Below are 144,179 nucleotides of genomic sequence, written 5' to 3'. Positions count from 1 at the left end.
ACTGTTATGTTTTATTGCTTTATGCATAAAAATCAAGGTCAGTGGCCTCTTCCATGGCACTGGAGGACAGTTAAGTACCTCCTTAATTTAACACACATCTTTACTGGAGGCTTCAAGACCTGACCTGGGTGTGTCAGCTAAACAAGACATCCAACTGTGGGACCAGGACCGAAAACCACTATCCTGGATAGTGACAAAATGACTGGTATACTAATGTACACGTTTTAACACCCCAAAAAATGCCGCCAGATGAATTTTGAGAATGAGCCGGTCGATTTCAAGCTTTTAATGCCCGGATATAACGTCTAATTATATATTCATGTTTTATTTTATAACGTCTTTAAATAGACATTTTAAAAATCCTTAATGCAAAACGATCATTTTCTGAAAACAACGACATGAGAGAACACTGTTGAAAATGTAAGAAGAAGAAAAACACATTTCTTTTGTAAATGAATCGCTTGCACGGTTAGCGGCTAATGACGGAAGATGCCAATAAAACGCGATTTTTTTTATACATATGAATCAAACTCGGTTTCTCTTAGACTGATGTCTACCTGAACATCTTCATTCCTCAATTCATCGATTAAAACCGCGATGGGATAAAGCGAATCGTCTCCCTCTGCTCCTGCCATTTTAGACCTGGATGATCACTGCAGAGGCGTTGTGCTGCTCTCTATTTCCGCTCGCCGCTGGGGCTGATGGGAAAACACCCAACAAATTCAAAGTCCCGTAACAAATCATAACCACATGTGCAAATATTGATATAAATGCCTGTAAAAATAAAATACCACTGAAATAAAACTAGCTTAAAAGGACAAACTGGTTTGATATAACTCTTGTCAGACTCTTGTTACACTATATGTTTTATAAAGTCGTACCTCAAACGTACATTTTGAAATCAGTGTGTACTTTAAAAACGCTGTTGCTAACAAGATGTTGGACTATAATATAACTTCATGTGTTATTTGTAGTCACGTGTTAGCAAAATCACGTTTGAGGTTGTGATTCACGTCTGGTCAATGAAAATTAACAGCTTATGGCGGGAAAGTTTCGGAACACTTGGAATGCAGCGCATGAGTCATAATGTACTACTGTAGTATTTTTAGAATAATTTTATTGTGCTTCTGCATACTTTTGAGGTTTGAACACAACAGTTCCAGTTCCCATTCATTCAAGCAACCACTAAAAATGTTGGTGTTGAACTGAGGAATGGCAATCATGGTGAGGTTTGTACTGAAATGATGGTAAGTAAATGTTGACAGATTTTTCATATTTGTGTGAACCATCCTTTAAAATATCTTGAAAGGGTTAGTTCACCCAAAAATGAAAAATCTGTCATTAATTACTCACCCTCGTGTTGTTCCAAACCCATAAGACCTTCATTCAACTTTGGAACACAAATTAAGGTATTTTTGGTCAAAGCTTTCTGTTAGGTATGTTTTGACGCTGGTTTAAGCTGGTTCTTAGCTGGTTTATGCTGGTCCTTTGCTGGTTTTTGCTGGTCCTTTGCTGGTTTATGCTGGTCATGTTGCTGGTCAAGGACCAGCATAAACCAGCAAAGGACCAGTTTAAACCAGCACCAAAACATACCTAACCAGCATCCCAGCATCAAAACATGCCTACCAGCATATGCTGGTTTTTTTCACCAGGGCAGAGTGTTTTTAAGATGCATCATCAGTCGTCCATATTGGCGGCACTGAATGTAAACAATGCCACTGAACCGAACGAAACGTACATATTTTGCTGATTATTGCTGCTGAAAATGTTCAGTTGTTGTCATGTTTTGGGCTGTACTAATCGGTCGGACCGGGAAAAACATTTGGAGTACTATAGACTGCCAAAAGTTAACAAATCAAATCAAGAAGAAGAGTGTAAAAAACTGTCTGAGGAACAAAAGGCATTTGTGGTTGGTCAAACTGAGCCAGGATTTCCAGGGCAAGAATCTTGACAACATTCATGTTTGTTCTTATCATTTCCAGTCAGGTAGGGGAAATATTAGGCTAATGTCTTAATTAATACTGCTCGTACGTATCTTTACCACCTATTAACTTAAGTTTGTCAAAATACTGAACCCTGTCCTGCTTAGTAAGTCCTTTCCTATATGATTTAGCAGCTTCCAAATGTGTTTTCTGTCGTTTAGACAGCATAAATTAGCAGAAAAACATTCAGTAGTACATTAACCATGCAATCCATACTGTTGTTTACATCCAAGTGTCGTCAGTATGGCTGTGCATCCGGGTAACTGACCAAATCGAGATGTAATTGCAAACTCAACTCACACCTGACACATGCAAGGCCTAAAAAGGAACTGGGACATTGTTAAAATAGTCCATGTGACATCAGTGGTTTAACTGTAATGTTATGAAGCTACGAGAATACTTTTGTGCGCAAAGAAAACAAAAATGACTTTATTCAACAATTTCTTCTCTTGATATGAAGATATACAGGTTTGAAACGACATGAGGATGAGTAATGAGAATTTTCGTTTTTGGGTGAACTATCCCTACTGATTGAAAGGACTAGTTTTATTGGTGCCAGGAAATCAATATGCTGTTTTATTATTTTTGAAAACACAACCATATTAGAGTTATTTATTTATATAAACATAAAAATAAAATCTGGAATTCTTTATTTTGACAAAGCTTTCATTATTTCTCTTCATTCCAATGATATTAAATGAGAAATAATATTTAATATCCACATTCTGGGCACTCTAGATTCTGTTTAGTTCGGTAGATGACCCTAAAGAGCATGTAGAGGGTGGCTGTCAGCTGTTAATAATCAAGTAGCTGGAGGCCACTCTGAATGACGTCAAGCATTCCTCCCTCACATCAGGCTCTCTCTGATCCAGCCCTGCTCCAGATCGCCTGTATACTCTCTCCTCAGATGCCTCCCTCATATTTTCCACTCTGAGCTTATTAATGTTAGAACATGATTCCTGTACTCTCTCCTCAAAGGTCCAGGCCCCTCCAGGTGTGCGCAGACCACCCTTGGCCCTTGTTGTTTATATAACGTCAAGCTAAGCTCTTTCATGTGCACCACACTTTTAGGAACCACTGGGAAGGAAAAGATTCAGCCTGCACCCCCTATGCCTTCATCTCAAGGATAAACATGATCCTGAAGTGCATGCATACTTAAGCCTGTGTGCATAGTGATGGTGTCTGTTTCACATATGGGAAAACCATAATACTTTATGCTACAGGAGTCAGGGGTGATTGCAACACTTTTTGGGTTTTGCAAATCTACTCAGAACATATTTAGCCTAAAAAGTTCACATTTTGCATTAAACTTCTTGGACGTGTAAGTTAAAGGGATAGTTCACATAAAAATGAACATTCTGTCATTAATTACTCAACCTGATGTCATTCCAAACTCGTAAGTCCTTTGTTCATCTTTAAAACACAAATCCGAGAATCTCTCTGATGCTCCATAGACAGCAATGCAACTGACACTTTCAAGGCCCAGAAAGGCAGTAAGGACATTGTTAAAATAGAAGAAATCGAACAAAGTCGTTATTTTTGTTTTCTTTGCGCACAAAAAGTATTCTTATAGCTTCATAAAATTACGGTTGAACCACTGACGTCACATGGACTATTTTAACGACGTCCCACTACCTTTCTGGGCCTTGAACATGTCAGTTGAGTTGCTTTCTATACAGGGTCAAAAAGCGTATTTCCCTCCTGATTCAGATGGGATGACTTTCGGAGAATGATGGATAATAATAGGTCTAATGATAGAGGACTCTCATTGTAGCCGGAAACAAAACATCTTAATTAAATGCTTTTATCAGCTGTTTGGACTCTCAATCTGATGGCACCCATTCACTGCAGAGGATCTGTTGGTGAGCGAGTGATGTAATGCTAAATTTCTCCAAATCTCTTCTGATGAAGAAACAAACTCATATACATCTTGGATGGCCTGAGGGTGAGTAAACTGTAAGCTAATTTTTCATTTTTGGGTGAACTATTCCTTTAAGTAAGAGCCTGTGTGAATTTTAGCAAAGGCCCTGTATTATGCATTAAATAATTTCCGATGTTACATTTACACTTACGTGTGTTATCATATTTGTATTTCTACTTCTTTCTGGGTATATGAGGACACACCAGTGTCTAGAATAATCCATTTGCATAATTTACTTCATCATGTCTGATTAGATGTTGTGCTTGAACTGTGGCTGAAAAAGTATAGTCATTACCTGGAAAAGAACATTTGTTCTTTGAATTAATCCCCTTGTCCTTTTTCGTTTCCTGATGTATTGCTTGAAAAATACATGGGAGAATCCTGACATGCAATTTTCTGCAATTTTACAGCTCAATTTGCACAGCTAAGATTTCGTTTAGTGTATGTACAATTACCACATACATACAGATGACCCTGGAAATTAAAAAGACATACAATTGTTAAAATCACAGTACATTTTCCAAACTGACATAAACATATTAACTGCAAGCAGATGAACCTATCCTGGTGGATATGATGTCAGCAGTTAATTGGACGAATGTTCATCCAGTGGAAATACATTTACCCTCACACCTCAACCACAGAATGTTCGCCGTTCGCTTGACTTCTAGACCACAGACCACCAACTTAGAGTGAATGACTCATGCCTATAGATGTGGGCTGGTGACAGGTTACAATTTAGACTGAACAGTGCTGGTGATCGCCATTCAAACAGCACACGACTGTCAGGGTCAGTATTACAGATAAGTATTGTATATTGTCCCTGCACAATAAGCATGATGTCGGTGAGTCATTTTTCAAAAATAGCTAGAGCGCTAATAAGCAAGTAGGCACAGTGAAAGACAAAGCAAAGGAAGAATGGGCTCAGGGTCACAGGAAAAGGAGGACAGATGTAGGTAAAGGATTGCTTGACTTGTCATAATATGGTCAGTTTTTGAACTGAATGACACTTTTATTGTTACAGTGTCATTTTAAGTTTTTATAGTGGAAAACACCCGAAAACTATTTCTGTACTGTCCCTATTAAGGAAACCCTATTGTAATTGTTGGAATTGGCAGGATCAGCAATCTCCATGTAAAGTTGATCGTGCACACCAAACTGTAAGTCGTAGAGACTTGAAACTTGGAGGGATGGTAGTACTCACTACATCTACAACTTCACCAAAGCTCACCCCAGTCAGTCATACTACACTACACTACAGCGATCAAAAGTACGGAATCACTCACAACTCCAAACCCGTTCATTGTTTGGGTATTTTGCATTTTTTAAAAAACTTCAAAACGTTTGCGAACTAGTCCTAGGTTTTTCGCCCGATCGGAACCAAACTAGAGCAGGACGATGGAGAGTGAATACTATTGAACAGTATGAGATATCTTCACCAAACTAGCAATGCATATGTAAGAGCTGAATCTGAGGTCACATGGAAAAAGTCGCAGAGCTTAGCCACTTGGTGTCGCTATAAGAGGGAAAAACATAAAAAGCGTTTGTCCTATCAACGTGTAAAACGGTGCACACGGTCTTGGTCTTGGTCTAAGGACATTTGCGTATCACAAAAAACATGGCCGCTATAGGTCGATGAATTTTGAGCACCTATTAGACAAGGTCAAACGGAACGAAACTCAGTGGGCCTGTTTGACGCACGACCCTAAAGGCCTCTGAGAAATTTGAGAGAAATCAGGCACTGGGGGACAATACAGCATTTTTTTAAGAGAGCAAACGATTGTATATTGCACTTTTTTTTTACATGTGCGCGTGATATCCATAGCATACGATAGACCACCTCATTCCAAACAACTTTGCCTCTAGAGCTACTGATGTCAATCAAATCGTTTGTTAAATGATTGAGAAAAAAATACTTCTGCGAACTAGTCCTAGGTTTTTCGCTCACTCTGGAAAAAAACCCTGCAGTACAATTCTCTGGACTCCCTAGGTCAATAGGGAAGCTATAATAAAGTTGTTTAGAAAAGGGGGCTGTCCAAATATACCTAAAAGCCTATAAAGCCTAAACGAAGACTCAAAACTTCACAAAACCTGCTGAGCACATGTGACTGGTGATTCTAAACATGCATGCAAAGTTTTAGGATGATCAGACCATAGCTGGTTCTACAGAAGTCATAAACATTAAGAAACTATTTCTATGATATATTACCTGGATGCAAACATGTATTTTAATCATTGATTTAGAGCTTACAGACTTGCTAAATAATATGTTATGTCTTTTTGTCATATCTGTTTAAATGTCTTAAATTGCTTAAACCCCTGGTGATCGCTGCTTGCAGCTATATTTCTGAATAACTTTTGCTGTTAACACTTTTTTGTTGTAGACCACATCCTGAACGTTTAGCTGCACATGGGCTGTTATTTATAAACAACACACAGTTTTACTGTAAAAAGTATTTTCGTAGCTTTGTAACATTATGGTTGATCCACTGATGTCAAAATGTCCTTACCACCTTTCTGGGCCTTGAACGTGTCAGTTGCATTGCTGTCTATGCAGGGTCAGAAAGCTCTCAGATTTCATCAGAAATATCTTCATTTGTGTTCCCAAGATGAACGAAGGTCTTACGTGTTTTGAACAACATGAGGGTGAGCTATTAATGACAGAATTTTGATTTTTGTGTGAACTATCCTTTTAACATTACAAATATTCATGTACTTCTCCAAAGTGAAATCCTGATAACACACTGCAGAAGCTTCCAGAGCTGAGCGCTTCAGTACTTTTCAATCATCTGTCAGATGATGCACAGCCAACCTCCCCCTCATATTTGCGCAGCTTATAAAAGTGCGTTGCTCTGTTTGTTTGACGTGAACTGGGAGAAGATGTGAGGAGAGACCTGAAACAGAGCAGCTGCTGCCACAGACCAATTAGCTGGAGACTCGCTCTGCTCTTCCGAATCAATTACTGCAGCCATTTAGCAGCAGAGGCAGACTATGGGCTAAGCTGACACTTGCTGACGTCAAACCTGCGTCCCATAAGGCTCTGCAGGCGGAGGTGTGATAGCAAGGATGTGAAAGTGAGGGAGGGCAGGGGGTTGACTGCTCAAATCAAAGCTTCTCTGAAAGCTGTTTTCCCCCCTGGATCATACATCCGTCTCCTCCTCCTTTTTCTGAGTATGGCAAAGACATGCATTGACGTCACGCTGTAAGGCCTATGAGTGTTTAACAAAAGTGATGGAGAAGCATGGTGCTGCTGAACGGTGTTTTTTTGGGCCCTGGATTACTTTGAACTAAACACAAGAGACTGGTTGCTCAAACACCTTTTATATTATGAAACAACACAGCAGTGTGTTATGTTTTTAGGCAAAGGTCAGACGAGTGCTGTTATGAAACCCAGGCTGTAATAAGGTTATCTGTCTGGTCCAATTTTTACAGTAGACTTTCATTACATAATTTAAAGTATTTATATTAGTCATAGCCTTAAAAGGATAGTTACCTAAAAATGAAAACTCCGTTCCAAACCCGTAAGGCCTTTGTTCATCTTCAACACAAATTAAGATATTTTTGATGAAATCCGAGAGCTTTTTGACCCTGCATAGACAGCAGCAAGGCACAGAAAAGCACATTGTTCAAATAGTCCTTTTAAGCAACAAGAACACCCTGGAAAATGGCTAACAGCATGCTAAATCCCACTCAGAACTGTTTAGCAGCCACCTAGAAATGCTGTAACCACCCAGAAGGTGTTAACAGCTGCATATTATTATGTTAAAAACTGCTCAGAACCTACACTGCGTCCAAAATCAAATACTTCCATACTATATAGTATGCAAAAAACAGTGTGAATTCATAGTAATCGAGAAACATTAGGCGTAAACTACCTGGATGATCTACTACTTCTGCCGGGATTCTGAAGCTATGTTTACACTAGTGCGTTTTCATTTTAAAACGCATAACTTTTGCAACGGTTACAACTTGCGTCACATGCATTGTACACTGACCCTCGTGTATGAGTAAAAAAAAAAGTAAAGTATACTTTAGGCTGTACAGTGCTGTCAGTATTTAAGACATACTGACATACAGATATCATATGTAATAACATGTAGCAGATCTATACAGGTGGAGCTGGGGAGGTGGAGCTCTAAAAGCACGCTGTGAATGCTCTAATGAACGATAACCAGCTATTTAAATGTAAACCAGCAAGCTCATTGGCTGTGTATGCAACATGAACCAGTCAACTTGTGCCAAGTAAAGCTTTAAAGCCCAAAGTATACATTGATTTTAAATGGGTACGCTAGCGTATGCATACAGTCGATTGCGTAACCTTTCAAAGTATACTCTATTTGACGTTGTGTGCTAATGTGATTGTTCGAAAAACCCTCTAGCTCACCGGCGCTTGTCAATGTGAGCATCCGTTTTTGTTACAATCTCCGCTATTTTGTTGTTGTTGTTGTTCTGTGTCTTTAGTTTAGTTTTCTACTGTAGGATAGTGTTGCCACCTTGTGGAACAACTGATTACTGCAAAACAAATTCCTTTACCAAAATGTGTGACCTGCGCATACAAAGTAATAGGGTGGTGCACATACGCTGACCCTGATACCCGCATACGCTGATACTTTGGGCTATACAGTGCTGTGAGTATTTTATACTGCTGCTGAACAAATAGCATATCATGAGCCGTAGCAGATCTATACAGGTGGAGCTGGGGAGGTGGAGGGTTTCAGAGGAATTCTGAAAACTTGCTGCGTAATGCTCTAATGCTAATTAGAATGCTGAATGCTAACCAGCTATTTAAATGTAGAGGAGCAAGCTTATTGGCTGGGTATGTAACGTAAACTAATCGGCTTGTAGTTTAAAGCTGTGAATATAATCAGTTTGTGTTAACGACCCATCAGCCTGCACCATCCAGAGTTTTATGATAGAACTTATTCATATTCATATTCATTTTACCTTTTCTTCAGAATCAGGTTAGAAACTACAATCAAATTTGAAGAAATTATATCAAGCAGCTGATAAATATGATAATGTCAGGGTCAAGTTATCCTGTGTTTGCCATTCAAAGTGTATTTATCCACATGAAGACACTTGAGTAAGTTCTACTTCTAGTTTTGCTAGCTAAATACCCAACTTTTGAGGATGCTTCATTTGAACGCTTCCCTAGATAATCACATGCAAATTTTCAGCAGTGATGTTGGTGAAGCCTCCAGTGGTGTCGAGAAAATCCAAATCCTTTACGTCAGGTTGCCATGGCAACGGCAGCAGATTGACCCATGATTCACTTGGTGGCTAATTGAAGCAAAGTGTGTGAGAGGGTCAGCCTGGATGCACAACTGATTTGGAGAGCAATCCGGGAAGCGGCGCATATTCCGCGCACGGGCTGCAGGAGCTGTCCATTAACCTTGAAAGATTCTCAGCAGAGGGCATGTTAATGAGCGCCATGGGGTCCAACATGATGCTTAAACTACATGTCATTCGACTTCACCTTTTTTTTTTACTATAATTGTGATTTTTTTTTAAATAGTAAAAGAATCTGATAAGGTTTTATATACTAATTATAGCTGCAAGAATGTCATAATTAAGGTTATTAATCTTAAAATTAATAGTATTAATAGATACTAAACGGATAGTTCACCCAAAAAAAAAAAAAAAAAAAAAAAAATTACCTCATGATTTACTCACCTTCAAGCCATCCTTTATGTATGTGACTTTCTTCTTTCAAACGATTACAATTAGAGTTATATTAAAAAATGTCCTGGCTCTTTCAGGCTTTATAATGCCAGTGAATGGGTGTTGAGATTTTGAAGCAAAAAAATACATTCATCCATCATAAAAAGTGCTGCACAAAGCTCCGGGAGGTTAAAGGGATAGTTCAAAATTTTTTAACTCAAACCGTTATAGTCTGTTAGTCATATAATGGCAGACAATGGGATCCATAGCTTTGAGAGTCAAAAAAACATACACAGACAAAACCAAATTAGGTGGTGTTAAAGGGGTCATCGGAAGTTGATATGATTCTTTAGGGTCTTAATGAAAAGTCTATAATATACTTTGGTTAAAAATTCTCAGTGGTTGTGTAAAACAACAACCTTTTTACCTTGCCAAAATCAGCTCTGCAAGAATCATCCTGTTCTGGTCAAGGCTGCTTTAAATGTTAATGAGCTCTGCTCGCCCCACCCCTCTCTTCTCTCTGTGGAGTGACGAGCCTGTTTACTTTAGCTGCATTTAGCTGCTAAACTTGCTAACTAGCACATTATTAGGAAATGTGATTGCAGAAATTCATTTAAAAAAACCTTATACTCAATTCTGCTGTAAGTGAAGCTGGATCACGAATGATTTGCTACTCCACCCAGTTGCTACATAAAATAAAATACACGTTTTTTTGTCAAGGTTCCCCTGGTAAATTAGCATTTCAGGGGATAAATATGACATAATTGGGGTCGCTTCAACCTGCGGACAGTGTTAAAGTAGCCCAATTCCATGGGAAAACTGGCAACACTGCGTAGGTGTAGTGTAACATGGTTTGTATCAAAATCCTCCAACATTTTTCTTTACAAATCCTCATTTTGTACTTGTGATTCGTGACCAGTGTTTTTTTTTTTTTTTGCTCTCTCCTCTCCATTCTCTTCTCCATCATCCGCTGGAAGGAACTCCACATGCATATGGCAGTTTTAAATATAGATATTTTTCTTACACAAATGCACTGATTTCACTCAGAAGGCCTTTATTAACCCCCCGGAGCCATGTGGAGCACTTTTTATGATGGATGGATGCACCTTTTTGGGCTTTAAAATCTCAACAGCCATTCACTGCTATTATAAAGGTTGGAAGAGCCAGAACATTTTTTAATATAACTCCAACTGTATTCGTCTAAAAGAAGAAAGTCATATACACCTAGAATGGCTTGAGGGTGAATAAATCATGGTGTAATTTTTTATAGAAGTTACTTTAAAACCAAACTCAACTTGTTGCGAAATCTGCATGAGAAATGTTTTGCCTTCTTGTAAACCTTGTGGATTCCTATTGAAATGACTTGATTTTGCCCATTACAATTTTGCAGAACAATGGTTATGGTGCAAATGGTACCACAACAGGAATTCACACAAGCAGCAATTTCATGTGTAGTCACATGATTTTACAGTGGGTTCACGTTGGTCAAGTGAATTTGTGATTGCAGACAGGAAGCTGGTGGTTCGAAAGTGACTTCTGTGTGAGCAGAGCTTCGTACATTGCAACACTATTGAAAATTTAGCAAATGTGACCACACTTTTAATAGTGTTTTTCCTCCTTTCTAAGTTGCTTTGGATATAAAAGAATGAATAACTCTAAACATAATAAATGCCTGCCGTCATTTAATGCTGGCGTGCGAAGCTATTATTAAAGCAGAATGAATGACTGACCACATAACTGAAGTTAGTGATTCATGATGAAACTGGAGGGAATCACCACACTTCAGTACCAACTTTGAGGATGTATCACACTTCCTCTGTTCGGCCCATTTATAATCATCTTCAGGATATGATCTTTTTCTAGCTCCGAAAAATGATACTTATCAGTCGCCTCCAAGAACAAACACATGACTGGTGACTCACAGATATGATGTCAATATGGAGCTAAAAGCACAATCTCTAGCTATATGCAATTTGCACAGTGATGCACACATCAGATCCTCTGTAAACCATACCTGCGTCATATACATTATCCCTGCCAGACCTACAGATCATATGGATTACATTTAACTCAAAACTGTAGCTCATTCCTGAATAATGGGTTTTAGTATTGTGAGGAAGAGGCTGAAATAATTCAACCCAATTTCTGGTAATGCCTTCTTATCTTATGATAGAGACAAGCATCTCTACACCATCACAATATGACGTCAATATGAAGTGCTCTGCAGGCAGAACTCAATAAAGAAGGATTATTGGATTGACCTGCATGGCTAAGGTAGTTTTGACATGGTTAACTTGAAGAAGGAACATACCCCACACAACTGTGTAATTGTAGAGTAATGTGAACTTATTAAAGATGAAATCAAACATGAGATCAGTGTTCTTCCTTCTAGGTGAAATCGGAGGTACTTCATCAATTGTACTGAACAAGCAGATAAAGTATGCAGCTGATTCCTCAGGGGAAGATTTTGCTGTTAAACTTATAAAACATAAATTATGACTGTAATATCAAACAATTATAGGCCTGACAAAAGATTTATTATATGGCTTAACATGTTCAGTTACACTACCACACTACCAAGGCTGCATTTATTTGATCAAAATCACAGTAAAAAGAGTAATATTGCAAAATATTTTTGCAATTTAAAATAACTGCTTTCTATTAGAATGTATTTTAAAATGTAATTTATTCCTATGAAGCAATGCTAAATTTGCAGTTGAAAACAGTTGTGCTGCTTAATTTTTTTTTTTGAATGTTGTTATTTCAGGATTCTTTCGTGTAGAAAGTTTAAAAGAATGGTATTCATTAGAATTTTTTTGTAACATAAATGTCCTCACTGTCACTTTTGATCAAGTAGCCTAAAGATTTCTTACTGACCCCAGTCCTTTGAACAGCAATGTACATATTTAGGAAATGTTTTGTTATAAATGATTTCTCTGTGCATTAGTCCTATGCATTAGTTTGTGTAAAAGCAACCTTAGGTATATTTAAAACTTATTTTGTATAGATGACCCTTTTTTTCAGCAGCTTTACTCAGCTTTACTCATTTTCTACCACATTATGGCACTCCATCACATGTCTGAACCAATCAAACTAACATAAAACTAAACGGAAAACAAAAACAATATATATACTACTTAAGACTGATGGAAGCCCGTTTCCGGCACTGAATAAAAAATGTAAAAAAAAAAAGGTAATTGTGACTTTTTCTTGCAATTGCAAGATCACAAAAGTCAGAATTGCGAGATATAAACTCGCAATTGCAAGTTACAAAGTCAGAACTGCTAGATATAAACATGCAACTAAAAAAGTTTCTCGCAATTTCAAGTTTATATCTTGCAATTCCTACTTTTTTTTCTCAGAATTGCATGATATAAACTCGTGATAGTGAGTTATAAAGTTAGAATTGCAACAAATAAACTTGATGCTGAATTAAAAAAAAAGCCACAATTGCAAGATATAAACTCGCAATTTTGAGTTTATATCTCGCTATTCTTATAACTTGCAATTGCGAGTTATAAAGTCAGAATTGCAAGATATAAAGTCAGAATTACGAGGTATAAACTCAAAATTGCAGGATACAAACACAATTTCGAGTTATAAAGTCAGAATTGCAAGATATAAACAATTCTGAGAAAAAAAAAGTTTCTCGCAATTTCAAGTTTATGTCTCACAATTCAGACTTTATAAGTTGCAATTGTGAGTTTATATCACGTAGTTTTGAGAAACAAATAGAACTGTGAGTATAAGTCAGAATTGTGAGATATCCACCTTTTTCTGAACGCAGAAGTCTCGCCCGACTGGAACGGTCCTTTATGTTTCCGCTTTCTGGTGTCAAATTAACATATTTTCCAAGTCGATAATATAACTTCAAACCTGCGCACATTTTTATATTTAGTTATACTGAAAACGTTTCAATTCAGTCAAATGTTTTTTTACCGTTTTAACATGAATTTCTATGGAGACCGGAACACGAAAGCACCCAAACGGAAGTTAGAATCCTTCATGGCATCACTCGTCCTTACTCAGGAAAAGATAAACTCGCAATTCTGAGAAAATATCGGTCTTTCTTCCCCTCAGAACTGCAAATTATAACTCGCAATTGGGAGTTTATGCCTCACAATGGACCTTTCTCACATTTCCGGGTTTCTCATAGCGGAAGTCGTCATAGTTGGGTAAAATCCGAGAGCAGTGAATGGGAGGGTACCACAAATATATTTTTTGCATTTACATTTGCTCAAATAACAAAAGAAAAACTACACAATAGTGTTTTCACGACTTTTAATCAAAGGAAAAAATTGAGAGACTGATGTCGGCGGTCAGAAGAGAGAACAATGTCAAATTTACTGTTCCTCCCACAGACGCAGCATTAGAAACACCTTGACATAGCGTTAACTAGTTTTTTTGTAACTTGATAAAAAGGTGATATAATACAATGTATAGTGTTATAAGTGCACATACATATTTTTAAAAATCAAAATCTAAAAAAATTTAAAAGATTTATGATGATGACTGTTAAAACGCGTCATCACATGCGTGAAAAGGGTCCATCGTGACAAAAAATGGCCTAAACTCAAGTCAGAACCGCGAAATATAAAACACGGAATTCAGAAGAATTGCGAGACAAAAAATGTCAGAATTGTGAGATTAAAAAAGGGTTTCCATAGTTTGAAACTAATCTGTTTTTTCACCTGCAGTATTTATTATTTATTTATTTGTAATGATGATCATTGTGATATTACTGATAATTCTGAAGGAAAGTTATGAATTAAAGGGGTCATTGGATGCTAAGTTCACTTTTACATGCTGTTTGAACATTAATATGTGTTGGCAGTGTATGTACAAATCTAGCCTATAATGATAAAAATGCAGTGGTTTTTAATTAATCTGTAAAAATAATATCCCATTTTTCAAATCGAGCCATTCTCAGACGCCTGTCGAGGTCACTCCCACGATAGTTGATTGACATGAGCGTCTTACCTCAGATCAGCTGTAACAGTCCGCCCTGTTTATTTCAATGCTGGAGCAGTGATGTAAATTAGACAAGAATATCTCCGATTGAGGTGTTGTGTTGCTGGATGTAATAATGAACATAGTGGTCGTCATTTACTCCCGACATCTGAGCCACTGAAGATGCAGTAGATTACGTTTGTTTGTGAAGGGAATGCGCCTCACGATCTACATATATCCGCCTGTGTTTGCGCAAATCATTCGTGATTCAGCTTCACTTACAGCAGCAGTGAGCATAAGGTAGTGATGGGTCGTTCTTGAACGATTCGTTCATTTTGAACGAATCTTTAATGTGACTCGGGACGAACGAGTCATCTCGGGGGAGTGATTTGTTCAGTCGCGCATGCGCAACATCCTATTAGGTTCTGTACTGGAATTAGTTCACCTGTTTGGAGCCTTCGGGTTTTTAGAGTCGTTCGTTCACATTATGGGGCTGTCACGTGATGAACGAACGACTCGAACCTGAAGACTTGAGAGATGAACTAATCAATTCTTTTTCCGGCTCAGACTGCGTTGGTTAGCTAATTGGGCTGTCAGGTGATGAACGAACGACTCAAACCCGAAAACCTGTCAGATAAGAGGCGAGGTGAGCGAATCATAGACTAAAGACCCAGGTAAACAATGAATTAATATTTTCTGTTTCTTATAGCATTATAGTTTTGTTTTGTTTGAAGTGTGATCAACGTTTGTGTAAGCAGTAGATGTGTTAGGGAGGTAACAGGTAACATTTTAATTATATTTTGCTAAAACAAACGAAATGACTCGAAAAAAGATTCGTTCATTTTGCTGAACGAGACTCAAAGGTCCGAGTTGGTAAAATGATCCCAACTTTATGAATCTGTGCGATCATCTTTACTAATAATGTGCTAGTTAGCAACTTTAGCGGCTAAATGCGGCTAAAGTAAACAGGCTCGTCACTCCACAGAGGGAAGAGAGGGGCGGGGGCGAGCAGAGCTCATCTGCATTTAAAGCAGCCTCGACCAGAATGAGATGATTTTTTCAGAGCTGTTTTTGGCAAGGTAAAAAGGGTGTTGTTTTACACTACCACTGAGAATTTTTAACTAAAGTATATTAGACTTTTCATTAAGACCCTAAAGAATCATATCAACTTGTGGAAAATGGGCATCCGATGACCCCTTTGAAAGAAGCACTAAGGTTTGGTGTCACTGAAGGAGCACCAAATTGCACAAAAACATCACAGTATGAAATTGGAAGAGTCACAAAGAGAGCAAAAGGGCACGGCCTTTAACGGATCAGCCTGAAATTCCCCTCAGCGAATCGAAGTCTGAACAGCGTGTTCCTCTGAGCTTCGTGTTAATGGCCGTGTTTTACCGAAGACCCAGAACAGCTCAATCTCTCAGCTGATGAAAGCTGGCCACATTTAATTTGATTTCATTATGAAGCTTGGCAGCTTGAAAGTGTTTGATAATTTTCAGAGTTGTTTTGAGTCGCCGTGCCAGGCTGTTAGCAAAGGGCAGTGTTCATTACCATAGAGACACAATGTTCTTTACGCCGACTGCTCCGTGTTTACAGCGGAAGATGGCAGCCGGTGATCAGGATAATGACTGGTCATCCCACACCGATACATACCGCTCATACAACTCACGTGGAACCAAGTGAGCGATAACGGTAAACACGGACAAACTCAAGTCTACTACTCTCAGGGGACTTCAGCTACTAATAAAAAACAGGTCTGTCTAAAGTCAGCTTTAATGATATAATTACATTTATAGGACATGAAGGTTTGACCTTTGGCAGTTTAGTGCAAATGAATCAGTGAAAGCGGACACATTAGCAAGGGGAAGTAGCCATTATCCGTAAATGTCGGAAGTAAACAGTAGCGAAATACCATTTACTGTAGGTGTTTACAAGCTACCGTACAAAACAAGTCATTAAAAGACAATCAGCCGGCCTCGCTTTGAGATTGTCGTCTGATAGTGCAACAGTGCCACCTTTCGGACAACTGCCATATGACAACTATTCATTCAATTTGCAATGAACACACAATGCTGATTGGCAAATATATATATAAAATAGTCAGAACTGGCAGGTTCAAGTATGAGTGTATGACATAATGCAAGTATATAAACTCATTTTTGAGTTTTCACTCATTTCAGTTTCACACATGGCAGAAAAATACCTGAGTTTTTTTTTTCTTTGACATTAAAAATTGTTCAGTCTGCAAAGTAATAAAAAAAAGATATTTAAAAGTGTTTAGAAAACACATAACCTCATAAAAATTAGACAAATTCTCCTGGAAGCCATCAAGTGTCTGTTTGGTGAGGTATAAAGCTCAACTAAAGATCAGAGTTTCCCAAATATGAATGATATGCACAGTTAAAAAAAATGTGTTTACAGTCAGCATAGTCAAGCAGGGCAATTATATCAAACAGTCAAGCATCAGAGCTGTCCTCTGATCTCTCCTCATTCGCCACTTTCCAGTTTTTCCTCTTTTTCCTTTGAGGTTCGGTCAGCGTGTCTGGTTCGGGGCAGTCTCTCTTCCTGTGCGTTCTCGTCCTCGTGTCTGAACGGCTGTCCTCCGAGTCGCTGTCTTCAGTTCTGTCTTTGTTTTTGTGCTCCTTTTTCCTACGTTTGCTTTTACCTCCCTTCCTCCTCTGCTTCCTCCTGGCGGCATCCTCCGCATCGCTGCAGGTCTCAGAGCCTGAAGCAGCGGTTTTCCTTTTCTTCTTCTCCTTTTTCTTTTTCTTCTTCTTAGATGACTTCTTGGAAGACTTCTCTGTGTCAGCGTCTAGTTTGTTCTTGTGTTTTTTCCTTCTGTGTTTACTATCGCTGCAGTCTTTTTCTCTGAAATAAAAGAATATAGTATTAAACAAGCAAAAAATATACTAACAGTCAAAAGTTTTTGAACAGTAAATTTTGTAATGTTTTTAAAGAAGACTCTTCTGCTCACCAAGCCTGCATTTTTCTGATCCAAAATATCAATATTAAAAACAGCTGAGTACATTTTCTTCAGGATTCTTTGATGAATAGAAAAATCCAAAGATCAGCATTTATCTGAAATAAAAAGCTTTTTTAACATTATACACTATACCATTCAACCAGTCAATTAAATTTTTTTTGAAAGAAACTATAGAAATTAATACTTTTATTTAGAAAGGATGTTTTAAATTGATCAATAGTTATGATAAAGACATTTATAATGTTACAAAAGATTTCTGTTTCGAATAAATGCTGTTCTTCTGAAATTTCTATTAATCAAATACTACTACTCAGCTGTTTTCAACATAATAATAATAATAAATAAACATCGAAGAACATTTACAAATTTTGTTTTTTGAGCAGCAAATCAGAATATTAAAATGATTTCTGAAGGCTTTTTTTTAAAAAAAACATTTACTTAAAAATCTTAGAGTTCAAATACTTTTAAATGGTAGTATATGCTGCTAGAATATTTTGAACAATTTTATAAATTGAAAATATAAATTAAATGATTAAAAAAAATAAAACTTCAAGATCTGTATGACTTATTTTATTTTTAAATAAATTAATAATTAAATTGTATTAAATGATTTAGAATTATTTAATTAGGAAACATCAAAGAACATTTAGAACATTCAGTTTAAATTAACTTTAACTTAATGTTTTTTAAATAAACAATAAATAAATAATAATATGCTTAAAAAACTTTAGATAGTGGCAGGACAGGAATATATAATTATAGTTAAACAAGCAAAATTAAGACATTAGAATATTTAGAATTTTAAAAAAATATTTTTTTTAAGATTCAATTGAAAAATAGACTGGGATCTTTAACTTAAGCAGTTTACAAACAGTACACAATATTGTTATGATGGCTAAACTAATTGCATAGGTATTAGGGATGTCACAATACTCAATATAATATTGAACCGTTCGGTACGACCTCCACGGTTCAATACGCGCATGTGAATTGCGGTTTTTCGGTTTTGCATTTAAATAACTTCCTTGTTTTATGTCTCTCGGAATTTGCTGTATGCGTGCCCGCGATTTCACGTGCTGAAATGAGGAAACGCTTCCCCGCTTTTATGTGAAAAAGCAACACACACAGAGCATCTTCTAATGAAACACAATGATAAGCCTTTCTAAACCCGTTGTCCAACAAAAGTTATAAAAACAAAAGTTATAAAAAACATTAAAACTTGTTTTTAATTCACAACATCAGTCGAGTGTTTAAAATAACTAACTTGCGTGATCTGATGTGGATTCTTATCACAGAATGAGGCAGACGACAAATTCTATACTTATATTCAATGTATGTCGATTACCAATGGCTTATGAAAATACCCGAGATGGCTTGAAGAACACAGATAAACCATATATTATTGCAGTGTTTATTGTCCTTACATTTTGTCATCCAAAACGTTTAATGTTATATTTTGGTTTTAATCACTTACAGCAATAGCAATGGCTTTATCCATATTAAAGAAGCTGGAACGGAACATAATCAGTGCTACTTCTTTGACGCATACGTGTTGTCCAGTATGAATGAAACCCATTCTATTTTGTGTAAAAATTGAAAAGATATTACCTCTCTCAAAAGAAAAATTAAGCAGACATGTACTAAACCACGCTTTTTCTAGTGCACAGAGGTTTATGGCAGTATTTTTTTAATTTGTTGAAAAAAAAAAACCCACACTGAAGTGGCAAAATATCAGAACCGAACCGAAAACCGAGGTACGTATTGAACCGTGGACTAACTGTATTGTTGCATCCCTAATAGGTATTAAAATAACCATGTCTTACATTTGTAAATATGTTCTTTTTACCTTTAATTAAATGTAACGTATTTTTATTTTATTTTACAATGCATTATTTATTAAGACTGTTTCTCCTTACCCATCAGAATTAAATTCCTCTGGATAAAGCTCTTTAAAGCCACTGTGGCCCCACCTGAAGAAACAGAACACAGCTTTGTGATCACAGGAAATGCTTTAAGCGTACAATATAATAAACAACAATACAATAACAAACAGCAATACCTGTCGGGATCATTGGCTTCAAACTCATACAGCTTTCGCGTCCAGTATCGCGCCTCCCTCTCATCTTTCTCCGACATCTCCTCTCTCCTGTCTCCTAGCCGGTCTCTCATGGAACCCTCCGAGTCGTCCAAATAACGGTCACAGTGCATGCGGCCCCTAAGTGAGAATTACACATGGTCACTAAAGAGAAAAAGACATCAGGAGCCAAAAAAAAAAAAAAGGTTGTGCTGTCTGTACTTGTGCTTTGGGAAATGAGTAGACGTGGTTTTTCGCTCCAGACCCCTCAATTTCCACATCTCAGACTCCTCTTGAATCTGCAGTGAAAGGACTGATTTTAGCTGATATAAAATGATGAAATATTGCAAATGAGAAAGGTTCATAAAAATTCATATACCTTGTTATGGGCATCTGTGTGTCTGATGACATTTCGGAGCAGTACTTTACCCATAGACACCTTCGACATGATATCAAACCTTAAAACAACACACCACAGCAGAGATATAGATATATATATATATATATATATATATATATATATATATAAATGATATGATCTACACAAGTCTGTTGTCTGAGAAGGACTTAATATCTATTTTGAACAGAATCGCTTTTTTGGATACCTCGCTGAAAATGAAAAAATAAGCGAATAAATGCCGAAATAAACTAGACTTGACACGTTTCTGTCATTTAAACATGAGTTTGGCAACAGCTCTATTGACATTAGTTTACTAATTGTATTTCCTGACTTTTTCCTTCTAGCTAACACAACTGTTTAGCTAAACTACAGGTTTGCTTAGTTAAAGTACAGTCATAAAAACAGAAAAAATTCAAGATTGAGCAGCATAGTGTTTTAAAACAGAATAAAGGATGACCTAACCTTTGTATTTTTAAATAAATTTAAAATGTGGAAAGCAACGGAAACGTGGCATCAAAACAAGCAGACTGTAGTAACTTCCTGTGCAACCTACGCGCATGAGTTATTTCAAAATAAAAGTACGGAATAAGCAAAAACGCTAATTCACAATAAAAGGCCAAATTATTATCTACGTCTTTCTGAATATTAGAAATGCTATTTGAAAATCATCTGAAAATAACGTTAAAATCGATTACAATATGCATGTTTTTTACAAACTTTTTTGAATATTCATGTTCATCTATGATAAACAACAACACACATAAGCAGAACGAATTTTTTACGTAAGCCATTTGAAGAGTTTAGATGCAAAACCAGCCAAAAGCCATCTCGGTCAAAAATGAGATACTAAGTGAATTCTCCTGACACATATACGTCCATCAAATACTTTTACTTCAGACTCGCTAAATTCCAGCCTCAGCCTAATCAGAATTACTGGTACTTACATAGAAACCTATACAAAGTAGCCAGAAACAAATGCTCATTTTAAAGAAAAACGTCAAATGGATTTAGAGGCTTTTGCATCTGAACTCTTCATTTGTTAATTTAATGTGTCCAGCTGTCATTCGCTTCTAGCTGCAAAACGCTCATTTTGCTGCTTGATGTGTCTTACCATGTTATTTTAAAATATTATCTTAATCATGAACACACTGGTCCCTACAGTGGCTAATGAACCGGAAGTCTCGCCCATTCACGGAAAACGGCTTACATTGATAAATGTTGTGCCACAATGGCATCAATAATACCCATGATGTTGCAATATATCACTCCACATCCTCATACATCTGAAATTCCACTTTCGGAAGGCCATGAAAGACAGAAAGAGAACAAGAGAGAGAGAGAAAGAAATTGAAATTGAAAGGGATTAGGGTTTAAGTTACATTGGAAATCCCAAAACAATGTAAGAAATGTTGGTTTTTGATACCTTTTCTTTACATGCTACATGAGAACTAGAAGAGACATATAACTTTTCATACTTTGCGCTAATACAAGCAAGATTTAATAAAAGGAATCTTACTAAACAGATTAATTCATAGCACAGTGTACTATTTCTAATATCTATGAAGTTGATCATAAGTATCATAAAAATATGAAATGTGTAATATCTATGAAGTTCAAAACACAAATACTACAATGTAAAAATAAGTAATTAAATAATAATAGTAATAAGATATTTGATTAAATTAGTACATACTCCTAAATGAAATCTGGAAACACAAACATGATGAATCTGCAGTATAGTCTAGAGTCTAGCCAGTCTAAACAAGGAAGTAAAAATCTTAAGACATACAAAGAAATCATAAACTATAGGAGTAACATGTTTGCAGTAAAAAAAAAAAAAACTGCAACACGTTAAAATTCCTGTTATAAGGAAGAAAAGTTCCAGTTCTGTGGGATTTTGGTTTTTAGTTTTCGATCTGATGACACTCATGTGGCATACTGTCTTGTCTCTATATGAGTGTGGAGCTTTGAGTGCATTTCTGGTCGTTCTTACGCTTGTTGTAATGACATACTGTTTTAATATGTAAGCATCAGTCTGAATGAAACATCTAAAAAGTCAACCAAATTTGAATGGTTATTCTTCACATCACTAGTTTTTGTCTGAAAATGACAAGGTCAGCTGCAAAAAGCATCTATTATTTTAATGAACTTCTTTTCACATGGATGTAAGAAACAGCAGACAATATGAACGATAATGGAATTAATTAAAAGAACTGAAAGACTATTTTATGAATACTTGCAAAATCTGTCATTGCAAACATTTCTACAGCCAATGAGAACTATATATCATCCAATAAAAACATATTTATGGACAATCAAATAAATGCCAGTGTTATCAGCATTTGACATCAGGATGTCATGCTGTAGCTTATAAAAATACTTAAAAAAATGGTTGTCACACTTATGCTTTTAGCCTGGGTAAATGTCTGCTGGGCAACAGTCCTTTTGTGAGAAAAAAGTATATGACCACAAAAGCACATTGTACTCAGTGCCAGGGTGTTTACTAAGTGCTCAATGAAATAATATATGATGACTGACAGCCAGCAGATGTGAATCATTCTGTATAGGAGCTTATTGTATTGTATCTCGAAACAGAACACATACAGAGACATAACAAGTCTCAGTCTTGCTAATAAAAATAATGTATACCAGCTGTAACTGTATACACATACACACATTTGAAGTAAGCATTCCATTTCAAAGTAAGAAAGAAATTTTTGGGATTTTATTATGGTTCTTTATTCTGAAATGACGAAAGATGAATGCGGCCAACAAATGTATAAAAATGGTGTTAATGAGAAGACTAATTTAAAGGGGTCATCGGATGCTAAGTTTCATGTTGTTTGAACATGAATGTGTGTTGGCAGTGTATGTACAAATCTACCCTATATATACAGAGGCCACTCCCACAATAGTTGATCGACATGAGCGTCTTACCTCAGATCAGCTGTAACAGTCCGATCTCCATTGTTTCGATGCTGGAGCAGGGATGTAAGTTAGACAAGAATATCTCCGATTGAGCAATTGAGGTGTTGTGTTGCTGGATGTAATAATGAACATAGTGGTCGTCATTTACTCCCGACATCTGAGCCGCTGAAGATGCAGTAGATTACATTTGTTTGTGAGGGGAATGCGGCTCCTGATCTACATATCCGTCTATGTTCGCACAAATCATTCATGATCCAGCTTCACTTACAGCAGAAGTGAGTATAAGGGTTTTTTTAATGAATCTTTGCGATTGCCTTTCCTAATAACGTGCTAGTTAGCAAGTTTAGCAGCTAAACGCGGCTAAAGTAAACAGGCTCGTCACTCCACAGAGAGAAGAAGGGGCGGGCGAGCAGAGCTCATTTGCATTTAAAGGAACAATCCCACAGAATGGGATGATTTTTGCAGAGCTGATTTTTGACAAGGTAAAAAGGGTGTTGTTTTACACAACCATTGAGAATTTTTAAGCAAAGTATATTACAGACTTTTCATTAAGACCCTAAAGAATCATATCAACTTGGAAAATGGGCATCGGATGACCCCTTTAAAAAAAGGAAGTTAACAACTCACACATGGGAATTTTTAGTGAGCAATCAGCTTGGTGAAATTTAAGGTAAATCTTGTGTCTGCAGCCAATATTTATTAGCTTTGATGACTGATGATCCGAAAATTTTTTAAAAAGTTAAAGTTAACTATTAAAGAGAATAGCTCAAGCCAAGTCGAGTCAAGTCCGCACCTTCTTGGAGAGTGATGTAGTGTTGGTTGTCCAGGTGAGGTCTTCTGTTATGCGCAGGCCAGGAATTTAGTACTGCTGACCCTCTCCACAGTCGAGCTGTCGATGATCAGTGGGGGTCATCACAGGCTTGTAGTGAGTGATGGTCTGAATGGCGTGCTACAGGCTGATTATTGATTTTTTGAGCATATGACTGTTTCGCATTCTTGATGCATTATCTCCTGATCTGAATGCATCATCTTGGGTCTTTAGCAGCCGACGAACCTCTGCTGTCCAGTCTGTGTCCTTGAAGCATTGATGTGTGTTGGCAGTGTATGTACTAATCTACCCTATAATGATAAAAGTCAATGCAGTGGTTTTTAATTAATCTGTAAAAATAATATCCCCTTTTTCAAATCGAGCCATTCTCAGATGCCCGTCACACCGACAGAGGCCGCTCCCACGATAGTTGATTGACATTAGCTCTTACCTCAGACCAGCTGACACAGTCCAGTAACTTTCCTTGTTTCGATGCCGAAGCAGGAATGTAAGTTAGACAAGAATATCTCCGACTGAGCGATTGAGGGGTTGTGTTGCTGGATGTAATAATGAACATAGTGGTCGTCATTTACTCCCGACATCTGAGCCGCTGAAGATGCAGTAGATTACATTTGTTTGTGAATGGAATGCGCCTCCTGATCTTTTCCATGTGAAATCAGTGTTGCCAACTATTTTCAATGGAAAGTAGCTAAACCCCACTTGAAAAGTCGTCAAATGTCCCTAAATTACGTCATACGCTCATTAGCATATTAGCTCATTAGTGTACGTCGTATTGTCTTGCGTCTCTGTGCTCACATACTGTTATTTAATGCAGCCAAATTCAATGAAACTGTTTTCATTTATATATTTCATAGATATATTGATATATTTTACGGTTTCTTTTGTCAGACAACGGGGTAAATATGAAATAGTGACTGAAACGCGGCCCATTAGGACTACATAACCAGATATTTATCTACACTAAAATCTTGATTCATAATCACGACATTGTCTAATGAAATAAAATACACATACGATTAAGACAATGGCTGTGCTGTGATTTCGGCTATACTTGCATGTAAAATAGAGTTAGAAGCATCAGAATATCTTTTTTTATCTGAAAGTGCTGCTTCTCTGCCGCTCACTGAACAGAGCAGACGCAGAAAGAGAGAGAGGGAGAGCGCTGGAAAGCACGACTTTGCGCTCGTGCGGCAGTACCAGAGAGTCTCATAAACTAAATAAGGTTGCTCCAAGAAGTCGCTAGATGTGTCGCTAGGCGCTTTTTCGAAAAAAAAGTCGCCAGGGGGGTCTGAAAAGTCGGTAAATCTAGCGACAAAGTCGCCAAGTTCGCAACACTGTGTGAAATCATTTGCATTTAAAGGAACAACCCCTTAGAATGAGATACAAATCCATTGAGAATTTTTAATCAAAGTATATTAGAGACTTTTCATTAAGACCCTAAAGAATCATATCAGCTTGTCATTTTTTAAGAAATTCAAACAATAAATACTGTTTTGTGGCTCTTTAATGTGTCGTGAACGATTGCTGTAGGGGAGGGCACAACCTAACACTTTTTGAATTTCTCAGTTTCCATGTGGGGTTCAGAGTATAATTTTTTATTATATTTTTATAATTTCACACTTGTCTAGTACAAATATGTAGCTTTGTTTCATAATTACAGTGTGTACGTTTTTCGTTATTTACCTCAAAAGAAAGGAAGTGAAAAGTGACAACATGCCCCGTATGTGAAGTACATTGTAACATGTGAGGGGCATGTTGTAACATGACCATATGACGGCTTAAAATGTTATCTGATCGAATGAAAAAAATATACATGACAAACTAAAATATTTTGTCAATAAAATAAAATGAGTAACTTTTAAAAATAAAATAATGGCGTTTTTATTTTTATTTTTAAGGTTCACAATGAACACAAAACACAGCTATAGAGTATAGTTTAAAACAATGTGCACAAATAGATGAAACACATTTAGACATTCTTTACATTTCTTGAAATAATAATTTCTCAACATTAAACATTGATTGTCAGTCTTTATTCACCTATTTCTTGTGGTTTCTTTTTTAAATCCATAAAAGTAAATAGTGAAAATTACATCGCTAATGTCATAAAATAGTTTAATAATAGCGGGGCAGATTATAACGCAGTTTAACAACGTTCCCCATCAGCGCGACTGGAATATAAAACTGGTTAGTGTCTTCTGATGGTTTGCCAAGCCTTAAACTATCTGAATGGATAAATAACAGATTGGAGATTAAAATAATAGCAGATTTGTCTCATTTTAAATGAATACTAAAAAATGAGATAAAAATTGACTTCAGCCAGAAATGTACTCTCACTATGGTAAAATAAATATTCAGCGATATCTTCAAAATGCTTTTGAATTTTGGTGCACTTTTTTTCTCTGTACAGTGTTGCTATGGCAACTAGTGAACACCATAAATTTGGTTAGGCTAGCACGTGTGGAAATATTTAAACCAGGCGTGTCAACTAACCCTGCGTTAGTTTGTGCCCCGCGCACCCTATTTACTAGATCAATAACTTGTGAACCGAACGTCTTTTCTTCTTTAACGTTACTTAAAGCACGAAAAAAACATGAATGCACATCAGAAAGTATTTTATTTCACTCGCAGAAAGACGTTAATACATACAATTTTTTACGTTTAAGTCCGCCAAAGTTAATCTACTCTCCTGTCTGACAGAATGGCTCTGCATTATGATTAGTCAGATGGCCTGTCAATCAAGCTGTTTGTGAAGGGTCATTGGACAGAAAGTCTGATGAGAAGCTGAAGTGCAGGGTGATGTCATAAAAATCGTTGACCAATATTGCCAGAAGACTGTACGTTTTGAATGCTTTTTATCTTGTAAATGCAAATTTTGTCATTGTTTTGAAACACACTAAAAATAAAGTTGCTTCATGATGCCATAGAAGAACCTTTTTTTGTCTAATAAGAAGGTTCTTTGAATTATAAAAAGGTAAGAAAGAGATTGTTCTCTAAATAACCTTTGACTAAATAGTTATTTGTGGAACCAAAAATGGTTCTATAGCATCGCTGTGAAGAACCTTTTAAAGCACCTTTATTTTTAAGAGTGTAGATTACATTAAGGCTAACATATGCATACTAAAAGCCAAAAAGCTTCCATTTTGGTTTCATGGGGACTTTAAAAATATTACTGATCCAAAGTAAGATTTTTAATGTTCTTTGTTTTTAAAAAGTGACTTATGCTCATCGAGACTGCATTGATTTGATCAAAAACAGATACGCCTATAAGGTTTTCTATTTTAAATTAGTTTATGAATATTATTTCTCAATATGCTCTTTGGCGCCGTTCACACAGAACACATCTTTGTGTTTAAAAATGCAAGAGGCAGCACTCAGCGCATTTTTTTTAAATGCCTCATCCATTTTTGCCAATTTAACATGTCCTTGGTAAAAGCAGGTGTTAATAAAAAACAAACAAACAAACAAAAAAACTAAACATTAAAGTAATAATAATAATAATAAAAAACCCAACTGACCCCAAAGCTTTAAATGGTAATGTAGCCTATACATATTTGTATGTATATGTGACATGCATGCCTCTCGCTCTTGAAAAAGACATGACTTGACGTGTTCATTCAGGCTCCAGCTTTGCTGCTAAAGTCCTGTGATAAGATGGAAGAGAACTGTGACCAATCTTTTGATCTTATTCATGAAACAGAACTTTGAGGTTAAAATGAATAAATCTGCAGTGGTCAGGAGTAAAAAAAATTCCATATCTTCCTGTGTCTTCCCATGAAGTAGGCCTTTAATGTTAAAGACAAAGTTTTTTTCTTAACCTGCAACATCATGAGTGACATCCTCGGAAACTTTGTGACTAAATGCATCACCATCTTAAATACTTTCGGTTTCCGCATGATGTGGGCTATAAAAGATCCTGGCTAGCTCAGTCAGAGTGAGTTACAGAATAATCTGGTAAGTGATGTTTGATTTTTTTACCTATACATTAGATAAGATTTTAACATTTCTAAAAGTGACAGAAACAAGTACATATGATAGAAATGTACCTATATGTGCTTGCCTACTGATAGTCAGAAGAATAAGCTCATAAATGAGTGGTTAGAAGTGATTGATTCTGGCGGAAATTAGGTATGTTAATGAATACTAAAGCTCACTAATCTAATTTGTTCAGTGTGGTTGAACCTTGAGTCTGTGTGGGAAAATATTTCTTGCAGAATAAAGGAGCCCACACATGATTCATTACCCTGAAAGGGACATCAGACACATTTATAGCTTGAATAGCCTGTCCAGACACTTTATCCGTCTTCTCCTTCTCTTCAGTCAATTGAACTTTAGCAAATATACTCTTAGATATTATCTATAGAGGTTAAGTACAGCTCTGGACCGCTTATAACCATTTTTCATTATGAAGGTCAGTATTAGTCAATAATTCCAGTGCACTATGTGAGTATCATTTTGAATGTTTAAAGCTTGAAATAGTCTGTGATTTATACTGTTATATAACGGTTTTAACCAAAGTCTATTATGATGCCCAAATTTCTGTTTTGTTTTTGCCTATAGGTTTCGCTTTCCACTTTACGCAAGAGAAGGTGCGTGAGGCGCTCCGGCTTCTGGCACGCTCAGCTCAAAATGTTTAAAAACTTTAGCCTGTGTAAATACTGTGAGTATCAGAGGGACATGTGCTTTTGATTTGTCAAAATGCTTTGTTTGAATCAGTTGGGGAGGCATACATGGGGACTCCAAAAGAGGTGAAATAGACTAGATGCTATGTGTTTTTAATTCATAAAAAGAAAGTAAAGCGAAACCACTTTCATTTGTGGAGAAATGTTCCTGTATTGAGTAAATGGAAAAACAGGATCGTTCAGCTGGAAAATGGAACTAGTCTACTGGATATTACATTATAACATTTGAATTAGCTTTGCCAGAATTTTTTTTTTTTAAATCCCGCTGTTCAGTTATCTAAAAAAAAATAAATAAATAAATAACATGATAAAGTAGGTTCATGTTGACATCTTATTAAAAGACAGCAGATAATGCTGAATAAGTGAAATTTGCGCAAAACTTTTGAGAAACTTCCCATATTAAGTAATAGCGTGTTTTTATCAAAACCACACCTAGGCTCAACTTTTGTAGAAAAACCTCCCTTAATTCTTAAAAAAACGGATAATGCCATGCCAGAAAATTACGCGTATACGCTGGCTAAATTTACGGACTGATTAAATGTTTTTTAGGTTTCTTCAATTTTTCCGTCAGCCCTAAAACGCAGTGCGTATTAAAATACAGGTACCTGTCGAAATCAAATTAAAAATAAATTTTTACGGTGTGTAACCTACACTGTAAGGAAAAAACTTGGACAATGTAGGCTAGTTAATTTTCGGTCAGGATATTAAAAGTTTACGGACATTTCTTTAACCCTACAACACGACGCAATAAGTAATTCAACACACGGGTAAAACACCTGTGAAAAGTAAATACGGAAAATTCGTTTTGTATTATCAAAGTATTAACAAAGTAGGCCTACATTGGGCCATATTTTGGCAGACTGAAGTGTAACGAAATACATAACTAAACCACAGGCGTATGGCTACACTGTAAAAAAAAAAAAAAAAAAAAAAAAAAAAAAAAAAAAAACACAATTTGTTGAGTCAGTTTAAAATAATTTGTTACCCTTGAGTTGAGTCAACTCAGTTAAGTTTAGTCAATATGAAATGTTAAGTTGTACTAAGTAACAACTTAGATATTTGTGTTTGCTAAACTTAACAGATGGGTAAGTAACCCAGCTGCCTTAAAATTTTAAGTTGAATCAACTCAAATATCTAAGTTGTCACTTAGTATAATTTAACATTTCAAGCTGAATAAACGTTTTTTGAGTTGACTGAACTTAAGATTTTAAGGCAGCCAGGTAACAAATTATTTTAAGTTGACTCAACGAATTGTTTTTTACAGTGTAGGGTATCCATTTTGTAATCATAATATTGAGAGAACTATGCAAGTTTGGTTACAGAAATTCACATTTCAAATGCTGTCTAGCCTGAAATCTTCGTTATTTTCATTAAAAGCATAATGTTTTGCAGTGTGTATAACATAACTTAAACGTAACTGCCAATACCTGATTTATTTTAGCGTTTTACACTGTAATGTCTGTTTTCAACAGTGTCTGCAGCGCTGGTACTGGTCTTGGTTTTCACCTACCATGTTGGTGGAATTACAGAAGATCCTCTTTTCAAATGCTTACAAGACTCTGATTATGATTACCTTCTGAAGCTAACAGAACAAGGTCTCCCTCCAACGAAGAACCCTCAGCATGTGGTTATTGTTGGAGCAGGTGCTGCTGGACTCACTGCTGCCAAGTTTCTGGAGGACGCAGGACATAAGGTATCATAACAGTATCTATAGCACAAAACAACATTTGACACCATGACAGACCATAAAGATAAGAATAAGAAGATAGGAGGCTCTCTAAACACAACTAAACTGAAGGAAAATCGTGTCTTTATTAGTTAGAAGTTAGTTCCATTTAGTTCAGTTATCTATTTTGCTAAGTTTAACCTTTTCAGACATCAGACTGTACAGACACATAATAGCCTTGGTTATTCTTCTAATCACTTCCATTTGAGATTCATGATGGGGCGTAACATAGTAACTTTTTGCTAGTGTGACATCTCCAATCTCATGACCTGGCTTTTCTCAACTTACACAGCGCGTGAGGAAATTAGTCATTTTTATAGGAAAAGAAAATGACAGTAATCAAGATTATATTAAGTGGGTGAAGCAGAGAAAACCCCTAGAAAATGTTTCCCTGAAGCACTGCATGAATGAAAATGAGGTGTTTTCTGTAGAATCACATTTTTATTTAATATATATATATATATATAGCGCTTAATTCTGTTGTCTCTGCTCTTATAGGTGACGATTATTGAGGCAAGTGATCGTATAGGTGGAAGAATTCTAACACATAGGGACAAAAAAGAGGGCTGGTATGCAGAACTTGGTGCCATGAGGATCCCAAGTTTCCACAAGTAAGTTCTTTTTAATCTCGGTCCATGAGAGTCAAATTCTATTTCATATTTAGCTCATGTAACTTTCTGAGTGTTGACAGTACAATAATTAGTGTGAAACTGTACCCACAGCCAGCTGACAGTAGAGATAAAAGTGCAGAGATTTATTTGATAGTGTAATTCATAATCAACAACATGAGGCAGATGTTGTGCAGGGTCAGAAAGCTTTCAGATTTCATCAGAATTATCTTGTGTTCTGAAGATGAACAAAAGCTTTATGGCTTTGGAACGACCTAAGGGTGAATAATTGATGACAGAATTTTATTTTTGGGTGAACTAACTCTTTAATCAATTTGTTTTCAATTATATCACTTTTTTAAGGATTCTAATGCATTTTGCACGAAAGCTGGGCCTGGAGTTTGGAGAATTCGTACAGGATGACGAAAACACTTACTATTTTATAAACGGATTTCGTTATAAAACCTACACCGTAAAGCGGAATCCAGACATTCTGAACTACCCTGTACACGACTGGGAGAAGGGGAAAAGTGCCAGGGAACTGTTTGACATAGCTTTGGGCAAGGTGAGTGAAAAACATTCTGTTTATTAAAAAAAAAAACACATGTATCTGGACCCATGTATCAATTGTTTATTTAAAGGAGAATGAGTGAGGTTAATTAATAATGTTTCTCATTGACATGAAGTCAGAATAATTAATTATTGTGCTTTTATAAATATAGTTTTATTGTTCCTTACTTTCTCTGATCTTTATTAGGTAAAAGTTGATGCGCAGAAAATGGGCTGTGAGAAAATGTTGAACAAATATGATTCATACTCAGTAAAGGTAAAATATTTGCAATATGTCATCTGATTTAAGTAAGATTTACAATAAGTTTTAAAATATATTTAAGCCTAAATCTGGGTACTCTCTAAATCCAATCTGTAACAGGAGTATTTAGTGAATGTGGGAAATTTGAGCAGAGGAGCTTTGCGAATGATTGGTGATCTCCTGAATGAGAACAGCTTCTTTTACACGGCCCTCACTGAGATGCTCTACATCCAGTCTGATATAAACGACAACTACACGTAAGATATTACAGTTAACCAAAACTGATGTCCTCTATACACTACCATTCAAAAGTTTGAGATGTTTTAAGGAGGCCTCTTATGCTCACCAAAGCTGCATTTATTTGATCAAAATACAGTAATATTGTGAAATATTTTTGCTATTTAAAAAAATGCTTTCTATTTGGATATATTTTAAAATGTAATTTGTTCCTGTGATGGCAAAGCTGAATTTTCGTCATTACTCCAGTCGTCAGTGTCACATGATCCTTCAGAAATCATTCTAATATGCTGATTTGCTTTTTTTTCCCCTCAGGATTTTTTTTTTCAGTATGTCTTTACTGTACTGCATCCTTGCTAAATGAAAGTATTAGTTTCTTTTAAAAAATTGTACTTGCTCAAGACTTTTGAATGGTAGTATCAGCTAAAATATCAAATTATGTCAAACATGTTCAAAATACACTGCTGTTCAAAAGTTTGGAATCAGAAAGATTTTAATGTTTTTTAAAGAAGACTTTCCTGCTCATCAAGGCTATGTTCATTTGATTAAAAATACAGAAAAAACAGTAAAATTGTGAAATATTACTGCAATTTAAATTTAATATAATTTAAAATGTAATTTATTCCTGTGATACAAAGCTGAATTTTCAGCATCATTACCCCAGTCTTCAGTGTCACATGATCCTTCAGAAATAATTCTAATATAATGATTTATTATCAGTGTTGGAAACAGTTGTGCTGCATAATATGTTTTTGGAATCTGTGATACTTTGATGAATAAAACGTTAAAAATAACAGGATTTATTTAAAATAAAACTGTTTTGCAACAATATACACTACTGTTCAAATTCGGGTCAGCAAATTTTTTCTTTCTTTCTTTCTTTGAAAGAAATTAATACTTTTATGCAGCAAGGATGTTAAATTGATAAAAAAGTGATAGTAAAGACTTATATTTTTCTATTTTGAATAAATGCTGTTCTTTTCAACTTTTTATTCTTTAAAGAATCCTAAAAAAAAGTATCACAGGTTCCAAATCATTTTTAACAGCACAACTGTTTCCAATATTGATAATAAATCAGGATATTAGAATGATTTCTGAATGATCATGTGACGCTGAAGACTGGAGTAATGGCTGATGAAAATTCAAATTTGCATCAAAGAAATAAATGATATGTTAAAGTATATTCAAAAATAACTGTTATTTTAAAATTGCAATATTATTTCATAATATTACTTGTTTCCTTATTTTTGATCATATAAATGGAACTTTGATGCGCATAAGAGACTTCTTTTAACAACTTACTGATCCCAAACTTTTGAATGGCAGTGAATCTACATCAATGCTCTTTTTCAGGTATTCTGAATTTAAAGGCGGCTTTGAAACATTCTCTAATGCATTCTACAATGTGCTGAATGCCACAATTCTTAAGCACTCAAAAGTCCAAGCGATCAGTCAAACGCAGGACAACGTGACAGTTACGTACGAAGACTGGCGTGACCACGACGCCCTGACCAGCATTACTGCCGATTATGTATTGGTGACGGCCACAGCCAAAGCAACGCTCCTCATTGACTTCAAGCCTCCTCTGTCAGCTGAAAAAATGGAAGCGTTGCGCTCGCTGCACTATTCCAGCTCCACAAAAGTAGTGTTAAGCTTCAGCAAAAGGTTCTGGGAGAATGACGGCATTCAGGGTGGCAAAAGCATCACAGATCTGCCATCACGTTTCATTCACTACCCCAGTCATAACTCCTCTGGGATATCCGGCGGGGCTGTGTTGGCTTCTTACACTTCTTCTGATGACGCTGCGTTCCTACAGACCATAAAGGATGATGAGCTGAAGGAACTGGTGTTGAATGACTTGGTGAAGATCCACGGAGAGCACATCCGACAGCTCTACACCGGAGGTGTTGTCAAAAAGTGGGGACTGGATCCTTACAGCCACGGCGCCTTTGCCATCTTCACTCCATTCCAGATGAGTGACTATAGTAAGTTTATAGTCCAGAATGAGGGGAGGATTTACTTTGCAGGAGAGCACACAGCCAGACCTCATGCCTGGATTGAAACTGCCATGAAATCAGCTCTGAGAGCTTCAGATAAAATAAATAACGATGCAAAGTAGGAAACTTAGTGATGGTAGGTTTATAAAACATAAAGACATTTCGAAAACCCTATAGTTGCCCAGTATTGAAATTTAACGCTCTTGTGCTTTTTCTTTACCAGGTTTTAGCTGACTACACTCTCAGAGACTTCAAAATATGACTTGAAACGGTGGATATCATGCCATTCTGGCAACCATCATCTTTGCAAGACTTTGTTAGTTTCACTACCATGATATTATTTGTAAAATATCATTTCCCTCTTAAAGGTGTAGATTAAGTTGAGGCATGTGGTTGGCATTTTGGAGTGTTTGATATTTTATGAAACTGTATGTAAATATGTGACCCTGGACCACAAAACCAGTCTTAAGTCGCTGGGGTATATTTGTAGCAATAGCCAAAAATACATTGTATGGGTCATTGATTTTTCTTTTATGGCAAAAATCATTAGAACATTAAGTAAAGATCATGTTCCATGAAGATATTTTGTAAAATTCCTATTGTAAATATATGAAAACTTAATTTTTGATTGTTAATCATTGTTAAGAACTTTATTTGGACAACTTTAAAGGCAGTTTTCTCAATATTTTGATTTTTTTGCACCCTCAGATTCCAGATATTCAAATAGTTGTATCTCGACCAAATATCGCCCTATCCTAACAAACATACATCAGTGGAAAGCTTATTTATTCAGCTTTCAGATGATGTATAAATCTCAATTTTGAGAAATTGACCCTTATGACTGGTTTTGTGATCCAGGGTCACATATAAGACAGACAAGAGTGATCTTCTAAGCACTTATGCAAGAATCCTGACACTCAAAACAATGCATCATTAATCATTATCCTGTATTTTATTGCTAACTGTCAATATATCATATAACAATGTACCTCAAAACCAAGACTTGACATTTATTTAGAGTGTTTTTTATTTTATTTTACTTTTAATAGTTTAGTTTAGTTTAATGAATTAAATTGTATAACCTTATTTAATATTCTGGTACTGTGGTACTGTATATATGCAGACTATTTTATTATTAACAGCATTAATACTATATATATTTTTTTTTTTTTTCAGTTGAAATGATTGAATTGTATTTACACACCCTTTGTTGAATGTTTACATGTTGAGTGAATGTAACAAGCAATGTTAAAATGTTACATAGATTAATAAAATTAATCATTTGTTTAAAAGCATTGTCTTTTTATTACATGTGATGCAATTTGTAACACATCAACTATAAAATTCCATAGTTTTGTTTCACAGATTTTGTTTCATAATTGTAATTAATAACACATCTAAAACAATACATTCTGTTTATATATATATATATATATATATAGCATTATTTTTTTTTCATTTAATTTAATTTACTTAGCAATAAGCTTGGTGAAATAAAAGGGACATCTTCGTGTCTGTGACCAGTGTTTACCGAGTTTTGACGAATGAAGATCCGAAAATAAATGAACTATTACAAAGAACAGTTATACATCAGTTCACAAATTAAATATAACCTACTATTCAAATTAGTAACGCCTTGAGTTATTATTTCTGAATAAATGTAAAAATGCTAAATCACCGATTTCATGAGATATATTAAAATTCTATAGATATTCTAGTATATTTTGATATTTAAATCGATTTATATTAGCATATTTAACACGAAAAGGTTAATTTCATCACACCGGTCACTGGCGGCATTAGTACATCCGGGTGATTCCAGTGACCTTGGATGATTGGTTGTGAGAATCATGGCGGCTCTTGTCCGTATAAGTTCTGTTTGCCACAGAGGTGTCAGCCGTAAGTTTGAGTGTTTTTCATGCTTTTGTTCTCTGCACCTCATCCTGTATCACAGTTGTTTAGCCTTAAGGTAGTATGTAAACGAAGTCGTTTTCTAGTGACGTTTGATTATAATATCAGTACGCGTACTCGTACTGCTAGCATGCTAACTTAACCCTGTCACTCATTTCTGAGTTCCCTCTATTCACCCTCTCTAAATCAAGCAGTTGTTTTTATTCAAGCGAGATTGCTGGTAAACGCAATAACGTACACAGAAAGACCGAGGCTGGGAATTTCATTAGTGTATAAAAGTATAGGTTGCAAGGAGAAATTATATTTTTTCATAATTTATCAATTTATTTGTGATTTTAAATGATTTGTCGTATCTAAGCATTCGTTACAGATGAACATCAAATTCTGAATCCCTTTTCCTTTTAATTACGTGTGTTTTCTTGTATTGTTTATTCTTGTGACTTTCCACAGCTCTGTTATTTCGCTCTTCCTCCCTCATCAGACCCTTGGCCGTACAGAACAAGGATCGTGATTGTCCATACTTAATATCAGCAAAGATACATGCTACTCCATCCAACTATGGTTAGTTAATTTACATTTTGTATGTTTTTTGCAACATCATAAATCAAGATAATTTATTATCAGTACTTTCGGACTGGACAAGAGCCTTTTCATTGGGTCTGAAATGTAAGTGTTTCAACATTCAGTCTAGATCTAGTCATCTTTTCATTAGTCAAGTAAATGATTATTGACAGGTGACTACAGCTATAGGCAATAGAAAGTAAATGTTGAATCTGGATATTGCTAACCATCTGTCAGGTTCATGGCCGGCAAAGACAGAAAAATACACTGGTTATTTAGAGCTACAGACTAAACATAGTAAAGTTCAAACATTTCCAGTGCTGCCTTCAGCATTTTCTTTCCGTCTGTTTGCATACAGGATTGTTAAATACGTAGAATAAGTGTTATTAAAGTCTGATTGCTGGAGATATGTGCCATAGAAAGACTAAATATATGTTGACAGAGAAGTAACAGTTTGTGAAGTAACAGTTGTTGATTACGTTTTTTTTATTTTTATTTTTTAAACAGCGGGCTCTGGGTCCAAAGCTGCTTCTCTGCACTGGACAGGAGAGCGGATCCTGAGCATAGTTCTTCTGGGCTTGGCACCCGTTGCATACTATTACCCCGGCCCTGCTGTTGACTACTCTTTAGCAGCTGCACTTACTCTACACGGTCACTGGTAAGAGAAAATGTGTTTTCTAATTAATGCTTGACATATTCAAAATGATATATTTTGTCTTTCTTTTTTTTTTTTCTGAACTATGGCGAGATGTTGGGAACAATTCCGATCACTTATCAGTAAATGATGCCATATATAGTATAGTCAGTGCCTGTTGTAATTCCATATGAAGTTTTAACTTTGCAATTTTGAGTCTGACAGGTCCGATCCAATTGAGCGTTGCACTATTTCAGTAAAATAGTTTCTGGCACAAAATGAAGGTGTCTGCTTTGGTTTGCAAAGTCATGGGTGGCTGTAACACCCTTTGTGCAAGGATTTACCCTCCCTGTGGACACCAGCACTTAAGGCCACTTCTAATTTTAGCAAAGCTGTTAGTTACTTTTGGGTCACATAGGTACTTGCATTTTAAATTTATTTAGGTGTAAATGTGATAACAAACTGGCTTTTAAAAATGATTGACCCTGAGTCAACAAAGTTTTATGAAATTGGAGCAGTTATGCATCAGGGCATTAAGTTGTAATCCATTTGTATTGCATTATTGTCATAATATGCTCATCAAAGGATGTTGCGTTCCAATAATTTATTGTAGTTATCATTAAAAAAATAAATAGATACAGCAGAATCATATATCTACAAATTACTGTATGCATGCAACATATTCTGAACTACAATTTAAACAAAAACTCAAGGATATATTTTGTATTTTACTGCATTTAGGCTTTTCTTTTAATGGTTTTATTTAATTTGAATAATACTCTTTCTGCAACATATGGAAGCCTGTTTCCGCCACTGAATACAAAAATAAAAAAAAAAGGTAATTGCGACTTTTTATCTCACAATTCTGACTTTTTTTGTCTGGATTGTGGGATATAAACCCGCTATTGTGAGTTATGAAGTCAGACTTGTGAGATTCTGAGGGGGAAAAAGACTAATATGTGCTGACTTTATAACACACAATTGTGAGGTAAGTCGAAATTGTGAGATATAAACTCAAAATTCTGAGAACACATCAGTCTTTTTTTCCCTCAAAATTGGACTATAACTCGCAATTGCAAGTTTATATCTCACAATTCTGAGAAAAAAAAGTCAGAATTACAAGATCAGAATTGTGATTTATTTTTTCAGAATTGCAAGTTTATATTACGCAATTCTGAGAAAATAAATTAGAATTATGACTGTGTGTGTGTGTGTAATGCAATTATGAGAAAAATGTCAGATTTGTGAGATAAGATGTTGCACGGGATTTGTTTAACTAATTAACTTTTAATTAGTTCTAAAAAAAATTATGGGATTACAATATTTTAACGCAGTTAACGTACTGGCCCTGCCCCCAGACCTGTATGTCATAGTTGACTGTTGACACAGATGATGCAGGGCAACAACTCCCCTGTATGTGTTTTGTTTTATATTTATATATATCAGCAAGAACAATATGACACAAGTGCTGATTTTTGTCCCGATCTGTTATGAGCTTAAATTTGATTTTATACAACAGTGCAGTAAAAAGGTTAATACTGAAGTTAATACTGTTATATTTTAAACACAATATTATGTGTTTTTGCTCAATTTTACAGAGAATATATTACATTTGAAGCCGCAGCAGAATTGTTGCGGGTCTCAGAGCAACACAGCTGTTAAGAAGAACAATATTAAGAAGAACAATAAAAATAAAAACATTAAAGGGATAGTTCACCAAAAAATGTAAATTCTGTCATCATTTACTGACCCTCAAAAGAAGGCATTTTGAAGACTGTTGTTAAAAATACTGAGATGTTTCTCAAATTATCTTCTTTTATGTTCCTTAGTTTATATTAGGCATTTGCGGTCTAAATGTTTAAGTGTAATAACTTCTATGTTGAACCAAAAAAAAAAAAAAAAAAAAAAAAAAAACTCTATGGCTACAATTTCTAATGTGTTCTTGATACTTTCTCATTTAACACAAAAATAGCTTTAAATAATCTTTTTGCTGATATTTTCACAGTCAATTTTATTTTGCAATTAATTAGATTGATTGAAACATCATGTAATTAATTAATTCAAAACGTTTAATCGACTGACAGCCCATTGTTAGTTAATTAACAATAGTTAATTAGTTAGTTAACAATACCATTGTTTAAATACAGTGGTGGAAATGGGCTTCCATAGCAATAAGATGTTATTTTTTTTTATTTAATGGATTGTTTTAGTGCTTGTTGTCCTTTAACACCTTCTTGCAGTGTTTGCAGTGATGTAATCTTTATTTATGATTACATTATTATTTACCTGCTCTGACAACTGATTATGTTTGGCTTTTTGAAAGCCAATGGTACATGTCTCGGATGTTTACTGAAAGCGTACTTAAATGTATGAATCGAATATCCAACAGCTGAAATATCAAAATTATAAAGGAGAAAAAAAGTGTTGATTTGCAGGAATAGTTCATCCAAAAATGAAAATTTGCTGACAATGTACTCACCCTCAGGCTATCAGATGTAGATGAGTTTGTTTCACATTAGAACAGATTTGGAGAAATTTAGCATGCATCACTTGCTCACCAATGGATCCCCTGCAGTAAATGGGTGCCGTCAGAATGAGAGTCCAAACAGCTGATGAGAACATCACAATAATCCATAAGTAATCAACACGACTCCAGTCCATCAGTCAACATCTTGTGAAGTGAAAAAGCTGCTTGTTTGTATTAAACAAATCTTTCATTAAAGGAAAAAATGCTGATAACTTACTCAACCCCATGTCATCCAAGATGTTTATGTCTTTCTCACTTCAGTCAAAAAGAAAATCAAGATTTTTCTCCATATAGTGGACTTCAGTGGGAGCCAACTGTTTGAAGGTCCAAACTGCAGTTTCAATGAGGCTTCGAAAGTCTCTACGCAATCCCAGCGGAGGAATAAGGGTCTTATCTAACAAAAAAAAACAAACAATTAACTTTTTAACCACAAATTCTAATTATGCACTAGCTCTGCATCTTTGACTTGACGCATTACGTAGTCAACATTGGAAAGGTCACAAGTGACGGGTTTTAAAAAAAAAAAAAAAAAAAGTTTTTTTTTTTTTTTTTTTTTTTTTTTTTAACAAAGCGAACGTGCAATGTCCTTTACAAAAAACCTAAAACAACGATGTTAGACGATTTTGAAGTTGGAGGAGAAAATGAGATGGAGTGTTTTTTTTTGGCCTACCCTACCTTTTTGAACCGGAGTACACAGACGAAAAACTAACCACACGTGACCTTTCCAGTGTGATTACGTAATGCGTGAAGATGTAGTGCAAGATGAGCATTTGTGGTTAAAAAGTATATGCATATAAATTTATTTTTAGAAAATGACTAGTCTTTTTGCTACATAAAATTCTTATTCTTAGGCTTGGCTTAACTTAACTTTAAACTGTCACATCTGACCACAATACAAGTCCATAATACATGACGCTTCTTCCAGTGGAAAAAGTCCATCCCCAGTTTTCTCACATCAGAATCCGCCAACATGTTTAGAACTGTTTTGCACTTTACTATTTTTGTGTGAACTATTCCTTTAGCATGAATATCCATAACAAACAGTGTCTTTTTTTTTTTTTTTTTTTTTTTTTTTTTTTGAAAAAGACATTATTGCATTTTACTATGTGTTTTCCAGGGGTCTTGGCCAGGTTGTGACAGATTACGTTCATGGAGACTTTAAAGTCAAGATGGCTAATGCTGGCCTCTTCCTTCTGTCGACCGTCACCTTCGCCGGCCTGTGCTACTTCAACTACCATGACGTGGGGATTTGTAAAGCTGTGGCCCTTTTGTGGAGTAAATGACTGGACTGAGATGAGGGATGGGGGTGCTGTGGGATCCGCTTTCAACATCAGAGTTCCAGTTTATTGTATACAATTGTGACATTATATGTAAATTCTATAAATATATCATTTTTGACAACATTGTGTCGATTTGCAGGTGTTTTTAATTATTAATGTTGTCAGTTTGTTCACAACATGCACAGCTTTTGCTTAAGATGTAAATCTCTGCATGTCGTCAACTCTCATGTCTGGGGAAAATCAGTGTTTCTGAAGCAGCATAATGAACTAATTGTGGCTAGTAGATGCTGGTCAATGTATTTGAACTTGAAGAATCATTATGCTAATAATATTAAATTTTTACAAGTAAATGATCAGGTAATAAATGTCTTGGCCGTATTTATTGCATAATGTCTTCTTGTCAACCAATATCTATCTTGACTTAAGATGTCATCACAGCATGTGCAGAATTAAATTTACACCGGTATTTGAACATGTACCTTCATTAATGACTACAACATCTGGAGAATTGTCACACTGACAGTATTTTGGTTTCACACTTTGCATGGCTGTATTTCTGCTCAAATAAGTAATCGCTAATGAAAGGCAATTTGTAATTGGATGTGCTTTGCACTAAAAGCAATTTATTTTTGTTTTTAAGTTGCTTAGATGTACTCAAAGCAGATATAACTGAGCTTGTGTGGGTAATGATAGTTTTGGATCAAAGGTTTATAAAGATATTTTTCATGACTGACCTCGATGGGAATAGAATTTGAACAGATTTTGCAAATCCTGTTATCATGTTCTTATACATGTCTGAAAATGCTCCAACTTGATCAAGTCTGGCTGCACTTGTGTCTGTTTAAAGTGCTATGGAGAATTGTGTAATAAATCTGTATGACTAGATTCCTATGCAGATTGAAGCTTTGGGTAAAAATGTAAATTTTTTATTTTGTTTATTTATTTATTTTTTTTTTTTGGATTATATGTTTCTTTGGAGCAAACAGGATTTTCCACTGTACTGTGTTACAGCCAGAGCTGGGTAGATTACTTCAAATTTTAATCCGTTACAGATTCCAAATTACATGACAAAAATTCTAGTAATAATTGCAATAATTCCAGATTTAATAATCTTTTACCATATTGATATAAAAATGCTAAGAAAAAGAAATTATATTCTATTTGTTGGTATTAATGACATTCAGGTTTCCCAAACTGGGGTTTGTAAGTTTAAAGAAAAGCTATCAATTAATTAAATAATTAAAAATGATTCATTTTAAAATAACATCAATCAAAATAAAATACTTATTACAATTTTTTTTTAATATTTTATTTGTTTATCTGTATGTCATGTGACCATTAACTAATTGGACACATAATTATTAACTTATTATCTAAAAATCTGAGGGGTTACTGCAAGTTAATTTATTAGGTGAAAGAAAGACACAAGCCTTCCAAAGATAGAGTAATGCTGCCTTTCCGAGATGACAACACGTGACATTTTACTCATAGCTTTCCATGTTGTCGGACTCGGAGGTAGCGCCTATGTAGCGCCAAAACGAACCTGACGGTGGTCACGTGGTACATCTGTAACTGGTTTAAGTCGAACTTTTAAAAACATTCCGAGTTTACAAGTTGTAATTACGAGTTCAGGAACACGTGAGGGCTTTGGCGTTGATAGTGTTGCCATAGAAACACATAATTCAGATAGAGTACAATGTCACGTGTTTTCATCTCGGAATTACGGCATGGCGTGAATGCAGCATAATAAATGGTTAAATAACCCACTGAGTGATCATTAAAAAAAATGGTTCTGAAAGCTGAATAAGTAAGCTTTCAATTGATGTATGGTTTTGGCTGAGATAATCTGGGGGTGCAAAAAAAAAAAAAAAAAAAAAAAAAATCAAAATATTGAGAAAATCGCCTTTAAAGTTGTACAAATGAAGTCTTTAGCAATGGATATTACTAATTAAAAATTAAGTTTTTATATATTTATGGTAGAAAATTTACTATATCTTCATAGAACATGATCTCTACTTAATATCCTAATGACCGGCAAAAAAAAAAAAAAAAAAAAAAAAAAAAAAAATCATTTTGACCCATACAATGTATTGTTGGCTATTGCTACAAATATACCCATGCAACGTAAGACTGGTTTTGTGGTCCCGGGCCACATATGTAATCATGTAATCAATAAAAAAGTAACTGTAGTCTGATTAAAAGTATTTAAAAATCTAATTGGATCTAATTACAAGTACAAGTAATTTTTGGAATATTATTACGTAATCCAGATTACATTTAATCAGTTACTACCCAGCTCTGATTACAACAAAGTTCAAAGATAAATACATAAACGTGCATGTTAAAATTCTCCAGTTTTAAGTGTTGAGTTTTAATGTCATTTCAAGTGTCTCTATAAGACCTGCTGTTGATGGTGCTTAGTGGTCACAGTGGTCTGTAGTAATTTGCCACAGTCACTGCTACTTCAAAGAAAAACTCAAGTATGTTTAATAAACTAAAAACGTTCTCTAAAACTAGCTGATAAGGCCTGTAGGGTTTTTTTTTTATAGTTTTATTTTCAAATGTAATGTGAAGCAAAACATATGTTGTATAAACAAACATTACAAACATTTTTCTTCAATAACAAGAGAAAGACAGAAACAAAGAAAGACAAAAAAAAAAAAAAAAAATAATTCCTTTCAGTTATTTTGCAATAAGAGAAGGTAAATGCTCCAAAAAAGAGCCCCATTTTTTTTCAAAAGATTTTGGTGATTTTCTAACATTGAAAAGGATTTTCTCAGAGGTGCAATATGAAAGGAGTTTGTTGATCCAATGTTTTCTAGAGTCGACTTCCAATTCACTAATATACATTTTTTCCCAGCTGTACCGGCCAAAAGTATGAATTATTTTTTATGATGAGACAAATCTAATAACTCAGTATCCCCTAATACCCAAACTCTAGGATCATAACTGATTGGGATACCAATAACCTTTGAAGATATATCAATTATATATTCCCAAAAATCCTTCAATACAGGACAATTCCAAAGCATATGAAGTAAGGCCTGTAGGGTTTTAAAGCTTAAAATTAGGATCACTGTATTTGTGCAGTTCGTGATAATCACTGACGTATTTTGTGAAAGGTGTCAACGTTACAATGCTCACAATGATTTAAAATACGACTGTAACTGGATCTTTTCAATGCTGGTTGATTACTGGTAGATATTGGATGCTATATAATGACAATTATCCATGACTATCCACCTTTTTCTTCAATGCGGAAGTAAGCCTATGGGCAAGACCTTAGTTCATTAGCCGCTAAAGGGAAATAACCAGAAGAATAACAACCTGCAGTAAACGGTAAACCTGTTTGCACAATAAACCAGTGTGTTCATAATGAGAACAATACATTAAAATAATTTGGTAAGACACACCAATTTGCAGTATAAAGTAAAAAAAATAGCTGGACGCAGATGAGACCGAAGCCAGACCCACAAAATCAACAAATGCATGCTCACTCTTATGGGAAAGAACTGTGTATATTTCGGGTCATATTTACAGTTTAAACATCCTGTGTGTATCTTGCCTTTTTTTTTATTATGACAGGATAGTGGAAAGCTGACAGGAAACGGAGAGGGGGAGGAATCGGAAATCTTTGAGCCAAGATTCAAACACGGGACGTCCATAGCGCAACGCCGCGATATGTCGGTGCACTTGCCGACAGTATCTTGCATTTTTAAATTATAGTAGTCAACATTTAATGTGGATCAAAACTGTTCATCAAAGTTGTCCTAAAACCAAAACAATACCTGTTCTTGTCTTAGCACAACTTTGATTTTTTTTTTAACCACTTAAAATGTTGACTACTGTACATTCAAATGATGGATCTATTTTGTGGTGAGGTGATTTGAGGTTGTCCTTTTCGAGGTTAAGCTATCCGGTTTTAAGCCTGATCTTAATGTGCTGCGTACATGTGCTATGTGCATGTAAAAGAGACAGTCAACACTTAACAAGCTTTACTGTCTTTAATAACCATGGACGTGTCCTCAGGGGAGATATGTTTAGACATATTTTTGTCCAGCTGCTGCACTGTTATGGAAATTCCCAGGCGCAGAATTAAATACATGCTGCTTTTGTTCAGAAGGTCAATACATTTTTCATACTTTCATACTAGTCCATTTACATCCGATTCGAGAATGTAATGTTTTTCTGCAATAGCCAGAAGGAGTTGCTTGTAAAGAGGTCACTTTTGGAGACGTGTTCTGCACTCAACGTTAGAAGGTTGGAAGGTTGGAAGTGAATGTTAGCAGCTTAAATTGGAATGGATAAGCTTTCGCTAATCTCAATGTTACAAAATTCCGTTTGGACAATATCACAAAATCAGTAACTGTCACTGATTTTTCATGTAACTCCATATATGGTAATGACCATATAGCTTACAAGGCTGACGCTGCACTGATTTGGAACAAACTCATGATGGCTCACCTCAGTAGAAACAATCAATAATCAATAAATCAATAAAAACTAAAGGTGAGAACATTAGGCAAGCTGCTCACCTTATTATAACCTCAAACAATCAAATCCTTCTAAACCGGATAGTCTTTGACTTGTGAACCACTGATTTCTATAAGACAAAGATCAGTCACATCAGTTCACAATTAATGTGTTTTTTAAGGGAAATTCCCAGAAAGCATAGAATTTTTTTGTACTTAACTTTTAACAAAGGACTTTCCCAAAATCAAAAGGGAATATATTCTGAAATAACTGAAAGCCTATTTTAGGACCATTAAGATTTCATGCATCCATTTTTGTATTCATAGAAATAAGCATATTGTTCACATTACATAAACTTGCAGAAATGCGCATAACTGTCAAAAAAGAAAAAAATATGTAATGGTTCAAAATGCTGCATTTTCTTTATGAATTTTTTGTCCTTCGGATGTTGGGGTGAAATTTGACCCAGGCATTGTGTAATTTCCCCTAAACTTTCTAACCTTTTTTAATTTGAGTTATGTATTTTCGTCCCATGCATAATGCATTTTAATGACTGTAGCTGTGATTGATCTAAAAATGGGACAAGAACTTTTTTCTATTGAACAAGATGAAAACTCAACACTACAACACTGTCTGTTCAATCTAAAAATCAAAAATAATTGACCTGACCTAAATCAGACACAACCCTTTGCAAAAACCTGTGTTGCTGTGTACGACAAACAATGCTGCTCTCACACTACACATCATATTCTCATGCAGTGAAAAATACATTGTGGGGGAAAGAGGAAACTGATATAAACCTCTCGTATAAAACAAGCTTTTAGCTTTCAAATGTTGTAATTTTGTAAGAAATTCAAGCAATAAATAATTTTGTGCTCCTTAATGTGTCGTGACAGATCACTGCCTCTGACTCTGTCACGTGAACTGATCGTCTGTGCATATTTACATAAAGCAAGATATAAACATGAATGAACATCTGAACATATTTAATTTAAACCACGGAAAGACGTCAATATACACAGTTTTTTAAGCTTAAAGGAGTACACTGTAAAAAACAATTTGTTGAGTCAACTTAAAATAATTTGTAACCTGGCTGCCTTAAAATTTTCAGTAAAAGTTTAGTCAACTCCAAAAAAGTTTATTTAACTTGAAATGTTAAATTATACTAAGTGACAACTTAGATATTTGAGTTGATTCAACTTAAAATTTTAAGGCAGCTGGGTTACTTACCCAGCTTTTAAGTTTAACAAACACAAATATCTACGTTGTTACTTAGTACAACTTAACATTTCAAGTTGACTAAACTTATTTTAGTTGACTAAACTTAAAATTTTAAGGCAGCAGGGTAACAAATTATTTTAAGCTCACTCAACAAATTGTGTTTTTTGTTTTTTACAGTGTAGTTCACGTCCAGAACAAGAATTTACAGATAATGTACTCACCCCATTGTCATCCAAGATGTTCATGCCTTTTTAACTTCAGTCGATAAGAATGTATGTTTCTTGAGGAAAACATTTCAGGAATGTCCTCAATATAGTGGACTTCTAGGGTGCCCCCAAGTTTGAACTTCCAAACTGCAGTTTAAATGCAGCTTCAAAGGGCTCTAAATGATCAGGGTCAAATCTAGAGAAACGATAGGTCATTTTCTAACAACAACAACAAAAAAAATGCATATACTTTTTAACCTCAAATGCTCGTCTTTTCTAGCTCTTTGATGCACATGCATACTCTGTGTAATCCAGGTCAATACACTTATGGGAGAAAACTCCCATCTCAATTTCTCCTCCAACTTCAAAATCGTCAAAATATTTTTTTTAGAAAATGACAGATCGTTTCACTAGATAAGACCCTTCTTCCTTGGCTGGGATCATTTAGAACCTTTTAAAGCTGCATTTAAACTGCATTTTGGAAGTTCAAATTGAAGTCCACTATATGGAGATAATTCCTGAAATGTTTTCATCAAAAAACATTTCTTTATGACTGAAGAAAGAAAGACATGAACACTTTGGATGACAACGGGGTGAGTACATTATCTATAAATGTTCTGGAAGTGAACTACTCTTTTAAGTCCACCAAAGTTCATCTATACTCTCCTGTCTGATTTGTTTATCTGACAAAATGGCAGATTCGGCATTATGATTGGTCAGATCGCCTGTCAATCAAGCATTTTGTAAAAAGTCAGGGTTTTTGCTTTTAATTTGCACATTTATGCTGAACAGCACCTAATATCACATAATAAGTGGAGTACTGCTGAACATTTATAAATATTTATTATAAACTATAATTACGATAAACTTAAGTCATTTCTATTACTCAGAAATTTGCTGATAAATTGGTGGTAAATGTTATAATTAGTACAAAGTAACACATTTAATTAAACTGCGAAATTTTGAATAGTATTATCTTTCAAAATGTACCCCAATAAGTCATTTATTACACTCTTAAACACAAAGGTGCTTCACGATGCCATAGAAGAACCATTTTTGTCTAAATGGTTCCATAAAGAACCTTTAACATCTGAAGAACCTTTCTGTTTCACAAAAGGTTCTTTGTGGTGAAAGAAGGTTCTTTAGATTATAAAAAGGTAAAAAAGAGATGGCCATTTTAAAGAACATTTGACTGCAGTAGTTCCTCTATGGCATCGCTGTGAGGAACCTTTTAGGCACCTTCATTTTTAAGAGTGTATTTAGAATTTTTTAAACATTTTTTTTTAACCATAGATCTATGATTTTTAGTGTAATTTACTTTTTTATGAAGTTAAGAACCAATTGTAGCTAACATAATACTATACCAACATTAGCTAAAATGTTTATAATATCCCTGAAATATTCGTTAGATGTTTGTGAATAACTTTCAAACAATGTATAGTACGTAGAATTATCATTTCAGTTTTAATTGGTTTATACAAACCTGTTAAGATGTATATGAGTTTGAGTTTGAATTGAGAGCGAAAGCATATGGATATTGCAAACTGTTGCAGATGTTTGTTTGTTTTTTAAACAAAATATATAAATAAAACTATAACAATGTTAAAAATTAATTAGCTGAACGCTACAGAGTGTATATTTATATTGATATATTTAATATTAAAATAAATATTGAAATACTGAAATAATTAAAACTTGAATTCAATGAAAGTCTGTGGTTCAGGGTCGCTGCTTTGATTATTAGATTTTATGGTAAGGCCAATGAAATTTTCCCCATAACATTAAGATTTCAGAGTTATTACTGCTTTCTTTCTAAAGTTTGAGTTGAAGTGAGGATATAGTTACATCACTTACTGCTGACTGGAATTTCCCAGACCCATTACATTGATTTCAAATGATTAATTTTTCTAATAAAAATAACACCAGCTGTGTTATTATTAAAATACATATGCATTACATACTGAATGGTATATTGACATATGTTCAGTTTCTGTATTTATTTATATATAAATGTGTTGCGCACTCCAAGAAATGAATTAGTTAATTAGTTCAGTTGATGAACTTAGCGTAACCCTGTACTGTATTCAAACATACCATTCTTATCAAAGTAATTTAGGCAAATAACTTCAGTTGTTGGTGTCTGTGATGTGGTATTGCATAAGCACCATGTGACCCAACAGATATCTTTATAAGAGAGTCCAGTTAGCAGAGGGAGACAAGGGAGTCTCCAGAAACGTTTCACTTCAGCAAGCCATCACAAGCAGACCAGAATGTCTTCTATGAACAGTAGCACTTCTGGTAGGTTACTTTTCTAATCACAGATTCGATGTACGTAGTGCACAACTTCAGATCTGAAATTCTTCTTTCCCCCACAGGCTGGAAAAAGACCAGCTCACAGAATAAAGAGCAACACTTCACTGATGTGCACGGTCTGCCGTGCATTGAGAATCTGGTGTGTTCTGCAGATGAAACCCCAGAGCCTATCACAACTACAATCACAGGTAACATCCCCTCCTGGATCAAAGGTAATTTCCTCAGGAATGGACCTGGAAAGTTTGAGATCGGAAGAAGCAGGTGAGTATCATCTGAGTTCCTTAAGAACATAACAGATTATCGAAGCAAAGTAAATGAGACGTTGTGTTTGCTTCTCAGTTTCAACCACTGGTTTGATGGCATGGCGCTTTTGCACCAATTCCACATTGAGGATGGAAAGGTGACGTACATGAGCCGCTTTCTCAACAGTGATTGCTACAAGGAAAACCTTGAGCATAACCGCATTATGGTGTCTGAATTCGGCACGATTGCCATGCCAGACCCATGCAAGAACTTCTTCCAGCGCTTCCTCTCGCGCTTTGAGCTGCCGAGTGAGTGTGAAGATTTTGGTTCTGACTGAAGTGGTCTGAATATGTTCTGCATATGTGAGCTTGTCATCCCTCTCTTCCCACAGAGCCTACTGACAATGCCAATGTGAGCTTTGTCCAGTATAAAGGAGACTACTATGTCAGCACAGAGACCAACTTCATGCACAAAATAGACCCACAGACACTGGAAACGAAAGAAAAGGTACATACTAATTATTAGGGTTGGGTTTTGACACAAATTTCACAAGTTTACGTTTCAATTCAATATAGATTATTTTGGACATATATCAGGTACAGTACATTCTAAATTTACTCAAGGAAAAAAAATCTCTCAAATAATGCTGTCAGTTGGTAATACATTAGTCATAACACTAAAGGCTAATGTTGAAGTTTTTATAATAAAGTTACAATTACATAATTATATTTATACTCCATTTGTTTTTTAAATATAAACATTTAAATGGTGTCTGTCATAAAATCTTAAGTAAAAATGAGTAGTTCTGATCCTTGATTCTGATTGGTTGAGCCGCATTCAAAGCTGTTGTAAATGACTCTACAAACATACACCTTTGTTTACTTCTGTGTGTTGTTTGGCAACCACTTTGTTGCAACCACAACTGTTTCTGAGGAACTATATTGTTTGGTGGAAGAATACTGTTTTTATTTATATTAGTACACTTTATTTGCTCTGTTTTCTTTTGTGAAACCTTACTACGTATATGGAAAAACCATTTCATAAAAGCAAAGAGGGTTTAAGAGGGCTCCGCTTCATGTCGTGCCTAACAACACCCCTTAGCTGTTATAAATTCACTGTAAACTATGGCTTCTTGGGGCATTATTGCTTTATTAAACATTGAAGAACAGTAAAAATTGTAATGAAAATGTTATAAATACAGAAGCAGTCAAAAGTTTTCGAACAGTACGATTTGCAATGTTTTTTAAAGAAGTCTCTTCTGCTCACCAAGCTTGCATTTATTTGATCCAAAGTACACCGAAAACAGTAAAATTTTTAAAATATTTTTACTATTTTAAATAACTGCTTTATATTTGAATATATTTTAAAATGTAATTTATTCTTGTGATTTCAAAGCTGAATTTCTACCATTATTACTGCAGTCACATCATGCATCTAAAGTTATTCTAATATTCTGATTTGCTGCTCAAAAAACATTTATTATTATTATGTTGAAAACAGCTGAGTAGAGTTTTTTAAGATTTCTTTGATGAATAAAAGAGTTCAGAAGAACAGCATTTATCTGAAATAGAAATCTTTTGTAACATTATAAATGTCTTTATCATCACATCTGACCAATTTAAAGCATTCCTTGCTGAATAAATAATAATAATAAATCTTTCTTCAATAGCAAATGTGCATATTAGATGTGACACTGAAGACTGGAGTAATGATGCTTAAAAAATTAGCTTTGATCACAGGAATAAGTTCTGGAATAATTTTAAATAGTAACAATATTTCACTGTTTTTGTTGTATTTTGGATAAAAATACACAAAACTTTTCTAGATGACTAACGACTTTATGTTAATCCAGTGTGTTTTTTTCTGAGGTAAATGTGATGTTACGTAACATATTGTTTACAAGCTGTTATTGCCGTCTTTCCGTGGTTGAAACACTGATTGAGCAATTACATGAGATAAGATATGGATTTCAGTAAGTTCATTTAATAGTTTGTTTAATTAATTTTATTTTATTATAATACTCATTTATTTCGTGCTGAAACTGGTATCAAAGTGGAGTTCTTGTTCTAAGGCGCTACAGTGATCTGTCACTCCACATTAAAAAGTGCCAAAATGGCATTTATTGTTTGAATATTGTAATAAAATGAACAGAATTTGAAATGTGACTTTGTTTCATATCAAAAGTACCAAAGCACAAAGCTTATTGTGATTTTTTGGATGGTAGGCACGTTACAATATTCCTTTCATTAACTGAAAACAGGCTAGACTAATTGATTCTTGGGATAAAATTGAAAAATCAGTGTTTTTACCCAGCCCTACTAATTATGGTTTTTAAAAATGTATAAAGTATGTCTCTATGGAGAACAAACTGAAGCTGAAATGTGTAAATTGCTTCATTTAGGTGGACTGGAGTAAATTTGTTGCTGTTAATGGAGCCACAGCTCACCCTCATATGGATCCTGATGGAACCACATACAACATGGGCAACTCTTACACTCGAAAAGGTTCGTCAGCAGTTTAAATCTAAAAAAAAAATCACACTGACTGAATTGAACAAATGTTTAAAAGTGTTTAATGAGTTGAACACAGAAGATAAGAATTGTTATTCTAATTTCATCTTAAGGCGCTTTCTACAACATAATAATGGTGCCGTCAAAGAAGGTGAATCCCAGTGATACTTTGGAAGGAGCCTCAGTTGTGTGTTCAATCCCCTCAGAGGACAAATCCAGACCATCCTACTATCACAGCTTTGGTAAGTGAGCAATGCCTACACACTTAAAAATAGTAAGCTTACTGTATACATTTAGCCTTTATTTCAAATATTGTATAGAAATGCATGGGGTTTGTAAGATTTTTAAATATATTAATTATATGTATTTTTTTAAAAAAATGTAATTAAGCAAGTTTCAACAGTCATTACTCCAGTCTTTAATATGCTGATTCGGTGCTTAAGAAATGTTTTTGTGAAAATATACTTTTTTCAGTATTATTTCATGACTAGAAAGTTCAAAAGAACAGCATCAACAGATATCCTTTTTTTAATATATGTCTAAAAATATGACATTGTTTTTGCAGCCATGTCGGAGAACTATGTGGTATTCATCGAGCAGCCAATCAAAATGGATCTCTTGAAGATTGTGACTGGCAAACTGCGTGGAAAGGGGATTAATGAGGGTGTATACTGGGACCCCAAACGAAACACAGTTTTCCATGTAATCAATAAACACACTGGAAAGGTAACTACTGCTGATAACTCCACACTGCATCCACATTTTTTCTTACATGATGTTTTCATGTTATTTTGTATAACTCATTTTGCAATGATTCTGCTTTGGTCACAGCTGAGCCTCATCAAATATTGCGCAAAGGCACTGTCAACCTTCCATCAGATAAACTGTTACGAAGACAATGGTTTCTTAATCATGGACATGTGCTGCTCTGATGATGGTCAAGCAATTAACAACTACCTGATTCAGAATCTAAAAAAGTCTGGAGATGCTCTAGATGAGGTAAAACCTTACTTCTACAGGTAAATTCTACACTACCAGTAAAAACTTTTTGAATAGTAAGATTTTTCATGTTGGTTCTGCTCACCAAGCCTGCATTTATTTGATCCAAAATAAAGAGAAAGCAGTAATATTGTGAAATATTTTTACTAACTGCTTTCTATTTGAATGTATTTTTAAATGTACTTTATTCCTGTGATCAAAGCTAAATTTTTAAACTGATCAAAAGTGATGATAAAGACATTTATAATGTTACAAAAAAAATGTATTTCAGATAAATGCTGTTCTTCTGAATTTTCTATTCATCAAAGAAACCTGAAAAAAATCTTCTCAGCTGTTTTCAACATAATAATAATGTTTTTTGGGCAGCAATTCAGAATATTAGAATGATTTCTGCAGGTTCATGTGACTGGAGTAATGATGCTAAAAATTCAGGTTTGAAATCACAGGAATAAATTACATTTTAAAATATATTCAAATAGAAAACATTTATTTTAAATAGTACACATATTTCACAATTTTAATGTTTTTGCTGTAGTTTGGGTCAAATAAATCTAGGCTTGGTGAGCAGAAGACACTTTTTTAAAAACTTAAAAACTCTTACTGTTTAAAAACTTTTGATTGGCAGTATATGTGTAAATACATCTTTTTTCCAGATAACTAGACTATGAAAAATTATTTTTCGAAGTTGTAAATGCAACAAAGATTATTGGAGTATGTTTTACAAGAAAATACAATTTCAGTCTTGAAACTTGTTACTTGCCTATTCTTTGTAAATACTTGCAAAATTTATTTCCAATTTCTGAGTGAAAATATTCGATGTACTTAAAGTGTTAAATTTTTTTTTTTTTTTTTTTGCTAGGTATACAACACAATGTGCAGAGTGTTCCCTCGCCGCTTTGTCCTGCCATTGAATGTGGACAGTCATACACCCTGTGGGCAAAACCTCAACACCCGCTTAAAGAGCACTGCGACAGCCATCAAGACAGACCAGAATAAGGTTGTTTTTTGTGGATAACGTTTTTTTTTTTTTGGTCTAATTTATCTACATACTATTAAAAAATATTAATGGTTTGCTATAATATCATGTATTGTAAATGATTGTCCATGTGTATTTATGCAGGTGTTTTGCACACATGAAGATCTTCATGGTGATGATCTCCATAAATATGGAGGTCTGGAATTCCCACACATCAACTATTCAATGTGCAATTCCCGTCCCTACCGTTACTTCTACGGATGTGGCTTCAGACACCTGGTTGGAGACTCCCTCATTAAAATGGACCTTCAAGGCAAACAAATAAAGGTTATTTATAAGTATTAAATTAATGCATGCTAAAATTGTGTCAGTGACTTTTAATGTTTAGTCATCTGAACTAATATTTCAACTTATGACAGGTGTGGAAACATGCAGGCATGTATCCCTCAGAACCAATCTTTGTCTCATCACCTGGTGCTGTAGAAGAGGATGATGGAGTCATTCTGTCCGTGGTCATCACCCCGAATCAGGTATAACACGATGTGTTTCTCAGTGGTATCAAATATTGCTTGTTAGCTTTCCAAAAATGAGGCTTGACTAATGAGCAATTGTCCCTCTAGGACAAGAGCACCTTCCTTCTGGTGCTGGATGCAAAAACATTCGAAGAATTGGGCCGCGCTGAGGTACCTATCAACATCCCATATGGATTCCATGGAACTTTCCAAAATAGACACTGAGAGACTTTTTTTTAAAAAGTCCAAATGTTTACTAAGATGATCAAGCTGCCTCTGAATAACCTACTTTTTCTTTTCTACTTGTGTTGTTTTCTCCCTTGAATTAATAACTTGTATTATATAATTTCATTAAGTGCAAATTTAAATAATGTCTACTAAAAGAATTTATTAAAATAAATACAAATGCTTGTATACATATGCAGTTGTTTTTGTCACTACAGATTGTGATTGTCACCTCATACCAGCTTTATTTCAGCATAACACCTATTTTTCTATTATTGTAAACTGTAAGTATAATATGAACAAGTATAATCAACATTTTAACAGCGTCTTATGAACTGATGCTTGTAGAGCAAATGAGACGTATTATGTGAATCAAATAACACCACTGAAAAGAACTGAACCTATCCTTGTAGTTTGTCAGAGATCAAAGCCAAAGATCGTCTCAGGTGTTCTTTCTTCTCTTTAAGATGACATTCCAAGCTCCTGGCTTCAGTAAGTATATCCTCCAGTTCTCCAAGCTGTGAAGCGTCCACAGCAGCTCTTTCCCTTAAAAGATAACATGTAAAATTAATGTTTGAGTGTAAATCTTATAGATCTATTACTGATGAGACACAGGGGTGGCATACAAATTCATCCAGTTACCTCAAGACCTCGGAGTACTTGGAAAAGAGGATACTGACCTCTCGGTTAGCCTCTAAAATGAAAATACATACAGAAAAATGAATAATGTGCCTTGCAAGCTAAAGTCTATAAAGTCTAAATAATTGCTTAAAACATGAGGTAACTAAAATAGCTGTCATACACAACCTCACAACTGAAGTCAAAAGTTTACATGCTTGCAGAATCTGCAAAATGTTAATTATTGTGCCAGAATGTATGTTATTTTTTATTTAGTACTGACCTGAATAAGATTTTTTAAAATAAAAGACATTTACATATAGCCACAAGTAAGAAAATAATAGTTGAATTTATAAAAATGACCCTGTTCAAAAGTTTACATACGCTTGATTCTTAATACTGTGTTGTTACCTGAGTGATCCACAGCTGTGTGTTTTTTATTAATTAATTTTGTTTGGTAACAGTTGTTCATGGGTCCCTTGTTTGTTCTGAACAGTTAAACTGCCCACTGTTCCTCAGAAAAATCCTTCAGATCTCATAGATTTTTCTGAAGAACAGCAGGCAGTTTCACTGTTCAGGACAAACAAGGTACTCATGAACAACTATCACTAAACAAAAAATCTTTTATGTGAAATATCTTCAGGTAAGTACTAAATGAAAAAATAACATGCATTTTGTATGATCCCTAATTAACATTTGTAGATTCTGCAAGGTGTGTGCAAACTTTTGACTTAAACTGTATTTATTATAATTAATAAAAAGTGTTATTTAATTGATTTGACAGCATAAAAGAGAAAAACCAGGACTTGCCTGCTAATGCAATTTCAAACCCATAAGACATGTCTCCAGCTGCTGATCTGAACTGCTGTGCCTTCATCTTTTTTGCTGGAGATGTCTCAGAAATTGGTGCATTTTCAACCTACATGTATATTTGTGAGCATTAGTAAACAAATCAAGCTAGCAGGAAAACTAAACAGAACGTAACAACTGGCTGTTATTTGTGACTCTGAATTTCTTTCATGATATCAATTCTCTTCATGACAGACTCAAAATAATCACCTCACGTATTTTCGCCTGAGACCTTTTCATTTCTGTTCCTCTGACCGCCTCTTTAGTGCTTTCGAGACTGCGTTGTGTCATTTTGCTTTACTTTCATGTGACTGAAAAAAAAACAGTTGTGATTAAAAAAAAATAAAAAAACACTATTCCTACGTTAAAGTCAACAAACCCTTCTTAAACATAGCCGAATGGATGTTGGAACAAATATCTGGGTATGTTTAACTTGTTTCAATAACGGACCTCACCTGTCGCCACAAGTTTGTTACACAACAGCTGCGGTGTTTGACTTTTTAATTAAATTAAGTGATAAAACTTACTTACATAAAACCAATATCTCTGACAAAAAGGATATTAGTTGATAATAGAATACCAGGTGTTTGAGAAACTAAAATAAATACTAGAAAGTCAGTAGCCGTCGATAAACTTAAATGCAATTCAGTTCACCTCACTCACCAACCGTCGCTTTTGAACGGTCAATAATCGCGCGCTCACAGAAAACGCGCGCAAATGTTCTATACTGTACTGAGGGTACAACTCTATCGCCCCCATAGTATGTAAACACCACGTAAGACTCCGATGCTGTATTAGTGCCAAGATTAGGCATACATAAAAATATATAATGCCTTTACAAATTCTGACCAGCAGATGGGGGTTTTGGACAACTATAAACTCAAAACCAGGCAATGAGCTCACCAGATGATGAAAAGATCCTGCAAAATATGTAATTACAAGGATATTGTGGTCGTATCTCATTTGATTTAAACCTTATGTAAAGGCCATTTTTTTCCTGAACCCAAGTCTTCAGGCAGGTTTTATTATTATTATTATTATTATTTAATCAATTTTCTGTAAAGAATCCTTTATAAATGGCACATATTTTTTGGTATTGGAACCAGATTTCTTGTGACATTTTCATGAATATCTAAACAAACACAATAATGATGTTTTGACTTTATAGCAATTCATTTGTTTTTAATAATAATACAAACTACTGTTTAATGAAAGTCTAAATGTTAATCCATATTTAAAGATCCAATTACGGCCTGTCACCTTTGACCTTTTAGCATGGTAGCTTTAAGGTGTTTTTCAATTTTGATCAAAAAATATTTTACTACAACAAAAACATTATATGCCATTTACAGTACTGGGTAGATGACTTGAAAATTGTAATCTGTTACTGTTTACAAATTACATGACAAAAATTGCAGTTAGTGACGTAATCCATTACACATTTTAGGTAATATAATCAGACTACTTTTAGATTACTTTTGACCTAACTCTAGTTGGACCTAACTTTATCACACTGATTTAAATAGGACAATCTTGTACCATTTTGATACAAAATGCAACGAGTAAGAAAATATATTCTGTTCATTGTTATTAACAACACAAAGTGCATTACATTATGTCAAGGAACTGCAGGGAGTTTATGATTTAACAATTAATTAAATTATAAAAATGTAATAAATAAAATAAAATAAAATAAAATAACATTAATCAAAATAAAACACCTGCATGTCATGTGACCATTTATCAACATCACAGAACCATGAACATGTAAATGTGTAGGGGTAGTTTAAGTAAATACATTGGGTGAAAGAGGTTTGCTGACCAAAAAAAGTTTGGCTATGCATTAAATGTAAATAAGAAATAATCTGTGCATTTAAATGTGACAAAATCCTTCGAAAGACATAGTCATACATGGTTAAATAACCAACTGAATGATAATTCAAATTAAAAAGAATGTGTTCATCAGTAGTTGATGCAATGTTGAAATGTTGAGAAAACACTTCTTAAAATGTAAATGATTTCTGTAAATCCAGTGGTCAAATGCTGTATGGCATCTCAGTTTTCTGTTTAATTATAGTCACCTGACTATTGCCTGGTCTTTCGGTAACATCCACAAAACTGTAAGACTTTCTAAGTGTATATTCAGAATGTACACTGTAAAAAACAAAAAACACAATTTGTTGAGTCAGCTTAAAATAATGCCTTAAAATTTTATGTTCAGTCAACTCAAATAAGTTTAGTCAACTTGAAATGTTAAGTTGTACTAAGTAACAACTTAGATATTTGTCTTTGTTAAACAGAACAGACGGGTAAGTAACCCAGCTGCCTTAAAATTTTAAGTTGAATCAACTCAAATATCTAACTTGTCACTTAGTATAATTTAACATTTCAAGATGATTAAACTTTTTTTTTGAGTTGACTGAACTTAAAATTTTAAGGCAGCCAGGTAACAAATTATTTTGACTCAACAAATTGTTTTTTACAGTGTAGTGGGCTATTTTAGAAAGGAACATATAAAAGATTAAAATAAAGAGGAATTTGGGAGAATCAATAAACTGTGAATAATATATTGCTAATACTACATAATAAAAAAATAACTGTATTCTCTAGTACGAATACAGTTTAATCTAATTACAAGTACAAGTAATTTTTAGAATCTGATTATGTAATCCAGATTACATGTAGGCTAATCAATTACTAGGCAGATCTGGTAATTTATACATTTACTATTTCTACTTTGTTGAACTGGAATCAAGTACGCAATAAGGTTTTCCTAAAAACAACTAATTAAGTATTGTTATTATTAATGTATACATTTACCCAGTCAGCCACATTTAACATATTTAGGGACGCTGCTAATGTAAAACGCTCCTTCTGTGAAACCTTCCCTGAAACAATCCCTTATTTTGGTCTCGCCAATCTACAGTTTATGTAAAACAAAACAAAACATCATGTGCCATCATGTGCCATCCGTATCCATGGTAGCCTAATGAGTGTGAATGCGGTTGACCGCTAGAGGCGCCCTGTCACACATCGCATTCAACATACACAAACATGGCGTCAGGGCAGACACGCAAGATGCTGGCGCTCAGTCCCTGTGCCATATATCTGTTATTATTACTCGTTCCTGGCGCGATTTCCTCCACGCTTCGACTCCACCATGACCAGAGATTCCTGCTACCACAGGACAGGGGTTTCTCCCTAGTGCGTGCACACCTGGACCATGCAGAAAGTCGCGTCGTGCGTCTGGAGAGAGAAGTCAGGGAGGCTTCATCCGCGCACCAGCATCGCGTTCGGCGGAATGCTGCTGGATCACCCGTGCCAAAGGTTTATGGAAAGGTAAGCGAGGTTTACATTCATTAGGTGGGATTGCATGGATAATAAGGGCAAAAACATCCCCATGAGTTTGCATAACCTCATAAATATTAAATTCAGTAACGTTATTCTCAATAGTTGTGTATCATTCACCTTTGCTTTGCACGCAGTCACCTAGAAGTGTAATTGACCTGTTTGTCACATGAAAGGTTCTCACACTCACCTTCGTCTTGGAAAATATTGCTTATTAGTTGAGTGTAAATCATTATAAATAATACATGCATACTCATTTTTATAGCGCTGACATTGAATGTGGAATGGTAAGGTTTCATCATTTTACACATCGAGTAAACAGTCTCACCTTTCTCTCCTATCTCATATGTCAATCAAAATATTTAATAAAGCAAATCTATTTGTTCTTAGGATGTACTATGTAAAATCATATTTGAACGATTTCCTTGCAAGTATTTTTTATTTTCTTTTTCTCTCTCTGTATATGAAAAAATATGTTGCTGAACAACATTATGTTTTATTATGCAATATATTGAATCAGATGTTGATTTTCAGTTTCATTTATTAAGTATACATTACCATTTTCTCTATTATTTCCGTCTCTCTAGTTGCTAACACTGAGTGTTTGTTCTAGAATAAGAAAAAGCAATAATTCAGTGGGCATATATTAATTACTAAAGCGTTTTATATAATGAAATATTCCGTAATATGGAGAGACCCAGGGTAGTTGCTCATTTAACACATGTTGTCATGTCATGTGGGGAATGTTGTCACCATGTAACTGGCCACTAAATGATTTATTATAGGTTCCTTTCAAAACACCAAATGACTTGGTAAAACAGATATTGTTGACGTAAAACCCCTTGTGAAAACTAACTCCAGTCTCCCTATATATAAATAACGTTGTTTTTATTCTGAAGGGCTTATGCTTAATGTCAGCTTCTTGGGAATTAGAAACCGACTCATTTATCTGTGTTCCTATTAAATGTATGACACAGTGTGTCTTTGTTTGTTTACCGTCAGGATGCAGCTTTGTTACGCAAGCATTAGCAAACCAGAGAGGCATAACTGGTTGCACAGTCTTGCTGGGAAACTTCCCAGCTAAACCTTTTACCCCCTCAAGTGTCTTGCTTTGAGATATTTGTTAAGTCAGCCATGCAGCAGTTCCTGGTTCTGCTTTTACCACACATACTTTGTGCCTTTGAGATCTTGAAGGGGTCAAAGTACTGAATTTTGTCTGAAAAACAGTCATTGCACTGTGTCTACAGATATAAGATTGTGGTTGGCAGTGTAAATACAGGTATTGTGGTTTTTGGCAGAGCTGGGTGACCTCACAAGGGCTCAAACACACTCATCTACTACAGTAGGTGATGTTATGATTCACGGTATGATTTGTTGTGAGTCAGTTGTGGCGTTACAATCTAAAGCAGAGGTAGATAGTATGATTGCTTTGTTGAAAATGATGACTGTGAAACTAAAGACATTAAACTCAAACAAAAACCTCTCAAACTTGCTCAAAAAAGTCAAATTATAAGGTATTATACCATCATATAATTCTTTTGTAATGCACATGTAGTTGGAGCAGTGGGCAGCCACTAAGATTTGACTTTTCCCCTTTTCACCCTGTAGAGCGTACAGGAAATCCTCTATGAAGTGTTATTAGTCTCCTGGATGGAGTCCATTGCAGTTGCTATGTGGTGAATTACCCCCTCTGATGATCCAATTAAGATATCCCATCTGGGCCCCCCCCTTCCTTCCCTCATTCAGACCTTTTGGTTTATGTGTTGTTTTTGGCACATGCAGGGAAAGCAGTGTTAGGTAAGATGTAACAGACATCAATCCACTCTTTTCTGTCTATTGTGATCAAGTAACCTAGATGAGCTTTGCCAAGATAAGGATATACACTGTTTAAAGGGTCTTTTTTTGTTGTCTTTGCAGACTTGTTGTGACACACAATTACTCATGAAGTTTGGAGAATTGTGACAGAGGCATTATCATAAATATTCAGTTCAGCGCCAGACCCAAGAGCAGCACTTGAAGGCAAATGCCTTGGCGGCAGCTATGAGTGTTTTTATTGAGAGAAAAAAAACATTGAAACCAAACAATCCTACCTATTTTTCCCATTTTTTTTTTTTATTTGACACATTTGTTTATACATTTATTGCTTTTGGAGAGACGATTTATTGGTAGATATTTCACAGTTTGACCTGGCAGCACTGATGATGCAATAATTCATTCTTGGAAGAATGTTAAACATTCAAAACAAGTTTTCTAGTAAATGTAATTCATTTCATGAACCTTAGATCTTGATCCCTTCTGTTCCCTCATACACTACCAGTCAAAAGTTTTTGAACAATAAGATTTTTAATGTTTTTAAAAAAAAAACAAAAAACTTTTCTGTTTGTCAAGCCTGCATTTATTTGATCCAAAATACAGCAAAAGCAGTAATATTGTGAAATATTTTTACTGTTTACAATAACTGCTTTCTATTTAAATATCTTTTAAAATGTAATTTATTCCTTGATCAAAGCTACATTTTCAGCACCATTACTCCAGTCTTCAGTGTCACCTGATCCTTCAGAAATCATTCTAATACACTGTAAAAAATTGTTTATCATAATTTAAGTTCAGTCAACTCAAAAAAGTTTAGTCAACTTAAAATGGTAAGTTTTACTAAGTGACAACTTAGATATTTGAGTTCATTCAACTTAAAATTTTAAGGCAGCTGGGTAACAAGTAAGTCAAACAAACTAAATTTTTGTTTAGTCAACTCAAATATCAACTCAAATATTAAGTTTAAAGGAGTACACTGTAAAAAACAATTTGAGTCAACTTAAAATAATTTGTAACCTGGCTGCCTTAAAATTTTAAGTTCAGTCAACTCCAAAAAAGTTTATTTAACTTGAAATGTTAAGTTATGCTAAGTGACAACTTTGAGTTGATTCAACTTAAAATTTGAAGGCAGCTGGGTTACTTACCCAGCTTTTAAGTTTAACAAACAGATTTTTCAGGATTCTTTGATGAATAGAAAGATCCAAAGATCAGCATTTATCTGAAATAAAAAGCTTTTGTAACATTATATACTATATCATTCAAAAGCTTTGAGTCAGTAAAATTTCTTTCTTTCTTTTTTTTTTTTTTTTTTGTGAAAGAATTGATAGAAATGTAATACTTTCATTTAGCAAGGATGCTTGAAATCAATCAAAAGTAATGACAAAGACATTCATAACGTTACAAAAGATTTCTGTCTCAGATAAATGCTGTTCTTCTGAACTTTCTATTCATAAAAGAATCCTGAAAAAATTCTATTCAGCTGTTTTTAACATAATAATAATAATAAATGTTTTTTGAGCAGCAAATCAGAATATTAAAATGATTTCTGAAGGATTTCTGACTGGTGAAATGATACTAAAAATTCAGCTTTGAAATCACAGGAATAAATTACATTTTAAAATATATTCAAATAGAAAACAGTTATTTTAAATAGTACAAATATTTCAAAATTGTACTGTTTCTGCTGTACTTTGGATCAAAAAATGCAGGCTTGGTGAGCAGAAGAGACTTCTCTAAAAAGCACTGAAAATCTTACTGCTAACTAAAAGTTTTTTGGCTTTTAGTATGAATATGTTAGCCTTGAGGTTATCTATAAGCTAGTGTGTTAAAACAATGACAAAATTCATATTTACAAAATGAAAGCATTCAAAACGCACAGTCTATAACTTTCACCAATATGGATCAGCGATTTTGATGACATCACCCTGCACTGCAGCTTCTCATCAAACTCTCTCTATAATCCGAAGCGTCCCGCCCCCACACTATAAATGCTTGTTCGTGGAATTAGTAGTTTTTCGTATGGTGAGTTGAGGATATATAGGGGATAGGGCAGTGTAAATATGCTTTCCATTGGGGTGAAAAAAGTCTAGTTTCACGGTCTGCTTTGGTCTAGAAAAATTATAGGATGGACCAGATCAAATGCGCAAGACCATAAAACTTATCGGACCTATTTGAAATCTACACAGAATGCTATATTTTATAGTGATATGGATGAGATTGTGGCTGCCATATGCTGTCAAATATGGCTTTACTAAGCTGGCCCAAGCTGTGATATAAATAAAACGCTATTGGCTATTTAAAAAAGGGGGCCTGTTTTCCTGTTTCAGTTGACATTACGTCAACATACAGAATAACGCCATGCGTTTCAAAGCACTTCAGTGAAGCTTCAGGCTATGACTGTTAGAAAACAAATGCAGTTTTGTTCTAGGATGTGAAGTATGTAGTGCACAATCATTACCATAAAGTAATAGCCGGAATCTAAATGAGTTAGCCTGACATTGCCTCACCTTTCACAGACTAAGCATGGACTTACGAGTCATGTGAAGTCAGGTTTTAATCTCATTTGGAAATGACATTCATTCTTTCTCATTTAGTTTCTCCTTGTCGTTGTTGCACTTGAAAGATTTGGTGTTTAGTTAAGACCGAATCATAATTTTGGACAGACTTTGTAACAAGTTAGTTATTTTTGCATGCCAGTTACTGCAAAATAAATTTGCATTTAATTCCCTTTTAGGTTTTTAGGATGCCAAAATGAAAATGATAGAAAAATGACCTTTAGGTCACATTAGTATTCCTGTTCAAACATGGTGTTTAGGCAGCGGAGTATTTTAGTTTCGTTTTCTGTGATAAGAAACCCTGGGGACGGTAAATGGAGGGCGGTATAGATGTTTATAATGGCTCCATGGAGTATTACTGGAACTTGTCTGAACAGCCTGCCGGTTTAGTTTCTTTTTTACTGAAGTTCTCCTCTTGCATTAGGCTCAAGGTGAAACCAAATCAACACAGATGACTCACATAAACTTTATCGTTCCCATAAGACACAATTTTAAACAAACATCAAAAAGAAAATTATATATGCACCCAGTGTTAATCTTGTCAGCAAGATGATTTATTAGTGCTTCATGTGATTATTTCTGTTTTTAGTATATGTAGGCCTATTATGTGGAAATGGTTATTTCAAGTATGTTCGTTATGTGATGGCATAACACATCCCTGTAATGGTCCCATATCCATACTGCAATAATAAAACCGGCTTTTAACTGTACTTTAAGCCTTTAACAGGATAATGACTCTTCGGTTTTCCTTTGGTTACGGCCACAGTGATATTAAATGTGTGGTTCACCCGTATTTTTTCTCGTATGGTTGGTTGCCAGAAAGGAATGGGTAGGCAAATTGTTGAACTGTTGGCCCAAATGTTAGTGCTGCAGAGATGATGTCATGGTTTCAAACCGTGCATTTCTTGCAGCGATGGGCGAAGGTGCTCTAGTGCTCGCGCTCTGTCGTTCTTCCTTCGGTTTCCCTGCTGAATAATACATAAGAAACTGAAAAAAATGTAATTATTTTATTTTCACAGTCTCTCATTCTTTATTGCTTTTTCAACAAGACAGGCAATAATGAACGTGAAGTTATTTGCACTTGTCTTACCGTCGATGCTTTCAGGATATTACGTTGTCAGTATAAATGAGGGCCTTGTTAGATTAGCAGAAAGTCCATTTCCAGTATAGCCAGAAGTTGCAGACAGGCCTTTAACTCTCTTTGAATAAGCAGACCCATGAGTTTGCCAGGGCTGAGATGGATCAGGTTGCAACCATTTGCTCTTTCACAGTGTTTGTTGGCAAGGTGGTGGGAAAAGCTCTTCTACACATCCTGATGAGATGGTGGGGAACTGTTTTTAGAGATTAATCAGCTGTTAAAAAACCTACAGTCAACCATAAATCAGTTGAAGTGCCATTTGAAGTACAAATTGACATTTTTCCTCCATGCTAATTCAGTTGAAAGTTCATTGGTTTGTTTAAATGACTTTTCAGTGAACTGTCCAGTGGCATTTTTAACTCGAAAATTAATAAAAGCCACTTATTTAAAAAAAAACACACTTTTTAATTGTTATATTTAACATTTAAATGTTAAAAACTGTTACAAATATTTCCTCATAAACTCCCACTCAACCTGAAACAACAACATTACTGTAATGCACGTTTGTGACGGGACTAACTGGTTGTTTGACTAATGGCAGATGCATGTGATTAAATTTGCTTCTGCTTTGAATAGTTAGAAACAAACATGTTAGACAGGTCTCTGAAACATTATCACATTGTTGATAAAAAGTCAATTATTAAAAAATGCACATGTTTTTATTGTTATATTTAACATTTAAATGTTAAAAACTGTTAGAAATATTCTTCCATAAACTCCCACACAGCCTGAAACAGCAACATTACAGTAATAGTACAGGTTTGTGGCAGGACTAACTGGTTGTTTGACTGATGGCAGATGGAATGTGATTAAATTTGCTTCTGCTTTGAATATTTATAAACAAACACGTTAAAGAGGTCACCGAAATATTTGCACCGAAACATCTCTCTTTTAAAGCAAGGACCACAATGGAAATAATGAAACTTTGTGTTATCCTTGACAAGAAAGATGTAACAGTGTAATGTTACTTTTTTGTGTGTCAGATAAACTCAACTCATCACTGAAAAATGTTGTTAAGATGTCGTTACACCACATTTTGTGTGCAGCATATTTTTTAAAACAAATTAAATAGCCTTAATATGGAATGTACAGCTTTAAGGCTTGGCAATTAAAAAAAAAAAAAATTGAATGACAGTTGATATTGATGATTTTCACAGTAAATTCCAAATCTTTATTTCCTTTTAAATGTTTAAAGGTGGATTTTTGCTTGCTTTATGGTCAGAACATGCCAACACTTCCTTAAGGGGGTCATCAGATGCCAAACTCACTTTTACATGTTGTTTGAACATAAAAGTGTGTTGGTAGTGTGTGTACACAACCACCCTGTGATGATAAAAATCCACCCAGTGGTATTTTTTGAATCTTTATAAGTATTTTCCCCCTTTTCAAATCAGGCCATGCTCAGGTTCTTGTCCGTGTGATGTTACACTGACCAAGGCTGCTCCCACGATAATTTATTGACATGACCGTCTTACCTTAGACCCGCCCTGAATGAGCTGCGTGAGCTGAGAACAGTCTGACCGCCATTGTTTCGACTCCGGTGCAGGGAAAGACTGCCTGGAAGAATGTCTGTGAGTGGTTAAGGAGTTCTGTTGTTGGATGTAGTAATGAACATAGCAGTCATCATTTACGCCCGACATCTGAGCCGCTGAAGACGCAGAGGATTAACGTTACTTTCATTTATGAAGGAAACTTGCCCGGTGATCTACATAAATGTGTCTATGTTCACGCAGATCATTTGTGATCTAGCTTCACCTACAGTAGAAGTGAGTATAAGGGTTTTTTTATGCATCTTTGCAAATCGTCTTTCTTAATAATGTGCTAGTTAATAAGTTTCGCAGCTAAATGCGACTAAAGTAAACATTACGGCTCGCCACCCCACGGAAGAGAGGGGCGGGGCGAACAGAGCTCATTAGCAATTAAAGGAACATTCAACAGAACGGCTTGCTTTAAAAAGGGTGTGATTTTGACAAGATAAAAAGGGTGTTTTTTAGACCACCACTGAGAAATGTTATAGACTTCTCATTAAGAATCATATCAACATGTGGAAAATGGGCATCCGATGACTTTTTTCAAAATAAATATCTTAATGTAGAAATGAATTTCTAAGTTTCTGCATGTTCTAATGAGTGATATTGTTTCAAAATGAAGGTGTGTGTTCCCTGGTTTTGGTGCGTATCTTCAGCACAGTTTGCAGTGCAGGCTGCAAAATTAAAAATACATTTTTTTTTGTCTCTTAGAAATGCACATTTGACAGTAGCTTGAGTTAAACCCAGTTTAGACTACATGATTTTAGCCCGATTTTCACACGATCTGCTTGACGTAGGGTGTCGTGGGGATTCATAAACAATAATGGGCGTCGGGATGTACGATTTAATCGTTTCATCTCATCTAGTGTGTCATAGTGGACGACAACCGATTCCATGTCATGTTCAAGACTAGCATGTTTAATTTCTTTCCCACTGCTTAATGGTGTTGCCACAGCAAGACTAGCATGTTTAATTTTTTTTTTCCATTGTCCACAGTGAGTTCTGTCACATCTGTGACATTGGCCGATAGAGGAACAGATCACCTTTGTACATGCTTTCAAATGAGCAGAAACGAAAGAGCGACAATGGTATCGGTCCTGCTAGGTGCAGTTTTACAACGGAAAAAATGTTCATGGAGCTATGACAATAATACTCCTGCATTAATGATGTTTCCTTGAGGGACTACCATGACAGAGTGAAGCACTATTTAATCCTCTTCATCCAATCCAGATTTGTCAGGTTTTCTTTCTTTTTTGGGCTTTTCTGATGATAAGACAGGCCAAAACATGTTGTTTGCTAGCCATTGTTTGTTCACGCTCATGTCACCTTCTGTCTAGCCGCGCTGTACATAGATGACAGCACGCATGTCGTTAAAGGGTTAGTTCACCCAAAAATAAAAATTCTGTCATTAATTACTCACTCTCTTGTCGTTCCAAACCCGTAAGACCATTGTTCATCTTCAGAACACAAATTAAGATATTTTTGATGAAATTCAAGAGCTTTCTGACCCTGCATAAACCAGAAACAAACCAGCACCAGAAACATTGTAAGGACACTGGTAAAACAGTGTTGTGGTACTTTCGATAATGGTGGAGGATGTGACTTGGAGGAAAAGAATTGTTGAACAAAGTTGTTATTTTTGTTTTCTTTGCTGTCACATGGACTGTTGTATCGACGTCCTTATGATGTTTCTGGGCCTGGAAACATTTCAGTTGCAGAAAGCTCTCAAATTTCCTCAAAAATATCTACATTTGTGTTCTGAAGATGAACAAAAGTCTTACAGGTTTGTAACGACATGAGGGTGAGTTATTAATGACAGAACTGTCCCTTTAAAGACGTCGAATGAATGGTCCACTGATGACACACGTGCATCATGGAGACGTCTGTTTGGCGTCTGCGTTTACATCTGCAAGATCTATTTTTTAGAGTGTTTGCTCATCTGCAATACGTCTATAGGACGTTTCATATCAGATGTCAAATAGACGTTTATTAGATGTATTTAAGATATTAAAGATCCTTGTCAGATGTTTGTGCACAGCAGATGCTTTCCAGATCAAGCGATCTTTAACAGACATCTTTAACAGACGCACATGTGCTATCTGGGTTGGGTAGTCTGACATGTTTCTTATTCACGACACGACAAGATTTTAGGAGTCAAAATCGCATAATCTGACACAGTGACTGTCATAACCAACAAAAAATTATGTAGTCTGAACCGGCTTTAGAATGCAGATTCATGTTCATTATCAAAAACGGTAAAGTCTGTAAAAAAAAATGAAACAACCTAATTTTTATACGGTGAAATTTAATTATTCTGACTGTTTGAGTTTCATTAAAATGAACTAATGGTCTTCCATTTAACCACAGTTAAAACCACACATATAGCATCTCAATACCATGGTAAAAATATAACTATATGGTTTCAAGGTTTATATGAGAAACAGTAATCTAAAGCCATTTAGTATAAATACACAAATGCTGTAGCTTAATCACAAAAAATACTGTGATCATGTTCCATTACTCCTTTAATATATTTAATACATCTACATTAATAATACTATAAAATTTGATATGAATAATATCCCATTTGACTTGACAAAAAAGTTTTGAGGCTATATGTAAAACCTCTGCTGTAAGTTTTCTTAAAGGAGAAGTTCACTTCCAGAACAGAAATTTACAGATAATTTACTCCCCCTTGTCATCCAAGATGTTTGTGTCTTTCTTTCTTCAGTTGATAAGAAATTATGTTTCTCGAGGAATTTTTTTTTTTAGGAATTATCTCCATATAATTGACTTCAATGGAAGTTTGAACTTCCGAAATGCAGTTTAAATGCAGCTTCAAATGGCTCCTAGTCGAGGAAGAAGAGTCTTATCTAGCAAAGTGATCAAGTTATTTTTGAAACAAATTAACAATTTATATACAGTACAGTTAGGGTAGGTCAAAAAAAAACTCCCATCTCATTTTCTCCTCCAAATTTAAAATCATTGTACATTGCTGTAGAAGTACTGACCCAGTGTTTACAAAGTGAACATGCGAAGAATATCAAACACCCTTTACAAAAAAAGGTAAAACAGTGATGTAGGATGATTTTGAAGTTGGAGGAGAAAATAGGATGAGAGTTTATCGACATACCCTAACTGTCATGAACCAGAAAAAACTGTTCAGGCAGACGAGTCAAGACGAGCATTTGAGGTTAAAAAATATATAAATTGTCAGTTTGTTTTGAAAATGACAGATCGTTTTGCTAGATAAGACCCTTCTTCCTCGGCTGGATTTGTTTAGAGGCATTTGAAGCTGCACAAGGGGGTGAGTAAATGATCTGTAAATTTTTGTTCTGCAAGTGAACTTCTCCTTTAACAACTCTGTCAGTCTCCTAAAGTGTCTACGTTGTACTAACCCGCTGCTTGCCAAGCAGGCCTACAAGACATGGAGATTTACTACCGTGTCATGGCGAATAAAAATATGACTGTGCATTCAAGGTGAGGTAGTTTGAGGCAAAGAGTCACTGTTTGTACATTACAAAGAACAAACATTCCCAAATAAACATCAATATACCTTTTTACTAATCCTGAAATGTGTATTGTTTAGAATGGTATAACAAATTGAAGTAGTTTTCTTTTATTGAAGGTCTGTAAGGTGACCTTTCAACATGCTAAGGTAAAGTAAGTGAATCTGTTTGCTAGTGAACCACAACAATGTACGTCAGACAGGAGAAGAAATGGTGTTAGATTTTTGTTTAGTTACGAAAACAACCTTTTGCATGTTCTCTTTTATGTCTGTCAGGAGATATCGAAAGAGAACCCATTTGAGGATCCCATGGTCCTCATGCAGAAGTTTGAATTAAAGATGAGACAGGCTGTTCCTAGTGGAAAGAGAAGTAATGAAAAGATGACACACATTTCTTTGTTCGACAGATCAGATTGGGACACCGCAGCCCATAGTTTCAGTTTTCCTGTCGCTGTGGTGTAGCTCTGCTCGCTTCTGTTTTGCTAGTGTGTATTTGCGGTTGTTTGTTTTCTCAAAGGCTGTCAGCCTTATGTGCAAGAGACGTACCTGCAGTCTATACCACAAACTCGAGGCTGTCAAATACAGATTCGTTTCAGCTGATATTGCAACTGCAATACGACTGAAATGGAAAATGACCCAGTGAGTGAAGTAGAAACAGAGAAATGTCTTTGAAAATTAACTTTGAGCCAGTTGTAAACAGTGGTATGCCATGACAGCTTGATTTGTGCTGTGGAAACCGAAATACTTGTGTGGCCACAGTAAAATAAATGTCCGCTACAATGTAGCCAGTCAGCTTGTTCGTATTATTTTGTATTCACAGGCCAACCTGAATGACTCTCATAATCAAATGGTGGTCCACTGGGCCGGGGAGAAGAGCAACGTCATAGTAGCGTTGGCGAGAGACAGTGTTGGTGCCACAGATCCCAAAACCAGCTCGGTGAGTATCTAGTTTTTTATCCTAGATACAACATAGTATATGAATCTATATATATCAGACTTATTTGCTGTAAGGTACAGAGAATGTCTTGACCAGCTAGCTTTGCTTTTTAGTGCTCTCTGAGTCATACAGATGAAAGGCCTCCCTCTGTTCTTGAGTTCTCTGCACTTTCATTATATCATCTTAAATGCTGCCGTATCCATCTCGCTGCACTTCCAGGAAAGATTCTGTTGTGCCCTTGAATGTTACTTTTCCATCTGCATGGCAATAATTGCGACATTTTCAATAATTGTGGAGCTTTTATGTTACATATTATCTAATGCAAATGCAAGCACAAAAGTGGTGCGGTCATACTTTATGGGGCACAGGAGCTGTTATCTGCTCACCTGTGTAGTGCATTACAGTTCTTTGTGAAATGCAAGACAAAGCAAATTACAGGAGAAAAGCTCTGAGTGCAAACCAGTTTCTTGTAGGAAATTGCAAGTGATTACAGATGACTATATTACAGAAACGATCTGTTCCAAAACCAGTGCTTTTTCAAAAGATTAACTGCTCTAATTGTGATCACTTACATTATTTGTGCCAAATTCTGGCAGATTTACATGTATCCTCTTTGGAGAAGACATTCCCAGAATGCTGTCTGTAAAATTTTGCATCCAAGATGGTGGACACATGAATGAAATGAAATACACTTAATTATCCTTGAAGGGAATTTTGTCGTTGACTCATGGTGTGTAAAATAAACATTCTCCTGCCAGTTGTTTATACAGTAAGTAAAAGAACAGTAATACCACCTAAACCATCTCACAATATAATTTATAACAATGTGACTAACATTCCAAAAATTTCAACCGATACTGAAAAGTATTGATAAACATAGTTGAATCCAAAATTGGAACTACTGTACCCAGGGAATTTTTATGGAAAACATGTTAACGTGCTGACTAGGGCTGGGCTTGACACAAAATTCACGATTCAGTTCAATAACAATTTTGATTTGATTCAGTATCAATTATTTTTGATTTGATATTATATATCAGGTACAGTGCATGGCAAGTTTTCTTGAGGGAAAAAAAAAAAAATTCTCAACTAAAGCTGTAAAATATACATGAGAGTCAGCTGGTACTACATTACTATAATAGTGAAGGTTAAACGAGTTTACGGTCAGCGAATATGTTTTTTTTTTTTTTTTTTTTTTTTTTTTCTGAGGTAAATGTGTGGTGAGGTGATGTTATGTCACATTGTTTACAACCTGTTATGTAGACGTCTTTCCGCATTGTCTTTCCACGCTTATTGAGCGATTGCTTAAGTCAGGATATGAATTTTGGTAAGTTGTACTCTTTCTTTTAACATATCTTAGGACATTCATTCATGTTTGTTCTGTGCTGTAACTGGTATTAAAGCAGTGGAGATGATAATTTCACGTGAGCATCGTGTTGCCACTTCTTTTGAACTGAGTTGTTACAGTGATCTATCACTCAACAGTGCCAAAATGGCATTTATTGTTTGAATACTGTGATAAAATGGACAGAATTTGAAATCTGAGACTTTTTGTATCAAAATTAACAAGGCACAAAGCTTATTGCGATTCATTAAATGGGAGGTGCATTACAATGTTCCGTTCATTAACTGAAAACAGGCTAGACTTATTGATTCTTGGGATTTAGGAATTAATATTGTTTTGTAAAATGAGAATCGATAAAAAATCGAGAAGTCAATATTTTACCCAGCCCTAATTCTAACCTCAAACTCTATTAGCTTTAGATAAGAAGCGTTATTTTTGAGAATTTTTTTTGAGTTGCTTATTACAGTGTCAAGCTGTTAGCTTAGCAGCATGCTTACATCAAAATCATTGGAGTCTCATGCTCTTCATGTAGAGTGTTTATTTTTTTTTTTAGACATATGTAGTTGCTTATTAGTTAGCATGCTAACATCAAACTCTTGAAATCCGTTGTAAGCAGAGTCCCAGCAGCTTTACATAAATAGTGTTATTTTTGACCTAGAAGTTGTGTTTTTGATTATCAAGCTGTTAGCTTAGCAACATGCTACTCTGATAGCACACGTAGACGTCTATTTGATGTCTGCATTTACATCTGCAAGTCATTTTTTAGAGTGTTTGCTTATCTGCAATATATACATTGGACATTTCCTATTAGATGTCAAATAGATGTCTATTATATGTCTTCGGAATGTTTATGATTTAGAATGTATGTAAAACTGATGTCTTACAGACATCTGTCAGATGTTTGGACACAGCAGATGCTTTCCAGATCAAGTGATCTTTAACATATCTTGCAGACGTATGGGTGCTAGCTGGGTAACTTCAAAATCGATTGGCTTTCATTTTAACAAGTCTCTTGCGCCTCACGCAAGGAACATTATTTTTAAGAGTTAGATTATGCTTTTAGCTTAGCAACATGCTAACATCAAACTGGAATCAAGCTGGAATCAGAATCATGTTGTTAGCTTCTCTAACTATTACTAGTTATAACACAAAATAAACATGAATGAACACCAGAAGGCATCTTGTTGCAACCACAGAAAGAGGTCAGTATCACCATTTTTCAAGTTCAAGTCCACCAACGTAAATCTACTCTCCTGTCTTGTTTGTCGGACAGAAATGGCAGATTCTGCATTATGATTGGTCAGCTCGCCTGTCAATCAAACGCCCAGAGAAGAATCACTTGTGAGCAAAGTCTTATGTGGAGTTCACTTAAAGAGCATTGTTTTTATGACCATAAGGAGTTGCTCACTATTAAAAATGTACCAAATCAATGTCATACAATATTAAAAGGTTCAATTTCAATTAAGATGTTGACTTAGAAGGCAGCTGCCTAGGTAGAAAGTAAACAACATGGCAGTTTACTAGGTTTTGGAACAGATCCACAATTTCATCAGCGTGTCAGGTTGACATTTAATATGCTGTTGTTTGTTTAACAGGTGTACGTGTCTTATGACTATGGAACCACCTTCACTCACGTATCGGAGAAATTTAAACTCTCTGGGGACCAGGAGAGCAAGAAACAGGTCATCTCGCAGTTTTACCACAGCCCCGCTGACAACAAACGAGTAAGTTTGTGAGACACATTAGCTGGACTATCAGGGTGACATCCTTGAGTTGTCTGGTCTTTGTGAGCTTAAGTCGAGGTCAAACAAGAACGCGGTGAAACTGACTGCTTCCCGGCCATCTGCAGCTGTGACCTTCCACCGCTCCAATCGCTTATACACCCACAGATGGTGTTTTCCAACAGAGCAGGGCTGGGTGAAAACACAAGCTACATCCTTAGTTCCTGCCCTTGGCACCCACCGTAACGGGCTGCTCCATTGCGTCTCTGTGAGGTGCAGAGGCTCATGGGAGTTGGAGTGGGAAGCTGCAGATGTGGCAGAACCGCTGTGGGACCCTGCATTGCGTTATTGCAGAGGCTGACGGCAGCAGACGGTGACCATTCATCTGGAGTCAATGATGTGGCTGGCACTGCAGCTGCCGCCTGCTGCTGCTGAAGGATTGACGCTAAAGCATTACAAGTGTAATTTGTAAAGCATACAACCTCTTGGTAGGAGCACAGGGCTCTTTTCATTACATTTCGCATGATCAGAGTAGCTTGCGCCGTTGATGTGGAGAAGAACTCTGAATCTCGGTTGGTACAGATGGGATAATGAACAGAGATATTGGCAGGGTGCTTGAGTATTTTAATGCATTTGTCATAAATTAATAATCTTGACATAAAATCTCATGAATAACTGTGAGAAGACTGATATACACTCATAACTGATTCTGAGAAATACTAGGCCTGTTTGTTTGATTGATCTCCTTACTTGACTTGCAAGTGTGAATGAATTTTCTAATGATTTACTGTTGACTTATTCACAATGTTGCTAATATTAAAACAGACCTAATTTATTATAGTATTTAGAATGAATTTAGAATATTATATCTTAAAGGGACGGTTCACCCTCATGTCGTTCCAAACCAGTAAGACCTTTGTTCATCTTCAACACAAAATAAGATATTTTTGATAAAATATAATAGCTTTCTGACTCTGCATAGACAGCAACGCAACTGACACGTTCAAAGCCCAGAAAGGTAGTGAGGTAGAACACTGTAATGAGTTTTACACAGACAGACATAACAATATAATTCTATATAGAGTGGATGGTCTGATGATGATCACCGGTTATGCGGCAGACGCATATGCTCCACTTTCTCTTTCTGTCTCTTTTTGTTCTTTTTCTTTCATTTACCAACAGCATTAGGTTTCTAAGTCAAGCGTTTCTGTTTCAGTCCCAGTCCTCATTGCCTCAGAATCTGGAAAGGGAAGTGCCCTGCTTCCATAACCAGGCCATGACGAGGACAAAGTTTATAGCAAAAGCTCTTAAATGAAAGATCAAAGAGTACCGAGGCAGATTAGAACAGTGGAAATGCATAATCTGATTAATTAATTATATTAAAAATGTATTTTTTACTATCCTTAAAGCTTTGATGTTCTCATAGAGCTAGACGCTTGAAAAAATACCAGTAATATAGTCATTTTGAGAGCTTCTGTTGTGTTGTCAACCACTATAGAGGTTAAAGGGATAGTTCACCCAAAAAGGAAAAATCTGTCATTAATTACTCACCCTCATGTCGTTCCAAACCCGTAAGACCTTTGTTTATCTTCGGAACACAAATTAAGATATTTTTGATGAGATCCAGCTTTCTGAACCGGCACAGACAGCAATGCAACTGACAAGTTCAAGGCCTAGAAAAGTAGTAAGGACATTGTTAAAACAGTCAGTGTGACATCAGTGGTTCAACCTTAATTTTATGAGGCTACGAGAATACTTTTTGTGCACAAAGAAAAAATATAACGGAACGTTCATCAAAGACTGACAAACAAAGGTCTTACGGGTTTGGAACAACATGTCATTTTTTGGTGAACTATGCCTTTAAACGGATAGTTTGCCCCAAAATAAAATATATTTACCCTCAAGTTCTAAACCTGTCGGAGCATATTTAACAGTATGTTGATGCTGCTCTTTTTCGAACAAAGAAAGTGGATGGTGATTTATAATGGCAATTAAAAGCGTCATAAAATCAGTCTGTATGATTTGTGTGCTCCGTCTTTAAGGCATGCAGGCTCATAATCAGGTCATTTTACATTCTAAATCTTGTATGAGTCATATGGACTCCTTTTCCTAGCATTATAAACTACCATCCACTTTCACTGTATGGAAAATAGATACTTGGCACCATTTTGCATGTCTTTTTATGTTTTCATCCTCTTTTAAGATAGTAATACAGTTAAGGTCAAAAGTTTACATACACCCCGCAGAATCTGCAAAATGTTAATTTTTTACCAAAACAAGAGGGATCATACAAAATGCATGTTATTTTTTATTTAGTACTGACCTGAATAAGATATTTCACATAAAAGATGTTTACATATAGTCAATAAGAGAAAATAATAGTTGAATTTATAAAAATGACCCTGTTCAAAAGTTTACATACACTTGATTCTTAATATTGTGTTGTTACCTGAATGAGCCACAGCTGGGTTTTTTGTTAGTTAGTTTGTTTGTTAGTTTAATAGTTGTTCATGAGGTCCTTGTTTGTACTGACTAGTTAAACTGCTATTCGCCAGAAAAATCCTTCAGGTCCCACAAATTCTTTGTTTTTTCTTTTTTTTTTTTTTTTAGCATTTTTGTGTATTTGAACCATTTCCAACAATGACTGTATGATTTTAGATTAATTTTTTCATACTGAAGACAACTAAGGGACTCATATGCAACTATTACAGAAGGTTCAAACACTCACTGATGCTCCAGAAGGAAAAAACATGCATTAAGAGCTGGAGGGTGAAAACTTTTGAACAGAATGAAGATGTGTACATTTTTCTTATTTTGCCTTACATGAAGATCCTTACATGTTTCACAGAAGACAAAATAAGTTCAATTTATCCTGATCCACCGGGTGCTTTGGGTTTCCTTTTGAAGCAATAGTAATAGTTGCATATGAGTCCCTCAGTTGTTCTCAAAAAGATCTCAAAATCATACAGTCATTGTTGGAAAAGGTTGAATACACAAAAATGCTGAAAAACCAAAGAATTTGTTCTGAAAAATAGCAGGCAGTTTAACTGTTCAGGACAAACAAGGGACTCATGAACAACTATCACTAAAAAAACAAAACACAGCTGTGGATCATTCAGGTAACAACACACTATTAAGAATATGTAAACTTTTGCACAAGGTTATTTTTTTATATAAATTCAACTCTTTTTTTCTCTTGTGGACTATATGTTAATGTTTTTTTGTATGTGTATTATAAATATTTAATTCAGGTCAGGACAAAAAAAATAATATGCATTTTGTATGATCCCTCTTATTTTGGAACATTTTGCAAATTCTGCAAGGTGTATGTAAACTTTTGACCTCAACTGTATAGGATTTATAATATTATATTGGGTGAATGATGACATTTTATTTGTGAAATCTGTAAAATTTCTGTTTTTGCTGCATTACTTAAATGTCTTCTTTTCTCAATTTTTCCGTTGCAGTATCTATTTACTGACACCACGAACAGTTACCTCTGGAACACCTTTGACTTCTGCAAAACTGTTCAGGGTTTCTCCATCCCGTTCAAGCCCACAGACTTACTGCTGCACAGTAAGAGGCCCAACCTTGTCCTCGGTTATGACAGTTCTCACCCCAATAAACAGGTATGAACGCTAACGCCTTCCATCAGTACTGGGCTCTTTTGTATATCATGTGTCCAACGGCACTGAAATTTTAGACCTTTAGCTATTTATAGAGATTGCTTTTTTGAATTTTGCACTAGGCAGCATGTTTTGATTTGAGCTAATCAGCTGTAATTTTCATATGAGAAGCTGGTTCATGAATCATATTAAATGTTGTAACAAACTGCTGACACTTAAGGATTTATCCTTCTTCCTGTTTTCTTCTTTCTATTTTCTTTTGGCAGCTGTGGAAATCAGATGACTTTGGTGAGACGTGGGTGTTAATTCAGGAGCATGTGAAGTCCTACTTCTGGTAAGTTTAAGCACTTTGAGAGTGTTGACACAAATCACTCTTTGAATATGTCCAGCATGAAATCTGTTTTGGAGTTTCATGATTATGTTTGCCAAAAGTAGTCATGCTGCTAATTTAAATACTTTTTTCAGTGTTATTAATGTTTTGAGTGTTTACTGTTGTCCTTTTGCATTATTGACACACCATTTTCCTGTTAAATACTGTAAAGCTGCTTTGACACAATCTATGGTGTCAAAAGCACTACTTAAATAAAGGTGACTTGACCTGACTTCATACTAGCTTTTTTAGAAACAAGCTACTTTTTCAAACAAAATGCTGCATTGCTATTTATTTGTCACGTCATATTTTGCGTGCAGCTTTACAGCCGAATGAACTAAGGAAATAAACGTACTTGCCAAACATCTACTTTCTTTATATGAAGTGATTTGTTTTTATAAAATGTTTCTTTCATTCATTTTAAATGAACCAGTTTAAAAATCAACGTACCACCTTTTATGCCACCATGATTGTAGTATTATACAAAATTATATGATAATATATTTACAACAGTTTATAAATCAAATGTACGGAATAATGAAATTCAGTCATAAAAATGGAATTTACTGTATAATGCGTATAACATTTAAATCAAAGCATGAAATAGACTAGTGTCTGAATATTAAGCTGCAAAAATACTAGAATTAATCTACATTAAATATGAATCCTGCATGTACTGTGTGTCTCTGTGTGAATGAATGACGCAGACACATGGTTTTGTTTACTACACACTAATGAAGCACGCACGATGCTCACAATGTTTTATCAATATTTCAGTACATGAACACAAACATAGCCTCTAAAACTGCTCTGAGAGTCATTTTATGAGCATTTTACCATTTAATTTGAGAAAACCATTGTCTCATACGAACAGAAACTTAAAGGTCTTCACAGCAACCCGTCAAAGTAAAAGTTTGGTTTGACTTGAAGAAATTGTGACAGAAATGTTTTACTTAATGTAATGATACTACTACTAATACTACTAAAAAAATAATAATTAAAACATTATTTTAAGGAATAATTACCAGAATTTATTTACCACTGAAATCTGTAAATTCTGTAAAAACAGTATTTCTGGGAGGAAAAAATGAAAAAAATAAATTATTTGTTTTATAATATTAATTAATTAGAGATGCTTTTGATTATTAAAATTTAATGAAACCATTAAAATTGAATCCAAAAAAAAATTAATGGATAAATTTGGTAAAAATAAAACTGAATTTGAGAAAAATAAATAAAACATATAGGGCCCTAAAAATGTAGTTTTAATAAATTGCTGTTAAATTTTGGAAAAGTTGAATGATTTCAGTTAATTAGACGAATCTAGAAAAATTTAAAAGGAAACTTAATTTGGAAAAAAATAAAACGGATTTCATAGGGCCCTAATTAAATTGATCAAAAGTGACAGTAAAGGCGTTTATAATGATACAAAAGATTTTTATTTCTAAATAATGCTGTTCTTTTGAACTTTAATCAAATCCTAAAAAAAAATCCGAAAATATGTTTTCAACATGATAACAGATTTCTGAAGGATCTGTAACAGTGAAGACTAAAAATTCAGCTTTGCCTTCACAAGATTAAATGTCATTTTAAAACTCATTCAATAGAAAACTTATTTATTAATTGTAATATTATTTCAGAATATGATGTTTTTTTTTTATTTTTGATCGAATAGATGCTAAAGATCATCAGCCATTTTCTCCTCGCTCGAGCGGCTGTAGCGACAACAGTGTCTCGTAAGCAATGCAGGTGTTTTGTATTTGGATGTGAAAGTAAACATAAAAGTCTTTTTCTCCTGACATGAAAGCCACTAAGGACGCAGCAAATTAGTTTCGTTTTTGATGTTAACACGCCACCGAATACACAAAAACGGAAGAGAGGGGTGGTGTTAGCAGTAGCTCATTATCATTTAAAGAGACATGCACCGAAACAGGTCGCTGTGAACAGAGCTGTTTTTTACAAGGTAAAAAGGCATGTTTTACATGTCTATTGAGGAATTTTAACCAAACTATGTGGCAGACATTTCATAAAGATCCAAGAATCATACCAGCGTGTTGAAAATAGGCATTCAATGTCTGCTTAGAAGAACAGGGTTGTGAATTTGCTGCTCGTTGTTACGCAAAACTAACCAAATGACCAGAGCTCAAGAAGATCACTGGCAGACCCAGTGCTTGCTCTCAACGCTCGACTGGAATTTTGTATTGGTGTTTGTAATTTGAAGAGGGTTGAGCGCTCTGCGCTGCCTCTCTTGATTCACGAGTTTATGTAGGAATGTGAAACTCTTGCTTTGGGTTGCAGCCAGCACTTAGTGTTTGCACAATCAGGGACTGGCATCGAACGCAAGAAGCAACTAGAAATAACAGAGTGGTGCTTATTGCTCTCCCGTTCCGTAAACATCATGCTCCAGGATATGATCCGACTGCAAGACCGGAGATAATTAGAATGTTATGACTGTAATACATCACAGACTTGATTACCGTTTTTTTTTTTAGCTTTAGCTCTACAATGTCTCGATCCCAGGACTGATTTGTTTTGCACATTATTGTAACATAACAGTCTAAGGTATATAAGGAAGCGGTCGTGTTCTCAAGCCGTCCAGACAGGCTGCTTGACTGTGGAGCAGTCGGTTGTGGATGTTTCTCTGATGAGGCTCAGACTGCGGCCGTATTAATAATTGATTGGGTCTGCCAGCCGTGGCCCATTTCATCGGCTGGAGTGGCAGTCAGTGCCTGTGGAGATAACATCAGCGACCCACTGCGATGGCCCGACACAAATGACTTGAGAGCTCGGAGACCGACTACACCATTACTGCAGTGATAACCCTTCTGTTCTTTGCTGTAAGAGCTCTCACACAATGAGCCTGGCTCAGGTTTGTCAGGAGGACCTGCACATTTCAAACAGCTCTCTCTTTTTCTGGATTGACAGAACAGATGCTTGTTTTGTTTTTTCTCTATTTTTTTTAAAAGTGGGTGATCAAACCAGTATCACACCCTTTTCAGATGTTGGATCTCTTTTAGGGATGCATGATGTATCAGTGCTACATTTGTTATTGGCTGATAATTAGAATGCTTTCATTAATTTTTCAAACTTGTTTACTTTATTTTTACATTTAGATTCACTGTAATGTTAATCTTGAAAGAAAAATACTTGTGTAATCTTTAGCAAATCTTAAAAATTAATATCCGTTATTTTGTTTTATTTTATTTTATTTTGTTTTTTAAAGTACATGACCATTCTAATGTATGTTCAGTAAGATTTTTTATTTTTTTTATTTTTAGGATTTTTACTTATTGACACTTTAAATAGATTTATTTTATTTTATTACTATTTATTACTGTTTATTTATTACAACTTTTTTATTGCTAAGTACAGGACCATTTCAGTAAGATTTTTTTTTTAGAACTTTTATTTAGCTAAGACACACTAAATAAATTAAAATCAAAGATATTTATAATGTTACGGAATATTTCCATCTCAAATAAATTTTATTTTATTTTATTTTACTTTATTTTATTGCTAAGTACAGGACCATTTAAATCAGCATGATTTTTTTTAGAACTTTTATTTATCAAAGACACATTAAATAGATTAAAAGCAAAGGCATTTATAAGATTACAGAATGTTTCCATCTAAAGTATTGTATTTTTTGTTATTATTATTATTAGTAGTACCTGACCATTCAAAGGAAAAATTTCTTTTTTCTTTTTGTTACAAGATTACAGAGATTACAGAATATTTCCATCTCAAATAATTGTAATTTAATGTAATAATAATTGAACAATTATTTTATTTTATTTTATTTTATTTTATTTTATTTTATTGTTTTAATGCTAAGTATATGGCCATTCGAAGGTTTGTGGTCAGTAAGATTTTCTTTTTTTATAGGATTTTTGTTTAGCTAAGACACATTAAATAGATATCAAAAACAAAGAAATTTATACAAGTACACAAATTTATTTTATTTTATTTTATTTCTAAGCATGTGACCCTTCATAGGTTTGGGGTCAGTACTTTTTTTATTTTTATTTTTTTTTATTTAGCAAAGACACATTAAATAGATAAAAAGCAAAGGCATTTATAATATTACAGAATATTTCCATCTCAAATAAATGATTTTATTTTATTTTATTTTTTGCAAAGTAAATGTACCACAGTTTACACAAAAATATTAAGCTGCACAACTGTTTTAAACATTGATAATAATAAGAATAATAATATTTAATAATAATAATAATATTTTCCTGAGCAGCAAATCAGAAAAATCATGTGACAGTGAAGACTGGAGTAATGATCACAGAAATAAATTACCGTTCAGATAGAAAATACTTATTTAAATAGTAATATTTCTCAATATTATAGTTTTTACTATATTTTTGATCAAATAAATGCAACCTTACTAAGACGAAAAACATTAAAAAAAAACTGTGAACACAAGTGTAATTTAGACAAAATATTACAGAATTTTAATACCGGCCATAACATCAAAATAATTATCAGCTTATTGGCATTGACCAGAATTTATTTTGTTATTTTAGTGTCACAGTCGGAGAGAATAAAGTTCTGTCAAACAGCTTGACTGCTGTTTTAAAGGTTAACAAACAGACTTTCACAGTGTGTGTGTGTGTGTGTGTGTGTGTGATTTTCTGGGTGTGAGTTTGTTGACTGCGTCCTGTGAGCCCTCAATTGGTTTTCAGTTTTAATCTAGACAAACTAAAGGCAGAGCTGCAAGGCTGGTTAAAAGAGCTGTAAGCCCCTGCTTTTATCCGTCTCTCACCCACTTGCTGGACGTGTTAAACTCCCAGTTGTGAAATAGAAAGCAAACGGCGAGGTTTGTGTGTTTGTTCCCCTGCGAGATAATCCCTTTATCCTCTAGCTTGGTGATTTAAGAGCCAGTCTCAACAATCAGCACCCCTGTGTGTTTACAGAGGAAGTAAAGTCAGGCTGTTTGTCCAGACCTGAGAGAGAGAGAGACTCTCCAGTCCGTTTATCTGAAAATGCTGCCTGTTCCTCCCTGCCTTGATCTCCCACATTCACCCTGAATAATTTATTAGTAACATCGTGCAGGAGACAGATGAGGAAATTTGGTTGCTTCTTCAGCCCCGTCTAAGTTGTGATATGTAAAGCTGCCCGGATTGGCTCGCCAAGTGGAAGTAGCTATTGATCATGTTTGATAAATGCTGCTGCAGATGCCCTGTGCCGTTTTTGCAGTGTAGCACATTGCACGTCATTAGGAAGTACAATACAAAACAAACGAGTTGCTTTATTATTGTAGTTAATAGTTTTAAGTAATGTGCTTGGAAATGCGTTAACTTTATGAAGCTTTTATGCAACTTAATAAATACATTGCTGTTTAAGAGTCTGTAAGAAAGAAGTCTGTTATGTTATGCTACATTAACAAAGTATTTATTCAGTCAAAAATATATTAAAATCAGTAATAGTGTTACGTATTATTTAGGGCTGGGTGATTATTTTTTTTTTTTTCAGATGTTATCGATTAATTCAAATTTAATGTTTTGCAGTTATGTTTTGGAAATCGAGGAATTGCGATTTTGAATAGAAATATTAGCAAACGTTAGAATTAGACAATATACTAATGATAACAGTGAAGAGAAAAGAACGATCTGACCGCATGTCGGTGCACGTGATTAACCGCTCACACGTGACGCGCTCATATCACTAGGCGCCATTCACACAGAACACGCTTTTGTGTTGACAAAGATGCGACGCGGGCAGTGGAATAGGAAAAACATGCAAGAAGATGGGAGTGAACTTCTTTTAACTTGGGCGCCGCGTTTTTATAATGCTGTTTTTTAATGCATGAGATGCTGTAACAGATGCAAGTGCAACAGTCAAATGCTGTTCATTGTTTTTACAGAACATTTATGGTTAATAATAGTCTACTGGTGTTTTACGTTCAGTCATTTTGAATTTGAATTACCTTGACTTTTGAGGTTTTTTTAAAAGAGAAGTCCACTTCCAGAACAACAATTTACAAATAATTTACTCACCCCCTTGTCATCCAAGATGTTCATGTCTTTCTGTCTTCAGTCATAAAGAAATTATGGTTTTTGAGGAAAACATTTCAGGATTTTTCTGCATATAATGGACTTCATTGGTGCCCCGATTTTGAACTTTCAAAATTTAGTTTAAATGCAGTTATTGTTTTCAAAAAATAAAAATTTGTATGCTTTTTAAGCACAAAAGCTTGTGTAGCACAGGCTCTGGGAATGTGGTTCTTGAACGATTAGTTCATTTTGAACAAATCTTTAATGCGACTTGGGAAAAACGAGTCGTCTCAGGAAGTGATTCGTTCAGTAGCGCATGCGCAACATCCTGTTAAGTTCTGTACTGGAATTAGTTCACCTGTTTCGAGTCTTCAGGTTTTTCGAGTTGTTTGTTCATCTTATGGGCCTGTCATGTGATGCTGATTTTGCTAAAATGAACGAAATGACTTGAAAAAAAGATTTGTTCATTTTGGTGGACGAGACTCAAAGGTCCGAGTCTGTAAAATTATCCAAACGTCCCACTGTGAATCACGTCTTCGAATCATCACAAGTTCATCGTCGGTGTACTCCGGCTCAAAAGGTAGAGTATGTCGAAAAACTCCATGTTATTTTCTCCTACAACTTCAGAATTGTCCGACATCGTTGTAGCTTTTTGTTTGTAAACAGCGTTTGACTTACTTGCACTTTCTTAGTCTTTGCGCGTTTGCTTTGTAAACACTGGTCCTGTGGTTCCGACCTGATTCAATAGTACGTGAACGCGCATCCCAGAGCCTGTGCTACACCAGCTTTTGTGCTTAAAAAAATAAACAAATTTTTGTTTTCCAAAAAAATGACAGATCGTTTCGCTAGATAAGACCCTTCTTCCTTGGCTGGGATCGTTTAGAGCCCTTTGAAGCTGCATTTAAACTATGTTTTGGAAGTTCAAAATCGGGGGACCAATCAAGTCCATTATATGGAGAAAAATCCTGAAATGCTTTCCTCAAAAACCATATGTATCTTAAGGACTACCATGGATAGCTGACTCCTGAATTTGCAGTGATAGAAATTAATCTTTTTCAGTAAGTTTAAATTGATTTTTATCTTCTATAGGCATTTTACCTTTATACCATTTTTTTCTAAAAGTGTGCATTGAGTGTGCATCATCTATTGAGTCAAATTCTTACATTTAACCAGTCAGTTAGAATAATAAGACATTTGGGCTGTTACCAAGCAATTGAAATCAGTATCAACAAAATTCATCTTTGCAACGCTGAGGAAACACAGAAGCTGCATCTGAAGTGGTGTTTAGATGTATTTACACACTGTTTAATGCAGCTCAGAAGGATGTGGAATGCTTTAAACTACAGTTACAAATGCATAAATAATGTTCAGATATTTTAAACATATATAAAATTATTTAAAAATGAAAAGGCAGGCCACTTTAAATGTGAAATTAAAACCGGTTGAAACGAATCTTTTAAACGGTTGATTCATTCATGAACGAAACACCGTCATGTTGCTCTGAGACGCAAAACAGTGCTGTAGCTGTGTTTGGAATGATTTTTGTTGGCTAAATTAAGCAAAAACAGGAAATATTCTGTCTAAAACGAAAGTCTCTTAATATGAACTTCTTGTTTTTTGAACTGTTGTATAAAATCGATCCATGTAGAGACATAAATGATGTCTGTTGTGATCTGGCTTTATATAGAAAATAAATGAACTTGACCTTCAGGGTCAAGCTTATTGAAGCTACAGTAGAACAAATAAGTAAGAAATGCTACAGAGATTGCGAGAGATGCAAGAGATTTTCTCTCATTTGTTGCTTGATTAACAAAAATGCCAGACAGCAGGAATATTAGACTGCTGTCACTTTAAGAGCTACCCGGATCCAATATACTGTTACGTAAGTGTTTTCTTTCTCAGCTGTTTGCGTTTACTTGAGATCTAAATTACTGCGTTTACGAGAAAACTTGCGAAGACAGACATTTTGACACATAAAAGTGTGTAATTAAGCATTTAAGGCCTATAAAGTGGCAAAAATACTCCAGTGCTCTCTGAGCGCCGTCTTAACGTGTGTGCGCCTCTCTGACAGCACTCAGAAACAGTCTCTCAGACAGTGCGTGCATGTAGTGAAATGAGTTCTCTTTCGCTGCTGATTGCGTTTTAATGGCTTAAAATCACTTGTTTTTTTAACCGCAATGTTTAAGAATGTGTGCAAACGTTAAGTTTTCGTAACTACGTAACACAGCAACGTCACATGAGCGTGTAACTGCGATAGAGAAGATATATCACCCACCCCTAATTGGTTGCTTTTATGTTTGCTATGTAAACATAAAATGGACCACAAATTTCTAAACTTAAAAGAAAAAACAGATGTGAAGAGAGGGCTTTCAGAAGTTCACGACATGCTGGCCAAGTATGTTCAAACAAATATGTTCAAGTTTGTGTGTCTTTCTATTCCCATAGGGGTGTAGAGCCGTACGATAACCCCACCACAGTGTTTGTCCAACGCCACGAGCCCCAGGGAGACTCCAGCATCCTCAGCAGCACAGACTTCTTCCAGGATGAGCAAAACCGCCGAGTTATCCTGGAGAAGGTGGACAACTTCCAGCTACGGGACAAGTACATGTTTGCCACCACCACCAGGGTAAGGGTGCGCTGTGACCAGAAGCCTCTAACTTTTGACGGATAATTTGTAGCTTCAGGTTTTTATATAGCAAAAGATAGGAAAAATAAGAAGCATTGAGCTAGAGTTAAAAAACCCCCCGAAAATGTGCAGAGTGCTGAGGGTCAGATCTGTGCCAAACTCCCTGAATGCCTCTCCTGTGAGTGTGAGTAAACACTCCTCTGAAGAGCTGGAGGAACGATTCCCACTCAAGATGAACAGGCAGTGATAACAGGCTTATTTAAAGCCTTGAAGTCAAGTGTGAAGGATCGCTGGTGTGTTTAGTCAACAGTAAACTTCTGGACTTTGTGGCGGGAGGGTAATTTAGACAGGTGACCCTCAATAAGGTGTAGTACTTAATCAACTGAAGTGGTAACCAAAAGCTTGCCGGTTTGAATCTCGCAAAAAACATTGTGCCCTGAAACACAATAAATGTCCCATGAGGGACAACATGTTGTAATTGTATTTTGATTAAAAGCATCTTCTAAATATCAGACTGTGAACAGAGCAAAGACAGAAAACTGTGAAAATACACAAGCAATGTTCAGAGTTATGCAACGTGTTGCTGTTACATTCTTGCTCTGTTCCAAAACCTAGCGAGCTGCCTGGAAGGCAATATTTAAGGCTTCCGGCATGTTCCAGAAGGTAGGCGGTTTAGTAATGTTGCCTCCTAAGAGGCCAGATTTTGGCCAGATTCTAAGGAAGCATCGTGGGTTTCCTACACAGAGAGCGAAAACCCAGAATGCACTGCCACAAATTAGACGAAAGAAAGACGAAAGAAATACAAGATAATAAGAGAAATGTTGATTTCTTCTATAGAGTAGTTATAAAAATAGTTAAGTGTAATTAAAAATTGATTACTTTGCGTGTAATGTGTGTTTTATGCTTATCAGGGCATTAGCTTAGCAACATCAGTCTACATTCGTATTGCTATATAAATAGGTTCAAGCGTGTAGCACTGAATCCCGTTTGTAATTGTTAGAATGGTCACAGATCAGCGATCTCCACATATGTAAAAAACCTACTTTTGCGAACTAGTCCTAAATTTTTAGGTCAGTCTGGGAAAAAAACACTGCAGTGCAATTCTCTAGACTCTCTAGGCCAATAATTATCAAAAAATGTTGAAATTTACACTTTGGAATAAATTAGCTATAACGGGGTCATTCAGAAAAAGGTCCTTTCCGAATTTACCCCAAATCCTATAAAGCCTAGAGGAAAACTCAAAACTTAAACCCACTTAGCACATGCAGCAGGTGATTCTAAACAATTGTGTAAAGTTTTAAGGGGATCGGACCTCAGCTTGTGCTATAACAGCATAAACGTTACAAAACATAATATTTCTATGGTAAATTACCTGTATTGGCAAAAAAAGGCTTGCTACATCATGTCTTTTTCAATATGTGCTTAAATGCCTTAAAGCGCTTAAACCCCGGTAACTGTTGTTTGCAGCTATATAAATTTTTTTATTTACTTGATTACACAGTGTTTGCTAAACTTTCTGCCTAGTCTATATAGTAATACAGCATGTGGTGTATGCCATGCCGTATTTGTTTTTGTAAATGAACATTATATTAGCTAGTTTGTCATTACACTATTTTATTGTTGTGCTTTTTATTATCAAGAATACAGTCTGATGATTGTTTTTTTATACTTTACTGTGCAATTAAATTCTTGTTTGATATCGACTCATCAAGATTTAATTCAAATGTCCACTTAATCTTTAACATTTGGCCATTTCTTTTTGATAGAAAAGCTACAGTTACTGTAATTCCTTGAATATGTGGACATCGACGTGTGAATTCAGAGGGAGGGTTTAAAATTTTACTTTGAAATTGCGATGAACAGTTAGACGCTCCACACATGTAAATAATAATGTTTGTGTAGCAGCATTTACTGTGAACACGTACACGTACATAATCTACACAGATGTAAACAATTAAAGCGCATATATTAAACCTGCATCGCATATATTTAATTGAATCGTAGCGTTTGTGAATTCATAATGGCATTATGCTTTATAATGATTTTTTAACAGGTTTAATATGTGGAATGCTCCAATTCTGGTATTTTGCTGGATACTCGACATGGGCAAAAGGAGATTTTTAAAATCTAATACTCAAATAGAATCGAGGAATCGTTGCAGCCCTAGTAACAATTTGTGTTATGTGTTTTTTTAGCTTTTGAATTTAGCTTAACAATTTCAATAAGTTTAAGTCATCCTGCAGCCCTTTTGAAAGTTTGAGGTTGAGAACCACTGCTTTAAAACCACATATTTGGTTTAAAATCAAATCATATTTTTTATTCGTACATTTACATAATGCCATGTAGATCTAAAAAAAGAAGAGTGGTATTGAATTAAATGGAAACTCTAAAAATGCTAACTGCTTAAGAGAGATTAAAGGTGATAGTTTAATTATTTTTGCACTTTTTATTGAAACATGATTATTATTTCAAAAAATTTAAGCAGGAACAATTATGATCCTACAACATCTTGACATGTATTGCAATGTGTTTTGTATTGTGAGGTAGTTAGTGTTACCCAGCCGTGCACCGCAGGTCGTCAGTCATAGAAAAATAAAAAGTTTCAAGTTGTATCTGTCGAACTGTCCTATTTACATCCCATCAAAAATGAGAACATAATAAAATCTGAAATATTTGCTTTTATTTGATATGCCTTCACAAAGTTGTGCATAGTTTTGGTCGCCAAAACAATGAATGTCTAGACTACATGTCTATGCTGACCGCAGCTAGTGTTATATTTCAGTGTATCCCTTACCCTTGAATGTACTCAGTGGTTAATCATTTCCACCCCACATCGCCTGGCATCTCACTAACCTCATCCCACAGCAAACGTCTGACTGCCCAGAACTGGATGAGGCATCTGTCAGGTCACACATGGCACTGCCAGGTTTGCGTAAAGCGGCAGCCGACCTAAGTCACCCATTAAAGTGGGAAGAAATGTGCAATTTATCTGCGGTCTCAGAAAGCCAGAGACTCCATGGGAGTTTTGAGGGCTGTTTATGAGCGCTGCCGCACGGATGGCACCGCCACGGCCCTGGACAGCGTGCTGGAGGAGCTGCCTGCTTGACAGCTCTGATCTATGTTCCGTTAATGAAGTTGTGGCTTGGTTTCCCTGGGGTACTTCTAACCACTCATGCACCACTTATATGCGTTCTGCTGCCCAGTGCCGCCATATGGTCCTGTCTTCAACACTAAGCTGCGCAAACGATACAGAGCGCTGCTGTAATACACAAAAACAGTTTTATAATTGCTCCTATTGTTCTTGTTTGTGAAGGACTGAGGTAGGAAATGCATAAATGAAAAATGTGTTGTCATTTCCTCACCCTCATGTTGTTCCAACCCTGTGTAGCTTTCTATGGAGAACTGTATTTGTCTGAAATATGAAGAAAGTAAGTTTGCTTTGGAATGACTTGATGGTGAGTAAACGATGACAGAATTTTCATTTTTGGCTGAGCTGCGCCTTCAAGGAGCTTGAAAATCATCTGAATCTCATTTCATAGAGAATCACTTTGGCGTCGAAACAACGCATAAACCAAAAACGAGCGATACACACTCGCTTTGAGTGATTTCTCTGAATTTTCCACAAGCGGCTATGGGAAATTTGCTCCCTATGTTCTGGTGAGCCACAGTTCCAGCAGATTTTTTTTTTTAACGGATTTGGATACTTCGCTTACTGAGTGGATGGATTTACAACAGGATAATTAGTGGTTATTATGGTTAGACCGTTCAACTCTTTGCAGTGAAAGTTTGGTTGTCTACATAGCGCATTAAACACAATTATCCTAAAGAGGTCTTTGACAAGACAGACAAATAGTAAACAGGCCAGGGCAAACAGCTCTGTGGAATTTGTCTGGCTGGGATTGTTGTAAATATCTCTACTCTTGAGGAGAGAGAAAGTGACAGGCTTGTTGATGACTGTGTGTGGCCTGGCCCTGACCCTGCTGGCCAGACGTACCACTTGAGCAACCTCCTCTCTCTTTCTGTCTCTCGTTTTCTCACTCGCTCACTCAATTACAAAGCAAACCTTTTGCTCCAAAATTGTGTGAGCTGCCTACAGAGGCAGTGTTTTAAGGTGGCATAAGCTGCCCCTGCTGAACAAAATCAGCTTGAACTGTCCTAAGCCAGTCTTAACTGGTTTAAGATGGTCTCCCAAACTCACCTGCATAAAATCAGTCAAGAGGCCAACCAAAACAAGCTAACCATATTAGGTCAGGGTTCAGGGGCTTAATTATTATGCTACTTATGCATTCTCCCAGGATAAACATGTTTGGCCCCGTGTTGTTATTGTTAACTAAAACTAAAGATTTCACTGTTAAAATGAATCTGAAGTAAAATAAAAATTTTAGATGGAAAACTGTAGTGTAAATGTAATTTTTTTTCAGTTTTTGCAACAATGCCAACATTTCTAGTCTTTTTTTTTAGTCTAGTTTTTAATGTTTAAGCACAAAAATGACTAGCACTGACAAGATGAACTATATAGAAATGTAAAAAACAAATAAAAATGCACATAAAATACATTAAAATTTGTGTGCGATTAATCATGATTACTAATATTCAGGGCTGTCAAACGATTAATCGCGATTAATCGCATCCAAAATAAAAGTTTGTCTTTACAAAATATATGTGTGTGCTGTGTATATTATGTATATGCAAATACACACACATGCATGTATATATTTACGAAAAAAATGTGTATTTGTATATAGAATATTTATATATAATCTAAATTATATATAAATATAAGTATACATGTAAGTATTTTTAAAATATATACATGCATGTGTATTTATATATACATAAGAAATATACACAATACACACGTTATGTAAACACAGACTTTTGTTGGATGCGATTATTCACGATTACTAATATATTAGGGCTGTCAGATGATTAATTGCAATTAATTGCCTCCAAAATAAAAGTTTGTCTTTATGTAATATGTGTGTGTACGGTGTATATTTATTATGTATAAATGAATACACACACATACAAGTATCTATTTAAGAAAAATTGTATATTTTCATATAAAAGCTTTATATATATATAATCTAAATTATATGTAAATGTAAGTATACATGTATATATTGGGCTGTCTATTTTTGATTGCCCATTGGGCTCGTTTTGTTACGCAGACCTGGCAACCCTGGTCTCTGTGTAATTGGTGATTTGCTGCTTTTTAGTCAGTTGTGAGGTTAACTGTTAGTTATGATGTAGCCTGTGTAAATAGTAGGCAGCAAGGCCGTTGAGTAGGTTTTGGACCATATCCAAAATCTCTTGCCAGTCAGATGACGTTGATGTCAGTCTTTCTCATCCCTTTTTTCAATCTGTCACCCTTTTTTCTTTCAGTCAGTGTGTCTCTTTCTGACTCACTCCTTTGCTCTCATTGTGTCGAGTCCCTCTATCTGCAGCCTGGCTAATAGGATTACCATAATGAATATCACAAGAGCCTTTGGCAGTGAGAAGCTTCTAAGACTAATTAAAGCTGTGGAAACCAAGGTCCTCTCATCTCAGGGATTTATCCATAATGTCATAGAGATCCTTAGTAATAATTAAGCCTTTTCTCTTCTCACGTCCTCACCTCCCCGTGGCCCTCCAAGCTGCTTTAGTGATAACCTGGTTTTGGGGTGTAATCTGAACTTTGATGAAGGAAGATATTTACAGAAGAAGAACGAAGAGAGATTTTAAACAAGATCTTGGCATGTCAGCACGCATTAAAGTGGTCTCAAATTAATACATTTAAGTAAAATACCATTCATTACAAGAAGATGATAAAGGGATAATTCACCAAGTAATGAACTGATTAAAGAACAGACAGTTTTATTGTTCCAGTTATCTTTTTACTGCAAACTGTGGTAAAATATCATTTTCTTTTTGCTTTGACTCTATAGATTCATTAGGGTCTCTACAGTTTGAACCGACCGTCTCAGAAATGCAACTTCTCACACTGTTTCTTCAATGCGTTGTATCTACACATTCTCACTCATGCTTGAAAGTCTGATCTGTCTTTCAGACTAAGCGATGGGAGAGACTACCAGCACAGTACGGCTGTTGTTCCAGAGATAAATGCCTGCTCCACAAAGCCGGCAAAGTGACTCCGAAGCCAGATATTCATTAGGCCGGCTGTGCCAGAAACGATTCCATTCATGTTGGCATGTAAAAATAGAAGGCTTCTTATGCTGTCAAGTTGTAGTCAGGGACACTCGGATGCTATGGCAGCAGAATGAGAGATGACAGTTTGCTCAGAGGGGCTGTTTGTGGCTAACTGCCTATAAATGCTTAATGATACTCTGACGGCTGAAATTGGAGGTTGGATCTACGCGTTAGGTGCAAATGGAACCCTGGGAGAAAATTTCCAACCTCTGACCACCTGACAGGATTCGTTAACGGCTCAATCATGCAAAAACGATGTGCATCCACCTGTGTAGCAGCTCTGCACCTTCCTGAAAGGTGCAAGTTATTATGCTATTAAAATACAATAGCATCTTTCAGACTTTGTAATTGGATCTTGATGAATTAATTGCATATTTACTGTTACAATTTCCATCTCTTCAATTACTATATTCACAGGGTATTAACTAAAAATACCTAAAATATTGTTTTTCTTTTGATTTCAAGATCTAGAAATTAAAGCAAAGCTTTATAATGTCAGTGAATGGGTGTTGAGATTTTGAAGTCCAATAAAGTGCATCCATCCATCATAAAAAGTCCTCCACGTGGCTCTGGGGGGTTAATAAAAGCTATCTTTCGCTATCTTCCGCTAACTGTCATATGCGTGTTCATGAGAGAGTGGCGTTCCTGTGGATAATGTAGGATGTAGGCGTAGCATTAGCTTTGGTGAGAATAAGGTAGTCTCGCAAGAACCAAGTTTTGTTCCCCAAAAAACAAAAACCAGTCTTCTCTTGTCCCATCTCGAATTCATCCAACATTTTCTTTACAAATCGTCATTTTGTACTAATTCGTGACCTGTGTTTTGTGTTGCTCCATGTTCGTCACCACATTCGAAGCTTGCGCCAGTGCAAACTGTCTTTTAGCGTTAAAATAGTACTGTTAGGTTTTACTAAAGATTCGCAGTGAAATTAGTGCTGAAAAGGCATAAACACAGTTATTTTTGCGCCTTATTGAATATGCATTTGTAGGAGTTTCCCTTTCAGACACACAATTTATGTTAGGAAAGTATTCAAATGAATCAGTGAATTTGCTTCAGGACATAAAAGACAACTTGAAACCCTCAACTAGGAGTAATGCAATACCAGGTCTATCAAAACTTCTTGCAACCCTTCATTATTTCACCTCTGGTTCTTTTCATTGTACTTGGCTTCTTTTTTTTCTTTATTCGCAGCTACGCTAATTTGCACTGTGCTTGGTATATTTGCGTTGGTCGATATGGAAATGAAAGCTTGCGTCTGTGTTCTTTAATTTGTGCATTGTAAATCACCCGCAGAAATTTTCACACCCATCAGTGCTGTAGAAAAAAATATGTTTACAGCCTGGTGCAAAAAGTGGTTTTGGTCTATATGGCTAATTTTGCCCTTTGTGACAACTGTGAGCGGCGTGAATTGTTTTTTATAACTCATCCGTTTAAATTATATTAAAGTTCTGTATTATTAAAGGAGCGGTTCACTTCCAGAACAAACATTTTCAGATAATTTACTCACCCTCTTGTCATCCAAGATGTTCATGTCTTTCTTTCTTTAGTTGTGAAGAAATTGTTTTTTGAGGAAAACATTTAAAGATTTTTCTCTATATAGTGGACTTCTATGGTGCCCCCGAGTTTGAACTTCAAAATGCAGTTTAAATGCAGCTTCAAAGGGCTCTAAACAATCCCAGCTGAGGAAGAAGGGTCTTATTTAGCAAAATGATCGATTATTTTTATTTATTTATTTTTTTAAAATGACAATTTATATACTTTTTAACATCGAACGCTCGTCTTGTCTAGCTCTGCGATGCGCATGCGAACTCTGTGTAATCCGGGTCAATACAGTTAGGGTATGTCGAAAAACTCCCAAACTTCAAAATCGTCCTACATCGCTGTTTTACGTTATTTGTAAAGGGTGTTTGAACCTCCTAGCATGTTCACTTTGTAAACACTGGGTCGGTACTTCTGCAGCGATGTAGGATGATTTTGAAGTTGGAGGAGAAAATGAGATGAGTTTTTTGACCTACCCTGTCTTGAACCAGAATATACAGAGTTGACGCAGAGCTAGACAAGATGAGCATTTAAGGTTAAAAAGTATATAAATTGTCTTTTTTTTTTTTTAAATAACCGATCATTTCGCTAGATTAGACCCTTCTTCCTCGGATGGGATCGTTTAGAGCCCTTTGAAGCTGCATTTAAACTGCATTTTGGAAGTTCAAACTTGCAGGCACCATTGAAGTGCATTATACGCTGCTAAAATTGCGACGGCCAGCTCTGTCCAGTTTGGGCTTCAGAAATGCTTCTCAGAAACCTATGAGTGACGTCACGGACACTACGTCCATGTTTTGTAGTTTTTTTTGTTTTTTTTTTAAGTCTGTGGCTTGAACGCCACTTTCTTGTGAATGCACATACGACAGTTAGTGGAGGCTAAAGATTACAGTTTATAAAGTTTGAAATATGGATATTTTTCTTATACAAATGCATCGCTTCACTTCAGAAAGCCTTTATTAACCACCCGGAGCCGTGTGGAGTACTTATTATGATGTATGGATGCGCTTCTTTGGACTTCAAAATCTTAACACTCATTCGCTGTCATTAGAAAGCTTATAAAGCCAGGGGATTTTTTTTTTTTTTTATAACTCCCGATTTTATTTGTCTGAGAGAAGAAAGTCATATACACCTAGGATGGCTTGAGCGTGAGTAAATCATAAGAGTGATTTTCATTTTTGGGTGAACTGTCCCTTTAAATTATAACTTTAAAAAGGCAAATAGAAAAGAAATGTATTGGTTATGCAAAAACATAGTATTTTTCTGTAAGTATTGGTACCATGTCTAAGCTTTGGCAACTGGATCTGGTTGTTTCAGCTTTGTGATTTGATTGTTGTTATCACACACTTTGCTCTCTTAAGCTCTCCCGGCAACAGCGTCTGTTTCGAGAGATCTCCCTTGTCTTTGCTCTCTAAAGCCAGATTGTGTTTTGGCTGCTTCCACAACACTGCAGTCTGTTCCTGGAGACAGCCGTTAACAGCGAGATAAATCAATACCGTGAATGGTGTGACTAAAAACGAAGCAGTGCGGAGAGCTGAGAACGAAAACACTGAGCCTTTGTGCCTTTGACCAAGGAAGTGGTTAAACTTGTTATTCAGGATGATTGTGCTTATAAATACCCTTTTATCTGACAGGCTGCCTTCCTGTTGTGCTTACACTGACCCAATAAATCCCTGTTTCGCTGGCTATGTTTATTAGTATTTTTGCTTGTTGCCGCAAACACCTTGCAAGCCTTTTTGACCCTGCACTATGATATAGGAAACAGCAATAAACCTGATTAATGCAGAGAATCTGTTTCTTTGTTTTTTCGAGGACTGCCTTTATTACTTGTAATGGCGTCTTTGGCTTATAGGCGGGTAGCAAAAATTAGATTTTCAGCAAATCTGTTTACTTGTTTACTCTGCAAAAAAAAATCAGATTTTAAAGAAGCAGATTTTGGAATTGCATTTCAGTCTGAATGGTCAAATCAGACTTCAAGTAGTTTTTTGTTATTTGAATTCACTCATTTCACATTTATGGAGTGAGGGGGTTCAGACACGTCTTTAGTTTGATTGTACGTAATCTGTTTATTACAGTGAGCTTGCAATTTGTCGTTTATTATGCGGCATTGAGGCTTTGTGAACCTGATGTAAGTAACTGTTACTCACCCACGGCTTGATTACAGCGACAGCTTGTCGTAGAAGGGAAGAGACTGATTGAACAGCCTGAACTTCAGAATTGATTGAAGCTTTGATTTCCTGAGGGGAGAAAGTGAAAGAGAGACTTGGGAGGAACGAGTGGAAAGATTCATCCCTTCATGATGCATTGTTCATTTTAGACAATGCTAGACAATGCTAGGCTGGGACAATGGCTAGATTAGTACTGCTAGCACTAGTTTTCCTTCTCTTTTATCTTTGAAAAACCTGCAGTTTTAGAAGTACAAATGAGACAGGTGGTTTTTTGCTCTTCCGAATCCCCAGTAGTACTTATTAAGCGGTATCAGGTACAGGACCCCAGTGAAAACAGTGCTGGCTGGGCATATCTCCCCACGCTGATATTGTCTGCCATTCAGACCACGTTTATAGTGGTATTATGCAGCAGTTTATGGTAAATGAAGGAATCAGATTACCTTATAAAATCTTTATGACTTTGTGCTGTTTAATTTTAATTATTTTGCTGCACCATGTTCCAGTTTTGAGTAGCAGTGGAAAGTAGTAAAACAAACGACCTTGTGTGATGAATTTCTCAAAGTTGCTGCGTTTCAACTGGATATAGACAGATAAATCTGTTTAACCATTTTTTATTTTTACCGATATTCACACTGTTTTTTTTTTAAGTGTGAAATTGACTGATATTCACATGTACATTCAATTATTTAATTTATTGTTTGAATATTAACTCAGTTTGTTTTTTATTATTATTGGTCTAAATATTAAATATTAATTCAAATAAAATCTTACATTTTTTAAATATGTATAAAAAAACTGTTCAAACATTTAGATACCAAAACAGCTTTGCATAATCATAATGCCATAAATGACAACAATTGCTACAATTAAAGTATAAATTATTTAACAATTTTCTCTTATTGTTATTAGTTAAATGTACATATTAGAGGTTGACCAGTATGCGTTTTTCAGGGCCGAGCTGATACCGGTTATTACAGATCAAATAGACCGATAACCGATATTTTGAACCGTTATGTCTGGTGTAAAAATGATAATTAATGTCAAAAATAAGAACAGCAAGGGCTCAGATAAAAACTTTCTTTAGGTTTTAAATTATTTTATCGGCAAATCTGTTTTGCAAATGACTGATACTAATAAGCATAAAAATGCTTAATATAGGCGTATATTATATTAATATATTGAAGTATAATATATTATTATAATACTATTTTATTATATTACATTTATATTATATATTTTTTAACATTTGTTTTGTATTATATTGTTATATTATATTATATTATATTATATTATTATATTTTAAACCAGTATGTCTGGTGTAAAAATGGAAATTAATGATAAAATTAAGAATAACAAGGGCTCTGACAAAAACGTTCTTTAAAAGCTTTAAAAATTTATCGGCAAATCGGTTTTGAAAATGACTGATACCAATAACCATAAAAAAGCTTAATGTCTGCGTTGATAATCGGCCAAGCCAATAATCGGTCAACCCCTACTATAAATTATATTATTATTATTATATTAATATATTAATATACTATAATATTATGCATATTATTATATTATATTATATTATATTATATTGAACCAATATGTCTGGTGTAAAAATGGAAATTAATGTCAAAATTAAGAATAACAAGGGCTCTGGCAAAAAACTTTCTTTAAATGCTTTTAAATTATTTTATCAGCAAATTGTTTTGAAAGTGACTGATACGGATAACCATAAAAATGCTTAATATTGTGCCAATAATCAGTTGACCCCTAGTATAAACTATTTTATTATTATTTTATTATATTATTATAAGTCTAAATGATTAATATTATTTTAATAATTAATGTTAATAAAATATTCAAAATGCATATTGTTTTTGTTGTAGTCTGTTGATCATATAGTTATTGCTGTGTAAAAGCTGTAATGAAACAATTAAAAATAGTGTTTAGATATAAATATTTAAATAATTTCTTTCAGTGTTGGTCATTAAAAATGCATGATCAATTAACCTCTTAAGTATCACTGATACCTGATACTAATACTGTTGTAGTTTTCATTAATATTTAGAATCTTTTTTTATTTTTAATGTTAGTTTTTATGTGTTTTTGTGTTTTTTTATTAATAGTTTTGTTTTTAATAATTTTTATTTATATGTATTAGTGTATTTTAGTACATCAAAGCATTTTTTTTTTTTTATAGAATAACCATGTCTCTAATTTTAACAATAATATGTGATATCTAGTTTAATTTATTTGTTTTAGTTAACCTCATTTGAATGTATTTCCACAGACATTGCTTGGGAGCCATGAGTCTCAGTCTGTCCAGCTGTGGGTTTCCTACAACCGTCAGCCAATGAGAGCAGCTCAGTTTAACACCCGCCACCCCATCACGGTGAGTGCCGTCAGCTTCGTTTAGTCTCATGAACATATTTGTGATCATGACTGTTAAAGCTTCATGTTGTTTACCTGTCTAATGCGATTCCTTGCTCTCCTCTCTCTGCAGGAGTACTACATAGCAGATGCTTCGGAGGACCAGGTGTTTGTATGCGTGAACCACAATAATAACGTCACTCACCTGTACATCTCTGACACACAGGGCCTGGCCTTCTCTCTGTCCCTAGAGAATGTGTTGTACTACAGCCCTGAAGGCTCTGGGAGCAACACGCTTATCAGGTACAGTTGAACATCACAGAAGTACCCTTCTGCTGCAGAAGAGTATGTGAAAACAGGTGGTGTGACCATAAACGTTATTTACCAGAGTTTGCTCTAAAACAACATTTCTATTAAAAATGGAAAATTACCTCATGATTTACGTAAGCTCAATTCGGTCCGGTTTTCTGAGCACAGACAACGAAGTAGTGCTTTTCATACAGTGCACAAGTACTCTTTCACATCACATGAATGGAGAAATACGCTCAAAATTATGTTGTATTGTCAGTTTTGATGAGTATTCACATAAACAGTCTCGGTTATGTCTTATGTGAACGTAAACAGTTGGGAGAATATCGGATGTGTCAGTACATTGCATCCGTGCATTTCTTCTTTCAGACGAATACAAATGGAGTTATATTACAAAAAAATGTCCTGGCTTTTCCAAGCTTTATCATGGCAGTGAATGGCTGTTGAGATTTTGAAGTCCAATAAATTGCCTAAATTCATTATAAACTCCACACAGCTCCGGTGGGTTAATAAAGGCCTTCTGAAGCTATTACGGTTTATAAAGTTTTAAATATGGATATTTTCTTACACACAGTGTTAATTTCGTTGACGATCATTTTTGTCAGTTTTGTCAACAATTTTTTTTTCACCAACAAAAACAAGACAATAACGAAACTCATTTTAAATAATAAGAACTATCTATTGACATTTTCGTCAACGAATAAAAACAAGACAAAAATGTTAGGGTGAGACGATATGGGAAAACATTCATTCAGAAAGAAACAGCTGCGTGGTTAGGAGGTTAGAAGCTCTCAAAAGAGAGCTCAATTCGGTCCGGTTTTCTGAGCACAGACAACAAAGTAGTGCCTTTCACACAGTGCACAAGTACTCTTTCACGTCACATGAATGGAGAAATACGCTCAAAATTATGTCGTATTGTCAGTTTTGACGAGTATTCATGTAAACAGACTCGGTTATGTCTTATGTGAACGTAAACAGTTGGGAGAATATCAGACGTGTGTCAGTACATTGCATCCATGCATTTGGTTTTAAAGGGACAACAGCCTTATTTATTTGCTATTGTCTGTGGCATTGATGTTAATCAAGCAACAAAAGAAAAACAGAAAATCACTGCTCGACTGAATCACTTTAGTAGCTACTTTAGTAGCCCCAATAAAGATTAATCTAAATGTATTTATATAAATAAATATGTCTGCTTGAAAGAATGAAGAATGTAGTAAACAAGTTGTTGTAAAAAATGTATAATTAGTCTATATAACCAATGGTATTTCAATGAAAAGAAGACCATGTTGTTGTTTCTTTATGAGAAGTGGTTTCATTTAAATTTGATATAAAGGCATGTTGAATGTCATGGCAGTTAAATCTGTGTATATTATGATAAAACCTTAATATTAAACTTATACAGTGAGTTTTGTAATTTTAGAGAAATGCTTAATAAATGTGTCACACTGTAACTAAACCCATTAGGTTTTATCTGACTAAATCTACTATAGATTTAGTCGACTAAAATCTTATGATGTGTAGTCTAGATTAAAACTAAAACAATTCAGATGACTAAAATATGACTAAAACTAAATGGCATTTTAGTCATAAGACTAAATCAAAATTTGCTGTCTAAATTATCACCGTTTCAAGCTTTATAATGGCACTGAATGGCTGTTGGGATTTTGAAGTTCAATAAAGTGCATAAATCCATTATAAAAGTGCTCCACACAGCTCCAGTGGTTTAATAAAGGCCCTCTGAAGCGATTACATTTTATGAAGTTTTAAATATGGATATTTTTCTTACACAAACACGTCGATTCACTTCAGAAGGCCTTTATTAACCACCTGGAGCTGTGTGGAGCACTTTTTATGATGGATGGATGTACTTTTTTGGGCTTTGAAATCTCAGCAGCCATTCACTGCCATTATAATGCTTGGAAGAGAATGTATATCTGAAACAAAATGCAAAAATGAGTGAATGAGTGAATAAATAAATATTCAATAAAAACTTGGGTGTCATCCCCCCCAAAAAAAACTAAGAACAGCTGGCCCACACTATAACCATAATGCCTTTTTTTAACTTCACTTTAACTGTAATCCCTAAAATCCAAAGGATATCAAGTTGATACGCATTATTGTTAAACCCCTAACCCCAAAACTTAGTTTTAAATGTTGTCTAAAAGCCAACAGCCATGTTGGGCCAGGAACATGTCCCACTTCAATAATTCACGTTAAGCCCTGGTCCCACACAGCTCTTGGTTTCGTCACCTTTACTTGAACTCCTCTTGGTTTAATGACGGCCCCTCATCAGTGCTGCAAATCCGTTTTGGCTCTGCACGCCTCAACCCATAAGCAGGTTAGTGAGGTCTCGTGTCTATAATGCAAGAACTATGTCTTCGCCCACCGGTCCCTCCGCTCACACTGTCAGTAGAAAAGCAATCTATCATTCCTACACAGCTTCCCAAGGACATGCTATTGTTTTACTCTGCGGCAGAGCGGGATCTCACCCACCGCCAAACCACTGAGCTCAGCACGGCCGCCTGAGAGCAGAGACGCAATTACTGCAGTGCGGAATGCAGATGAGATGCGCTTGGCTCGCGTGCCGTTGGCATTTTCATAGAGCCCCTCTCTTGGCAGATATGAATGGCACATGGAAACAGATTTGTGTGTTTGTGTGTTCGAAAGGTACTTTGCCAACGAGCCGTTTGCTGATCTCCACCGGGTCGAGGGACTGAGGGGCGTGTTTGTGGCCACTCTGATCAATGGATCAGTCACTGAGGATAACATGCGATCAGTCATCACGTTTGATAAAGGAGGAACCTGGGAGCTTCTGCAGCCACCTGCGGCCGACAGCCTGGGAGGAACCATAGACTGCCAGGTATTAGGGATGTTGGTCATTTTGGCTGCTTGAGTACTAGATAAATCAGCCAAATACTCTGGGGTAAAGGATTTTTATTTTTTTATTTTTTTGCTAGCTGTCCCATTTTCTTAGGTGTCCTGTTAATGTAATAATAATTCAACATATAAAAACAAGACCCTTGTGACCCCTATGTTTTGGTCCATTTATTTATAGAGTTAGTTCACCCAAAAAGAAAAATTCTGTCAATATTTACTCACCTTAATAACACCTTCGGAACACAAATTAAGATATTTTTGATGAAATCCAGGACACGTTCAAGGCCCACAAAAGTAGTAAGGATATTGTTGAAATAATCCATGTGACATCAGTGGTTCAACTTTAATTTTATGAAGCTATAAATATACTTCCACAAAAGGGAAGAAATTGTTAAAAAGGGAATTAAATTGTTCTTTGTATGCAAAAAATATTCTCGTAGCTTCATAAAATTAAGGTTGAACCACTGGTGTCATATGGACCATTTTAACTCTGTCCTCAGTATTTTTCTGGGCCTTAAACGTGTCAGTTGCATTGCTGTCTATGCAGGGTCAGAAAGCTCTCAGATTTAATCAAAAATATCATAATTTGTGTTTTGAAGATGAATGAAGGTCTTACGGGTTTGAAATGACACGAGGGTGAGTAATTCATGACAGAATTTTCATTTTGGGGTTTCATTTTTAATACATTTCTATCCTTCTCTAACCATTCAGGCCACATGCTACTATCCAAAATGCCACTGTAATGAAATTTAATATTCATGATTGATCATTGCTGGCATTTCTGAGTACTAGAGATGGAGTATAAAGTAGAGTTGATATAGATGAGCCAGTAGTTATTTTAAATTTATGGCCAATAACTGAAAAATGTCAGATAAAATGTTATATTATTTTGTCTAAAAACACTATATTATGTATTTATTTTATTATTATTTTTAATGTAATTAAAAACTATTTAATTCAAAATGAAAAACAAAACAAGTTTTAAATCATTTCAAATAAAGTCCTGTTGACTAAAATCAATTTTACTCGGTGTGTGAGTGAAACGAGGAGGCCTCATTCCTTTCTTTTTTTTTTTATTTTATTTTTTAAATAAAATGTAAATTCATGTCCCAGTCAGATTTTCTTGGTTAAATAAACATTTACACTGTCAGAAAAAAGAAAAAGAAAAAAAATATAAAAATATTTTATATTTTTACATGAACAGTGTAATCAATATTCTATTTATAAAAGCAAGTATGAATCTCATTAAGTTGGTGTTTTTAAGCATTTTACATTTATTCAGAAATAATAAAAATAGTGAGTTGTTTACATACTTTTTTAAATTAGTCTTCCCATTAACGCCATTATATTGCTCATTCTGACTGATTGATGAACGCTGAACATGCACAGAGAGGCGGGATTTATCGCATGAACCAATCACAACCAGTCATATCCAATCATGGAGGCATTGCCTCCTCTTACTTTACTTTCTCCATTCATTCTCAGTTACCCCCCAACAAACTCACCGCACACTTGGGTGTCTGTTAAAACTCAATGGGCTCAGGGGAGGCGAGAGAGACACGGATCCTGCTGTAACTTTACCTGCTGGTGTCACTGTTGGAGAATGTTTCTCTAGAAAAATGAGAGATTTATACACTTTTATTAGTATACATATTGCACATATTATATTTAACATATTATGTTTCATTTCAAATTAATTAGGCATCAAAACATTATAAAGAATGGGTAGTCATTTTGAGATTTGCTAAAGATATAAATTATAAATGATAAATTATTAAGTTTTTAATGTTTTCAAAGTCAGCATTAGCAAAGTCTTAAAATATAGGAAATGAGCATAAACAATTAAAGACCCAAGATTAAATGATATGGTACCAATATATTCTTCCCATCCCTGCCATGAGTGTAGAATCTCCACTTGTTGCTTAATTTTGTGTATTCATGTTGTCAAGCGTGTGCTCATGAAGTTGTGGTTTTGTGTTTGCAAATAAGAAGTTAGAGTGCAATCATAGGAGGAAGTAGGCTTTTTTTTTCATGCTTCCAGTGAACTGTTTGTGCTTTTTTTTTTATCTTCGTTATTACATTGTTACTGACTCTCCCCCTCTCTCATTCTCTCTCACTCAGCTGGACAATGGCTGTTCCCTGCACTTGGCCCAGCGGTGGAGTCAGCTGCTGAACATTCAGCTGCGCAGGATCCCTATTCTGTCAAAAGAGTCTGCACCTGGACTCATCATGGCAACAGGTGGGCCACATGACCTGCTCTCTGCACCTCTCATATAAGCGTGGGAGAGGAAATACGAGCACTTTAGCTGCTTGTTCTGTGTCTTCCTGTTTGTGTTGCTTTGCTCCTGTTAACTGAGTGCATGCAGGTCCCTTCAGTGCAAACTGTAATGATAGGGCGACTTCTTGAGTTCACGCCTGGCAGAAAACATTGCACAGTTTGGAAGACACTTCCTCTCTCTCTCTCTGCCAGCCGCAGCCAGGCCTTTAATTAAATGATTATTAGATAATGTGCATGCATGAAGACGAGAGGCGCAGGAGGCTTGTGAAAATGTCTGGCCGCTTCGGCTGCTATCGCTCCGGCGCAGATGTGCTAATTATTTGTACTTCACCCACTGGCTAATTATCACATACAAACACACCCTCGCACTCATCGACTTAGCCAGCCGAGAGCGGCCACGCCACCTCAGCATTGTTCTTGTTGCAAAAAAATGTGTTAAGTGCTGCATATCTCTCTTAAGGAGATGAATGTAAATGAAGTTCATTACCACTCAAATTAATTAATGACAAAAGCAGATGCAGTGACGCAGCAGTGTCGTCAAAAAAGAAAAACGATGGCTCTGGTGTCAGGGGTGCGAAAGGAGAAGGTGACAGACACTATCCTTGTCTGGGCTTCTTGTCACAGTGGTGAGACTGAAGCAGCTGACGGGAACACTTTGTTTCTTGCCCTTTGCCGGGTTTGTTCCTCTTTGTGCTAATTTACTGCTATTTTGTCACTAGTGGACTGAATCTTGAGTAGGCTGTCAACCATTTTCTTGGACAAATTAGCATCTACATTACAAATATGATATGGTCAGATGCACTTTCTCATGTGGTTTACATCGTGAAACATAAATACCCCATTTACATTTGTTTTAAACCTTGTCCTTTTGTCAGATGGTCACCTGATATCAGTTGTAACTGAGGCGTGTGTGATATGACACCAGATACAGTGTAAATATTGACTGTCATCTCTCGTTCTCTCTCTCTTTCTGTCTCTCTCTCTCTCCCTCTCTCTCTGTCTCTCTTTCTGTCTCTCTTTCTCTCTCTCTCTCTTTCTCTCTCTCTCTCTCTCTCTCTCTCTCTCTCTCTCTCTCTACACATTTTCTGCACAGGATCTGTTGGAAAGAATCTGGCCAATAAGCCTAATGTATATGTATCCAGCAGTGCAGGGGTCAGATGGAGAGAGGTGAGATCTAGCTGCAACTCTGTGATAGTGAAACTAAAAAAAACAAACAACTGGTTATGTAGGTAACAATTGGGTTTGCATAGAATGCAATGATGATTACATTCCGTTAATATTTTATTTATTTTTAGGTTTTTGTTCCGCGGTTGTTTTTACTTTATTTTTATATTTACAGCACTTTGGTTTAAGCAAAGCTTTAAAATGCGCTATATAAATGAACTTTCTCTTGACTTGATATTTATTTACTCTTACGTTGCTCCAAACACCCATAACTTTTTTCACTCGAAGCAGAAGATCTGAACTTCTCTTTTTTTTGCAGAACATAATGACAATCAGTACAATTTTTTACAATTTACGTGGTTTATTTATTTGTTTATTTCTAATTTTGGGGGGAAGCTACACTACCAGTCAAAAGTTTTTGAACAGTAAGATTTTTAATGTGTTTAAAAAGTCTTTTCTGCTCACCAAGCCTGCATTTATTTGATCCGAAGTATGTCAAAAACACTAACATTTTGAAATATTTTTACTATTTAAAATAACTGTTTTCTATTTGGATATATTTTAAAATGTAATTTATTCCTGTGATCAAAGCTCTGTGATCAGCATTTATTATTATTAGCAATATTTTAAACAGTTGAGTACATTTTTTAAGGATTTTTTGATAAATAGAAAGATCCAAAGATCAGCATTTATCTGAAATAAAAGGCTTTTGTAACATTATATGCTATAACATTTAAAAGCTTGGAGTCAGTATAATTTTTTTTTTTTTTTTAGGAAAAGAAATTATAGAAATTAATACTTTCATTTAGCAAGGATGCTTTAAATTGAGCAAAACTGATGATAAAGACATTTATAATGTTACAAAAAATTATTTTTCTAATGCTTTCTATTCATCAAAGAAACCTGAAAAAGTCTACTCAGCTGTTTTCAACAATAATAAATGTTTTTTGAGCAGCAACTCAAAATATTATAATGATTTCTGAAGAATAATGACTGGAGTAATGATGAGAACAATTCAGCTTTGAAATCACAGGAATAAATTACATTTTAAAATACATTCAAATGGAAAACATAGTAATAAACTGCTTTTTTTAAGAGACTTCTTTAAAAAACATTATAAATCTTACTGTTCAAAAACTTTTGATTGGTAGTGTATATGTTAAATCAGGAGTTGAACCTGTTTCCCTTTACATACTAAATAAGAACTTTACCACTAGACTATCCCATCTTTATATAAAGGATTTTTTGGACCAACTGACCCTTCGCAGGGCGTTTTATTAACAGGCGATCTGATCAATCAATAACGCCAAATCTGCCATTTTTGTCCAACAAATAAACCATACAGGAGACTGTACCATACAGGTGTGTATTGGTGTTTTTCCACAGTCGACTCAAGATACCTTCTGATGTTCATTCATGTTTATTTCATGCTATAAGTAGTAAAGAGGAAGATTATCAGTTCACGTGGTGCTACAGCAGTCTGTTACAGCACATTAAAGAGCCACAAGGTGGTATTTATTGATTGAATTTCTTACAAAATGACACAATTAGAAAGCTGAGACTTAACAGACTCTGTCTGTTGGCACGTTGTCAGTGTCCTCTTTGTTCCACAAAGTATTTTTCACTGTGTGAGAGCATGATGTGTGCCATGGCTTGTTGGACGTAGCAACAGTAACAAAGTGGGACTGGTCTTTGCAAAGAGTTAATTAAGCCAAAATGCCACTGGTGACCCCTCAAATAAAAAAAAATTAAATCAAATAAATGAAAATTGTGTATACTGCTGCTGCCCAGTACAATAGTGCTTATTATATTCCCAGAGTTTTTGTAAAGTGTTGTAGCATTTGTAGTTCTATGTAATGGATATGTATGATCTTTAGGCCCTGGCTGGTCCTCATTTCTACACCTGGGGAGATCATGGAGGGATCCTGATGGCTATCGCACAGGGTGGCTCCACCAGAACACTCAAGTCAGTAGCCTATTAAGGATCTGATGTCGCTCTGCTTTTAGTAAAAGCTCTCTGAGTATTATCTGGCTGTAGGACATTACTGATAGCTGTGTCTTGTCTTTTGCTGGCTCAGGTTCAGTACTAACGAGGGGGAAACCTGGAAAGAGTTCCAGTTCTCAGAGCAGGAGGTATATGTGTACCAACTACTGACTGAACCAGGTGAAAAGAGCACCATCTTCACCATCTTCGGCTCATATGCGGACCAGAAACACAGCTGGCTCATTGTGCAGGTCAACGCTACTGATGTGCTTGGTAAGAGAACATTACACTCACATTTACATTTAATCATTTAACAGACGCTTTTATCTGAAGAGGCTTACAAATGAGGAGAACAATAGACCAATAAGAAGGCAACAGTATACAAGTGCTGTGAAAAGTCTGAGTTCATCTAGCACAGTACACATAGCAAGGATATTTTTTTAATTAAATAAGAAAAAAATAATAGAATAGAATAGGTAAGTATAGGGCTGTCACGATTCCTCGAACCAATTCAGGTACTTGATTTAAAAAAAAAATCCTCAATTTCATTTTGCCTGTGTCAAGTAACCACCAAAATACTGAAAGTGGCACATTCTACGATTTAGAATCCATGAAATGCATTATTAGACTATTTTCCAGGGCTCTATGATATATTAAGTCCATTTAAAAATCATAATATAGCATAATGCTATTGTAAATTTACAAACGCTATGATTCAGTTGCGATGCAGGTTTAATATGTGGGTCATTCCAGCTGGAATCATCAAATTTTGGAAATGTTCCCCACCTGACCTGAAAAAAATCCATGTGATGGGTAATATGCCCAATAGATCATATACAAAATTTCAGATCTCTAATGTGCGTACTTTTTTCACCAAAAATCTGTAAAAAAGTTTGTTTTTTACCCCGTTTTGGCATCACAGTCTGAGTGACCATGTTCAGACTGAAATATCTCCAGAACTAGTTGTGCCAGGTCCATGAAATTTTCTGGGCTAAGAGTCCTAGTCCAGAACTGCATGAATTACAACTCACAGCATTGTTACTGAATTTACACCTGAATGCTGGCCCTCTATTTTTTTTTAAACTATTACTTTAAGGGTTTTCAGATGTCCATAAAAACCTCAATTTTCAATGTAGAAGCATCAAACTTGGTAAATGGTCTGATATGTACCATGTCTTTCACATCCTTTGATATCAGACAATAGAGTCTGATGGATGTTGAGATATTAAGGTCCAAAAATGGAAAAAAACTAATTTACACCAATGTTCAGAGCAATATTTCCCATGAATGACACTAGGTGTGAACATAAAACTTGTTTTTTTGAAAGAGCATATTGTTATTGATAAAATATAAAAAAATTAGGATGGGGTTTTGCCTCATTTTTCTGTAATGATTTTTTTTTAAAACTCAGAGTTTCGTCACTGATCCTATTGTTCACTTTTGCTATTCAACTTGGTATGGGCATTTCAACAGAATTTATTAATGTTCCACTTATACAAAAAATACAAATACAAATGAAAATGGATGTATTATTCACTGGATTGGGTGGAACATCAAGATTAGGTACTTATGTTGCATTCCATTGAATGTCGGTAGTCGGTGAATCCGAGTTAGTTCTCCCGATGTCCGTCGTAAATGCGTTCCATTGTAATAGTTGGCAAAAATATGGATGCCTATGGATAATTCCAACCGACTCGGTCTGCACTGAACTGGCCCGAGTGTGTGTTTCGGAACCCCAACTTAAGTGGCCGTTCCATTGCACTTTCCCGAGGTGGAGGTCGGAGTCCCGAGCACAATGGAATGCTGCATTATAGCATTAATTTAGGCATATGAGTTAAAAATAGTTGGTACTACAGTAGTTGTGAAAGTCACACAACAATGATTTTTTTAAAAATTATTACAGAAAAATGAGGCAAAACCCCATCCCAATTTTATCAATAAGAACATGCTCTTTCAAAAAAAAAAAGTTTCATGTTCACACCTGGTGTCATTCATGGGAAATATTGCTCTGAACATTGGTGTAAATTAGTTTTTTTCAATTTTTGGACCTTAATATCTCAACATCCATAAGACTCTGTTGTCTGATGTCAAAGGATGTGAAAGACATGGTACATATCAGACCATTTACCAAGTTTGATGCTTATACATTGAAAATTAAGGTTTCTATGGACATCTGAAAACCCTTAAAGTAATAGTTTCAAAGAAAAGTAGAGGGCCAGCATTCAGGTGTAAATTCAGTAACAATGCTGTGAGTTGTAATTCATGCAGTTCTGGACTAGGACTCTTAGCCCAGAAAATTTCATGGACCTGGCACAAATAGTTCTGGAGATATTTCAGTCTGAACATGGTCACTCAGACAGTGATGCCAAAACAGGGTGAAAAACAAGCTTTTTTTACAGATTTTTTGTAAAAAAAAGTATGCACAGTAGAGATCTAAAATTTTGTATATGATCTATTGGGCATATTACCCATCACATGGATTGTTCAGACAAATCTGAGGGGGTCAGGTGGGGACCATTTGATGATTCCAGCTGGAATGACCCATGTGCGGTTCAGTTATTTAAATGCGTGTAGGTTACGCACGTGTATCTCAGAGTGACTGTGTTCACAGTTAATGCTGCTCCACACAAACAATTATCATTTACATGAGTAGAGCATCTCAAACTTAATCTCTGCATATTTCTGTGAGTTTGGGTTTGTTATAACATTCACCTGGGGATGCCATTTCATCATTTATAAACCTGTGCAAACACAAGAGAATACGTCAATATCTTTCTTAATATGCTAGCTGTTCAACATGATTTTAAAATAAAACCTCACACCCTGAGTCTTATTGTAAGTTTACATTTCTGTTTTCAAGAAATGGCCAAATATTAAAGATTATGTGGACATTTGACTTAAATGTTGTTTAGTGAATATTAAACAAGGATTAAACAAGATCTCGCTCTAAAGTGTAAAAACAATCGCCAGGCTGTTGGCTCCCTCTGTAGGCATTTGTTATAATGGGTAATATATGTTAGCGCTATTTATAATACATGATGTATTTTAACAGTTTTGTTAACCATATGATTAACCATGTACTGAAACCATATGATTACTTGCTTTTGATACTTGATTGCCTCATTGCTATTATATATGTGTTGTTCACTTATCAGATTACCCGATTAATCGTCAGAATAATCGACCGATTACTCGATTACCAAGATAACCGTTAGTGACAGCCCTAGGTAAGTGCTAGTATTAATTGGTCAGGTGCTGACGAAAAAGATGTGTCTTGTGAGATAGGCAGGGTCAATGAGAGTGATTTTGTGCGTCTTAGATGGCACCGCGAGGTGTCGTTCACTTGCAGAATGCAAGCTTCCGGAGGCCGTGTAAGTCTGAACTAGCGAGTTTAGGTATATTGGTGCAGACCAAGTGGTTGTCTTGTAGGCAAACCTCAGTACCTTGATTTTAATGTGAGCAATGCGAACAGCTACTGCCAGATCATCTGGTTGGAATGAGAAGCTGAGTGTCATCAGCATAGCAGTGATAGGAAAAGTCATGTTTCTAAATGACAGATCCTATTGATGACGTGTAAATGGAGAAGAGAAATGGTCCAAGCACTGAGCCCTGAGGAACCCCAGTAGCAAAAATTTGTTGCTTAGAAACCTCACTCCTCCAAGAGACCCTGAAGGACCTACAGTTATAATTGGTGCACCACCCAGAGCCCCCTAGCAACCACCTTTTAACCACCACACCTTAGCAACCACCTTGAAAAATCTCTAGCAACTGCCCTGAATTCTTTAGAAACCACCTGGTAATGCAATAGCAAGCACTTAAGACACCGTAGCAATGCATACAGAACACTCTAGCCATCTGCTTAGTAACCATCCCAAATTGCTGTAGCCTGTCTTTTTCTAGTTCTACGTCTGATGTTATGTGTGCTTAGGTGTGCCATGCTCTGAGGGCGACTATAAACGCTGGTCTCCTTCTGACGAGAGAGGCAATGGCTGTCTGCTCGGCAGAGAGATGGTGTACAAGCGCCGCTCACCTCACGCCACCTGCTTCAACGGCGAAGACTTTGACAGGCCTGTCACTCTGTCCAATTGCTCCTGCACTCGACAGGACTATGAGTGGTATGTGCTGAAACCCCCTTTGTCTACATTTTTCTCATGTTGCCATTTTTGTCACCAGAATGCCAGTCATTTTCCTCTACTTTATTATGTCATTTTTATCTGTTTGCAGTGACTACGGGTTTAAGCTGAGTGAAGATCTGTCTCTCGAGGTGTGTGTGCCTGATCCTGAATTTTCTGGAAACCTTTATGCACCACCAGTACCCTGTCCGGTGGGCACCACTTACCGCCGCAGCAAAGGGTGAGAATGCGGCTACTATGGTTAAAAAGTTGGGGTGGATACTTATGAAATCAGTTATTTTAATCTTATTTTTATAATCATTTTAGATTACTTTGTAGAGGCCACTTTGAAAAGTCGTCTGCCTTCTATAAAGCCATATCTGTTGGGATTTAGTGCTGTAAATCAGCAAAACATGAGAAAGTCTTAAAGGGGTGAATACTTATTAAAGGCTCTGTGTCCTCCTGGATACAGATTGTTAGCCGCCACCATCAGCTGCAGCCCGGGAGCGTTATTAGATATGCCACTGCTGTGTCACCATGTATCTCTCCTCTCATTATCTGCAGTCGAGAGGAGAGGATTTATTTAGAACATGGACTTGAACCGAATTTAGCTGGATGAGTTTAGATCTCTTGCTCAGTCAGATGTGAGGAAATGAGGTTAATCACAATTATAGTAAAGATTCCTGGGAAAATGGGGAAGAAACGTGAATTACTATTATTTAGGCATGCTCAAAATAGTATAATCGTCTGTTATGAACCAAACAGTTTTTTATTTATTTATTTAACATGTAGGTCAGTATTTTTTATTTTTTTTAATTGGCTGATGTTGGTTATTTAACTAGGGACTTTTGTATTTCACAGCAGAACTTAATCGAGATTTAACCTAAAGGGATAGCGGTAAATTACGGCAAATGTTAACCCAGTTAAGACCGCTCTAGAAATGTTCTTGCCTTTTAAGGGCATGTTTCAGAAAACTGATATAGATAAATCATATTTGTGACCCTGGACCACAAAACCAGTCATAAGGATCAATTTTTTAACTTGAGTTTATACGTAAATGAACAAATAAGCCTTCCATTGATGTAATGTTTGTTAGGATATGACAGTATGTCGAAATATTGAGAAAATCGCCTTTAAAGTTGTCCAAATGAAGTTTTTAGCAATGCACGTTACTAATCAAAAAAGTTTTGAGATATATTTACAGTAGGAAATTTACAAAGTATCTTCATGGACATGATCTTAATATCCTAATGATTTTTGGCATAGAAGAAAAATAGATAATTTTGACCCAGAAAGTGTATTTTTGGCTGTTGCTACAAATATATCTGTGCTGCTTAAGTTTGGCTTTGTGGTCTAGGGTCACATTTAATTTGCTCACATTTAGGCTTAATACTGCGGGCATTAATGTTTTTTATTTATATGGTCATTTATTTAGTTTTCTACAGTTCATTCAGTGAAAAAGTGTGTAAAACCAGCATTCAGAAGTAACAAAACATAGAAGTAGCTTATAAAATTATTGGTTTTAGTTTTTACTACGTATATACACTACCAGTCAAAAGTTTTTGAACAGTAAGATTTTTAATGTTTTTAAAGTCGTCTCTTCTGCTCACCAAGCCTGCATTTATTTGATCCAAAGTACAGCAAAAACAGTAACGTTTTGAAATATTTTGATTTTAAAATGTAATTTATTCCTGTGATTTCAAAGTTGAATTTTTAGCATCATTATACCAGTCACATGATCCTTCAGAAATCATTACACTATTCTGATTTGCTGCTCAATAAACATTTATTATTATTATTATGTTGAAAACAGCTGAGTAGAATTTTTTCAGGTTTCTTTGATGAATAGAAAGTTCAGACAAACAGCATTTATCCAAAATATAAATGTTTTGCAACATTATAAATGTCTTTAGCATCACTTTTGATCAATTTAAAGCATCCTTGCTAAATAAAAGCATTACTTTCTATAACCCCTCCCTCGTTTTATTCATCAAAGAATCCTGAAATAATAATTGATAATAATACTAATAATAAAAATGTTTCTTGAACAGCAAATCAGCATATTAGAAGGATTTCTGAAGGATCATGTGATACTGAAGACTGGAGTAATGATGCTAAAAATTCAGCTTCGATCACAGGAATAAATTACATTTAAAAATATATTCAAATAGAAAACAGTTACTTTAAATAGTAAAAAATATTTTACAATTTCACTGTTTTTGCTGTTCTTTGGATCAAATAAATGCAGGCTTGGTGAGCAGAAGAGACTTTAAAAACATTAAAAATCTTACTGTTCAAAAACTTTTGACTGGTAGTGTGTATAGTCCAAAAAGCAAACTATCAGCTGTCTAATGGTTACCGGCCATTATATTTTAAAATAATTAGCAGCTTACTAATATCGTCCAGCAGATATGTGCATCTCTACTGTCAATAAATGACAAATGCAGTCAGGAATTTCAGATAAACTTGTGACAAGCTTGGTCAAGTCTCAAAATATTACGCAAGCATCAGGACAGCAAGAGGAAAATTTCATAGACGTGTAATTACAGCATCACCTAGTGTCAACTTTCAGAACAAAGTTCTTCAAGAGTTGCTGTTTAGCAAATGATTTCCACTAATGTCAAGGTGTGTCATCTGATGCTTTAGGTACAGGAAGGTTTCAGGAGACAGCTGCAGTGGGGGAGATGTTGAAGCTCGGCTGGATGGAGAACTGCTGCCCTGTCCTGTGGGAGGTACACAATCTTCTCTAAACTCTTTTCATGTAACACCACACAATCCTATGGGATGCAAGATGAAGATGTAGAGTCAAAGTTCATAACACAGCCTCAAACTTATTAAAAATGAAAAAGGAATGATTAATTTTCTTTCGCATTATGTGCATTTACATCTTTTTATATGCACTATTCAAATAGTATAAGCATGAATGTGTAAAATACAGTAATGCCTCAACATGACCATGCTAAGATAACATGATGCTCTGAAAGCTGCTCTCTTGTTGTACAAATGTCACTCACTGACACCTGATGTAGACTTAACTCATCCTGAATATAGTAATGTGGAGAGTCGGTCCTAAAGATGGGATTTGAAAATCAAAAGAAGACTGTTGGAGTCTGATCAAAGCCCGTCTTCCCACCGAGCCGATCTTAAAAGCCGTCGCTGTCTAGACTGCCTCTTCTCTCTGGCATTGTGGCGCTCAGCCACTTGACCACGCTTCAGTGGCCACGTTGATTGGCTTGCCTCTCTGACTAGAGGATGCTGGGAGTAAATAAGCAGCCCTTTCAGAAAGCTGAGATCTGATCCAGCGGGAGAAGGAAGTGATGTGACTCTCAGCAGTGCCATCAGTTTTCTTTTACCATTTGCAGTGAAACGGAAAATAAAAAGCCTTCCCAGAACAGTGCAAGCTGTTAGGAAGGAACAGCTACCTTTTTGTGTCAGTGGTTTTGAAATTAAATGCTCAACGAGGACACATTGTAGTGTTCAGGTGTGATATGTAGTGTATTTCTCTGGAATGAGTCTTTATTTCACCTCTAAACTACTTATTTATTTATTTATTTTTTTTAGAGAGTAATGAGTTTATCCTGTATGCGGTGAGGAGCTCCATCCACCGCTATGACCTGGCCACAGGTACAGACCAGCCGCTTCCCCTCTCGGGTCTTCATGAGGCCGTGGCACTGGATTTTGATTATGAGAAGAACTGCCTGTACTGGGCAGATATTTCACTAGACACCATACAGGTAAACAAACGTCTTTCTCTCACATAAAACTAGGGATTGGTGCCATATACACTGACAAGAAAAGTATGTGAACCCATTGAAATTGAGATTTCTGCTTCTTTGCATTAAAAAGTCTGGACAAACAAAGCTAACAACAAACACAAATGATAATATTTCATGTCTTTATTGAACAAAACCCCTTAAAAATTCACAGTGGTGTTGAAAAAGTAAGTGAACTTTATCTTGTTGCCATTACTTGGATGATTTACAGCTTTGAGCAGTTAAACGTCCCACTGTTCTTCAGAAGAATCATCCTGGTGCTATACATTCATTGTTTTTTCTGGAATATTCTACATATTTGAATGCTTTTTGTTTTTTATTGTATAGGCTAAATTTGGATATTTAATTGGTTTTCACAGTCATTATAATGCTGTGGTGCCAAATGCAGCAACAGTTAAATAATTAAAAAATGTTTTCTTTTCTTGTGTGTGTTTTATTTTTGACAAAATGCTGTAGAATTTTATTATTGAATATTTCAGTCACTGTTTATAACAAAAATGGTTATCATTACTTTTTGGTATCACAAAATGTAAATATTGGTGCATTCCTGCAAAAAATATTTGTAATATTTGCGTATTTTTGCATATATCAAGGTCACGTTGATGCAAATTTGATATTTTTTTATGAAATAATTAAAAGACATTTTTTTTTTGTTTGTGTTTGTTTATATTTTTGACAAAATAATACTGAATTTTAATATTGGTTATTTCAGTCACTGTTTATAACAAAAGCGTTTTGGTATCAAAATTTAAATATTGGTACATCCCTACAAAAAAATATGTATTTTAAATATATAAATATATTATTTGCATATGTCAAGTTTGATGTAAATTAGAATTGTTAAAATAAAAAGTATTCTTTTTTATGAAATAATTTAAGAACTTTTTTTTGTTTTTTTTGTGTGTTTTTTTGTGTGTGTATGTATGTATGTATGTGTGTCTTTTTTAGACAAAATACTACAGAAATTTAATATTGGATATTTCAGATTTTGGTATCAGTATTTAAATATTGGTGTATCACTAGAAAAAAAAGAAATATTTAAAAAGGTTAATTTTCTGAATTTTATGCTGTAGAATTTTAATATTAATATAATATTTCAGTCACTTTTAATAACAAAAATTTGGCTTTTTGGTATCAGAATTTAAATATTGGTGCATCCCAATATTTTTTTGTAAAATATATATTTTTCTTTTTTTGTGTGTTTTTATTTTGACAAAATACTATAGAATTTTAGTATTGGATATTTCAGTCTCTGTTTATAACAAAAATAGTTATCAGATATGTAAATTTGATATTTTAAAATATTTTTTTTTTTCAAAAATAATTTAAAATAATTTAATTATATCACATATAAAAAAGGAAAAAACTAACAAATTGTTATTAAATTAGATATGTTTTAAAATGTATAATAATACTACTACTTATTAATATTGCTATTATTTATTAGGCATTAATAAATTTTAAAAGCATTTTTTCTGTTTTTGTGTTGTAGAGACTGTGTTTGAATGGAAGCTCTGGCCAGGAAGTGATCGTCAAGAAGGACCTACAAAACGTGGAGGCGCTGTCATTTGACCCCATCAGCCGGTTGCTCTATTGGGTGGATGCTGGTGCTCAGAAAATCGAGGTAATCACAGATCAAAACAACTACAGCAGCATCATCAATTACAGGTGTTCGTTCCTGTAGTCATCCTCACCCTGTCTCTTTTTCAGGTGTCCAACTCTGATGGAGACCTGAGACGCACTCTGGTCAATTCTTCAGTGGTGGAGCAACCTCGAGCCCTGACGCTCATGCCAGGAGAGAGGTATGATGTTCACTTGATGTTCACAGAAATCACTTGTTTTCCTTAACAGCCTGCATTCTCCCTTCACCCTGAACACTAAGTTGCTGTCTTTTTTAGCTTGATGTTTTGGACAGACTGGGGCGATCGCGCGGCGGGCATCTACCGCGGCTGGATGGACGGTTCCAACATCTCCTGCATTGTTTCCGAGGCAGTTCGCTGGCCCAACGGCATAACGGCCGATGAATCGTGGCTGTACTGGACGGAGGCATATGGAGATCGCATTGAAAGAGCAGACTTTAATGGAGGCCACCGTACTGTGATAATGGAGGGCCTGCCTCATCCTTACGCTATTGCTGTTTTTAAGGTACGCCCAATTTTAGCACTTCCTAGGAATGTTGCAACTGATATTAAACTGTCTTTAAAGGTCATAAACACTTGTTGTACTGATGTTTGTTGGTGTAGAATGACCTGTACTGGGATGACTGGTCTAGAATGGGAATCTTCAAAGCACCTAAATCAGGCTCACCAGACAGTGAGATGCTAGTGGGCAGACTGACAGGAGTGATGGATCTCAAGATCTTCTACAAGGGAAAAAACAGAGGTCAGTCCTTAAGGAGAGACCGTCCTCCTGAAACACATGGGAAATGAACCTTTACAGACCATGATAGAGATAGTCGTGACAGGGCTTTTTTTTTTTAAGCAGCCTTTGCTTTATGTAACAGTCCCACAAAATCTCACTTGTCAGCTCATATTGTTGATAAATGCAAAATAAATTAATGTTTTAAATAATATTATTATTATTTAAAAAAAAACTTTTTTTACTTACTTTATTATTTTCTTATTATAATTATTAGTTGTTTGTAGATATTTAAATTTACATCATCAGTGTAACCCTTGTATTTTATTGGACAGGAATTTGCAAAAATAATGGTAAAAAAAAACTAAAAAAAACTAAAAAAAAAAAATATATATATATATATAATTTTTTTTTTTTTTTTTTTTTTTTGCAGCTAGCTGTCAAGGCAACATAATATGTTTAGTTTAAGTTAAAGTACTAAAATAATTAAAAGTAAACTGAATCTAAAACTGTATCCTAACATTAAAAAAGGGTTATTGTTAACTAAAACTAAAACCATGAAAAATGCCATTGCTTGAAATAAAACATTAACTGAAATAAAATAAAATAAACTTTTTGCAGCAAATAACTAAAACTAAATTGAAACTAAAATTATGTCCTAGCATAAAAAAGTCAAACAAAAAAATGCAAAATATTAACAAAACTATATTTTATTATTGCTTTCATTATTTACTGATATACTATGTAATAATGAAATAACACCAGCTGAACATGAGTCATCAATATTTTTGGTCTGTGTACTCAAGAATAAAGAAATATTTTTTTATTGTGTGTGACTTTTATGGCTATTTTTCAGGAGTATTTTTTTTTTAGGAGTAAACTATCATAAAAGCTGCCAGACAAGCAAAACAAGCACAAAACTACAATAGTTATCGCATTTTATTTGACAAGAATTTGCAAAAGGGTTATTATTGTTAACTAAAGCCAAAACCATAAACAATTTCATTACTTGAAATAAACATTTAACCGAAATAAATAAAATAAATAAACATCGTTTATGTTCAGAAACACAACAAAATTATTAAATCTTTTTAATTAAACTTAAAATGAACACACAAAATATAAAAATAAAATTCAAAATATTAACAAAAACTGTAATAGTATAGCACTGATACTAAAATAATACCAGTTTAAGATGCGTCAGCTGTATTTTTAGTCTGTTTACACAAGAATAGAGAAATACATTTTAAATGTGTGTATTTATACTTTCGGGGCTGTTTTTCAGGTGTGAACTGTCATGAAAGCTAACAGACAAGCAATAAAAGCACAAAACTACAATATTGATTTCAACTTCATGCAGTGGCCCCACTGGTTTACTTAGGATGCAGTAGTTTTTAAAGATTTTTTTCCTCTCCTGTAGGTCAGAATGCTTGTGTGGATCAGCCATGCAGTCTTCTGTGTCTTCCCCAGCCTGGAAACAAGCATCACTGTGTTTGCCCCGACGGAGTTTCCACCACCATCCTACCCTCAGGAGAGCGTCAGTGCCAGTGTCCCAGCGGATACCAGCTCCGCAATAATACATGCGTTAAGACAGGTCTGACAGACACACAACTGTCACACTTTTATGAATTTCTTTTATAGGTTTCTTTGTTTTTATTGACTATTTCTGCCTATCAGAACACACCTGCCTGCCAAACCAGCACCGCTGCGCTAATGGCAAATGCATCAGCAGCATCTGGAAGTGCGACAGTGACAACGATTGCGGCGACATGAGCGATGAACAGGAGTGCCGTGAGTGACATCATCAACTTTCTCGTATAAAACAGCAGAAATTAGTATGTTCTGTGTTTCATAAGTTTCTCTCTCTGCAGCCACCACTTCCTGCGACTCTGCGGTTCAGTTTCGCTGTGTGGCGTCAGGTTCCTGCATTCCACTGGCCTTCAAGTGTGACCATGAGGATGACTGTGGAGATAACAGCGACGAGGAGCATTGTGGTATGTGTTTGTGTTTAGAGCTATATGTCAAATATTTCGTGTAAACACTACCACTAAGTTACTATAAGTTTTTGAACAATACGTTTACCAAGTTTACCAACAATACTCACCAAGTTTGTTTATTTGATCCAAAATACAGCATAAGCAGTAATATTGTGAAATATTTTTGCTATTTAAAATAACTGCATTTGAATGCATTTTAAAATGTAATTTATTCCTGTGATTCAGCTAAAATTGCAGCATCAATACTCCAGTCTTCAGTGTCACATGATCCTTCAGAAATCATTCTAATATGCAGAAACATTTTTTATTAAAATTATTATCAGTATTTGAATAGATTAATAGAAAGATCAGCATTTATTTGACAAAACACTTTTGTAACATTATACACTGTACATTTTTGGGGGAAAGAAATTATAGAAATTAATACTTTTATTTAGCAAGGATGCTAAAATTGATTAAAAGTGATAATAAAGACATTTATAATGTTACAAAAGATTTCTTTTTTCAGATAAATGCTGCTTTAAAAGATTACAAAATGCAGAAAATGAATCTGAATAAATTTAGGGTAATTTCAAAGATGTTTCCAAAACAACATTTATGGCCGGACAGTCGTACCACATGATATTTTGACACTTAAAATAACAGAAAAATTACAAATAAATGGGTACATACATGGCCTGGGTACAGGCATTTTTTTCATATATGGCATATTTTTTATGCATTTAAACCATTCTTTAACTGAAAAAATGCAATCAGACAGAAAATTTAGGTGTCAAGCCATTGACCCATTTATTCTTGTGTTTTTATTTGTTCTGTTAAAATAACATGGATGCATATTGTATCTGCTTTCCTTTAGAGTCTCACAAGTGCGGTCCGGGAGAGTTCACCTGTGCCAGAGGCGTGTGTATTCGGGACGCGTGGCGCTGTGATGGGGACAACGACTGCAGGGACTGGTCAGACGAGGCCAACTGTACTGGTGAGAGAAAATACACTGATTTACACACAGATGCAAGAAAAATCAGGTAAAACATGTCACATCCACATCCTCAATGTCTCTCTCTTCCTCATTCTGTCACCACAAAGTGGGTCACCACACGTGTGAGAGCAGTAGTTTCCAGTGTCACACGGGTCACTGCATTCCTCAGCGCTGGGTGTGTGACGGGGATGACGACTGCCAGGATGGCTCTGACGAGGACCCTAACCAGTGTGGTAAGTCTCAAACACTGCTTTACTAACCCTCATGTTATTTTAAACCATAGGTTTTTCGTTTTCTGTGGAAGACCGAATGCATGAGCGTCAGTTCATATAATCATGTAATTTGGCATCTTTCTGTTTTGTCTTTCAGGTAAAGATAAGTGCAACGGCTTCTTGTGCTCTAATGGTACCTGCCTGCCCGCTAGTGCTCACTGCAATGGTGTGGAGGACTGTCCAGGAGGCGCTGATGAGCAAAACTGCGGTATTGCTTTCTTATTTAAGTATATAGAAGTGGAATTGTTGATTGTTGTGTTATAATTGGAAATAGAGAAATAATAAGGGTCTGATCTTGCAGGGCCCCTCTGTGCACACTATATGGAGTTTGTGTGCAGAAACCGAGCACAGTGTCTGTTCCAGTCTCTGGTGTGTGATGGTACCCGGCATTGCGCCGATGGATCTGATGAGGACCCGACATACGCTGGCTGCTGTGAGTCCAACACATTTGCTAACTAGCCAAAACGTCCATTATGTGCTTCTAACTAGGACTGTCCATGTAAATTTAGTGCAATTAATTAATGATATATATATAAATGAATGATATAAATAAATGAAAACGTTATAATTTATGCATTTAATTTTCCCTTCGTGACCTGAATGTTAATCCCTTAAGATATTTTTAAAGATGTTATTAAATCTAATGTAAATATACTAAGTTTGATTATATAATCATTTTAGAAAGAAGCCTCTTATTCTCACCAGTGCTACTTTATGTGATCAAAAATACAGTAATATTGTGAAATATTATTACAATTTAAAAAACCATTTTCTATTTTGATATATTGTAAAATGTAATTTTTTTCTGTGATCCTTCAGAAACATTCTAATATGCTCGAAAACATTTTTAATACAAATTATGTTGTAATATTTTTCAAACCGTGATACGTTTTTCCCAATTCTTTAAAATCTTTTTGTAACATTTGTAACAAATGAACTGTCATGTTTAATCAATTTAATATGTATTATTTATTTAGTATTAATTTTTTATGTAGTATTTAGTTTCTCTTATTTAGTATTAAATTCTTTAAAAAAAATCTTACTGATCCTGTACTTTTGAATGGTGGTATAAATGAATAAAAAAGTAGAAATACACTACCAGTTAAAAGTTTTTGAACACTAAAAAAAAGATCTCTTCTGCTCACCAAGCCAACATTTATTTGATCCAAAATACAGCAAAAACAGTAATACTGTGAAATACTTTTACTATTTAAAATAACTGCTACTAATGTTACAAAAGATTTCAATTTCAGATAAATGTTGTTCTTCTGAACTTTCTATTCATCAAAGAAACAATTCTACTCAGCAGTTTTCAACATAATAATAATAATAAGAAGAAGAAATATTGTTAAGCAGCAAATCAGAATATTAGAATGATTTCTGAAGGATCATGTGACTGGTGTGATGCTAAAAATCCAAAAATCCTTTGAAATCACAGAAATAAATTACATTTTAAAATATATTAGAGTAAAAATCAATTATTTTAGTAAAATATTTCACAATTTTACTCTTTTTGCTGTACTTTGGATCAAATGCAGGCTTGGTGAGCAGAGGAGACTTCTTTAATAACAAAAAACTTTTGACTGGTACTGTAAATTTTCTGGATTATTACATTTCTTTTAGTGTTTTAAAAAAAAAAGCAATCCTTATATTCACCAGTTACGTTTTTTTTCTCATAAGCTATACTCATCTGCTACTATAATGTATTGTCTTTAATTCAGTCATAATTTATTCATAATATCTTCTCTGCAAGAGTTGATATATGCACTTACTTTCAACTTAATTGAATTAATCGGCATATCATGTAATTACTTTAATTACGTTTTTAATCAGTCCTAATTGACAGTCCTAAACGTGGACCTTGGATAGAGCACAAATGCAGCATATAGTAATTAATTAAATGGCTCTTCTGCTCCTCCACAGCAACTAACCCTGAGTTTGAGAAAACATGTGACGCCTACAGCTTCCAGTGTTCCAATGGAATGTGTGTGACCCTGGAGTGGAAATGTGACGGCATGGACGACTGCGGCGACTACTCTGACGAGGCCAACTGTGGTGAGCAGAAATTCCCAGCTGACCAAAAAAGCCAAACTAATCAAATTCTAGGTTGATTTCATATGGTTAACCCTGCTTTATGCAGCTACGCAAGGCTACTTCCAGATCCAGTTCAGTCATACTTGTGACTGCTTTGAGAAAGTGCTGTTTGTCTTGTTTCTGTGCTTGCTAATGAGTTGTGTGCTTTCTGTTTCAGCATCCCCGACCGATGAGCCAGGCTGCTCACGATACTTTCAGTACGAGTGTAAGAACGGCCGCTGTGTGCCCGCGTGGTGGAAGTGTGATGGGGAAAATGACTGTGGTGACTGGTCTGATGAGTCTCAGTGCTCAGGTATACAAATCAGTCCTGTACACAGTGTTCTTGCCCAGTCAGCATTTATTAGCCTTGTTTGTAGAGTGCTGACAAAAGATAATGCTCAGTGGAATAATTACATTTAATTATGTTGTGTCTGTGTTCAGGTGGCGGAGCTCCTCACACACCTGCGCCGGGTCCAGCTACCTGCGCTCCTAATCGTTTCCGCTGTGGTTCTGGCGCATGTATTGTGAACACCTGGGTGTGCGACGGCTATGCCGATTGTCCCGATGGCAGCGATGAAGTGGGCTGTCCCACAGGTGCTTTTCTCTGCTGTTTTCTTAGCCAATTCTAGGGGCATCAAACATATGGCTTGTGAAAGAATCCAGCTTTTTAATACTTAAAACTTTTTAGATTTTAATGCATTTTTAATACATATACTGCCAATCAAAAGTTTGGGATCTATAAGATTTTTAATGTTTTTAAAAGAAGTCTCTTATGCTTAGCAAAGTTCCGTTTATTTTGTCAAAAATACAGGAAAAAAGTAGTAATATGAAATATTATTGCAATTTAAAATAACACTTTTTTTTATTTTTAAAATAACACTTTTTTTTATTTTATGATGCAAAACTGCATTTTCCTCAGCCATTACTCCAGTCTTCAGTGTCACACAGTCCTTTAGAAATCATTGTAATATGCTGATTTATTAACAATGTTGGCAACAGTTATGCTGTTTAATATTTTTTAGAACCTGTGATACTTTTTTGAAGTCTTTAGTGAATAAAATGTTAAAATGAACAGCATTTATTCAAAACAAAAATCTTTTCTAACAATGTAAGTCATCACTTTTTGTCATTTTAACATCCTTGGTGAGCAAAAGTATTAATTTCTTTCAAAGAAAGAAAGAAAAAATTACTGACCCCAAATATTGAATGGCAATGGCAGTATTTTTAGAAAAGATTTCTATTTTAAATAAATGCTGTTCTTTTTTACTGTCTTTATTTATTAAACAATCCTGAAAAAAGTATCACCGGTTCCAAAACATTAAGCAGCACAACTGTTTTCAACATGGGTGATAAATGAGCTTTGCATCACAGAAATAAATTCTATTTTAAAACATATTAAAATAGAAAACTACTTTAAAAACATTAAAAACCTTACTGATTCCAAACTTTTAAACGACAGGGTGGATATATGTGAAGTAGTTTATTAAAAATGTGTATATACATTTATAAACATTTGTATAATAAATTATACAAAAAACGTAAATATCTGTAAATTGGATTTACATGTATTTGTTTTTAGCTGCAAATGATAAACTTTTGTTTGCATTATAAACTGTTTGTTTGCATCAGTAAATTAAGCTTAATCAGTTTTTTTTTTTTTTTTAAATATGTGTGACATTCATCACTCATGTTCATACATGCAAATTCATGCTTTTTAACTCAGACAGGCTCACTGGGCGACGCGACATTCCCAGAGCACCACAGTTCATTTTCACAGTTTATGCAGTTAATACTATTGAGAGTTGTCACTTCGTAATGACAACATTAAAAACAGAACGAAAATATTAATAAATAACAGATTTTTTTTCAGTTGTTTCCATACTTAAATACATTAAAAAAGATTAAGTGAATTTAAAAATAGTTTCCACACCACACATTCAATTTTATTTTAAATATATTTGCAAAAATAATATGAGTGTAATTAATAAGTCAGTTTCTTGTTTTCTAGATCTCAGTGTATTAATGCTTATTCAGACTGAAAAGTTCACCCAAAAATGAAAATTCTGTCATTAATTACTCATTCTTGTGTCGTTCGAAACCTATAAGACCTTCGTTTAATTTTGGAACACAAATTAAGATATTTTTAATGAAATCCAAGAGCTTTCTAACCCTGCATAGACAGTAACACAACTGTCACGTTCAAGGCCCAGAAAGGTAGTAAGGACATCATTAAAATAGTCCATACGACATCAGTGGTTCAACCGTATTGTTATGAAGCTACGAGAATACTTTTTGTGCACAAAGAAAACACAAATAATGAAAGAAATTTAATTTTTGCAAGAACTGTCCCTTTAATAAATAGGGAAAAAAAAGTTAGGGGGACATTTTGATATATAATATGTTTATTCATTGAAATGATATATTATAATTTTGGTTTATGCTATTTCTGTCTTTCTTTTAGCCAAAGGTTCAGTGACTCCAGTGGCAACTCCTCCTCCATCGGGCCGCTGTACTAAAGATGAGTTCCTGTGCCAGAAGCCTCCAAGCTGTATCCCTGATTGGAAGCGCTGTGATGGACATCCTCACTGCCAGGACGGGTCGGATGAGGACAACTGTCGTAAGTGCCTATAAGAGAATCATACACAGTACAAAAGTAACCATTTTCATCAAAACTGTCAAATAAAACAAACATTATACTGTATATACTTGCATAAACAGGAGAAGTGTTGGTATGTCTAATGTCTTCACATACCTGGAAATGTTAACAAGCTTCCCATTTTATTTCAGCCACTCATGGTCCGTTGGTCTGTGTGAATGGTACTCTCTGTGCGGACGGCGAGGCCTGCGTGCTGAACAGCGAGAGGTGTGATGGCTTCATAGACTGTTCTGACCGGAGTGACGAGGACAACTGCACTAGTGAGTATCTGCTATTGAGATCTGACTGCAACAAGAACAGTATTATAGCACAGTAAGCTGACAGTCTGGCTCTTCTTGCTGATTCACCCTGTTTTTCCTTTTCTCAGCGGATCTGCTGGTCTACAAGATTCAAAATCTACAGTGGAGCGCCAACTTTTCTGGTGCTGTGACACTTACCTGGACAAGGCCCAAAAATATGCCTACATCCACCTGCTCTTTTGTCATCTACTTCAGGTATTCATTAAGGCTTTGCGTTCATCTACACCTGTGTTTTCTAAGGTTTTTCAGGTGGTGGACCACTTAAACTGTGGGAAATAAAACAACAAACCACTTAACTTTTGTTATTGTTTGGCTTGATGTTATCTGTTTTTTTTTTTTTTTTGTTTTGGTGGACCACTTGAACTGGAAAAAAAAAACAAAAAGAAAAAACGTATTTTATGTTGGTTTGACTTGGTTTGTTTTTTTTATTGGTTTGGTTTGATGTTTTGTTTTGGTTCGGTTTGATATCTTTCATTTTGTTTTAATTAAGTAATCTGGCTTTTTCAGATGGTGGACTGCTTAAACTGAAAAACAACAAACATTGTTTTGTTTTATTTTGTTTGGTTTGGCTTTGTTTTGGTTTGGTTTTGGTTGAACTGTTTTGTTTTTGGTTTGGTTTGGTTTTGTGTTACATGTTTGTTTGGTTTGGTTTAGTAGACCACTTGAACTGGAAAAAAAAAGTTTTTGTTTCATGATTTGGTCTGGTTTGATGTTATGTATTTGTTTAGTTTTAGTTTGGCTTGATGTTATGTATTTGTTTTGTTTTGGTTTGATGTTTTTTTTTTGGTTTTGTTTTTTTTTTTTTTTTTTTTTTTAGTTAATTTGTTTTGTTTTAAGCTTTTTCAGGTGGTGGACTATTTGAACTAAAAAAAAACTGTTGTGTTATTTTTGTTTTGTTGGTTTGATTTGGTGGACCATTTGAACTGAAAAAAAAACTCTTTTTTATGCTTTGGTTTGGTTTGATGTTATGTATTTGTTTTGGTTTAATTTAATTTGTTTTGTGTTTTAAGCTTTTTTTGGTGGTGGACCACTTGAAATACTAAAAAAACAGTTTGTTTTGGTTTATTTTGTTTTTTTTGTTTTGTACCCCTTCATTTATTTATTTTGTGTTTTAAGCTTTCTTAGGTGGTGGGCCACTTTAAATCATGAAATCACAGACAACTTAACCAATATTCTTTTTTTTTTTTTTTTTTTTTTTTTTTTGAAGCTTTTTCAGGTGGTGGACTTCCTCAAGTTGTCGATCACCTTAAATGAAAATTTTTTTTTTTAGATTTATAGATATTTAAAAATATCTTTTTATCTGTTTATTTTTAATCTTTTTTTAAATGGTGGACCACTTCAACTTTGTTCCAAAAATCACAGACAACTTAAACTTTATCATAATTAAGTTTTGTTATTATTTTTATTTTAAGCTGTTTTCAGGTGGTGGAACACATTATCCATCCATCCATCAACCACTTATCTGGAGTCGTTGATGATGGCTATGTAATTTTTTAAAAAAATCTAATACAATAATTAGGACATAGGAGGGCTGAGCAACAATAACCAGCAACAATAATTTAATTTGTATTACACGTAATCATCCATACTCCGTATATTCTGTATATAGGGAACCCATGATCTACACGCAACAGTAAATGTGTCAGGTCCACACAAGTCTGTAACATAAAGCTGTATGTATTTTCCAGGCAGGTGGGTGTCCAGCAGTGGACGTCCATGGACACAAACAGCAATAAGGGCAGTGCCGTTCTGACCGTGTTGATGCCAGACACCACCTACCAGGTGAAGGTTCAGACTCAGTGTCTCAGCAAACAGCACAGGACCAATGAAGTTCTCACACTACGCACACCAGAAGGATGTAAGTCTGCCTTAGCAGCACAGTCACTAAAATGATTAATGGAACAACTCAGAATCACATAGAAGAGATATGCTGACGACTGTGTTTGTGTGGCAGTGCCAGACCCTCCACAGAATCTCCAACTGAGCTCTGACAATGCTGAGGATGGGACAGTACTGTGCTCCTGGAACCCTCCTGATAAAACACATGGACTCATTAGGGAGTATATTGTAAGTGTGAAGCCTTCAGTACTTTACTGCATTTATCAACACATGCTTGCATCTAACCAGCTTAAGCGTGTGTTATGCAGGTGGAGTACAATGAAAAGGACAGTGCGGAGTGGTTTTCCCAGCGTAGCACCATCACGAATGCAGAAGTGAAGAATCTACAGCCCAGCTCGCTGTATAGATTCAGGGTGAGACACTAAAAACCTGTATAAAGTTGTTTCACGTGGACTTCTGGTGATCATGGCTTCAAGTAACTATTCTTCATCTGTTATTTGTCAGGTGGCTGCTGTCACAAGTAGAGGTGTGGGAAACTGGACGGAAATTAAATCCATTACTCCTCAAAAAGGTATCAAAACTGTTTAAAAGCAACTGACATGTTTGCAGAGGAGTGCTGACTCCCCCTGCTGGACATTTATGCTCAAGTGTTTTATCTTATAGGAACCGATCTAGTGTCACTTAAACTCCCATTTCACCATAAATATAAACAGATCAATTTGTATCTGTAATTCACCATCACTGGAAAGGTCATGTGGTACCATGAATCACTATGAGACAGGGCGTTCTCATAGTATAAGACCATGCAGTCTCAAATAATTGAGACATTCAACATTTCAACATTTTGCAATGATTTTGAAATTTTTCAAATCAGTTCAAATTGATTTTAAACTGTTTATGGGGATTTTTTTTACCTTTATAAGGTAATTTTTTTCTAACCTAATTGAATGTATGAATCATCTTTTGTGTCAAAGTCTTAAATTTAATTAATAAATTTAAATTGTAAGACACTACAGGGCTGTTATCAATCAAATGACATTAGTATTAACAAGTGAAGTGGCATTTAGATGCATTTACACATAATTTTTTATTATAAAATTAATGTTTTGATGTTTAAAGTTTAATGCTGCTATTTGAAGTGATTTGTGGAAAAAAGGGAAAATATACTTTAAATATAAACCTTAAATTAGGGCTTCCCCCTAATAGTCCATGAGAAGAGCCTTGGTCGACCAAAATTTTATTAAGCGCAGAAAAAACAAATCCACAGGAAGTGGCGAAATCGTTAATGGCTGGTCTATGTGGTAATATAGTACATTGGGCAGGACATCATTCATCGACCTCAAATGTGGCTTTTTATCTGAAAGATGTATGTAGTAGCGCCTTTACATGGCCGCTCAATCTAATATTAACCTAGAAACGTGTGCTATTCAAGTGTGGAAGCTGAATAGCAGCGCGCTCATTGCATGATCACTGCATAGTCACTTGCACTTAAAATACTCTGTCATTTTTGGTTATACAGATAAAAGTAATACATCTTTAAATATGTAAAGACTTTACGTTTATTTGTGTGCACTTACAATAAAAATGAAACGTTGCGCTTTTGTAAAATAAAGCAAACAGGATGCGCTTTCTGCCGCCTCGGTCAATCTGAACTTGAGTGTGAAACTTCAAAACTCTGTGTTTTAAATGTACCAATTTAAACAGATATTCTCAGATTATGTAATCCATATGAAACATGATGTCACTGACTTCATCTCTTAAGCCGAAAGCAAAGAAAACACTAGTTTATCAATAAATTATTATAATGTTAATGCAATCTCCTTGCTGTTTTTCCCTAACACTTTCGTAATAATTATACCTGCCAAGCTTTTTTTGCATGCACTTGAGTGCTCATTAGGCTATGTAGGCAATTAAAAGCTCATTATTATGATTTATAATGTTTAAAATTGCCAGACGGTGGTGGCATATCACTGCGTGAGTGAGTCATTGAGTCATTCATTCAACCAATTCATTCAAATGACTGATTGATTTAGTAACGGTACACACTGTGTTCCTCTGTTGTTTGAGACTATTTTCTATTGTCGAAATACAAGAAAACACAAGAACTGTTGTGTCTAAAAAGTATTTTGATATTAACTTCTTCTTTATTGAACTGTTCCTCATATCAGTGTTACATTTGCAATCGTGCTGATATGTGAAGAAAAACACTCTTCATGTGACGTTAACATCAGATGATATAAATATAGCCTAAAAGTCAAACTGGGGGGGGATCATTTTCAAGATAATTTTTTTCAAGATAATTTTTGCCCCATTATCTTGAATTCTGGGGGAATTCTGAATTTATTTTGATAGACTAAGTACACTACCAGTCAAGTTTTTGAACAGTAAGATTTTGTTTTTTAAAGAAGTCTCTTCTGCTCACCAAACCTGTATTTATTTGATCTAAAATACAGCAAAAGCAGCAATATTGTGAAATATGTAATTTATTCCTGTGATCAAATAAATGCAGGCTTTGTGAGCAGAAGAGACTACTTAAAAAAAAAAAAAAAAAAAAAAAAAAAAACATAAAAAATCTTACTGTTCAAAAACTTTTGACTGGTAGTGTGTGTCTGTTATAGTTTTTGGATCAAAAAACTACTCTAGTGTTTCATGACTCTGACTAATGATGTGTCTTTTAGCTCTCTCTCCTCCTGCTGTTGAGATCTCCAGCATCACAGAAAACTCCATGATTTTGTCCATCACCAATGATTATAAAGTCCAGGTCAGTCAGTTTGCTTTTTTCTGTGCATGGGTTACGTTTATAACCTCCTTCTCATTTAAATATAATATTGGTCTCTCTCTGTTAGGTGGAGCACTATGTTGTCACCATTTCGTGGGTATTTGATGAACATGTGAAGGAGAGCTGGAATTACACTGTTTCACGGACGTTGAAAGGTAAAACACTTCACAGTCATCAAACATCCCGTCAGCATTTCTGGAGCTATATAAAATGCCTGTGCTGTTTTCTGTACAGTCTCTAACCTGACAGCAGGGATGGTGTATGAGGTGGCGGTGTGGGCTCACACAAATGATGGAGACAGTCCTACTGCTCTGTTTCGAAAGCAGACCCAAGGCACCAGACCTGCCCAGCCATCACTGAAGGCCCGGCCGCTCAACCAGACCGCTGTCGAGTGCAATTGGACTGGCCCTCAAGCTGAGGTGAGACTAAAGGTCCATTTTGCAGCATTGTCTAACTAAAACTGCTTGATTTAAAGGTGATGTCTGTGCAAGTTGTGCTTTGTGTATGATTAAACAATTAATAAATAGACAATGGACCCACAAAATTTTGCTGATACAGTTGAGGTCAAAAGTTTACACACACCTTGCAGAATCTGCAAAATGCTAATTAGTTCACAAAAATAAGAGGGATCTTTTATTTTTTAATTAGTACTGTTTCTCACTGATACTTTGGTAGAAAACACAATGCATTAAGATCTGGGGGTGAAAACTTTTTGATTTTGAAGTTCATGGTAAATTTAACTTATTTTTTCTTTGGGGTAACATGCAAGTATCTCCTGTAGCTTCTGAAGGGCAGCACTACGTGGGAAAAAAATATGATATTTAGGCAAAAAATGTAAAAAATCTACACATCTTCATTTTGTCCAAAAGTTTTCACCCCCGGCTCTTAATACTTTGTTTTTCCTTTTGAAGCATCAGTGAGTGTTTGAACCTTCTGTAATAGTTGCGTATGAGCCCCTCAGTTGTCCTCATTGTGAAAAGATGGATCTCAAAATCATAAAAGTCATTGTTGGAAAGGGTTCAAATACACAAATGCTGAAAAAGCAACAAATTTGTTGGACCTGGAGGATTTTTGGAGGAACAGTGGGCAGTTAAACTGTTCAGGACAAACAAGGGACTCATGAACAACTACCACTAAACAAACAAACAAACAAAAAACCACAGCTGTGGATCATTCAGGTAACAAAACAGTATTAAGAATCAAACGTATGTAAATATTAGAACGGGGTCATTTTTGTTTTCTCTTGTAGACTATATGTAAACATCTTTTATGTGAAATATCTTATTCAGGTCAGTACTAAATAAACAATACCATGCATTTCGTGTGATCCCTCTTATTTTGGTAAATGCAGATTCTGCAAGGTGTATGCAAACTTTTGACCTCAACAGTATGTCCTGACTGCAAAGCTGAAGAGTGCTTATGCTTTCTTAGATGTATGGAGTGTTCTATGCCACATCCTTCCTGGATCTGTTCCGCAGACCTCATAGAGTGAATACAACCTCCTCCAGTCTAACAGTGATCGTTGACAGCGACAAGCAGTACCTCTTCCTGGTTGGTATCCACCTCCTCCTCCTCACTTCAGAGATCCACTTTGGCACCATGATGATGTGATTGAGTGTTTCTTGTTCAGGTGAGGGTGATCATTCCATACCTCGGGCCTCCGTCGGACTACGCCGTAGTGAAGATGATCCCCAACGAGCGTCTTCCTCCTCGAAACCTGCACAAAGTGCGAGTGGATAAGACACAGGCCACTCTAAAGTGGCAGCCGCCTTATGATTCTCCCAGCAGTTCTTTGGTATGACCACGTAGTCAAGTCCTTGAGTCTCATTGTTTTATTATAGAACATGTCAGGTGTGGTGTTTCAAGCATCTCTGTGTGTATATATTAGACGTATGCAGTGCACGTCAGAGATACAGTTCGTAAAACCGAGTGGGACTATAAGGTGAGCACTCAGAACAACACGGTGGAGTACACGCTGAAGGGCCTGGAGCCTGGAGGACGCTACAGCATCACCGTCAGGCTGCTCAACATGAGCAAAGAGGCCAGCTTCACACTCAACACAGGTAAAATATATTTTAAAATATCATTTATTCCTGTGATGGCAAAGCTGAATTTTCAGCAGCCATTACTCCAGTCTTTAAAGGGAACCCTGGGTATTAAGACTCACTTACTGAAATATGTAGTAGAAATCCCAATTTGAATTTGTTATTTAAAAAATCCACAGTTTTATACATATTTCTGGACTGTGGGTGGTGCTGTTATATTGATGATGTGAAATGGTTGCACTCGGTGAGCTACTGGCACTACCTGTTGCTATGTTTACCTCAACACAACACGGAAAATAAAATACTAATACAATGGCCACAACTTACAGAGCTTACAGGTGGTGATGACTGATTTTTTTCACCATAGGGGTCTAAATAGCCACCGGATATCGAATGAAATCCATGCCAAGAAACTCTTTCAGTAGCCGCATTGTCATGACAAGCGATGGCATGTTTACATCCTGCCAGGATGGCATCTAGCATTTCTTGTCTCTGCCATTTGTAAGCTCTTCAGTAACTGTGGTCTATTAAAAGCCTCAAAGGCATTACGGCTAAAGTGGAGAGAACAAAGTCGTGGGTCTTTAGGAAGTTTTATGCATCCACAGGCATTTTCCCATTCTTTTTTTTTTCCTCTTTTTATTGCTAGGAAAGAAGTGAAGACTTACATTGCTTCTCTATTTGCCCTTGGACTGAAAATTACAACCAAAACCCGCACAATGTGGCATCGTATCAGTGTTTTATTTTCCAAATTGTGTTTTCAGAGTTGTGTTGTGGTAAAAATAGTAAAAGGTAGCACCAGTAGCTCATTGAAGGCAACTATTTGCCATCATCAAAATAATGGCGCCCCCCCATAGTCCAAAATATGTATAAAACGACGTGGATTTTTTAAAATAACGTAAATTCTACTACATATTTCAGTAAGAGACATTAACATTATACTAAGCTATACAAGTCTTAACACCCAGGGTTCCCTTTAAGCTTGTATAATCCGTCAGAAATCATTCTAGTATGCCAATTTGGTCATTTGGAAATGATTATACATTAAATAAATAAATAAAAATTGATCCAAAACATTTGAGCAGTAGTTTATCTCTACTATAAGTAAAATTTCTTGCTATATTGTATATATTTTTTCCCACACAGTTCCTCTGCCTGCACCTGAAGCCCTCAAGATCTTAGAAGAACAGGATCATGTGTTCCTCTTCTGGAAGAGCCTTGCTGTGAAGGACCGGACCTTCAATGAGAGCAGGGTTAGAAACCAGAACATTTTTACTCGCCTTCAAGTCTGCATGAAATCGACATTGATACTGTTTACTCAATTAATGAAACGACTTTTCATTTTGGCTTTTTTTTCCATTTCCTTTTGTTTCACTCGTAAAATGGTTTTACTAATGCTCATCTGACTCTTCAGGGCTATGAGGTGTATATGCATGACAGTGTCACCAACTCCACAAAGTGTCTGGGTAACACAACAGAGACGTTCTTCAGGATCAGCAACCTGTTGGTGGGCCATAACTACACGTTCTCAGTGCGGGCACGCTGTCTGCTCAACAACCAGCTGTGTGGAGAGGCGGCGGTGCTGTTATATGACGAACTGGGCAAAGCAGCAGGCATGAGCTTTTTATACAATAAACATTCTGCTTCCTTATCTCTCTTGGCATTTGTGGAGCCAGATGTTGATCTAGATACTTTTGTCATCTTTCAGGGCCAAATGATGCCTCATCTCAGTCGGGGGAAATCAGAGGACATGGCGGCGGTGGTGGTTCCAGTGTTGTTTCTGTTGTTGGTGGGTGTGTGTGGAGGCCTGGTGGTACTTTACCTCAGACACCGTCGGCTACAGCACAGCTTCACCGCTTTCGCTAACAGCCACTACAACTCTCGTCTGGGCTCTGCTATTTTCTCCTCAGGAGATGAGCTGGGTAAGACCAGTTACCTGCCTTTCGTGTAATCTGTTTTTTTTTTTTACTTCTTAGTTGACTTTAGTTCATCTCAGTTCACTTCATTTTAGTTTACTTGTGTTTAGCTCAGATGACTTCTATGTCTTAGTTCAGTTCACTTCTATTTAGTTTAGTTCAGTTTACTTCACTGTGTTTTCATTTATTTCACTCCACTTCACTTTAGCTGAATTTACTTCAGTCAAGTTCGCTTCCATTTATTTTAATTTTAGTTCAGTTTACTTATGTTTAGTTTAGTGTACTTCAATTCAGATTATTTCGGTTGTCTATAGTACAGTTGTGTGTTCACACTTGCCATGTTTTGTCCAATTAACGAACCCTGTTGCGATTGCTTGCAACCAAGCGGACCGAGACCGTGTTCGGTCCTAAAAATGACTGTTTGGTCTGGACCAAAAGAACAAAGAGAACCAAACTACAAGTGTGAACACACCCTTAGTTCAATTCATTTATTTAGCTCAGTTGACTGTCAAGTTCACTTCAATTTAGTTTAGTTCAGTTAATTTAAATTCAGTTTAGTTTAGTTGACTTCATTTTAGTTCAAGTCACTTGTTTAGATTAGTTGACTTCATTTTAGTGTAGTTCGCTTCAATTCAGTTTAGTTCAGTTGACTTCAGTTAAGTTCACTTTAGTTTAGTTCATTTCACTTCTGTTTAGCTCAATTGACTTCAGTTCTCTTCAGTTCAGTTTAGCTCAGTTCAGTTAAGTTCACTTAGTTGACTTCATTTTAGTTCAGGTCTCTTGTTTTAGCTCATTTTACTTAATTTTAGTGTAGTTCCATTGAATTCAGTTTAGTTCAGTTGATTTCAGTTAAGTTCACTTTAGTTCAATTAATTTCACTTCTGTTTAGCTCAATTAACTCACTTCAATTCAACTCAGCTCAGTATGCTTACATTTAGTTCAGTTAACTTCGGTTTAGATTTGTCCACTTCAAGTTTACTTCAGTTCACATTAGTTTAGTTCAGTTTACTTCAGTTGTGGTGTGTTCAGTTTATTCAATTTGACAATTAATTCAACTTCAACTTTATTAATCAGTTCAGTTAAATTCTTTTCACTTCAGTTCACATCAGTTTAGTTTTGTTCACTTCAATTTAATTCAGATTATCACAGTTGTCTTTAGTACAAATAATTTTAGTTCAGTTCATTAATTTAGCTCAGTTGACTAAGTTCACTTCACTTTGATTTAGTTCAGATATTTCTGAATTCAGTTAGTTTAGTTGACTTCATTTTAGTTCAGGTCACATGTTTAGCTCAGTTGACTTCAGTTTAATTTAGTTTACTTCAACTGTTTATTTTAGATGACTTCAGTTAAGTTTACTTTAGTTCACTTTAGTTCAATTCACTTCATTTCACTTCTATTTAGCTCGACTCAATTCAATTTAGCTCAGTATGCTTAAATTTAGTTCAGTTAACTTCAGTTTAGCTTTGTTCACTTTTAGTTGACTTCAGTTCAGTTTACTTTAGTTTATTCAGTTTGACTTAATTCAACTTCACCTGTTTTAATCATTTAACTTTTCACTTCAGTTTAGTTTCGTCCACTTCAATTCAGAGTATCACAGTTGTCTTTAGTACAAATAATTTTAGTTCATTTCATCAATTTAGCTCAGCTGACTAAGTTCTCTTCTGTTGGTTTAGTTCAGTTAATTTAAATTCAGTTCAGTTTAGTTTAGCTAACTTCATTTTAGTTCAGGTCACTAGTTTAGCTCAGTTAACTTCATTTTAATTTAGCTCACTTCAATTCAGTTTAATTAAGACGACTTCAGTTAAATTCACTTGAATTCAGTTTAATTAGTTCACTTAATTTCACTTCTGTTTAGCTCAATTGACTTAAGTTCACTTCAATTCAATTTAGTTCAGTATGCTTAATTTTAGTTCCGGTAACTTCAGTTTAGATTTGTTCACTTCATGTTTACTTCAGTTCACATTAGTTCAGTTTACTTCAGTTGTGTTGTGTTCAGTTTAAGTTCAGTTCAGTTCTTTTCACTTCAGTTAAACTCGTCTACAGTTTATTTCAGTTTGGTTCACTTCAGCTTTTTGTTTACCTGAAACTAGTTAAGTGTTCCACACTGTGAAAATTGGCTGCTAAGATTGTTTCTTTGTTCCCTCTCTTCTTCAGGTGACGATGATGAAGATGCTCCAATGATCAGCGGCTTTTCAGATGATGTTCCCATGGTGATTGCATAGCTGGACAACTCTTTCTCTCCTCCTCCTTCACTTCCCACTCCACTTCCTCATGTTTTCTTACGTGCCCATCTGGCACAACTTCAAGCTATCGAGCCCCCCTTCCTCTATACCCCCCGTCACTTAGAAAAACGCTGGATTTGGGTTTCTGGACCCTGAGGAAGAAAAGAAAGCATGGAGCGAAAGAGATATTTTTTGAATATAAGATGCACTTTTTTCGGATGCGCAATAACTTATTTTTTATATATAATATATGTGGGTATTGGACTTTGTAGGCATTAACTGAAGCAAACTGTGAAGGAGTTTGTCAGCTGATCAGCAGACTCACTGAACAGGGAAAAGACCCTTATTGTACAACAAACTCTCACATGAGCATTTCATTTGCTTAAAGCCAAAACAAGCACCTAGATATGGGTACATCAGTGCAAAAACACAAAAATACACAACAAAAAAAATCTAAAAAGCAAACCTCATATGTGTACAGATGAAAAAAGTGGACCAACGAATGCTGATGAAAAGGGAAGGCGGTACGTAGGCTGTTGAGAGTAAATTGCACAGGATCAGATTTTTGTTGCATATGCTCGATGTGTGTCACTTTAGGTCAGTAGGCCTGCATTTGTCCATAGTACCTTGTTTACACTTTGTATCCATTTGTTAATTTCCTTGATCAGCAATAGGTTCCCTCTGCATTATGAAAATGTGAAAACTGTAACCTGTTTTGGTTGTTTTATCAGCTGTTTCAGAAAAGAATGACCAAAATTAAGACAGTAATCGTTATTTGAGTGTTGTCCTCATTAGGTCACATGCTTAGTCTGTATGTTCACTGTCCTCTTTTTTTCTTTGATTTATCCTACGCGTTTTATCTAGCGAATAATATTATAATATTGCATATCCTGTGTGCTGCCATGGTTTTAGTCCTTTAGTCTTCTCAGGGAACTGGGTTAATGTAGATGTACCAGCGATATCAGTCACACTGCCACAGGCAGCGCAGTGTGTTTAATTCGGAGACTATTGTGCTGTACAGTAGTTCCATATTGCAGTGAAGCCTGTGCAGCTCTCGTCTGAACGAACCAGAAGGCTTCATCCTAGTCTCTTGTGCCAAGCTTAAGAAAAGCAGAGGGTAGAGCAGACGTCTTGCCTTCCCGAACCGTTGTGAAGAGGTACATGTGTTAAATCAATGTTTCATTTTAACTGGATTGCGGGTGTTGCTTAACAGATTTGTTTATGAATGTATTTTTTTCTCTTCTTGTTTTCTTTTTTTTTCTTTCTATCTTGTATTGAGGTGACCAGAAAAATGGATATGGTCTACCAACTTCTTTAATGTTAAAGGATTTTAAATGAGGTTTATGGCCAGTTTACATTCAAATGCTTGTGGTCATTATTAATGACACCCTCTCCCATTGTTAATTGGAATTAAACAAAATTTTTCAGTAGATAGATGTGGCTGTTTTTAGTCAAATTGTTCTTTTCAGTACCACATTGCCTTATTACAACACACTGAGTAAAGTATGTAGCAGTATGTCAATGTGATCACACATGCACACGCTCACAGAAAATTGATTTGAGTAAAAAGAAGAGTAAACAGTTGTAAAAAAAAGAGTGAAATAGCGCGATAGGAATTGTGTGTATCGACATATTGTGAATTACCACTGTATAATGTTTTAAAAGTTCCAGTGCAGCACTTGTGTGAATCCTGAGCCACCGTTCTTATTTTGTCTTGTTTGTATTCTTTACTCGCAACCATTTGTGGCGATATTTGTCATGCCCAGTTTGAAACCCATTTATTTTTGGTCAATAAGATGTAAACATTTTGACATAGCAGTGACGTTGGACACCGCCATGTTTAAATCTTTGATCTTGCCTGCCTACTGAGGGTTTTAAAGATAAGAATCTTGTAAGTGGTACAAGTCTGGGATGTTTTATGAACCACTTATGCTGAAATAAATGTGGAAAACTTGAATGTGACTCCTCTTGCTTTCATAATCGATATCTCACACAGCATTTAAAAAATTATTTTACAGTTGAAGTCAAACGTTTACATACACCTTGCAGATTTATTAATTATTTTACCAAAATATGAGGGATCATACAAAATTCATGTTATTTTTTATTTAGAACTGACCTGAGAAAGATATTTCACATAAAAGGCATTTACATATAGTCCACAAGAGAAAATAATAGTTACATTTATAAAAATGACCTGGTTCAAAAGTTTACATACACTTGATTCTTAATACTGTGTTGTTACCTGAATGATCCCCAGTTGTGTTTTCTTGTTTAGTGATAGGTGTTAATGAGTGAAAAATATATCACTGATATATTTTACTGATATATAAGATCAGTCAGTGCGAGTTTCCTTTAGCTGAAACAGCTCAGATGTAAATTTTAGTCTGGGACTAGGCTGAACCACTGTCTGTGAAACCTGGGGTTAATGGTCTATAACCTTCATCTGAGATTTTAAGACACTGATTTAATTTTAAAGAAAATGCCTGTATTCAAGTTTACATATAGACAACTGATAATCTTTGTGTGTGTGTGTATTCCAGAATCTTTTGGGAAAGTATGTCTTATTGGTTGGAGACTAAATTCAGTCACTGCTCAGTTTTGTAAGAAAACAGATTATGTTTGGAATACTGATTGATGATAAAAAAGAATTATTTATTTTCTTTCTTTCTTTCTTTCTTTCTTTCTTTTTTAAAGAATGATTTATAATGTTTATTCTGGGCAATTTTTTTTTTTATTCATGAATGCAAACGTATGAAGACAAAACCTTATTTTTCTGTTTTTAAAGAGACTTTATTAAGTACTTTCCATCACTGAAAAGTAAAAAGGCCCAGAAACTTGTTGGAATAATAAGAGAACTTGATTTGCTTGAAGAGGACTGAAGAGAGTCCTATTTTCACTTTTTTTGTTTCCCTGTTCCTTCCTTTTTTCTCTCTCAGACTGTATATAATTTTATTGATCCTTTGCGTCTGATATGTGGCTTGCTTAATATTTGTTTATTTAAATTTATCAGTGCCATTGTAGATGTATATTCTGTTCAATATGTTAAAAAAAAAAGTCTGTTCATAAAAAAAGTTCATAAAACTTTCGTCCAATCATTACAGTCGGTCCGAATGCAGTGATAGGATGTCCTACCTGCCTGTCGTCCTATGTATTTGCATACCTCCGCGCAGCCAATAGCGAGAGTTTGGGGGCGTGGCTACGGTAGGAGGCTGAGCCAATGGTGTTTAACTGTGTGCAGTATTGCCAAGTCCGCGGCTTTTTCGGGGAATTGAGCTACTTTAACTGTTGTTTAACTCGGGTTGAAGCGACCCCACGTCACATTCATACCCTGAAATTCGAATTTACAAGGGGAACTCCGACAAAAAAACGTGTATTTTATCACCCTAAATGCCAGTTTTAATGGGGGATCGCCCTTGAACCAATTGGGCAGGTTTTGTACACAGAGACAAACAACGGAATAAAACAAACTGACAGTGTTTTCACAAGATGAAGGAATTTGATGGAATGACGAACTTGCGGAGGTAAGTTAACTTACCTGTTTTTCTCAACAGGTAAGTTAAACTTAGAGTTAATAGTATTATTTATATGTTGGACATTTTATTGAACTTAGCCTACTTTTACTTGCTGAGCCATTTACATGCCTTAAGAGCATGACATGCAAAATAGCCGTTTGCAAAGGCTGTCTAAAAAAAACACGCTTTATTTTTGTAGTTCCAGTAACTTAACGTTAGATGACACTAGTGATGGACGCTTTCTAAGCACTGCTCGATGCTTCGAAACTTTGTGAATCAGTTGTTTCGAAACAGTGTTTCGGAACGTGTAACACTGCCAAAGTCACATGATTTCAGTAAACGAGGCTTCATTATTTCATAACTGTTTCGAAACTTGTCGAAATTTCGTTTTTTTGTGTGTGTGTGTCGGCGCCGACAGCCTTGTGGTTAGTGCGCCAACATATAGCGCAACTGTGCTCGTGGCTACCCGAGTTCGAATCCCGTCTCGAGGTTTGCCATTGACGGGCGATCTCTGTAAACCAGTGAATCATGCGAGTTTAATGAGAACCGACGTCTATGCATTTTACCTGTTCTCGGATTATCTATTGTAGATATCTGACATTTGTGTAATTAAAAGTATAAGAAGTATAATTAACTCTTACTGTCCTCTACATACAATCTCTCCATAAAACAAACAAAACAAGCCATGCAAATTAATATAAATTATTTTAAAAACCACATATTATACAGACACTTCATATTTAATGGTATTTCATTATTTTTATTGTATTTAATGTACTATACTTTAAATAATTTTTTTTTTTTTGCATTTACACACTTTTGACCAGCAAGTGTCACTACCGTGTGGTGTTTGGAGTCGCAATTTTGCAACGAAATTGGTTCATTTGATTCAAAGCTTCGAAAAGGTTTGTTTCTGACATCACTAGATGACACAGTAGCGCAAAAACCTAATAGATTTAAAGGAATAGCTCACCCAATTCACGATTTGCTCAGCTGCGTATGCGCGGCCATATTGGCCATTCTCAGATGTAAACAACAGCATGGATTGCACGATTAATATACTATTGAATACTGTTCTGCTAATTTATGGCGTCTAAACCACGGGGGAAAACGTGTGGGAGCTGCTAAATCATCTAGAGAAGGACTCAGTAAGCAGGGAAGGGCACAATATTTTGACAAACTAAAATTAATAGGTGGTGAAGATACATATTAAGATATTAGCCTAATATTTCACCTACCTGATTGGAAATGATAAGAACAAATGTTGTCAAGATTCTTGCCTTGGAAATCCAGGTTCAGTTTGGCCAACCACAAACGCTTTTTGTTCCTCAGACAGTTTTTTTGCACTCTTCTTGATTTGTTATAACTTTTGGCAGTCTGTAGTAACATTACTCCAAATGTTTTTCCCGATCTGACCGATTAGTAGAGCCCAAAACATGACAATAATTGACCATTTTCAGCAGCAATAATCAGCAAAATATGTGAGTTCAGTTCAGTTCAGTGCCGTTGTTTACGCTCTGTGCCGCCAATATGGCTGATTAATGACGTGTCGTGAAAACGCTCTGTTCTGTCATTAATTACTCACCCTCATGTCGTTCCAATCCCTTAAGACAAATTAAGATACTACTGATGAAATTCAAGAGCTTTCTGACCCTGCATTGACAACAACACAACTACCACGTTCAAGTGTCAGAAAGGAGGTCATCGCTAAAATAGTCCATGTGACATCAGTGGTTCAACCTTAATTTTATGAAGCTACGAGAATACAGTTTGTGTGCAAAGAAAACAAAAATAACATCTTTATTCAACAATTTCGTCTCTTCCCTGTCAGCCTTTTTCAGCTTGAAAGCTCCAGTCCCCATTTAGAGCGTCAAAGTGAGTAAACAACAACAAATATATATATTTTTTGTGTGTGAACTATTCATTAATATGTGAATAAGTGATTCCCCCCGGTCTGAATTGAAAAAAATAACTAATATACCACTTTATTTAAAGCAAGTCACAGTGCATATTAAGGTCAGTCGCCCACAGTGACCTGGAGTTAACGGATTTGCTCAAGCGCACAATAATTAATTGATCACTCTCGTGGGGTTTGATCCCACAACCTTTTGTTTTAACAGCCCACGTCTTTTAATCACTAGGCCACACCAGTCAAAAACAAATGTTTTCCTCTCCTCCACCTCACGAAAAATTTGACTCAAATCAACTTATTTTTACTTGATTGCACATGATATGAAATAAAAGACATTTCTGAAAATAAGGCAACCTAAAGCAAACAGTTTGTTTCATTTTCCTGCCTCAGCCTCTGGCCCTTCTGCCCAGTGTTTATTGATGTGTGGGCTTTATTTGAACCACAATTAGACATGTTTATAGAGGTGGGTTGTCTTTATGTGCGGCATTTTCCTGTCTCTGTTTATTTGAACTTGTCGTCCTTTATTTATCCTCACATCACACTCCTCCAGCACAGATGGAGGGCTGTTTCTCGCGTCGGTGACGTCACGGCAAGCGCGCCGCTCGAGGTTTCACAGCTGAACGCTTCAGAGAACGTTTCATCAATGAGCTGCTCTTTATCTCACAAGGTGTGTTTGTCTGAGAAATGAAGCTTTCATTGTAAATTATACACGCAGGCACCAAAATACTGAAGTAGAAGACACGGCCATGTTGTTAAACAGTAATGAGAATCATCTTTGTGACACTTAAAATATTTTTTATTAAAAAACAAACAGGGTAACAGCCTGCTACAATAGAAATACTTAAGTCTGTTTTGCACTGCATTAATCCTGAATTTTTCAAATCACATTGATACTAAAATATTATTCTTTTTTTTAATTTTTCTTGTTCATTTACTAAAATATGTCTCTCAAAAGGCATTCACTCAGCTAATTTGACTCTTAGTATGAGTTTTGCATGTGACCCTGACAATGTTATAATAAATAATGAAACATGACATGAAAATGAAATGTTATAATGGGTCTGGGAATCTAAATCATAACGCAGCTTCCCATAACCACCAGCAGATGTCTCTCATGTCTCAGTTTACTGCTTTTACTCACACATGCACCTTATTTCTTCTGTTTGCTGGGAAGAGCAGCTGTAACAAAAGACGAGCGAACAGTTCCCATAACAGTATTAAATAAACATTGGAGCTTTTCTGTTAATACCACTAATTAAATACAAAATTCTTTATAGCCAGGTAATTAAAAATAGAGAAAAAGCGAGAAAGCAAACTGAAAATGTCTTCGTCTAAGCACAGATACAAATACTTCCGGAATTCATCAGAATTCTTAGATTGCTGAAATAATTGTTACATTTTAGCAAAAGTTTCATCTGTCATTCAACTACATCCAGAGAATTTAAAAATGAATGCAAAATATTTTAATTAAAGCAGTAAATGGTTTTTAAATTGACAAATGGCATTACATTTTTTTTTTTATTTAATTAGCCGACTGTTTGCTTTTTGAGTCTAAACTTGAAATTGTCCTAAGTTGATTCCTCTTGAGCAGATTTCCATCGATGCTGCTCGCATGTCACTGTAATGCAGTGGCGTCTTTGATGTTTGTAATGGGAAGGTAATTGATGTTAGCTGTCCAGTGTGTACAGATAAGGGCCGTTAAGTTTTACAATGCCAAAGCTGCACTGGGACAAACAATTACATGAGGTCAATGTGGTAATGGATCTGTGTCTTTAGAGAAAAGGTCAGACAGAAAGGTCTAGGTCCAAAAATAGATCCTCTGAAAAACTAGAAATGATTTGTTTTCTGTTCTTCTGACACATGTTGTTGATTTTACCGTTCATTGTTTTTACTGTCAGAAATGATTGTATAATTGCTTTTAGAAATAACTGCATAATTATAAAGAGCAAGATGAACAGATGGATCATCGAAGTGACTAAAAACACTATATTTGAAAAGAAACACCAGCAGTGGGTGCACAAGCACAAAACTCGCTTTTTTTCCTTTCACAAATGAATAGTGAAGCTCTGTGGAGAACTTCATCTGAGATGCTTTTTTTTCTCTTTTCTTGTTCGACCACTTTTCTTGGAAAAAGGAAATAGCAAAACAGCTTTCTTGGAGTGCAGATCGTGTTTCAAGACTTCAGCTTTCATCGTTTCATTAAGGA

General features: G+C 35.4%; 6 protein-coding genes across 6 annotated transcripts in view; 4 read left to right on the top strand and 2 right to left on the bottom strand.

The window, feature by feature from the left end:
• Positions 1-698, bottom strand: part of ppp2r1bb (protein phosphatase 2, regulatory subunit A, beta b) — a 21,484-nt gene extending 20,786 nt beyond the window's left edge. The window contains exon 1 of the mRNA XM_051128655.1: positions 558-698. Within this exon, the coding sequence (XP_050984612.1) occupies positions 558-635 (78 nt within the window). The 5' untranslated portion in view covers positions 636-698. The remainder of the gene's footprint in view (positions 1-557) is intronic.
• Positions 699-16,266: 15,568 nt separating this feature from the next.
• nkapd1 (NKAP domain containing 1) lies at positions 16,267-20,541 on the bottom strand. Its single transcript, XM_051128665.1, has 6 exons — positions 20,431-20,541; positions 19,948-20,026; positions 19,791-19,867; positions 19,554-19,709; positions 19,411-19,464; positions 16,267-17,379 (listed from the first exon to the last, which is right to left on the bottom strand). The coding sequence occupies exons 2-6, from the start codon at positions 20,014-20,016 to the stop codon at positions 16,968-16,970; spliced, it is 768 nt and encodes a 255-aa protein (XP_050984622.1). The 5' UTR covers positions 20,017-20,026; positions 20,431-20,541; the 3' UTR covers positions 16,267-16,967.
• A 7,076-nt stretch (positions 20,542-27,617) lies between these two features.
• On the top strand, positions 27,618-34,981 carry il4i1 (interleukin 4 induced 1). Its single transcript, XM_051128657.1, has 9 exons — positions 27,618-27,679; positions 28,286-28,385; positions 29,880-30,100; positions 30,632-30,744; positions 31,105-31,306; positions 31,499-31,567; positions 31,673-31,809; positions 33,143-33,922; positions 34,010-34,981. The coding sequence occupies exons 2-8, from the start codon at positions 28,355-28,357 to the stop codon at positions 33,906-33,908; spliced, it is 1,539 nt and encodes a 512-aa protein (XP_050984614.1). The 5' UTR covers positions 27,618-27,679; positions 28,286-28,354; the 3' UTR covers positions 33,909-33,922; positions 34,010-34,981.
• Positions 34,982-35,569: 588 nt separating this feature from the next.
• Positions 35,570-41,584, top strand: sdhdb (succinate dehydrogenase complex, subunit D, integral membrane protein b). The gene is made up of 4 exons (XM_051128666.1): positions 35,570-35,685; positions 36,148-36,258; positions 36,766-36,916; positions 40,537-41,584. The coding sequence occupies exons 1-4, from the start codon at positions 35,637-35,639 to the stop codon at positions 40,700-40,702; spliced, it is 477 nt and encodes a 158-aa protein (XP_050984623.1). The 5' UTR covers positions 35,570-35,636; the 3' UTR covers positions 40,703-41,584.
• A 7,249-nt stretch (positions 41,585-48,833) lies between these two features.
• Positions 48,834-54,409, top strand: bco2b (beta-carotene oxygenase 2b). The gene is made up of 12 exons (XM_051128656.1): positions 48,834-48,897; positions 48,975-49,173; positions 49,252-49,463; positions 49,547-49,662; positions 51,557-51,659; positions 51,779-51,907; positions 52,231-52,391; positions 52,497-52,664; positions 53,524-53,661; positions 53,785-53,967; positions 54,060-54,170; positions 54,261-54,409. Exons 1-12 carry the CDS (start codon positions 48,870-48,872, stop codon positions 54,375-54,377), a joined length of 1,665 nt encoding a protein of 554 aa, XP_050984613.1. The 5' UTR covers positions 48,834-48,869; the 3' UTR covers positions 54,378-54,409.
• Positions 54,410-58,882: 4,473 nt separating this feature from the next.
• Positions 58,883-138,503, top strand: sorl1 (sortilin-related receptor, L(DLR class) A repeats containing). Its single transcript, XM_051128648.1, is given in 49 exon segments — positions 58,883-59,183; positions 70,555-70,671; positions 73,612-73,740; positions 77,205-77,366; positions 77,630-77,697; positions 86,184-86,364; positions 98,537-98,638; positions 98,750-98,919; positions 101,596-101,788; positions 103,927-104,044; positions 105,177-105,250; positions 107,125-107,213; positions 107,326-107,504; positions 111,160-111,346; positions 111,456-111,584; positions 113,990-114,075; positions 114,905-115,077; positions 116,609-116,740; positions 116,827-116,918; positions 117,015-117,261; positions 117,360-117,498; positions 118,895-119,068; positions 119,152-119,265; positions 119,346-119,468; positions 120,328-120,447; positions 120,555-120,680; positions 120,817-120,927; positions 121,021-121,152; positions 122,643-122,774; positions 122,971-123,105; positions 123,234-123,386; positions 125,254-125,409; positions 125,580-125,708; positions 125,816-125,942; positions 127,436-127,605; positions 127,702-127,814; positions 127,895-127,999; positions 128,091-128,157; positions 130,265-130,347; positions 130,433-130,520; positions 130,600-130,784; positions 131,797-131,916; positions 131,996-132,160; positions 132,254-132,428; positions 133,554-133,660; positions 133,822-134,020; positions 134,116-134,141; positions 134,143-134,329; positions 136,479-138,503. Coding segments are annotated over 49 exon segments (6,642 nt in total). The 5' UTR covers positions 58,883-58,898; the 3' UTR covers positions 136,547-138,503.
• The last annotated feature ends 5,676 nt before the right edge of the window (positions 138,504-144,179 follow it).

The sequence above is a fragment of the Labeo rohita genome, chromosome 15, assembly GCF_022985175.1.
Source record: "Labeo rohita strain BAU-BD-2019 chromosome 15, IGBB_LRoh.1.0, whole genome shotgun sequence".
Classification (NCBI taxonomy): domain Eukaryota; kingdom Metazoa; phylum Chordata; class Actinopteri; order Cypriniformes; family Cyprinidae; genus Labeo; species Labeo rohita.
The sequence above is the reverse complement of the archived record's forward strand: the minus strand, read 5'-3'. Positions and strand labels throughout refer to the sequence as shown.

Excerpts from the sequence above, each read along its gene's own strand:
- nkapd1 (XM_051128665.1), bottom strand. The coding sequence starts at position 20,016 with ATGTCGAAGGTGTCTATGGGTAAAGTACTGCTCCGAAATGTCATCAGA. Across the intron at positions 19,868-19,947 it reads ACACAGATGCCCATAACAAG|ATTCAAGAGGAGTCTGAGAT; the intron begins GTATATGAATTT and ends CTTTCACTGCAG. Across the intron at positions 17,380-19,410 it reads GAGGAATTTAATTCTGATGG|AGAAAAAGACTGCAGCGATA; the intron begins GTAAGGAGAAAC and ends CTTTTATTTCAG.
- il4i1 (XM_051128657.1), top strand. The coding sequence starts at position 28,355 with ATGTTTAAAAACTTTAGCCTGTGTAAATACT. Across the intron at positions 30,745-31,104 it reads AGGATCCCAAGTTTCCACAA|GATTCTAATGCATTTTGCAC; the intron begins GTAAGTTCTTTT and ends CACTTTTTTAAG. Across the intron at positions 31,568-31,672 it reads ATGATTCATACTCAGTAAAG|GAGTATTTAGTGAATGTGGG; the intron begins GTAAAATATTTG and ends AATCTGTAACAG.
- sdhdb (XM_051128666.1), top strand. The coding sequence starts at position 35,637 with ATGGCGGCTCTTGTCCGTATAAGTTCTGTTTGCCACAGAGGTGTCAGC. Across the intron at positions 35,686-36,147 it reads TTGCCACAGAGGTGTCAGCC|CTCTGTTATTTCGCTCTTCC; the intron begins GTAAGTTTGAGT and ends GACTTTCCACAG. Across the intron at positions 36,917-40,536 it reads CTTACTCTACACGGTCACTG|GGGTCTTGGCCAGGTTGTGA; the intron begins GTAAGAGAAAAT and ends TGTGTTTTCCAG.
- bco2b (XM_051128656.1), top strand. The coding sequence starts at position 48,870 with ATGTCTTCTATGAACAGTAGCACTTCTG. Across the intron at positions 52,392-52,496 it reads TCAATAAACACACTGGAAAG|CTGAGCCTCATCAAATATTG; the intron begins GTAACTACTGCT and ends CTTTGGTCACAG. Across the intron at positions 52,665-53,523 it reads CTGGAGATGCTCTAGATGAG|GTATACAACACAATGTGCAG; the intron begins GTAAAACCTTAC and ends TTTTTTTGCTAG.